Consider the following 144,179-nt stretch of genomic DNA (forward strand, 5'->3'; position numbering starts at 1 on the left):
GGGCGGTGTAGAGGAAGTACCAGCAGTCGAAGCAGTCAACAAGTCACCGATGGTGCAACCGCTGCGCGTCTCCACGGAGGTACTGGGGTCGTCCAGCTCCACCAATAATCTTACGAGTAACTTGTTTAATAATCTATTTACAGCGCACAGAACTCGACGAGCAAGATGGCGCCAGTCCAGCACTTCCTCCTCCTCTTTCATGCAGCCGTATTTAGTGGCTGTTATGTATATATATATATATATATATATATATATATATATATATATATATATATATATATATATATATATATATATATATATATATATATATATATATATATATATATATATATATTGTGATGAGTGAGACAGAGAACAAGAGACAACACCCGATCCTGGGCCAGCTGTTCTTATTCTGTACTTCTTCCTCCTTCTTGCTCTAGCTATCCGCGCGCCGAAGCGCCAGCGTCTTTCTTGGTAATGACACTCGGCCATGACTGTGCGCGCGCGGAGCTGGCGGCAAAGTTTCTGGTGGACGGCACTGGCTGCCTCGAGCTGGTCGCTCTTTTGCACGCCACGATGTCTTTTGAAAAAGTGCTGTGGACTCAGGCGGCCGGCACTGGCTGCACCGTTGCGGCCGACGCTCTCGACCGCGATTTGGTCCCGGTATCTGCCAAAGGTAGATCTGGTGGTCGATATAGTGGCTGCATCTCGGAGGTCGGCCTTGGTCGAGACTGGTTGCTCTCTGCATCTTGAGCGCCAACTTTCTCCTCATGATCTTGGTCAGTGAGACATGCAGTGGTTACCTTGGGCTCTACCAGCGCCATCATCGTAGGCGGTTAAAGCATAGGTGATGCTGGTGTCTCCGCTTGCCTCAGTAAAGGTGATATTCGGGCTGGCTTCTCTAACTGAGCTGTATGAGGACTGGTATCAGCCTCTTGCGCTGACATGATGGTATCGTGTACCGGCGCGGGTACCGAGAGCAGCAGTGGCGTGTCGCACTTGCGTCTGACGTCATTCGTAGGACAGGCGGAGAAGCTTTCTGCCGCGCGGCTGCAGGGCTCCGAGGAACCTTCGAGGTGTTGCTCCACTTTAGCTCGGTGTGCGAATGGGTTGCGTCGGTGAAGGGCAATGCAGCACAGTCGAGATGATTCTCTGCGGCTGTTTCGTTGGAGCAACGCCCTTCAAGAGGTCCGACTTCGGTAGCGGCCTCTGGCCGCAGTGAACTTGCTTCGGGAACTTCTCCTGTGGTAAGCTGCAGCGCACAGCTGCAGCCTTGAGGTGGAAAGCCTCTGGAGCTTGCTCCTTGATACCGGCCAGGTTGGACGGGGTGGTGGTGGAGAGGTGGTAAGGATTACGACCGAAAGCAGCTATGAGCTTGCAGCTCCACTCCACCCATGACTGCTGCTTCCAGCCCTCATACCGGTGCCACGCCACTGCACCTTCCCGAAGATGGTCTACAGCCACGGTCCATTTCTGAGATCCATCCAGGCCTCGTGCATTGCTAGCGCGTTGACGGTTGCCACCCAGCTGTCGGCGTCGTTCCGGACCCCGTCGAATTCCGGCAGTTTGTAGGTGGACGGCGATGGTGGGGCGGCACGTGAGATTGCGGATATCACTGAGGCAACGCCGTCGAGCTGGTCTGAGAGCTGCAGGAGGGAACCCCAAAGCTGCCTGCGTTGCTCCAATGGGCTTGCGTCAAGGTCGTGCGAGGCAGCTACGTCCAACACGGCGTTAGTGGCACGCAATGCTGGCAACATTGTAGGAGCTCGCTCGGAGATTGACGCTGTCAGTTTGTCAGTCTTGACGCGGAGTAGCGCGATGGTACGCCGCAGGTTCGCGGCGCTGTCGTGTGTGAAGTCCGAAGCATTGGTGATCGCGGTCTTCGAATGAGTAGCGGTTGCAGCACTCACGCCGGTGAGGTTGACGAGCAGAGAAGACTGGACGGCGTTCCCTGGCAGCTCGTATGTTGAAAGAGTGCGGCAACGGGAATGTAGGCCATGGGAAGCATGAGCGGCATTCCCAAATTACAGGAGCCGGTGCGGATCCATGCCGCGAAATGGTAGCAGGGTGTCAATAAGGTCATGTTCTACAACCACAAGGGAGGCCTGGACGCCGTTCACTGGTGGTTTGAAGGGTAACTGAAGCGGTGGGTGGGACCCCATTGCCAAGGAAGCGTGAACGGCGTTCCTCGATGGACAAGCCCGCACTGCCGACGAACCACGAAGACACATACCGGTGGCTTCCCGCAGAGGGTTCACTTGTCGGCTTGCGCTGACGGCAGAATCCATAGCCAAGGACGCGTGGACGGCGTCCCTTGTGAAGTGGTACCGGTAACGGGTACTGCAGCCGCCGAGGAGGCCTTGACGCCGTCCTCAAGCGGCGCTTATCGCAGCTGTCCTGGATGACGAAGCCGGGACGTAAGCCTCCTTCTTCGTCGACTGCGCCATTGTGATGAGCGACACAGAGAACAAGAGACAACACCCGGTCCTGGGCCAGCTGTTCTTATTCTGTACTTCGTCTTCCTCCTCCTTGCTCTAGCGATCCACGCGCCGAAGCGCCAGCTTCTTTCTTGGTCATGACAATATATATATATATATATATATATATATATATATATATATATATATATATATATATATATAGGAACATGCCGAAACGTGTGCACTTAAGCATAAACATCATTGAATTTGAGTGCTCCTATGCGCCTTCTATAGGCGAAGAAATGAACTGCAATAGCTGATGGACGCGGCTTTTTTTTCGCAGCAGCCATGTCGTTGACGTACGCAGTCATTGTGTACTTCTCGTGGCAGGTCGAGATCTCTCGAGACAGCCGCCGGTAAGGTACGCAACGACCGTAGCAGGAATAAACGTAAGTGCCGAGATCTGGCGCAACGTTAATCTAGCATACGCATCTCTTGCGCGCGCAAACGCACGCATCTTTGCAAGGTTAAGCGCGTGCGCAGTCTTGCTCTCTCTCGCCCGTTGTGTGCTCAAGGCCGTTGTGCACGCTAAGCTAAATCTGTCTAATGAGTAAGAGCCAACAAAGCACACATCCGAGAGCTTCGTATGCAAATACCATGCGTTAGGTTGTGTATTATGCACCAGGTTGTAGCACGCATCATGCCGTGCCATACGTATACCATGGAAAAAGATTAGTCTTCTGAATCACCCAGTTTCGCTGCTTCTAGCCTTGTGCTGTTGTAAGTGCAAGCTTCGCCTAATTTCTCATAATGGGTGGTCCTTTTAAACGCCCACTCTCTGCAGAATCCACATGTTTCGACATCTGGCGCAATTCTACGCGCCTGTCATGCAACATTATACTTATAAAGACACGTCCCGCTACGCGCCATCTATATAGCACGTTTTTTTGGTAACAGTTTCAAGCAATAGCTTGGCCCTGAAAGAGGACACCTGGCTAGCACAACAAAGACCTTGGTTTGACTTTCACTCGACCCGAAGATTTTGGGTATTTGATTTGCACTTTTTTATTTTTAGGGTACGGTCTGCATTTATTTTCACCTCACAACAACCGTCACTTCTTCGAAGCGAGCTCTTGGACGCTATAGCGTTATAGTAGCAAGCAGCTTACGCATGGCTGTGTGTTTGTGCGTGCGTGCGTGCATGCGTTGACCAATTCAAACAGTGCGCTGGCATTCACCATCAACGCGACTGTCACATTTATTCACCCATTCTGCCATTCGTCACTCGTTACCGGCTACATGCCTGCCGCGTTTGGGGAAAACGCGGAACGGCAGTGCTCCGCTCAAGAGATCTTTCAGAGTGACCGTGGAAGGGGTCCTGAGAACGGCGTTCGGTACGGACAGCAGGAGCAGAGTTCGGGGCTCGTCGTCCGACGGTGGTGGACCGACAATAAGCGGTGTCCTCGGCCAGCCGCTGCTGTACTGGTGTTCGGTTGACGCCACCGAAAGTGACCGAGTGTCGGACTCGACGGCTTCGACCCAGGTTGTAGCATTATTTCCCTGGACTCCCGTGCCGTTACTGCAAAGGGAAAAAACTAGAGAATTGCAAATATAAGCTTTTAAGTGCCAAGGTCCCGATATGCATACGAAGCTCGTCACGATAATGAATAATCGGTTTATTAGGGTCAATTAGAACCTGGAGTTAAGCTGCTATGGGGGCTATAAGATACTTCAGGACAGTTCACGTGCTATCACCCGGTATTTTTTTCTGCTTATCCATTCGTCTATTCTTGGCAGCGTCAATAGTCATGACGGGCATCTGACGGGACCTAAATTTGGTGATTTCTCTGACGGGTTTTAGTACACGTCATATTTTTAGTACATGTCTAAACAGAGGTCTTAGTAACCGAGGGGGGTGGGGATAAGCCGTCCCTTTTCCGGCTCTAGGCAATACACCTTATAGCAGCTCTGCTTTTGTAGCTAATTATATACAAGAGCGTCTACACACACCATCTTCTTCGAAGCGAGATTTCCATAACAGGGAGCAGAACCTGAGACCACGTACTCTGGTAAATCGATCGGACCTTACCGCCGCCATCCGACGCTCCGTGTGGGTTTGGGCCACAGGCTCTCCAGGGAGGCCCATTCCACATCGTTGAAGCAGTCGCGCAGCCAGGTGAGCTCCTCAATTGAACCATACTGATAACCGTGGCATTGCAGGGCATTCTATAGGATGTACGGGAAAAAGAAAACATACTGCAGATGTGCGCGGCTTGCACGGGTCGACTTCGGTATACAAGAGCGATGTTACAGTATTTGTAGACATTGTCATCACCTTGTCTTTCCGAAGATCACAACTAGGTGCGGAAAACAGTAGGCGGTGTTTTCCTCGCATTAATACAAGCATTCACATTGTCTTCTTCATGGGCCTCTTCCAACCAGTTTCTTTACTTGTGCTAGTTCACAACGTCGACAGTGATTTCTGACAATTCATACTTGTGTCGAGAAGAGGCTTCTATTAGCAGTGCACTGCATTCACCCGCATGCTAGCAGCTCACGCTAATGTTGGCTGCAACTGCATAGTCTAATGAGAGACATGTTACGCTATAGTACTGCTCGCTAATGTCGGATAACCTTGGTTATCCGAAGTTAACAGCAACAGTGGCTGCAATAAATCTCGAACGAACGACTGAATTGTCTGCCAAATTATTTTTTTCAAGACGATACGTACATGGTGGCGTACCGCCTATACAATTAGAAGACATATGATAGATAGATATGTGGGGTTTAACGTCCCAAAACCAACATATGATTATGAGAGACGCCGTAGTGGAGGGCTCCGGAAACTTCGACCACCTGGGGTTATTTAACGTGCACCCAAATCTGAGCAGACGGGTCTACAACATTTCCGCCTCCATCGAAAATGGAGCCGCCGCAGCCGCGATTCGATCCCGTGACCTGCGGGTCAGCAGCCGAGTACCTTAGTCACTAGATTACCACGGCGGGGCTTAGGAGATATATGTGAATCGATAATAGTTGAGGTCATGATTTTAGGGAAAGTAAGTTTAGTTCAAAGTTTAGCCTTCTAGCTTTACAAAGCGGTGGAAGCTATGCAAAAAAATGGAATAGACAGCATGCCGAAATTATTTTGTCTTTTCCGGACAGCTGTAGAGATCTGCTCTGGTGGTCTCGCGAGCAGTGAATTGAAGACAAGGACAATATATTGAGAAGTGCGAAAAGGAGGACATGCTGGCGTGTCCTTTTGTAATGACTTCGTTATATAGTGAGATGTGCCTCGATACCCTACGAATTACTGTATCACTGGCTATTCCCCAAGTATTCCGACTTCTTTCTAATTCTCGAATCAATGTTCTATGTAAAAAAAAGTGCCGCCATATCCACGAAGTGAATGATGATGAGTGGGCCAAGCTCCGGAGGTAAACCTGGTAAACCATGAATCCTCTGTACATTTTGCCCACTCGATTTTATTACATCGCTCCCCCTAGCGTACGTCGCCGCACTAAATCGAACGATTGCCTTCAACCAATGACACGCGCCATATGTGACATCATTCCTATTTTATAAGATCTCGCGTCTTTCATCAACTACAAGTACCGCTTTCTAGTTTATAACATCTTGCATCTTTTCATCATCAGCTACAAGTACCACGATCTAGTAAACACTACAAGAACTAAACGAGAGGTGGCTACATACAGGAGACGGTACCGCCATCTAGTGAACACTGCAAGAACTAAACTAGAGGTGGCTACGATGGATGGATGGATGGATGCTATGAGCGTCCCCTTTATAACGGGGTGGTGACAAGTATGCCACCAGGCTCGACAAAAAAAAACCTTTTTTTCTTTTTTTTATGTTGGCCTAATGCCTCTATTTCGATAAATTCTATCTTAATGGAAAAAAAGGTAAATTTTCAGCTTAAGTTCTCTGCCATTTACGGCACACTGTCCATATTTTATTTTTCCCATATTTATTTTTGTCCTTTCTCTCTAATTTTCTGCCACCAATACTCTAACCGTCTCTTACTTATTTCAATCGCGGGTGTGTTCAGCTTTCCATTGTTGTCCCTAAAACCCAAGGCTTCCTGTAGGCTCGTGCCCAAACGTACACCTGGGTGGATATCTCCACATTCAATCAGAACATGCTCCGCCGTTTCCTTATCTTTCCCGCAGCATGTGCATTGTTCTTCTTCTTTACTGAATCTTGCTTTATAACTACGCGTTCTAAGGCAGCCCGATCTCGCTTCAAACAGTAAAGCGCTTCCCCTTGAATTATCGTAAAATGCCTCCCTCCTTATTTCATTTTTGCCCTTTCGGTAGTTACTCAAAGCCGGTTTTTTCTCCATAGCTGCCATCCAGTAAATCCTCTCCGCCTCCCTGACTTTTCCCTTAACGCTCTTTGTTGACATATGGCTCACAATACCAGCCGTATATTTACTAGTGAGTCTTCTAGTTCTTTTTCTCCACTGTGTGTCCACGCTCTTCCTATACAAATAACCGAACACCTTCTCTGCCCATCTACTCTCCTTCATATTTCTTAGCCTTTCTTCGAACCTTATTTTGCTCTGCGCTTCCCTCGCCTCAAAACCTGCCCACCCCATATCGCCCTTTACAGCCTCGTTTGTCGTCTTCCCGTGAGCACCCAACGCGAGGCGTCCCACAGTCCTTTGATTTACATCCATTCCCGATTGCACCTCTGCCCTCATGCACACCACTGAGTTCCCAAAAGTAAGCCCTGGAACCATTACACCCTTCCACAGACCTCGAAGCACCTCATACCTATTGTATCCCCACAACGCTCTGTGCTTCATTATTGCCGCATTCCTCTTTCCTTTTGCTGCCGAGGCTTTTTCCTGTACCTCCATGTATCTGTCACTCTCATTTACCCATACTCCAAGGTACTTGTATTCACTTACCCTCGGTATTTCTTGGCCTTGTATGGACACCGTCTGATCACAGGGATCATTGAATACCATCAATCCACACTTCGTTACACTGAATCCTAGTCCAAGAGCTTCACCTTCCCTTCCGCATATATTCGCCAGCTGCTGTATATCATCTCGACTGTCCGCAAATAAGACGATATCGTCCACATAAAATAAACCTGGAAGCTTCTGCTCAATCATCATGCCGCCCTGTTTGTGTGACAGATTAAAACCAATGTTGCTACCTTCTAGCGCTTTTTCCATACTCACCATGTACAGCATGAATAACAGCGGGGACAAAGGACATCCCTGTCTCAGACCCCTGCTAACCTCAACGTTCTCTTTGCTACGCATTCCTTCCCACTCTATGCAAACTGTATTTTCTCGGTATATCTCCCTCAAAAGCTGTATACAGTCGTCGCCCATGCCCATTCCTTTCAATATATCCCACAAAATTTCCTGATTAACGTTGTCGTATGCCCCAGTGATGTCTAGAAAAGCCACATACAAGGGCCTATTCTCTATTTTAGATATTTCTATACACTGAGTGAGAACAAACAGGTTATCGTCTAACCGCCTGTCGACTCGAAATCCGTTCTGAAGTTCTCCCAAAATATCGTTATGTTCGGCCCATGTTTCTATTTTCATTTTTACTGCTTGCATCGCCAACCTGTATAGTACCGATGTAATGGTTAGTGGTCTATACGAGCGAATCTTGTCCTTTTCTCCCTTGCCTTTATAGATTAAGTTCATTCTACTTTGTCGCCAACTGTCCGGTATTTGTCCGTCCTTTAAGCTTTTTTCTACTGCTTCTAACAATGCTTCTTTAGTGTTATGTCCTAGTTCGTTAATGAGGCTAACGGGAATCCCATTTTAACCCCGCGGCAGTGCGCTTTGGAATTTTTCCTTCGGCCTTTTTCCAGTTGAAATTATCAAGTACTAGCTCTTCCTCTGTTGCTTTCTCCGCCACACTTTTACTCACCGGGGAGATCCCCTGGACGCTCTTTTGAAACGAATCGGCTGTTACCTTTTGGATGCAACCTAGCGCTTCGTACCCTTCCAATTGATTTCCTCCTTCATCTAGAATATGTTGTTGCGTTGTGACAGACTTCCTACCTAGCGCCTTTATGTGGCTCCAAAAAATCCTAGGCGCGGCCTCCTTTTTTTCGTGTATCTCTGTCATCCAGCGTTCACTTTCACCTTTAATTCTTGCCTCTACCAATTTCTGTACATGGGATTTTTTTTCTAAATATATTTCCCATATTTTTTTGACTTCGTCCTGCGGCCGCTTCTCCTTTTTTGCCTTTCTATGCTCCCGTGATGCTTCGCGTCGCTTCTCGATCGCCTCCCGGATTTTCTTGTTCCACCAACTTTTTGGCTTCCTTTTTCCTTTCCAGCAAACAGTTTTCTTCTCTTTCCCTATCTCCTTCGTCATTAGATGTAACGGCTCACTATACTCCCAGTCCTTGCCTGGTATTTCGCCTACTTCTTCCTCGACTCTTGCGGCTATATTTATTATTTGTTTGTCATTTAAATACGAGCTGCCAGACTTTGATTCCACGCTCATATTTTCAGTTTCGTATCCCATTTGTAATGTTATTCGTTTATGATCACTACCCAAGCTGTTAATGCCTTCCTCGTCTATCCTCATTTCTGTCAGTTTGTGGTAAATTCCTTCAGTCATGAGACAATAATCAATACTTGATTGCTTGTTTCCGACTTCCCATGTGATCTGGCCGTCACATTTAGGCCCCGTGTTAACTATCTCCAGACTATGTTGCTCGCAAAGATCTAGTAATAACTTCCCATTGGTGTCTGAATATCCGTCAAGGTCATGTATGTGGGCATTCATGTCCCCTAGAAGGATGATTTCGGCCCCATTACCAAATTCCTTAATATCCGCACTCATGCAATCCACTATCTCCTGATTCTTTTCTCTGCAGTTATTCCCCGTCCACAAGTAGGCTACCCCTAGCCACGTTTCCTTTCCACCTACTGTGCCCAGAACCCAGAGGTGCTCTGAACACGTCTGTTTCACTCTAACCCATTTGGCTCCGCGGTGAATTAGCATTCCTACACCCCCACCTTTCCTTTCCGATATGGTCCTGTTACACCCTTCCCAAACATAATTTTTAATATGTGGTGGCTCTTCCAAGTCTCTAAGGTGTGTTTCTGTAACCGCATACACGCCTATCTGTTCTTTGTTTAATTGCTCCTCAATCTCTAACCATTTTGCCTTCTTTCTGCCACCCTGCATGTTTATGTAAATAATTGCAACACGCGCCTTTTTTCCTTTTTCTTTTACCTTTTTTCTGGTTTTTCGCAATTCTACCTGTCAAAGCGTCCTCCTGGTTGTTTTCCCTGTTGCGAGCTACCCCAGACTCCGAAGGGCCCGTGAGCCCCCCAAAAAAGCTACTGCGCGTCCTGCCAGTCGCCAGCCCACCTCGTGTCCAAGCCTCTTATCGAAATGAATCTTGTCTCTTTGGAATCCACCCCACCTGTGCACTTCCCTGTTTAAATCCACTACCTCGAAACCCTTCTCTCGACTAATTCGCCATATCTCTTTGTTTGCGTCGACAACCGCTCTTTGCAGGTTGACGTTGCGTACTGGTACTTCCGGTACTGTGCATACTACAATTTGCACCTGGGGGGACACGGTGCGCATGTCATCCACCCCTTTCGCCAAGGTCGTCGCTAGTCCTGACGATTCTTTTTTCAGGACGTCATTTAACCCTCCCGCAATTACAACGAGGTTACGATTGTTAGCTTTAGCTGCGAGTTGTTCACCCGCTTGACTCATTACTGTCCCCAGCGTTTGTCCTGGGAACGTCCCTATCGCAACTCTCTTGTCGCCTTTCACCCTTTCTTTGATTGCCGCTGCGCATCGGACTAAATTTGAGTCACCGGCGATGATGACCTGTTCAGACATTCCTTCTGAAACCTGCACCTGGCTGCTGACTAGGTGACTAGCGTGAGTCACGGCTGCTGGTTTGCTCCCTCCCTCCCTCAAAACTACTTCCCGGTAGCTGGGCCCTGTGGCCAATGTATCTGCCTTTGTCATGCCTGTTTCCCTCATCTCTCCCGCACGGGGGGTCGTCGCCATAATGCTTCCGCCGTCACCTGCGTCTTCGTTCCCTTTCGCGACCTTCGATAGGCCCTTCTACATACAGGAGACGGTACCGCCATCTAGTGAACACTGCAAGAACTAAACTAGAGGTGGCTACATACAGGGGACGGTACCACCATCTAGTGAACACTGCAAGAACTAAACTAGAGGTGGCTACATACAGGGGACGCACAGCCCACGCCCTAAGGAGCTTCGCCCCTAAAACAAGTATATTACACAAATGAGAACTAGAGACCCAGCCACTGATACACTTTCGAAAAGAAGTAGCGGTATATTTTTTTTAACGTATCCCATTCGTCTCGCCGTAACCTTTTCCAGAGGCATTAAGGCCCCACTGTCCAGCATTCGCATCGGCACTCGAAGGGCTTGCACTAATTCATGACACCCTCACTCCACTTACTCATGGTCAATGTGTGCAACGTCAGCGTGGGCCTTTCGGGCACCGAAACTGACCAATGCACACCGAGACGTCGGCCCCTGTTGGCAGATGACAAGATAGGCCTATGGAAGCCAAGTGATCACCTTGTTCATTTGGAGACAATTAGCCTTACACGTATGAGAACTAACTCCTCGGTACACAAGGTTAATGAATCTGATGCCAAAGCCCAAACGACAACGTAACACTTTGATTAGGGGGTTAATATTTTGGTTGATTTCTTCCATTTACTTATTTAATGGTTGATTTTGACATTTATTTCTCGCAAACTGCCCATTGGGCTACCAAATTTTACAATATACGGAGGCAGAATTCACGAACACTTTCGTAGGTAAATTTTCACTGCCATTGACCAGCTGGCTCCGCTAATAATGTGCCCGGCTTCAAAATTGACTGGAATATTCTCTTGCAAACAATATCAGCGTTCAGCCACTTTCGTCAATGCGGGCTCTGGCATTTCCCCCCTTCTCCGGATTTATACTGCGTGTCGGTGGGTAATACAGGCATTGCACACCCTTCCGTCTGCAGCAAAGTCGCAAAAACGGCTAACTTCGCATGGGTACCTATTTATGACTAAATGTAAAAGTGGGGTGAAAAAAAGTACCTTCTGCATCCTCCGAAGGCGGCTTCTGTACAGTTCGCGTGCCCTGTATTCAGCATTGGCCCTGAGCCGTCGCTGGCGCTGCGCGTTGCGCACCCTCTCGGCAGTGCGATAGGCCTCGTCCAGCCGTCGAATCCGCTGTCGCTGTGCGTTCAGCGACCTCCTCAACACGTTCCTAGCCGCTAGCGCCTCCGCGCAGCACTGCTGTCGGCACAGCCGCATAGGTCGCGGCAACGGCTGCCACTGAAACTGTCCCAAAGCCAGGTTGTCAGGGAAAGTTGGTACCGTGATGTGGGCATTCGGAGCAACAGCGAAGTCACCAACGTCCCTGGAACTGCGGAGGTGCTCAAGGTGCGGAGGAGAGTATGAAGCGGGGATCGCAATATCGTAGCTGGCGGTACAGTTGGCCTTGTCTTGGTCTGTAGATGCAATACTGCCAAAGGAACCCTGGGCCCACATCATGCACGCAGCCCTTGGCTGGTGGTGTCCGCGGACTTCACGGCGTATTGCGCACGAAGTGGTGGTCTCGCTGCTTGATCGCTACAGGTGCCTCAGAGAAGGCGGCCGGACAGAGACAAGAGCCTGCGAGTCCGACTGCTACAGTGCGTGCCGTGTTCGGCAGGCATGCTCACGCGCACACGCAGTGGGGCTGGAGATGATGACGAGGATGAGACCTCTAACCTGACTCATACCCACTCACAGGGATTGGCCAAAAACATATTTCATGAACATTCTTGATTCCTTTAATCCTGGCTCCTACCCATTACGGAGGATCAGTCATGAAACTAGTGGTTAATATAAAGGAAAATTTTAATTTTGAATTGAAAAGGAATACGCAAGAAATTGATTGCCATAGGAATAAACAAAAATTTAGGAATGACTGTACTGTATACACATACTACATACAGTAACTATACACAATAACAAGGAATATATATACAATACCATCTAAGCCAATGAACTAATGAAATGAATCGGGAAGTAGAGAAATTTGATAGGGAATATATTAACAGGGAATTATTCTTGTGTGAACTAGAAACTTGCCTATAGATAAGCAGACGTTCCTGTTGCTCAATCCTAGAGGACACAACCCAAGTGAAAAAATTGTTTTGAAAACTAAGAGTAGTTTATGAGTTTCTGAACAACTTTTATAAACGTTTTTTTATATGGCGAGTAAAACAAACGCACGTAGGCAGAAAAGTATAGAAATTTTCTGACTCTTGGCAGTGGTGGTCGGTATTCGTCTTTGCCTTCTTTGCAGGGTATAATACGAGCGTGAGTAAACTTGTCAGTTCAGTCCTCGCTCGTAGGTATCAAGAAGAAGTGGCGTGACCTTCAAATTGTGCGTAACACTGTATGACATCATGATCTTGTCCTCGTTAATATACCAGCGCTCGGCATCTCGGCAGCTAACAGCATCGCTGCAAAGCGTAAGTCTTGACCTATCGTAAATGTGTACGAAGGCTTATTATATGAAACAGTGTTCATAGAGCTAAGCTGGACTCGAGTTAATTTGTCATCTACACAAAATGGTCCCCAGCATGCCGTAGTTTCACAACGTGACCAACCAACCACGTGACTACCGTTAGTACACTCACACCAGAAATGAGAAAGCACAGTACGGACAAATGAGAAATTATTGTGGCAAATTATGGCGCAAAGTGAGACCTTGACGCAATTGTTACTTCATGCGTGAGAAGCGCACACTTTTCGTGAAAATGCCCGTGGCAGCAAGCGATGTGACCTTCGTGCTCTCTATATACACCAACTTAAAAGATAACTTGTGGTGGAAGCACAAGAGGTACAAAGCACCCGAATCACGAGATAGTGCGCATGAGCAACCACGCCCCGCGGAGGCGCGCGCGCATAGCAATGCGCGGGGCAACGACCTTTAGAGCGTGGCCAACGTACGTCCTTCGTGCCATCTAGCTACTGATCACAAAAACACGCCGAAGTTGCTGAGATTTGAGGACTGCCAGCGGTATATGGTGTACATGAGAAGCTGTTAGCCAGCTAGACCCGGTACGCTTTGCATTATAGTGGTTTTGTGCCACGCGCAACGTGGCGAGAGGTCATGTTACCGTAACGTCATATCCGTGACAGAGGCACGTCAGCAGAGCCATAAGGGACCCCGGCAAAAGATCTTTCAGGTTAAAAAAAAAAGGATAACTTGACAGTAGCCGCGTAAGGCTTAATAAACAGTAAAGTTGGTTGATCTTAAGGTTTAACGTCGCCTTCTCGGTTTTTGCGAGATTTTGTTGGCGTAGACCAAGTACAGTGTCAGGCCACAGGCCACGCTGGAATTGTCAATACTCCAGCGTTAGAATTGTGTGCAAATCTCGTTATGGCACTCCTGGCAGAAGCAGCGCGGGCCATTTGTCGCTCGTAATCGGCTCGAGCAGTGGACAAACTAGGCGCGGCAGCTGCTCGGACTGTTCTCGTCGTGGATTGGCCTTCCCCTTGCTCACTGCCTCTTCTCGTCGGGGATCGCGGCTGGCATTTTACCTCGAGTTTTAGGAGCTTCGCTCAAAAAAAAAAAAGTTTACAATGCCTACGTGAGGCTATGTGTGCTACGTGAATTCCACAAGCAGTCCGTTTTCTGCAGTAAGCAAAAATAAAAAGCTGACACAACTCGTCATCTGGTATGGAGATGACGAGTGACCACTTCTGTGCCGCAATGAGGTCATAGTTTCACGGTTTAAAGAACTAAATGAGTACATTTGCTTACAATGAAGCAACAGACAAAGATGAAAGAAAACACCTTTATATCGAGTTATTTACAAGGATACAGAATGTAAACATGGCGGATATATACAAGATGCCGCCTTTGAAGCATAGTGACGAGAGGCATGTTCTTGCATTGATTAAAATAATTTGCAGTGGCGTAACAAGTGAACAATAAACGTCCAAGGCACCATCACAGTTCAGTGGCCGACGTGCTCACAGCCGACAGTCGTACGCGAACCAGCGCTATTAAGTTGACAGTAGACACACAATAATGCATGTACCGAACAATATAGCTCCATTTCTGTTGGTTTCAAGTGGCCCATGATGTGGAAACAAACTACACGTCTGCGATAAAGCATCATCGCCCTAAGTAGTGACGTCATTTCAGGTGCTACAAAGAGATAAAAAGTTCATATAAATGGTGAACAAGCACTCCCTACTTTCAAGGTCAGCGCAGAAATACGAGATCAATTGTGACGAGGGACTCGTCTGGAGGCTTGATATCACACTGCTTGCCTATACAATACAAGCTCTAGAAGCTAGTGAAAGGAATGCAGATTCGTAGTCGGACAACGAAATGAACTTCGTAAAAACAACAACAAAAAATAATTGTCACGAAAAAGGTAGGATCAGACTTTTCAGCAAACGGAACGACGAGCAACAAATTCGACAATGGTGGAAGTGACCACATTTACTATGCATCTTACGCGCTAGATCAGATAATAAAACAGTAATTATCTGTAGACTACAATTGCCTTGCGCCTCGTGTTTGTTGTGTACTAAATATTTCTATCATTCAAACTTACAAATACAATACTGCTCAAGGTCATTAAGTACGCTAAGCATTGCTTTTTATTGGAAAGAAAGAAAAGGTAGATGTGAATTGTGTGACCAAAGCTGCACTGTTGTTTTTGTGTGGTGCCACAATGCAGCGTGTAGCGTACGGCGAAGCCTGGTTTCTACTGTGGCAGTTTCTACGGCTGGCAAAACCTTGTAATTTTGTCTTTAACTCAAGCTACGGACTGCCTTACTCTCATTTTATATAAAAAAAATACCTGTCCAAGTTGTGCCACGCAAAGTCACTTCAACTGTCTTTGGTAAGTACAGGTGGGTGGAAAACTCAACCAACACCTTGATCTCGTGTGTCTTACAAGCAAGTTCAAGTCAACACTCACCGAGACACAGTTCGGATTTATCACACGCTGACGCGATTAAGCGATTAAGATGACCTTTCAAGGCAAGCCATGAAGCACACTGATCGTAATTACTATAAAGGACAACTGATAAAAACTCAGCTGTTATGATCATACACAACCGCCGCGCGCGAGGCAAACAACGTTCGATCACATCAAAAATTTTATAACAGCTACAAAATGCAGTGTCAAATTAATGCGACAGCCTCTGCATACTGCCTTCGTTTGTGACACCACTGGCCTGAGAAACCCGATCAAAACAAAGAACAGACATTTTCTTAACTAAAGCTTATCAAGAGAAGGACAGAGAAAACAGACTGATATGTCTAGTAAAACTTTAGCTTTGCGAAACAACTCTAAGTACACGATGAGCACCATTTAGCGCGTTCCTCACGTAGCTTTCATCGCGCACCATTTCTGTTTCATTCCAGCTGCCTTGCAGGTTTACCTATTATCACCGCGTCCAGGTTATCGCGATGAGTACCATTCAGTGTAGCCAACCTTTATTGCTTATCTCAGATATTAAACTCAGTGTAGAGACTAGAATGAGTGCGAGAATTAAACGAGATAACATAGATGATTTATCAAACATTGCTTCAATGAAAAAAAAAGAATTAGTTAAAGTTTTTAAACACTGCGCTAGCCACGCTGAACTTTGTGAACATCCTTTTCAGTTCGCACTTTCCATCTTATCTGGCACTTCGACTAGCCGCGCTATCTTTGCCATCTAGCTTCGTCGACACATATCTTTGATCGCTGCCCGCAAAAGAGGCATTAGGGGGAAATCCAGGAATGTCCGGATTTTGGTAGCTTGTAGTAGTGCATGCCTTCAGTTCCTGAGGTCGTTGCACTTGGCGCAGTCATCCATAACCTCGTGGTACTCCTCGATCTGAAGTGTCAGTTCGAAGATGTCGTAATTGGAACGGATCATGCGTGAGCACGACTTGAGCACCTGCATGGCGTCCTCGTTTGGCCCTGCACGTGTGAAGAGAGGGCCAAATAGAGAGGTCTTTTGTTTCCCTGTAAGCCTCATATCTTGAGACAGGCGAATATTCGAGTGCTCCGACTATTTAAAAAAGCATGTTTCAGTATTACAATTTGCTTCTTCGTGAATTTAAGCTATTCGAAATTTTGATTGATTGATATGGGGGGTTTAACGTCCCAAAACCACCATATGATTATGAGAGACGCCTTCGAAATTTCGAGCTGTTCAAAATTGTATTTGGCCGCAAGTGGGCTGCTTGGCAAGGTAGCTTCACTGCCGCACAGTACTAATTTGCCGCGAAAAAAACTAACTGCACAGGCTCATCTACATTGCCGCAAAGCCACACTTTCAAGCTAGACGGACAAATCACCTGCACGTTCATTACTTATTTTCAAAGTATAAAAACGCAATAAGCGTGCGTACATGAAGTAAATATAGAAACTTTTGATATTTGGCGTGCTTTGAAGGTTCCAACTATTGCCGTATTAGTTTAACAATCCTATTTTGATTTGCTTCCAATTCAAAACAAAGAAGTGACATTTGCACTCACGTAGTTTTATTTATTAAAATATTAGGCAGATTAGTACACTATTTGAACTATTCAATTCAATATGTTTTGACGATATCAACATCTGCTTTGCATTCTCTGGCTATGCGCCCATTCATTCTCAAACCGTCCGCAGTTTACGGTGCTGTTGGAGAAGCTTGATGCAGTAATGCAAAGTCCCTAAAAAAACAAAAGTAGCGTCAACTGCCCCCCTCCGCCTCTCAGCAAAGCAGGAGCGCGCCTACAGAGTCCAGCAGGAAACTACGGATGCAGGCACATCCTCTCCCAGTGCACAGGTGAAGGTAAGCTGGTGTTGTCGTTGAAGCAAAAAAAAAAAAAACACGACCGAGGACAAAAAGAGGGCACTTGCACTACCAAGGCTGCCAAGCTCAGACAAGAGGAGAACCCTGGGCACTGACTCAAGTTATTTGTAGAGACTTTACTGTTATGGATCTGGCAGCGAAATCTGATAATACAGACTACTACAACTACACGCTACAGTGATCTACTAGTGATGCAACATAGTGTGCTAGGCGAGCTGGCACAGGTTCACTGTCAGGCATAGCACGAGCAAAAACTGACCACAGGGATGAGGACGCAGGGTGGGCCGTTACTGTTAACTGACGTTTATTAAAATAAATTCTATCCCTTATGCTCGGTTCATTGCCCCGACAAAGGAACAAGGAAATGCAACGACGTGCGCGCGCCCCTGAACAAAACAAAACCATACACAACTTGTACATCCACGAAAGCGGAAGTAGGAAGTAGACTAGACACAGAAAAAATACTGACAGCGGGGAAAAAACATATCAAGCTTACAAGATTCACTTGAGGTATTCGTGCTTAGTAATTGGAGCGATTGGTAACCAGCAAATGTACAAGTCTTATTCCTAAGCACGGCAGCTTCTGCCTAGGGAGAATACGCAGCGCAGCGCCTGTCCCGTCTTCTTACCAACCTTTGTTCAGTTCCCGCTATGTCTCACTATGACCTACTACAGTTCTACTTCACTAACGTTATGTTCGACAATGAGATCGTCGTCAATCAGCAGAACTTTCCCGGCTTCCAGTGACAAGAAGATCAAGGCGTCACTTTTGTTTTACCGAAACATTGTAGCTTGAGAAAATGCCCCAGAATTTCGCTACCAGCTTTGCTATACTGCCGCGAATGGTTCCGAAAACTCCACATTCCACAGATAATGAAAAGGGCTCACGTGGTCTTTTTGGCAGAGCGTGCGTTTTCGAGACTTAACCAGCAACATCGCAAGAACGTCACAAACTTAAAAGGGTGCTTTCACTTGAATAATAAATGGAAAACCTTGTGCACGCTGAAGGAAAGGAGAAACCCAAAGCTCACGCAAATGCATAAGCATACGCAATCACGTCCGATAAATTTAGTTAGAGGAGGTGGTTTTGTGGAATCGGTTCCAATGGAAGCTCAAAATGTTCACAATGTAACACGTTAGTTTAAATGGTAGTGATCTATTGGTATGTTTACTGATCCAATCACAACGTGCGGGCGAAGCAAAACAAGGTAACACAGGAGGTGTATGTTTCCAGTGTTAGATTTCGTAAGTTTGCTTAAACTATAGCGGAACTATATAAGCTATAGTGGAACATAAACTGTAGTTAAACAGAAAACTTCTTGTATTTTTATTATTTATTTTTTATGTATTTATTTATTTATCTCCTTGCATTTTTCTTCCCATTTTTGTTCTTCCTTGCTCATCGCTGCATGACATCCACCAACACAATGTCGAGTTCACTCCGCTACATTAGTCTTAGTAAAAATACAGGCTAAGCCACTGCGATAGCTTATTTGCCCTCATTGCTTATCAGATTTTTCTTAAAGTAGTGGAGCTTTTATAGTCGATTGCCCGGAGCGAGAATTCTCGCGTTTTCGAAATTGCACTTGCTCGGGCGTCCTAACGTAATCGAGCACAGAACTGATGGGCCACCTGTCGTGGGAGCCCGCCAGCAGAGGAAGAAAAACAGACACGACGTGCTCTCCGACCACGCTCGCAGGTTCAGTTCTATTTGGCGCCACTTCACCGTTCCAGCTTTACGCCCAAATAGCGTTTTATGGCATCCTCGCTGCCTCTAAAATTTTCAGTAAATTAACGGTAAAATTGGCGTCACAATCAGGAAAGTTACATCAGATTTGTGATTTCTGATAACGTGAGCAGTATAGGTTGCGTATTATATTCACGGCACAAGACTTAGACGTCTCATCGAACGCGTAAATTGATCGTCGGCGTCCTGCACCACTGATGTCAACATGAGTAATGCAAAATACACAATCGTCACATTAATACGTAACTACATAACGTTATAATGGCGTCACACATGGCGAACGTTTGCTACGTTACCATGACTTCACTATGATGTCATCATGACATGGCATATAGTGACATCATCACGTGACATTGTTTCGCATATCCTTCGTGATCAGTGGGCCAATCGCGAAGAAGATGCACAAAAAACTTCCTGAGCGCGCGCGCGCGCGCGCGCGCGCGTGTGTGTGTGTGTGTGTGTGTGTGTGTGTGGGCGCGTGTGTGGGTGCACGTGTGTGTGTGGGTGCACGCGTGTGTGTGGGTGCGCGTGTGTGTGTGGGTGCGCGTGTGTGTGGGTGCGCGTGTGTGTGTGGGTGCGCGTGTGTGTGTGGGTGCGCGTGTGTGTGTGGGTGCGTGTGTGTGTGTGGGCGAGCGCGTGTGTGTGTGGGCGAGCGCGTGTGTGTGTGGGCGAGCGCGTGTGTGTATGTGTGTGTGGGCGCGCGCGCGTGTGTGTGCGCGCGTGTTTGTCTGTGTGTAAATAGGAAGAGACAGAGGAGGAAACAGAGGAGCTCGTAATCATTTTCAGGTTGTAAACACTCGTAAATTGCTCCACACTGGTTGTTGACCGAGGCACGCACGTGTGCTCCATATACTCACGGATGACAATGTGCGCGGACAGAGCGATTTTGTCCATGGACAGGGCCCAGATGCGCAGGTTGTGCACCATGTGCACCCCGGGCTGCTGCGCGAGGAGCGCGAGCACCTGGCGGAAGTCGATACTGCTCGGCTTGCCTTCCATCAGCACGGTCAGGGCTTCGCGTAGGATCGTGATCGTCGACAGCAGCACCAGCACCGAAAACAGGAAAGTGCACAGCGGGTCTGCGATGCGATAGTCGGGCTGCGAATAAACGTGTCCTTTGGTTGTAACAGTTGGTCGGTAAGCACGTCTAGGCCAGAAAAACAAAAAAGCATCACATGAAAGACGACTGTTAGGGCTTTGCGAATGTTTTTCATGCTTCATGAGACTTTCAGCGCACGTAACAGACAGGAAGAAATGAAGACACTTATAGAAAAAGAGAGATGATGCTTTTTCTTTCTTTTTCCGACCGGATGCGCCATGGTTCATAATGGCACCAACGTGCAGGTGTGATCCACTGTTAAAGAATACAGAATCAAGTGACAGAGGTAAGACAGGAGCCACATTCTGTCTATTGGCAAGTGAACAATCGCATGACTTTGAAGAAGGTGGCTGGCGCTCTTGGGCATCGACAAACTTCCGTAGTCCTGCGCGTTGGACGACATCGACCAGTACCTGCAGCCAAAGCGCCAATCACAAACCGAGATCGTCACATATCAGAATGATTCCTTAAACAGTTGACCGCATTGCAAAAATGAGTGTTCAGGGCTTATTGGTGCTAGGTGTATATGCAGTGCGATTACAGCGGATGAAGGAACGCCATGCAGCGGCGCAACTTTTGCGTTTTTGTTATGTGAACTTTTATTTTCCCGTGTTCGCGCCTGCAAGCAACATTCGTGGTGTTGGACCAATGAAACTTTAATCCCATTTCTTGGCGGTGGCATCTAGCTATACCTACGGTGCTTTATTTTAACTGCGCCACATTGAACTGGAACTTTATCAGGCACTTTACGTGCTGTTCTTAAGAAGTCCACACAGGCAAATGAATCGTCGTTAACGACTTACAGAGCTAAAGTCTTACATGCCTCATCAAACCATCGGCGGTGACCATACAGCGGCGTCGGGGGCGAGTGATAAAACGAAAACGAATCACGTAATGACCTCACCAGATTACGTCATGTTACGTAACATCTAATGATGCCGTTGTAGCGCCCTCATTCGGGTGGTTCACAATACTGAAGAGCTCGCAATCTGAACAGAATAAAATTAAGACGGCGCTTAGCAGTGGCACGTCAATCGATGGCTCGCGTTCCCTGCTCCTTTATACATTGACTGGGGAGGAAAAAAAGGCGCGGTTTTTGTCTTAGACGTGTTAGGTGAATGTAGGATAGATCCTCCGAGTTTTGTTTTCAGTGTTTCAGAATTATCTACAGCCCAGATAATTTTCACCACTTACAATGCACTGTGAAGAGCGGTGAAGGACAGCTGTGTGATAAAAAGCAATGTCTGTTACCGTTCTGAAGTGACTGATTTAGCAAAAAGCCAGCATTTCACAGTCAGTATGTAGCTTACCAAAAGGCGATTTTCCCATTGCACGCCTCCACTTTTATATTGAAAGTCAAGGAACAGTTGCATGTTCATTTTAGAACACGCAGGTTGCTTCATATAGTGAAAATAGCCGAGATACTGAACGGGAGCTTTACAATAAAAAAAATCAAAATAGCGCAGATTGAGTAAGCCCTCGAAGATAAAAACAAATTGAGCTTCTTATAATTTTTTGTTTTAATATTTCAGTACCTGTGGATAGAACAGTTCTCGAGAAACGGCAAGTGCCGTGCGAAAATTACAGTAGATCGGCGTGGTCAGTAAAGCATATGTAATAGGAAAGTGGCAATGGATGGGGTTTATTGTCAACGAATTTCATTAGTATACTCCTACTGCCCCGATTTTCATGCTGGGTAAAATGCATCCACAAACACGTCAATCTTCAAATCGACACGTTGTTACAGTCCCTCGCTAGGCATTCATGAAGAGTTGTTGGCCCAACAGTGATGGATAGTTGTGGAATCTTTAGTGCCTATTGCTGACAAAAATTATATTATCATTATTTATTCTCAATGGTTTGTTAATCACACAAAAACATTTGTAGTTAATAAATATACGCTGCAGCAGACGTGCGCGTAAGCGCTTCACATGCGCATATTTTACTGCGTGCGTCATCGTTTCGGAGTTGGCCGAGTATACAATAGACAGAACTCGCGTGCGCAAAGTTCGTACCCTGTTCCTATGTTTAAAACGACGTTGCACACAAAAGACATTGCATACGCCAATAAGTCAGCAAAAAGGCGCCCTCTGAGCAAGCTGTATATAGTTTAAACGCAACATTCGCCGACTCATGTTCTTTGTCGAGACAATTGTGGCAGTACATTAGACGCTAAAGAATACGCACAAAAGTGCACTCAAATGTCTTCCGTATTCCTTTTTTATACGCGCATGTGTGTGCTGACGCGAAGAAAAATTAAAAACGCTGCGTTAGGAGACAAACGAACGCGAGGAGGGAGAAGCACCACGCCGTCTTGAATGCGTATAAGTGTAGCTTTACGCTATACGCTGTGGCGGCAATACCTTATTGTCTCCGGCGGGTACCCGACAAGGAAGCACCTCGATTTTCCTATCACACACTTTCAATAGCACAATGATTGTTTTATTTAATGTTTTTTTCCGAGGACAGTCAGGAAATGGAACAACCTCAGTGGTAAGGATGTTCCACACAGCCATCGGTTCAGATGTCTGTCTTGTGTCTAACTGCGTAATCTTCTGGTTTTAAAATTGTGCAGAATTTGCGCCGATGTTTTCCGAGACCGGCATACGTGAGTCAGTTTCTGGAACATTTAATATCATGTATACTTTAAAATGTACTTTGTCTCTATTGTTGACTACTTATTCGTCGATCGTATATACACCTTGCCTTTTCTTTTTCTCATTTTTTTATTCTGAAAACTGTATTTTGCTTCCATATATATGCTAATGTTCACGTTATAGTTTATCTTGGCAATATTCACGGTTGTAGTTACCACCCTGCTAAAATCCACCCTTTAGGGTTGCAGTATCTACAAAAAGTTAAATTCATACAGACCATGCGAAAACGGACAGTGTGTGGGACGTAAGAGTGACAGTTCGGAAATGACCCCTACCTGCTTCACTCACACTTTTTTCTCTTCGGCAAAACACATTAAAAACTCTGTGCAGGCCTTTTCCTACATACAAGGTACCAGGCTGGGCTGACTGCATTTTCGTTTTGAAACAGAGCAGCAGGAAACAACGGCCCCCAATCATGAACGCCCTAGGCTTCAACTGAGATACTCGAAAGAAAAAAGTGCAAGAATAATTTGAGTATTCTCAGCTACTTGCGCTCAAAGAATCTATCGCATCCCAGGATCCTGTTGGATGTCGCATACTGGTATGACGATTATTTGGAGCCCGCGTGGCTAAGCAAGCTTGAATATGTGCGTGCTTTTTTTTATCATAACTATCTATTGGAGCTCAGAGCATATCCCTGTTCTTCTCGTTTTTATTTTTTTCTGTCCGTTGTCCACCGCTGCGAAATTCTTTGTCATGCATTACCAATTACCGCTGTTTCACACACCACTTGTGTAATAAGACGCGTGCGGGCGCTTCTAAAGTGCTTTTCAGGGACAGAAGCATGCGAGCGAAACAGTTGGGCGTTATTCGTGCAGGCATGAATCTTTGTCTTCCTTCCGTGAGGCACTAAAGCTCGCATATGACCTACCGCTTAGTATCAGTGGGCTACTACTAGAAACGGTGAATATTAAACGTATAGTAAAGCAAAATAATAGTTGAACATAAAACAAAAAAAAACACGATCTTACTATATAGGCTGGTTGATATGGAAGGAGTATAATATAACAATAATTAGAAGCTGACAAACGACCAGTTATTTTTCCGGAAAGTGAGTTTAATACCATAGAAGAGTTAAACCGAGTAGGCAAATGCGTGTTCACAGTAAGAACATAACGTATACGCAATGAAAAAGGTGAATGCTCACAATATAGAACGGCATAAATTTTAAATGCATTTTCGTGGCTCGCTAACGAGCGGCAATGGTCTACTAACGGGTAAATGCATACATGTGACTATTCTGACGCTCAGCTTAAGTCGGTGACGCCACTTTGTGAAGCGACCACACAGCTGGCGCATGGGATCTTCCCTGTATAAGCGTAATGCAAGCTGCGTCTTACAAAACTATGCAGAGAAGAAAAGGGGGGAGGGGGTGGAGTTCAGAATACTGTGGGACTCAGGATCACTGCACCTCACGCCCTCCCTACCACATACTTCCGGAGGCACCTAATAAATCTTATCGGTGACGAGTTCTCAGGTAACTCAACTGTCACTCGCCACTTTTTCAATACTCGTTACGGTAATATTCTAGCTACGGCAATATTTATTGTAACACTAACATTTTACGCGGCGATGGCAACGTTATTCCATCACCCCTCCAGCGAATACATGAAATTGCGTGAAATTATTACATTTTATCGTCGAAAGAAAAAGCGAGGAAAAAAATGATAAATTACGAGCTTCACACTTGTGCTGCCATGCCTGGCGGCCTCTCTTGTTTCTCTTCTCTCTTCCTGTCTTTTTTTATTGTTTGTTTTGATTTGTATTTCTTTCTTTTCCCATTTCTTTTTTGCTTCATCTATCATTTTCTTTTCGTTTATCTCTCTCTGTTTTCTCTTTCTCTCATACTATCTGTCTCTGTCTATTTCTCGCTTCCTCTTTCTTTCTTTCTCTATATTGCTGTTTTTATGTTTTTTTTCTGTTTGATTTTTCATATAGCCTTCTTTCACTGCCTTTCTCTTTCTATCTCTCTCTCTCTCTCTCTGTTTGTGCTCGTTCCCTCCCCCATCATAGTTATTGCATTCCACGCCGGAATAATCGGCGCGCGTGTTTCGGGAGCGAAGCAGGGCATGAACAGGAAGAAGAGAGCATGGGCTAATTCATGATGATGATAGCTTTCTGTTCGCCCTGCATGGACTAACGGTCGGTTGAAACAGTTCCCCTGTTAAAACAGGGGTGGCGAGCACTGATAAGTCTAGTTCTCACATAAATTTCTTCAGCTCAGCTATTTATGAAAATGCTATATGTCTTGCAATGGTGACACAATTATGTCCGTTTCTCCAGACTACAGAGCTATAAATCCACTTGACGAGCAGTAACTGTGTAAAAAACAAAGGGCCCCGTATTTTCATGTTACACTGCAAATGTCGTCGAAAAACGATAGCCTTGCGTCTGGAGAAAGTAAAGGAAATGTTTATTTGATGTCCTGCGCAAGAAAATTGGTGAATGGTGTTGTGGAGGTGCCGCGTTAGTGTCTCGAGCGTGCAGGGGAGGCGAACGAGTGCATGAAGTCGCCTCACACGTGAGACATGAGCGCTATCTGGACGTCATCTTTGAAAACAAAGCGCGCGGCGTGTTTGCCCGTATCGGAGGCGAAAAGGTGTAGAACGCAAAGCGACGGGTAGGTGCCACCACCGTGTCGTCCTAGCAAAACGTTGGGAACACTTGCTTTTTATGAAAGCGTGGCATTGTCAGCGCAGCGTGATAAGCGCTATGGTCCTTAGATTTACTTATATGTGCATTTTTCTAGTAAAAAGTCATACATACAGAATATTGACACGTGTTGTTATGGTGCCTTAGATATGCGCAATAATTGCTTTTTAATTGACAATCGCATAAATATGAACGCTGAACCTTGAGCAATATTTGTGATGCTGTGGATGGGGTTGGCCGTTTGCGGTATTGTTTGGTGTCGTTTGGGGTATTTTTAAGGGCGAACAAACAGACAAATGTACCAACAGACCAAAATTTTTACGTCGAAGGTCCCCAAAAGAGACTATCATCTTTAAAACTAACGTTGTTAAAACTTCAGGACACAATATATCGTTTGACTCTGAGACATATTGAAGACTGTGCTTGTAGCAACGGAAGGCAACCTTGATTCATCGGCAGTAAATGTAGCAAGTCACGCTGCTGCAACTGTAGCTGTGAAGAGGCTACCTTCCTCCTCCCGACAGGAAGCTTACTGTAACAGTGGTAAAGCCAGGAGGCGGCACATCGAGCCGACGCCTCCCCCCCCCCTTCCCTCAATGACATATTTTCGCTGTAGCATGCAGAGCAAATCATGACTACTTTAAGAGGGTACCCCCCCCCCCCCTTCTCCTCCCGAAATCAAGGAGTTGCCCTCCGTTTCCGAAAAGAATTCTGCGTCCCTGCGCTGTACGTATCACTTATTTTGGCTAATAATGTGCTCATGATTGTCCTGGGCTCACATACTTCTGGCGCCTTACCCTGAAGAAGATAATGAGTGCAGCCACGAAGACTCCAAGGCTCTGCAGGAAGTCGCCGATGACGTGGATGAGCGCCGCGCGGACGTTGATGTTGCCCGAGCCGCGTCCCCTGCCGCTGTGGAGACGCGAGCCGGCGTTCTCGATGACCGCGACTCCGTTGGAGGTGTCCTTCAGGTGCGCGTCTTCGTCGTCACCTGCGTGGTGTGCGCCGTGCGAGTGGCCGTGTGGCACGCCGCCCACTTGCAGCGCCACGCCCATTCTGCGTCGAGAAAAGCTGTGGCTTAGCGATGTATACATACACTGTTAAGTGGACGGAAGTGGGTGCGCCCACTTCACTAAAGCGAAGGCTGAAGACAAACGCTGAAATTCACTATCAGCGTCGATACGACTGATGAAAAAAAAATAATAATCACAGGATGACGCCACGATACGACTTCAACATGACATCACGTATGACCAAACCTTTTGGCGTCCTCAAGGCGTCCCTCAGGCGCCACATAATATGACGTGCGACATCGCTCTGGCGGCACACAACGCGACGAGACGTGACGATGGAATCTCATGAAATCGTCACTAAGCCAAAAGTGAGGCAATCACGGACGCAGTGCAAGACCAGGTGTGTTGCTGACAGCTTTCGAAGAAGGCAGTCGGAGTATCATTATGTGTACTACACTGAGAAGGGAAAATGGAGGAGACGGTTCTAGCATCGGTGTCGTTTTATGGCGAATTCCACTCGTCGAGCGGGAGCAAGTTTTCTTGCTGCAAAGCTGACAACCCGCGTTTCGCTGGTAAGTTCGGAGCAAGTTCGCATTTTCCACTGGTAAATTCGGAGTAATCCACTCCTCGAAGGAGCGTTCCGCGTGGTCCGTCTCGCAGAGACGGATTTTGCCGGAACTCCGAGAATGCGTTGCCGTCATTTCCGGTACAGTTGGGCAGTTGGGTTGCCCTCAGCGTTTTTTGAGGTGGTCTAGTAACCCTGTGCTTTTGTTTACGTTCCTAAAAGTGAAAAGCGGTAGACCCTGCTTTCCGCGAGACTGCGTGGTCGAAATGCGTGCTTTGCGGTGGCGACACGGTTGTCACTGAAACGTCGAGAGCAGAAAACAAAATCGTTTCCGGTACCGGTTTAGTGACGTATGCGCAAAAAACTTCCGGAGAGACCTCACGCGCGGGAATTCACGTGTTCCACTCGCAGATCTCCTTCGGCACACTGCGATTGCTCGCTCCAAGATTTCGGCGGCCACTGCGGATATACCTGTGGAATTCGCCATTAGACGAATACGTCGGGAGCCCATGCGATATTTCTGGCTAAATGTCACCCACCCTGCGCCTCAGGGTAGCACCTCACGCAGTGAGCGGCTCTTTCGGCCCGCGAAATCGTAAAGTTTCCTAAAATTAACTAAAGTGGACCCTGACGACGCAATTGTTCAGCCACCGTGGGAATGGGGGGTGGTAAACAAATTTGGCCGTGAACGCACTGGTGGCTTTGTTTATTGTTGTGTTTTGGCTCGTTTTAGATAAAAAACTGGACCATCGTGAACATCGAGAGCCAAACTAATTTCTTGAGCCTAAAAAAAAAAAGACTAGGTGGTGGAGTGCAACTGCTGAACATTTGTTGATTGTTGTCTTGTGACAAAACGGCTCCAAGCCACACCAAACCAAAGAGAGCCGAAAGAACAAAAATTTGAAAAATTTGAAAAATTTGTGTACTACCCATCATTCATACGCTGCATGGTCATGCTGGATTAAGTGCAGTGTGTTGCAGCTTCCATGCACTCTAGCGCCAGAGTATATTTATAGGAAACTCTATGCACGAAACGATAGCCTACTGTTTCTCCCTGTTCGGCAACTCTGATGATTTCAACCCGTGACAATTTTAAGGAAGTCGGACATGCTATTCTGGGTATCGATGAATTCGTTGTCCTGCCAGCGTTCAATGACCCAGAGGGTTTTGGCGTGAAACCTCTCAGATTAGTTCAGGATGCCACCACTACATAATTTAACGATGTGGCGAAACTTGATGTTCATAATTTCACCCATGGAGAGTATGCGCTAGAAAAAAAAACACAAAAAAGACTTGGTGCTAATCCTCGTTCTTTACTAAGGTGTACAACAGTACCACTCTGTAGCACCTCGACGTTCATGTCCTCTGGTGTGTTGCTCGAGTTTTGTCGCACCGCTTAGGTGTATAAAGAGAGCGTGGTTGAGATTTATTCCGCCAGGGGCCGCAACAATTCCAGCGGCTCACCTTGTGCTCCTTCAATGAACTAACTCCCTTCTGTTGATTCTCATTATTCATCCTGTCAGGTCAGTAACCTTTACATTCAGTCAACATATACTGTGATGCAATATGTATCTGAGTTAACTCTTTAACCTGAACAATAATCATCGACTTCACGCCAGCGTTATCTTTCTAAAACAAATTTTCTGAATATTTGGAAAATCGGAAGTGAATGTTCGACTGGAAATGCGTGGAAGAGAAACGAGAGTGTCGACTCGCTTCTCGCACCACCAAAACACGGGGGAGGGTGTTACAGGAATCCGGGAGCCAAGTTACCAATGCAGAGTGTGTTTTTACGCCCGAAGGGAGTGAAACTTGTTCCCTGTGCAAGAAGCCAGAGTAAAATGTTCTTAATACTCCTTTCTGAGGTATACTTGCATGCTCGTTGAGAGTATCATGCACGTTGCAAACTTACAGCGCGTATTTCGCAGCATTGTCTCACCATGCTTCGGTGTGTCAATTTTAGGTCACGCGACATTCGCGCTGCTGTGTGATCAAAATGCGCTGCGCACGCATTGATCGGTAACCAAATGAAATGGATTACGGCCGGAATAGACAGTGAGGCGACCGAAGGGTATACATAATGCGCACACAAGTATACGGTATAGTACCAGGCTGGAAGTGAGTTACATGTATCTTCGATCTTGGCTGCCGCGTAATAAGGTCACTGATGTACTTTTACAACGTAGTAGAGGAGATGTTTCCTTTCACGACACGACTGAGCCATGTTGTTATACAGTGTTCTGTCTGGCAGCCACATGGGCAGAAAAAAACAGGAAAAAAAATATTTGGGCCGCGTATCCGCGTGCTTCTCAGCGAATGTGGTCGAAAGAAGATAGCCTTCTGCCATCCATACTACTATGTTTTGCCTTGTCTCAGACAGCACCTCCTCTATGTTGGATGGGTCGTATCTGGCTGGTATATGATAAAATAGAGGAGGCGCTGCGTGAGATATGGACGCCATCCTGCAGTGCCGTCGGGAAACATGAGTTTGTGCAGAACCTAGGGCTACTATTAGGTGGAAGCACCGTATCGTCGGCAGAGGGCTTTTTTGTGCATAGCGTCGCATTTACAACGCAGCCAAAGAAGCACTGGGGTCTTTAGACTTACGTTTATATACATTTTCATGTAAAGAAAGACACCATCTAATATTCACTTAATGATGTTGCGCTGCATATATGCGTAATATTTGCTTTTTAATCGAAGATGTTCACAAGTATCAACGCAACCGCCAGTTAAAGATGGCTGGGCGTTGAGCTAGGCTTCGACTTTCGCCGGGTGGCTCAATCGTGTGACAGACAGGCAGGCAGACAGACAAATTTCAGCGTTCAAGCATCCCAAGCAAGAGTCGCTTTTTAAAAAATAAGCACTTAAGAAATCGGTTTCATTCGAAAGAATCAGGGGCGGGGTAGTAATTACAAAATCGGAGAGAAAAAGATAAAAGTGAGCTTCGCAACTGTCTGCAGCTAAGTGCGGCACCTCAGCAGTAGCTCGCCAGGTAAAGGGGTAAGGAGAGAATAAAAGGGATAGAGTGAGAAGTAAAGATTAAGAAGGAAAAAGATTGGGACATGGTCGAAGGAGTGCGAGGACGGTGTCAAAGCATTCGAGCAGAACTGCTCGATTGCTCGACCGGAAGTGAATGTCATTGTGTTGTCTATTTGTACACTCCTGCCACAGCCCAACAGTGCTATAGCAGTGTAAATAAATAAATAAATGGATAAATAAATAAATAAATAAATAAATAGCCCATAAGACGGCGCTTGATTGCTTCAGTGACGTGACAGTAAAAAAAAAGAAGCAGATACACCAGAATTCTTTCAGCGTCACCTTCAACGGGTCGCGACTGGGGGGCACACGTTGCGTTCTCCTCTATTTACATTTTGTTTGACGGTGCAGCGTGTCAGGAGGTCACATTGTTATGCTGTCGTTAGAAGGACGTGGCCTTGACGCTCAGCATGCATACAATCGGCATCTGTTTAGCCGGCATATTTCTTTATCTCCGGGGCAGCCGCAGACAAGCGTCGTATATTGCCAGACATATTATTCTGCACGCGTTCAGGTGAGCATAGTTTAAATCAAGAGAGATAAAAGGGCATGGGGAGATCGTGTGATTAGAAGGCAACATTATCTATTTGGTGATAAACTGCAATAATATTATTTGGGGTTGAAGAACGTCCCAGAACCGCCATATGATTATCCGAGACGCCGCAGTGGAGGGCTCCAGAAATTTCGACCTCCTGGAGTTCTTTAACGTGCACACAATTCTGAGCACAGGGGCCTCCAGACTGGAGCATTCTCGCATCCATCAAAAATGCAGAGCCGCTATTCGATCCCGCGACCTACGAGTCAGTAGCCGAGTGCCTTTCTCCGTAGCCGAGCAGAGTGTCTTTCTCTGCATTATTTTTTGTTGTTACTTTTTGATATATATATATATATATATATATATACGTATACATATACGGTGAGTGACTGCGACGCTGACGCCGGCGGCGAAATCCAACCGAGAGTGTACATATAACTGCTGTCGCAGAAAGACCGTCCGACACTCCGATGGCAAGTTCGTGTGCCCCTAATTTTCCCGACAGTACAAAGGCTCTCTTTTTTGTTTTCTTTCCTTGTCCCATTGCACAAAGCCAATTGGGCGGTATTCCTTTGATTCTTTGAAGCCGTGAGCTGCTCGTGCACATGTAAACCAGACATCCGGGCACCCTAGATACGCGCATGCGCTGCACGGCACGCCATCGCGGCTGGTCCGACTCACATAATGTTGACGAGTATCCCGATGCCGGCAGTGATGAGCATGATGGTGGCGTTGATCTCGTACTCCTGCTGGACTATCCGCTGGACGGCCATGTAGACGAGAATGCCGGTCACCACCCAGATGAGCAGCACCGACGTCACCGCACCGATCACCTCTGCGAGGCACAAAGCAATGGACAAGATTACGAAGACGGCGACGTATAGCAAGTCGTGGCAGATCTGTAACGTTCATTTGGCTTTAAGCTGAAGCTCTACGTCATTTTTTTTTAATTTACGACCACACGCTCTCTTTTTTTCTATATATATATATATATATATATATATATATATATATATATATATATATATATATATATATATTTAAGGGAAAGAAATGTATATCTTCGTTTTTCCGTGTTTTGACACAATATTAATGAGATCTAACATACAATAATGCCAAGGAACGTACAGGGGAAGTTATTAGAACAAATGGAATGTAGATCAGAACAAAGAAAAGTGGGTGAAAAAATAACCAGCCGTGAGCAGGAATATATATATATATATATATATATATATATATATATATATATATATATATATATATATATATATATATATATATATATATATATATATATATATATATATATATATATATATATATATATATATATAATATTGTGTGGGGTGGGACAGAGTGGGGTCGGGTAGATAGATTTGGTCTTGTGCCTTATATAAGGAAGACGACTTTTGCCACGGCAAAAAAAAAATACTAAAAATTGGAAAAGAGCGTACGGACCCGGTAAGCCACTCCCTGGTTATGCCGCTCAAAATTAATGCCGTCAGAACGATACGCTCGCGAGCAAGGCCACATACAAGGCCCCGCCTTGTAATTTCTGCGGCCTCATAAATTTCGCTTATCTTCTGTACATTTCGTACATTTCACGTATTTCAGCAGACCTTGAATCGCTCTATCACAAAGAAATGGGTTTTCTTCATAACGCGGGCAAACGCAATGTTCATGGCATGCTATCCCGATGATTACATGGTCTTAGGTGAATTCTGCTTTCTCTGTTTTGTCGTTCCTCATACATTTGTCAGATACTGCTCAAGTATATATTGCACCGTTTCAGCAAATAATCCTGTTGCGAGTCAGCGTCGCTGTCTGTCTCCGTCTTTATCTTGACGTCTGTTTTTGGCACCGTTTTGTATAAATAATGTCACACCAACCTTTTTGAAATGGTCATTTTTCCCGCTGTGTGCTATGACAAAAAAATTCGGGGGGGGGGGGGGGGGAGGTCCTGGCCTAGTGTTCCACCCTCTGGCTACTCCACTGCTAACGGTTCACACTGCTTGTATCGTTAATTGGGTGGGTGCAATATATATGTATACTACACGGACTTTGCATGTGCATTGTGGCACATCGCAAAGGAATTTATGTAGAACACCCATTCGAAATCGTCGCGTTAGCTGTCGAAAAGGCGTTCGCCATAGAAAACTAACGACAAAAGAAATACTCTCGGTAGTACACGCACCCGCTCGATACCAGCCGAAGCTCATTCGCTTGGTGGGTGGCCGGTGGGCCAGCCAGATGGAGAAGAGGCTGATCATGAAGCTGGCAAAGTCGGTGAGCAGATGCGCCGCATCGGTAGCCACCGCCAAGCTGTTGGCCAAAAGACCACCTGTGGGAACAGAGGAATGTTTAGCCCGGACAAGGCACTGTGTTCTAACTGGTTAGTTAGCTCTATTAATCAGCATCCAAGTTTCTCGAAGTTGAATTGAATTGAGCTGTATTAAACTAAATACAGTAAAACAAGAGCCCGGTAAAAACATGTGGATTCTTAGTACAATTATGGTATAGATGCACGCAACGATAACACCCATGAATGTACAGGCTGAAGAGAGAGTTGTGCAACCATCAAACGGCACATTATGTGCTGAACATATCGAAAAAAAAAACGTCAGACTTATACACTCGTACAGAACACATTCGGAAATATCTGTTTCAATGCATTTCTGGCCAGAATACAAAACATTACTAGGTTTGACATCATAACAGGCCTTAATACTAAACGTGCAAGTACAGCCTAATACAGCTCCTTGTACCGACGTTGAACAGCGCACATGACTAGTGTTACTGTACTTACTTTATCATGGTAGTTGATTGAATTCAGTTGAGTCAGCGTCTGTCTAGCTCTCCTGTCAACCGTCTGTTGTGATTCGCGCTGTTCAACATCTCGAATCGGAATCAACCTGACCACCTTTTCACTTTAACGCATCCTATACATAGTTTCTAACGTAAAATGTTTACTCCTAGATTGGGCCTTTCCGGTGAAAGTCACCGGGAAGGGAGCATGTTTCATCACGTGTTTAATACAAGCAACTTAACTCTGACACTCACAAAAAGAAATATGACATAATTCTTTGTAAATGTATGTTTGAGCTCCTATCTAACGAAGCGTAAAAATTAGAAGGTGGTCCACTAAATTATCTCATTACAATGAAAAAAAAGGTGGCTGCTGACACCTGAACAGCCTACACTGAGTCACGCCTGGGACACCATGTTACATTGAAATTCTCATTGATCCCATTGACTGTTCGCTGCAGAATTAAAGTTTACTGAGCAAGCTGGCGTTCTCTTAAGGAATCATTTTCGCGATGCACGCCCATAAATGAGGAACACAGTTGAGGGTGCATGCGCTAACTCGAAACTTTATTTTTAGGGCTGGATGGTGCGGCGCATGTATCGTATCCAATTCGAAGACGCATTAGGGAGCCACCTTGTGGCCTGTGTGACCAAATCGTTGGCGTAATGTTACTGATGCGTCCGCTGGTTGGGAAAGAGTATACGTGTCGCGCCTTTCTGCTCACATAATTAAGAGAGAGAATACAGCGGCTGTCCCTAATTCTCCCTGTTTCTCCTACGCGAGTGTACAACGGCGCTAAAATATGCATAATCGTTCACCCGGCTCCCTGACTTCGCAGTAACTACCGCGCTTTCCTCGCTTCAGCAGTTCGACTCACCCACGATTTCAAGGATCATAAAGAGGAGGCACAGGACGCTGGCGAAGATGAGCTTCTTACGCGCCAAATGGTCCACCTCGACACCGTCCGGAGAGTGGCAGTGCTCCTCGTTGCTCGCCTGAGAAGAAGAGGAAGATTACGAATATACCCAATCAGGTAGTCATTCCAGGTTAGTAGACCGGCACTATACGTTAGATGCATGCGTGCACAACCGTGTAGCATACGTTAAGCTAGTATTCAAAGCCTATACGCACTTGAATACTTGATGTTCAAGAATAATCAAGCGTTGGGCGAGTTGGTATGGCATTGTGGATGAGAATTCGCGCAAAAAACACTGCGCCTGTCCATGTTCTCTTTATTCGGGTCCGAGTTTTTTTTTTTTTGCGCAAATTACCATCAACCACGAATATGCAAAAGCGTATACGCTCCTGAATACCTAGATCTCGGTGAACGTTTCAAAAGATAATGCAGGTGGTCAAAATCAATGAGTTCCCTAGCTCAGTATGGCTTCTCACAGTTCTGACAGGTAAAACCCCATAATTCAACAATTTTTCAAATCGTACACATGAATATCGACGCAATGGCACTTAGTTGGCTCCAACGGGCCGTCTCAGAATTAACTTCTCGCAGTATAATTCTCCCAATACCTCCTTTATGTCTATATGCAATTCACGCATTTTAAGTTTACTAAGCTTATGCCTGCCCATCTCGTGATTATTTTAAATAATCAATGTATCGGGGTTAACGACACTTTTATAAAAGCTTTGCCTAAAATCTGAGTCGCTAATGGGAATACCTTAAACAGATGGCGCATGTTTTATTCTCTGATGACTTTAAAAGCCTGTTTGTCCCATCGTGTTTTTTTAGATTATATACATGTGACGAAAATTTTTCAGACATTACTCATATGTGTACGCATGCAATAAACCTCCTTCAGTCCTGCCGCCCCAGTGCTATGTCGTGCCTGTCATTCCCTGCGGCTGGGGCTGCAGGTAATAAGAGAGTAATTTCCTGCCGAAAAAAAAAAACTAAACATTTTTGCATTCTTTCCAAGAGTCCACCCGGAGAGGGGACAAGAAAGCACACCCGTCTCACATATCATCCAAGTCGCGTTTGAGTTGGAGCGCATATTCCAACAATGATGTTGTAGTGGTGTTTTGTGGCGCAAGGGCCAAACCTGGCCAAGGAGCGCCACGTCAGTTTTCGTTGGAATGTCGATGATCCATGAGTAGTGATGTGTTTATGATATCATATTCCAACAATCAAGCGCTATGGCGGCTTATGAGCATCTGTGTTTTATAGGCAACGAAACGCCGAACACGGTCGTATCGCAAGGATTGACGCTTAGAAAATAAAACAGAAAACAAGAGAAACGAAACAGTCAAGTTCATGTGCGCGCTGCGAACTTGCTAGAGCACATCTCTGTGACTGACGGGATGGCGGCCACGCCTTCGTGACAGAATATTTACACGTCACTCTTGCTCAGTGCTCGCGCGTGTTGCGTGTCTTCTTTTTTATTCTTTTGGACCTTATCACTTTTCAAGTTTACGGTCGGTGCTTGCCTTAGTTGACTGACTTCTGTTTTCTACCCGCGTGTGTGGGCGAGTTTGTGTGTTTTCGCCGTTAATGCGTTCTCTGTCAGCTTCCACTGGTGCGAAATCGAGGAAGCACATGTAGGACGCGCTGAAACTGCGCGCTGATACATATTTGGTTTTGGTGCGAAAACCAGGGTACGATTGCGAGGCGTGCGATATTGGGGTTCTCTGAATTAAGTCTGACACTACGAGGTACTTCAATGTTCACGTGAAGGAGAGAAGTGGAAACTTAGGGGCTTCTTCATTTTTTTTTGTTAGACACAGTATTAACGATAACTAACAGACAATGATGTCAAGAAAAGCAGAGGGGACATTAAAGGTATACTAGTACTTGTAAAGTGAATCTGAACAAAGAAAAGTGGATGAAAATATAAGGGACAGAACCTGTGACCCTCAAGTAACGCGTCCGATGCTCTACCAACTCAGGTTCCACGGTCGTCATCCTGTCGTCTACTTTATGGGGTGTGTATGTGTATTTAAACCTGCAAGTGTTGGTCAGCGCCTGCAGTAACCACGATGGCGAGTGTGAAACACTTTTCCTTCCTCTTGGAGTCGCGTGCGCGGCGCGTCATCTTATTATGAGCTGCCAGCAGACCAATAATTTCTCACATACTGCCTGTATATAGATGGCTAGGGCCAGCAAAGCCATGGAATAGGGGCACGACCATTTGGAATGCTCCGCGTTATGCGCAAATAAAGTTTTCTCTCTCTCTCTCTCTCTCTCTCTCTCTCTCTCTCTCTCTCTCTTTCTCTCTCTGCCTGTATATAGGCTTCAATACACACAAACTTCTGAGCACACAGGCGTTCTTCGCATCCCCCCCCCCCCATCAAATCGCGACCACCGTGCCCGGCAATTGATAATAATATGTGCATTTTACGTCTCAAAACCATGACATGATCCTGAGAGACGCCGTATAGAGGGCGGCTCCGGCAAATTTTGAACATCTGATGTTCTTTAATGTGCAACACAAATCGCACAGCGCACGGGCCTCAGCCCTTTCGCTTCTGTCGAAATGCAACCATCGCGGCCGGCATCGAAGCCGCGACCTTTGAGTCAGCAGCAGGTTTCACAAAAGGTTTACAAAATGCAGGTACTTGGACGGTGTATTCACGTCAACAAAAAACTGGATGGATGCGCTTTTCGTTCACAGCGTATATACGCGCACGGCGTAATGGGACACCGATCCCGCTCTAAACAAGATCGAGGGATGAGCGAGGGTCACGTGCGTTAGTTTATAACGATGCACATACAGTTTGTCAAGGAGACCTGCGTGTGGCATTTGGTATCATATCGCTATAAGAAGCGCATGTTTACAGCACGTGCACGTTCAAGTAAACGGGAGAGCAGGTTTCGCAAGATTCTGTGAATACCGAGGGGAAAAAAATCGAAGGGCACCCTTCCTCATGACGACACGAGGGATGAACAAATGGCGCTGATTAAGCGCCGCCGCCATCATCGTAATCGTCATCAACTCATTCTCAGCCTTTGTATCGGGCGAGGAGGTCCAGTCTGGCAATCAACGCATTCCTCCTCTCTGGCATGCGGGTGACAGTGGGAGGTGTGTGTATTGATGCTGGAACATGCGGCGTTATCGAGCAATTTGCCGTGTATTAAGCCAACCTGCGGATTTTGCTTTTGTTCATTACTATGAAGGCCAAGCATCGGTCATCAGGGAATCACTGCACTGTTTTCAGCCGCAGTAACAACCACAAAAAAATGAAACTGCTGGCGGAATAAATATGCCATGTGCATCACCAGACGCGGAATTATTGTGGCTGTGGACTCTTGAATTTGCATCATTTTCTTGTTGTTGAGTAACTGCGGCTTGTACGGCTTACAAACTTAAACAGGAAAAACTTTATACCTTCCGCTGGTACTCGGGTACGTTCAGGGCACTTCGTCTCAGTCGAATGAATCGCAACGACTTCGACACCGATGATCAACCTCGGCTATGAAACAAAGGTACGCAGCCTAAAGCTATTCCAATGCTGACAATATTTTCCCAATAAATAGCCCCACGTAACATTTCTCTATACCACAGGTCAAAGTGTCGCGGCACCAAGAGTCACTGAAATATCGCGATTAAAAAAAGAAGATAAAAGGAGGACGCGCAGGCACATCAGCGTCGTTTGATGTAAGAGCTGTATTTCAAGTGCACACCTGTAAAAACAAACGAGCGAGTAAAAATACAGTCACTCCTTCGGAGTTGAGAAACAATTTATACAAGAGTTGGTGCGCAGTTAACAAAAACCGTCAGTGCCACGAAATAAAGACGAACCATTACATCCCAACGCACGGCTTTCTGCAAGAGCGGCATCCGATGCAACGGCGTTTGATGATTGATTGATATGTGGCAGTTAACGTCCCAAAACCACCATACGATTTTGATAGACGCCGTAGTGGAGGGCTCCGGAAATTTTGACCACATCGGGTTCTTTAGCGTGCACCCAAATCTGATTACACAGGCTTACTGCGTTTTCGCCTCCATCGAAAATGCAGCGGCCGCAGCCGGGATTCGATACCGCGACCTGCGGGTCAGCAGCCAAGTATCCTTAGCCACTAGACCACCGCGGCGGGGCGATGAAACGGCGTGGCGCAAAAAAAGCTTGTAAAAAAAGCGGATATGACTACAGCTCAACAAATATATTCACTATGCCCTCGAAGTGTTGTTGCTCATTGTGGAAAATAAAAAAAGACATAAAAATACTGCACATTGTTCGAGCACAAAGTCGGTGCTCTGAATATACTGCATCAACAGAGGTTCACTGCACTGTAGAATAAAAAAATTGTCCCCAACGACTTGAAAATTGTCGGAACGTCTCGTAGACTCATTTTCTAAAGAACCTGCATCACGTCAGTCGAAATCCACTGCGTAAAAACTAAAACAGAACAATAATACTGTAGCCGCACGCTTCCATTCTATGCAAACAGCGAGCTTCCCGCATGCCAGATGGGTTGCCAGACCAGAAAAGGGCCGCCCGCTACCAAGATGGTGGCGCCCACAAAAAAAAAAAAAGACAAACGTCTATACTTATGTCCACCACAGGACGAATCTCCCAGTGATCTCTAGTGAACACCATCCTGTGTAACCTGATTTCATCTTATGTCCTTGTTGCTGACTTCTCGATTAAAAAAAAAGTGACTTACAACAGTCATCGTTCCGGCGACAGTAGTCTATGACGAAGATTAGCACTTGATTGGTCGAGGCAGACTTTCCTACTGGAGCAGCCAAGTAGCGAAGAGACGTGCCGGACCCAGGGACGTTCAGTTCAGCGGACGTGAGAAAGCGCTACTGAACTCGACGATGCAGCAGTGTCCCAGCCACTTCCCTTCGATCCCGGATGATGTATGAGTAAAGTAGCACGACGCGGTTCTCCTCTTCACGTCCGTAGTCCGAGTGACGCATGGCAACGCGATCTCCTCCTTTGTGCGGGGCGCTGTACGCGCGCTCGAGCATGTGAGGAGACTCGCGCCGGCGTAACGCTATACACGTGGCGGCCATTGTGCGCGTACACTGTCACGCGACGCCACCCAGCTCGCTCTCGGTGTATGTGTGCGCACGAATTCGTACAGTTCTCCGCTAAAACGTGCCGGAGGAAATTCTGGCGGTGAGAGTATACATTCCGCTGGTCACGAGAATGATGGTTTGTTCGTGGATTCGCCTCGTCTTCAGAAGTCGTGGCTTCGACCTTTCACGTGGCTCTTACTGTGAAACGCTAACTGCATTTATTGGCCCACATTTTCAAGCAACTTTACTTTCATGACATTAAACAGCCAAAACAATGTACCGCCAACCTAACGGGCGATTATGGCACTTGTACAACGTAACGGTTTGTTCAGAATTTTCCGTTTTCAATATCCACCACGGCGGCGTAGTGGACTTGACTGCTGACCCGAAAGGGGCAGGTACAAAAATCTTGCCGCCGCTGCCGGGTTTCGATTGGCGGAAAATGCTGCAGGCCAGCGTTTACGGTCCACGTTAAAGAACTCTATAGCTGGTCTAAATACCTGAAGCCCTCCACAAGGGCATCTCCCACAATCATATCATGGTTTTGGAGGACGCAAAATTCCAAAAATGATGTATTACTGACGCTTTTCAATACCACAAACGCGTACTAAGACTACATGATGAAATTCTTGCGCATATACGTATACGGGATGCCTCAGCCATCTTTAGCCAGCGTTTAAAAATATGCAGACACACGCAGTTACGACGCGACCAAATGCATGTTTCTGACCGTTGTTTGGAGTGAATCGGACAATTTTTGTGCTTTAAAGTATTGTTTATTATATCTGTTTATTTAACTAACTTTTCAAAAACGAAGACATAAAAATTTTCAATCAGAAAGTTGTAAATGAGTTTCAAAACGTTTGATTAGGCAGTTTTGAACTTCATATCTGTAGATCATTAGCGTTTTTTCTGTTGACTACAAATACCCGCGAAATGCAAAAAGTACCACGTAACAAACCCACTGGCGCGCCCATGTGCGCCGTGATTCTGGTGCTCTTTAGCATTCCGCCTACGAACCATACGCTTCCCTCGCACCGGGTTATGACAGTGATAAGCAGTCACAGCGGTTATCGCTTTTGTGGCCGATATCAAGACGTGTTCATCGCAAAGCCACCGCCATTGTTGCGGCCCTGTCGACACAGTATAATCGGGTAAATGCTGTGGTCATTCGTACGTGGAACGTAAGGGAGCACTAGAATCACCATGCACACTGGCACGCGAGCGGGTTTGTCACGTGGTATTTGTGTATCTCGCGGGCATTTGCTGTTACCAGAAAAACACTTATCACTAACAGATGTAATGTTCAAAACTATCTTATCCGACATTCTGCAAAGCAATCTGCAACTTTCTCATTGAAATTTGTATTTGTCTTAGTTTCTTAAAATTATTTAATTAAATACATCTATTTAAACAATAGTTAGAACACAAAAAATAGTCAGACTAACTCAGGCAACGGTGAGCAACATGCATTTGGTCGCGTCGTAATTGCGTGTGTCGACATATTTTTAAACTCTGGCTAAAAATAGCTAGGGCACCCTGTATGGAAATCACCATTTCCGCGCTCTCTCCAACGTACGCAAGCGCCAACGTCACCTTTACGTAGAGGGGGCTTATCTATCCCACCAGTTGGTCGGGAACACATTCGCTTTCCTGGAGTACGACACCTGCTAGGAATTACCGAACGGAAATAAAGTAACCCTGCTGGTGCGATAACGTAAAGCCATTCCGTTGTGTAACTATTTCGCAACTACCAACTACATTCCGTGGTTCGTCGGAATCGGCCGTGCCCACTGTGCTTGTTACGGTATATGATAGTTCTGAAAATAAGCTGTAACTGTCTTTCTTCTCTTCCCCCTAAAAAATAGTAGGACTTTTATTCTCGAAACAGCTGCAGAGTTATTAAGCACTTATGAGGTGTTTTCACGATTTCACTCACATGCCGCTGTTCTCTGGCTGTGCCAATTTTTTTCTTTTTTTTTTCTAGAGAACAGTTGTAGGGTGCTCAGTTCCCACGTAATACAACATAGCTTTCCGTAGATTACTCGCTGAGTACACCCGTAGTTGTCGGTGAGGGTGAAGTAATTTTGCGTTTAATTCTATTTCACGTAGTCGTAGAAAGTCCATGGATATATGCCTTAGAGTGCATTGCTACCAGAGGCGTAACTGGATAGGACAGTGCCCATGGCAAATATATTTAAACACCCCTTATGGTGGTAATGATAGTGATTATTATCATTATTGTTACCAACAGTATTATCAGAAGTAATATTGATGTGAAAAAAATTACACCATCTCCTGCTAAAGGGAGGGGAACGGCACCCACAAAAACTCGTCTACGTCGCCTTACAGTAGTCGCCTTAAGCAGGTGCACTAACATTGGGAACCTCTACCTGACAAACGCTGCCGGTTACCATCGCTTCCACCAGAAGAACGACAACGTGGACAAGAACATTGATTGATTTGTGGGGTTTAACGTCCCAAAACCACCGTATGATTATGAGAAACGCCGTAGTGGAGGGCTCCGGAAATTTCGACCACCTGGGGTTCTTTAACGTGCACCCAAATCTGAGCACACGGGCCTACAACATTTCCGCCTCCATCGAAAATGCAGCCGCCGCAGCCGGGAATCGAACCCGCGACCTGCGGGTCAGCAGCCGAGTACCTTAGCCACTAGACCACCGCGGCGGGGCAATGTGGACAAGAACATGATAGGCGAATATAAATGCTTCGAAAACCACCGCCTTCACATCGTCACTCATTACCTCCGGTGCTCTTTTCACCACCGACGAGAGAGAGAGAGAGAGAGAGAGTAGGAAAGAAGAAAGGGACGCGCATGCGAAGTGTGGGTGTGAACTCCATGGAGAGAAAGAGGGGTTGCAGGAGAGTAAAGAGAAGGAGGGGACGCGCATGCGCAAGGATGTGTGGACGCCGCGGGAAGGAGGGATGGACAAAGCCCCAGCTATAAGCTGCTTCATATCTAAAAAGTTGTCTATAGCTGTTCTGGACAAGCCAGTTATACGACTGACATGCATACATTCAAGTATACAGGCACGAAAAACTCTGCCTTGCACGTATATCATATATTTCATACGACTAGCAGTGGTAAATGCGAACCCGCGAGCTGCATGTGGGTACATGCTTTGCTCTAATAGTCACTTTGATCTAGTTGAGCGTCCACACGCGTGACCTGACGCACACGCCACGCTATACTCTCGGCATACATGGGTTTCAATCAACATTGCACTTGTTCAGCCAAACGCCCGAAACGAAATCAAGTGCCGTTCTATGATAGCTATGGCAAGGAGCTACGCAAAAGTACGACCCGATGCTCAAGACCATTTCGCTTATATACCTAATTTAACGGCACACTTTTAAGATGGTCACACTAAAACTTAGTAGTGGTGACAAGTCGTCGAAAATGCATTGTGCCATCAGTCATAGCCTGAGCCAACAGCCGCACAAATGGATCTTCAGACTCGTCATTTGTCCTCATAGGCAGAGTCTTCATGGCACTAAAGAAATCGAGGGGACGCCAATACTGGAAGTTTGGGTTCACCGAGGTTCAGGCCTATTTTCACAAACTAACCTTATGCTTATGTCGCGCTTTTTCTTATCAGTATTGCACGTTTAGGGAGCATGACAAACGAAGTAAACGATTATTCATAAATCTTGTACTTATGTTCTACCCCGTTACCATTTTCTTTTTTGTGTGTGTGTGTGCTCCTGACGCTCGTCGGGCGTAAAGGAACTTAAAGAAAACATGACATAAGGATGAAGTTGGTCTGTGAAAACAGGTCTTACACTCGTACGATTCTAAAAAAGGCCTATACGACACTGACTTAGTCTTTTCGAGCTGTTGACTCTATCGACGTTCCTTTTTAGACCAGCTTTACACCACAGTATACAGAGAAAGGATCTGTACCTGCGAGCCGGAGTTGACGGGCATGTGTATGGATGGCTGTCCAGCGCCGGGCTCGTCGGGGTCGCCCCGGGCGGAGCAGTAGATGATGGACGAGCCAGCGTTGACGATGGACTCGTAGTGTCGCGGCACTACAGCGGAGCTCACGGACGTCTGCTGGTGCTTCCTGCATGACGGCAAACGAGCGTAACGGGCTGATGAATCCCGACCACGGCCAGAAGCGAATGCTGTTGTTGCACCATCAACTGCCGCCGCCAAGTCGCGCCCCGGCCATCGCACGCACGACTCGACCCATGACCCGGACCGCATTGCCTTGAAGCCGCAGTCGTCGGGTGGGGTGGACTTCGTGTGGCGCTAGCGGCTGCGCTGGCCTACGGCGACCGATTGATGTGTCACACCGTGAGAAAGCCGAGGCCCTCGTAGGGGCCCGGGCCACTTTCGCGTGGGGATGCTGATTTTGATTATGATGATAATGACACAGAAGAACGTGGTGATTGCCCACTAAAGGGAATCTTCGATGAGAAGCGTCCTAGGGTCGAGCTCAATCTGGTGTGCGGCATGACCACCCTTAGTGTGCATGCGCGTCCCCTCCTGTTCTCTCGCCTGGCAACGCCGACGCATACACCGTCTGCAAGCGAGCCTTCTAACTGAAAAAAGAAAACAAACAAACAAACAAGAGAACTGCCGCTTGGGCATCACAACCATTCACTGGCCACCCCGTATATACAGGCAACGGATCTTGACCTGCAAGGTAGTGGCGGTGGGAGATTTCTCCTGTGCTTTGTTGAACAATGAAACTCGCATCGTGTGCGTTAACTAAAAGCGGACTGCGGGTCTCTGTGTAAAATCAGAGTCTTCTCTCTCTCATTGCCAATCAGCAGCGATCAGCATGTTCCAGTAGTGAACACCTCTGCGCAACGCCGCGATGAGCGCCAGCGTCAACGCGCTGCCAGGGTTGGCGTTAGCACCGGTTGCTTCGCATTTACACATGGTTACTTTTAGCAGGAGAGGGTGTAAATTTTTGGTTTTACTTCCGCACACCCATTCGGACGAAGCATGCACTAGATGTGGCCTTTTTACCCTGCCCCCTAAATTTCTGGATATTATGAGAGCAACCACACATTTCTTTGTTCTGATATTACTACGCCTTTCTTCTGAAATGTTCAAATTACCACTTTTAAATCGTTTTCCAACATTAGAAAATTTTCCTGGTCGTTCGATAGAGGCCTATTTTCTAGAGTGAGCCGAAAAATCCCATTGAAGAATAACCAACCATGAACTGTTCAATGTGGCTAAGGATGTTGCCCATGTAACACGCGTTTCAACTGAAGGTTACTGCGTTACGAGTGTTGGGGCATAGCTAAACAAGAAGTATAAGTGAAATACCGTACAAACTTCGTTAAAAGGCCACCTTGGTAGATCAGTGGCTACGACGCTCGGCTGCTAACCCGAAGGTCACTGGTTCGATTCTAGTCGCGGCGGTCGCATTGTGATGTAGGCGAACTTGGTAGAAGTCTGTGTGATGTTCTATAGTGCGCGTTAAAGAACGCCAGATGGTCGAAATGTTTGCAGCTCTCCACGATGGAGTCTCTGATAATCGTGTGGTGGTTTTGGCACGTAAAATCCGACAATTTTATTGTTCACTTGATGACAATTCATTCATTCATTCATTCATTCATTCATTCATTCAAGAGACCCAGATGTATATGAAAGCGGGCAAATTTTGAAAAAAAAAAGGTGTGAAAAGTAATGGTGGTTTACGCAGTTAACATCTTTAGTAATTAATTTTCGCTGCTGTCCTAAAGTAGCATATTTGTACAACATGCTACTTCTCGAAAGCACCAAAGTACTACTTTTCGAAAGCACCGGTCAGCAAGCCCGCCCTCGAGTCGTCTCGCCCAAACTCACTCAGACTGAGATCGATTCGCGAGTCTCAGTGACTAATATGTTAATAAGAGTGAGTCCGTTTCGCCTCCTCTTCCCCTTTTTGCTTTCAGGGAAAGTTCTTGTTAAAAACACCTCGCGAGAGTCGTCGCTTTACATCACAATGCCCTTAGTAAATTGCGACCGCTGATGATTTTTATTTAAATATGAGAGATCAAAAGCGCCAAGCGCAGCACTGATTATGCGAGATAACATTATGAAACAGCACTGGCACTTTGAACGAAACGGGTAATAGCTCGCTGATAGATCATGAGTCGACTCACTCAGACTCGAAGGGACCCATGAGTCCGAGCCAGTCCAAGTTAGTAACATTATGATGAGTGAGTCTGAGTGAGAGACATTTTAGCAAGTCTGAACCCGAGTGAGTCCGGTTGAAAAAAATCATTGGTGAGCATCAGTCCAAGGGAGCCTGAAGGGTGAGGTATATTTCATGAGTGAGTTTGAGTGAGCTCTAAATTTTGTTCTACCTATTGGCTCGAAAGACCTTTGTACGATTTATTAGACATCTCAAAGTCCTTACGCTGAAGCCTTGACGCTTTCATTTTGTACGTACTCGCATTGCATCATTTGTACTCGCATTGCATCAAGTAATGCTAACATTTATTTCTCATTCCAACGAAGAAAACAGCTCTCGTAGTCTAAGGGTCACTAACACCTCATTCAATAACGCAACTAAACAATAAAAGGGCGCTTCTTCGACATCGACGGTAAGAGGGCCTACCGTAAACACGACGCACGTGTCGGAAATTTCACCACTCGCTGTAGTTGCTGCGCGCCTGACCTGCCGACGCGGTCACGTTATTAGAATATTCGCAGATAGAAAAACAGAAAAAAAAAAAGCTTTGTGACGTAATGCTTTCAATGGTTCATTCTAAAGGGTCCGGTCGCAGATGTCGTTCTGGGGCCACTTCTTCCCGCTGGAATTGCTGACTAAGAAAAGGGGGCGGGGGAAACTAAGTTATGTGGAAATCGAAGGGTTAAGAAGTTTGTTGGTACAATATGCCAGCCTCAAGGACAGAAAAAGGTTGATTCGCGGAACATGGAAGTGGCCTTTGCCCAGCAGTGGGCGTAGTCAGGATGATTATTACTCTGCTGGATCTGCTACTAATGATGATGAATATGAGAGGTGAGGGTACTTTAAAGCTCATAGGCCTCGGGCACAACGAACTACCTGTATGTTGCGCGAAGAAATATTGACGTTTCTGAGAAAGAAATAATTTCCGGATTGTACGCCACTGGTTACTGTTGGTAATTGGTGTTGGTTACTGAATGGGTGGAACACAGTTCTATAGGGGGTGAATTATAACGAGTGTTTGCTCGCCGAGTTGGTATTTACTTAAGGACGTGGTTTAGCCGCGAAGTAAAAACGCACAGAAGGGCAGGATCACAATGATCGGACTTTCAGGCTAATTATTGTTCTTGGAGATACTGGCACACAAATTTTCGGTTATCTTTCTTTTTGCGTCAAATAAAAAGCTGCAGGCTATGAAGACACGAGAAAATGTTCAGCTAAGCGTGAGTGCCCCATAAAAGAGAAATTACACTGTTTCTAAACGTTATTTCAGTTCTGTGTGTTCTGTCGTCACGGCACGGTACGATCTTCCCATGGCCCGCAACATGGCGCGACGTTTCCACGGCCGTTCTGCAACGTGGCTCCGTCGGTGACGCACAAGCTATCATCTTGGTAACTTTAGTACCTGACGCCATACCTATTCGCCAGACTGCTGCGTGAAGTAACCAGAGTAACAAGTATAGCCTGACGTCCAGCAAATGTCGATATTATCAGGGGGTGCGCCTTTGGGAAATTTATATTAATATTGAAAAAAATTCATCATCATCATCATCATCATCACCAGCCTTACTACGTCCACTGCAGGACAAAGGCCTCTCCCATGTTCCGCCAGTTAACCCGGTCCTGTGCTTGCTGCTGCCAATTTATACCCGCAAACTTCTTAATCTCATCTGCCCACCTATAACCTTCTGTCTCCCCCTAACCCGTTTACCTTCTCTGGGAATCCAGTTAGTTAGCCTTAATGACCAGCGGTTATCCTGTCTACGCGCTACCTGCCCGGCCCATGTCCATTTCCTCTTCTTGATTTCAGCTATGATATCCTTAACCCCCGTTTGTTCCCTAATCCACTCTGCTCTCTCCTTGTCTCTTATAAGGTTACACCTACCATTTTTTTCCATTGCTCACTGCGTCGTCCTCAACTTAAGCTGAACCCTCTTTTTAAGTCTCCAGGTTCCTGCTCCGTAGCTAAGTACCGGCAAGATACAGCTGTTATATACCTTCCTCTTGAGGGATAGTGCCAATCTACCTGTCATAATTTGAGAGTGCTTGCCAAATGTGCTCCACCCCGTTATTATTCTTCTAGTTACTTCAATCTCGTGATTCGGCTCCGCGGTTATTACCTGCCCTAAGCAGACAGTCTTTTACAACTTGAAGTGCACTATTACCTATCTCGAAGCACTGCTCTTTTCCGAAGTTGTCGTACATTAATTTCATCTACTGCAAAAAATTTAAAATATCATAATTTGCTGAACTTCATTCTTGCCCAAAGCCACCTCCGATACAAATTAGTATGGCAGAGAAAACTCACCTTCAAAAAAAAATGGTGTCACTACTCTTTAAAGGGGTGTACGAATATTAGTCCGAAACACGGCTATAGAAGCGCACAATAGTCAGCGTGCCCCGTCTTAATGCGCGTCGATTAAAACCGAGTCAACCATACCTATATAACGCACGTACTCCCCAGGTACGCCATTCCTACGTGCGGCTGCGTTTACCTTACGTACGGCACGAGCAACCCTTCCGACAAATTCTATATATTGCATTAATAAATGCATATTGTATCGGAAACTAAAGGTCATCGAGAGAGAACCGCATTCATGAGGACATTTAGGCGGATATATTCAGATGACTGATGATGATTTGTTATGTGGGGTTTAACGTCCCAAAACCACCATTATGATAGACGCCGTAGTGGAGGGCTCCGGAAATTTCGACCACCTGTGGTTCTTTAACCTGCACCCAAATCTGAGCACACGGGCCAACAACATTTCCACCTCCATCGGAAATGCAGCCGCCGCAGCCGGGATTCAATCCCGCGACCAGCGGGTCAGCAGCCGAGTACCTTAGCCACAAGACCTTCGCGGCGGGGCCGGATATATTCAGAATGTAAATTCATTGTCGATCTCTTCAGATAACACAGTTGAGCTGTTTTTCAAGTTCTGTATGAACCAAATGGTTAGCAAAGTTCTAGCTCTCGGTGACGCATCAATCCGAATTAAAGAGCAAGAGATGAAGTAGTCATGACAATCTACATACATACGAACGGCTGTCGATTGGCGCGCATTGAAATGGCTTCCTGTCCTAAACACAAGTTCATCTCGAGTGCGTCACTTATCCAGATGCAGCTGCGCGCGACCGTAAACGAATGCCATACACACAGGATTCCAACTCCAGTTAGAGCTTTAAAATATGCCGACGCGCTTTCATGCACCGTGCGACCATGTCGATGAGAGTGCCATGGAGTATTCGTTACACTGTATTCTTATGTGTTCTTCTTAACCGCTTTACTAGGCGAAATTGAGAGCAGTGCTTCCGACGTTGCGTCTGCGAATGCCCGTATAGCTCTCGATCACGTGTGCTGTGGCTTAAATGGCGACAGGTCAACGACGATGGCGGTGGTTATGCGAAGACGAGACTGCTGCTTGCGGCAGCTTAAGCGATAACCTGGCATAACCTGGTCTGCGAATTCCTGGCATTAAGCGCCACGACGAACAACAACAACAAACAACAACAATAGTAATAATAATAGTAATAATAATAACAGCATCAGGGCAATAATTATTTATTACGTCCCAAAACTACGATATCATTATGAGGTACGCCGTATAGTGGAGTGCTCGGGAAAATTAGACCATCTATATATAGCGTTCTTTAACATCCAACTTCGCCTCCATCTAAGTGCTATACATCGTGGCCAGGACTGAACACACGGCCTTCGGGCCGGCAGCCGAGCTGCCTAGGCAGAAACACATCGTCTGTGCGCGGAACATTGGAGATCACTGCAATAAGGTGCGCAAACGGGCGTGTCGAGTGTGTGTGCGTGTGTGCGCGTTCGCGTGCGTATGTGTTTTTTTTAATATCGCAGCCTTTAGCAGTGAGGGGAAAACACAAATATTTATTATATATATACAATGGCAGTCACCGTGTAATCTGGTGTATTGCACACCGATCCACAACTTCCTAACAAGATATTTTTAGGTGAGCTTCCGTGCTTTAAGCCAATTTGAGCAATTCTGTCTCATCTAGCAACTTAAACAGTACGCAAAATACTGGGCGCTATTTACTCCGTTCTGGTGTGAGCAACGTGCAATTGATTGCGTCTTCACAGAAAACGTCGGCATGTTCTTGAACTCTTGCAAGAGTAAGTTGTGTCACCTGTGTTGTGCCATACATAATGAAATGGGCATGAGTGTACGTGCTAGCCGCTAGTTTGCGGGTCATCGCCCCGATATATGTTTTGAAAACGACAATTTGAATAGTGCCGCATGTCATTGCTGAACCATGCGGACGAGTAGTGAGTAACTAACTCTTGACACTAAACTGATGACCGCTCAGAAAGACAAAAAGAGGCCTGTACATGTGAGTGTGAAATATAAACCACAAAAATAACATTTTCGCCACAAGGTATTATGGCAAATAGATGCGATAGTACCGGTCTGAAATGCTATAGCCGACCAGACCTGTAATACCGTACTATAGCTATATAGTTATACTATATAGCTATAGTATAGCTATATAGCGATAGTACCGCTTTATAGCTATAGTACTATCGTACTATAGCTATAGAGCACTATACTATTGTACTAAGCCAGTCCACAGAATTTCAGATCGGCTTCATCTGTAATGCTATAGCGTTCCAGACGAAGCAACACCAGTCGTTAACCCCTTTAGCGTCCGGTCTGACTCAAGCTCTCAGTATCCCAATCGCACTAACCTAAGGCGACTGGAAGACGAAATACTTTTTTTTTCTTAGTCTGTGTATTGATCCTGCCCCACCATCCACCGAAGGCTTTCTGTTGTAGACAGAACAAAAACCGAAGGTTTTGGTTCTATTCATTCTGCCCCGCCATCTATCGAAGGCTAACATGGTTTTCCATTGCCTTCGTAATGGGAGGCTATTCATCTTGACTGTCTCCATGATATGCGCATCGTTGAGAAAGCTACAATGTCTCGCAATGACGATAATATGTGACGTCACGTCATAGCGTTCCCTATAATTGTAAGAGGGGACTCTAGTGCTGCGATCGTTCAGCCTCCATGGCAATAACGGGTAGTACACAGGTTTTCCTATAGTCTTTTTGCTTGCTTCTTCGTACGACCTTGTGGCTTCGTTTATTGCTTTGTTTTGGTTGTTTTTTTATATAACAACGGACTGTTGTGAAGTTGTGAACTTCGTGAGCCGATGTGGAATGGTGAGCCTAAAAGGGTAAGGTGGTGAAACGCAACTGGTGAGCATCTGCCGACAGTCGTCTCGGGACAAAGCGTATACAGCCCACACGAAGCCAAACGAAGCCAAAGGAACGAAGATTAGACAGATCCGTGCACTACACCATCATTCTCATGCTCGCTGGAGCGCCGCTCGTTGCAGCTCCCATAGACACAAGCACCAGAGTTTTCTCTAGTGCATTCTCGCGAGGACCTCATATGACGTCATAATGACGGCATATGAGGACGTTATCGTGCAAAGATTTTTTTTTGTCTGTGGTGTGGACACCGACAAGACACGCCGACGTGAGACGACCGTCAGTTTTTGCGTTTTATTAGGCTGCTAAGGGTTTTGCCTCGATAAAATATTGGCTTTAAGAAACGCGGTTGCTGCAGGGACCGAAGCAATCTTTTTGCTGAATGCTGCTTCAACGCAAACGCAGCATGACGTACAGTCGTCCGCAAACTCAAGGTCCGTTGGTTAACATTGAGAGTGAATAAGAAACGCCACTTACAGAAGCATCTTTTCGTCGTCCACAACCATGCCGACGTGCAAAGGATTCGGGGCGCTCCTGCAGAAACAAAGAAAGACAGTGGGCATAAAAATCCGTGAGTTCGTTCATACACTTCACTACAATTAGGCCTTACCACAACTAGGTTAGACGTGACATTAAATGGTTTATCCTCGAGAATGTTGTTCAGAGACCACCTGCGGTAAACTCGAGGGCTTACTCTTAAGCAAAGAGGCTACAACTTTTATTCACACCTCCCAAACAAGCTCACTCATTCGTACATAGAGTCATGACGTTCACATTTTGCGAATGTCACAGCCCCGCGCCCAGCAAAGAAGTTCCATATCGAAAAAAAAAAAATCGCGCGCCTCTTCAGTGTTTATGACGTCGTCCACACCAGGGAAGTGTTGTTGTCCGTGGGCAACACTGCGTAGCACCGACTTCGTCTACTACGACGCGGTGCCCATGGCCATGCAGTTGTCGCGCTTTTGCCTACGCCGCCGAGGTGCTTTGTTGAGCATCGTTCATAGCACTGTTTTTATCCGTCCTTTGAGAGTAACGGAAAAGGTGAAAGGGAGAAGACCTTAGCTCGTATCCCAGCTGAAACCCAGTAAAGAAGCAGTTTGTGTAACTTGGGTGTTTATATACCCCACTGTCAAGCTGTTCTCTTTATCTCCTCTCTCTATAACACACACGCACGCACGCACACACACACACACACACACACACACACACACACACACACACACACACACACACACACACACACACACACACGCACACGCACACGCACACGCACGCACGCAGCTGTGACGTGTGGTGTGTACTTGGTTACCTCACCCTAACCTCAACTAGCCCTCCCACCTGTGCCTCGCACACTCGCGTCACGCTTCCTCATGGCGCTCTGACCAGGAGACACGTGGAGCAGCCCGTTGGCTCCGCGTTGATGACGTCTTCGCTAAATTTCTGTCATGTGGCTTGTGCAGGCTTAGTTACGTTGATGGGCTACACCTATACCCATCTGAAGGGTGACGAGGCTGAGCTGGAACTTGAAACTAGCCAAAACGGTTGTTTGATTCATTGTGGCTTACCGCATCGCTAAATGGTGAAATTCTTGAACCAGCATGTTCACGTCCTACAAGCGCGCCGTTACCTCTTCATCACAAATTTCAGACGATACGGTTGTTTACTGGCCCTTAAAAAATGCATATTAACAACACATTTGCTGTGCAACTACGATCATTCCTTTAGTTTTAGAGCGATTTTTTTTGAACACCTGTTTTCCATTTGTTCGCACTCATGGAACGAGAACCTCTAAAGTTTGCTTGTCCACAGTAAGAAACATCAGAACCCTGCCACATCATTTACCTTACTTAAAAGAGCCTGCAACCATCACGCAAGCAGCACATGTTTATATGATTTACACACGCTGAGGCCCTCACTGGCACTAGCTACTGTTCTTCCCTTGAAATGCACATTTAAAAGCAGAACTAAGGTTCAAAAGCGTTGTCAAGCACGGGAGACTATCCGAACCATTCGCTTTTACCTTCCCAAAGCAACGATACAGTTATGAACGCCGTAGTGGAGGGTTCCAGATATTTTGACCAGCCGGGGTTCTTTAACGTGCGCCTAAATCAAGGTAGGTATAGGCCACGAAAATTTTAACCTACATCTTAAATGCGGCCCGGAATTGACACCGTGAACAGCGGTTCAGCAGTCGAGCACGACAACCACTAGATTACCTGCTGGGTCCATTTGATAAGTTCGGTGCGTGTGTAGATGAAAAGACAAAATGAAATCATACCATTCCGTAAGTACTGTAAAGCGCACAAAAGTGTTCCCCGCCTAGTGCTACGAAAGAAGCAGTATATGTAGTTAATTTAGCTCCATTCCCTCATAAAGTGTGCAGCTGAAAAAGAAATCGAACCATACGAATTACTGTTTCAAAGAGCACACAATATACCAGCTTCCCCGCAGACTTAGCGTGCCACAAGAATAGCACGACACCGAAGTTCACACGCACGTCACGTAGCTCCCACGGAGAACATAACATAAGTTTCTCTCAAAGGCAGCGTTCATGGACGCATTGTTCGTGCGTAGTTTTGCCGGCTCGACGTTTCACTTCCTCAATAAAGTTCACGGCGAAAGTATCATTCGTAAACCTTATTGAGAGCCTGTTTTTCACGCGAAAACGTCAACGCTCAAGCCGCCACCGAACGTTGATTGATCGATACGTGTGGTTTAACGTCCCAAAACCACCATACGATTATAAGAGACGCCGCAGTGGAGGATTGATTGATATGTGGGGTTTAATGTTCCAAAACCACAATATGATTATAAGAGACGCCGGAGTGGAGGGATCCAGAAATTTCGACCACCTGGGGTTCTTTAACGTGCACCCAAATCTGAGCACACCGGCCTACAACATTTCCACCTCCATCGGAAATCCAGACGCCACAGCCGGGATTCGATCCCGAGACCTGCGGGTCAGCAACCGAGTGCCTTAGCCACTAGACCCCTGCGGCAGGGCCCGCCGAACGTTGTCGCTGTGACGAACGTTTAAGACGTTTGTGAAGGCTGCGACAATACGAAAGGCCTTAATATAATTGCCGAAGCAGCTTGAAAGGAGAAAATGCTTAAAGGTTGCCACAGATCTCCAATTACACTCGTTTTTCACATATTCGAGAATGTTTCGCTGCAATCAGTTCGCGATGCAGCAAATGACCCTACTTACGTCACTTGATGGTTAATCGGAAGAGTGATTGAAGACCCCTTTTGAATGTAACTCTCACTGCTCTAAGCTGATAGCGTGCCCAATTCTTTTTAAAGTCTAGGGTTTTACACCCCATCCATTCCCACAATATATAGAATAGGCTGCAACTATTTTTTTTGATGATGCAGGTTATTTATCAAGATGCTTTGACAGTCATACACGTGTGGTCTGCGCACAGGACTTTACGTCACGTCCGAGCTCCAGCAGTCAAGTTAGTGTAAGTAATTCAATGCAGCTTTAGCTGTGGCAGAGTGTTTCCGCTCCAACATAGAGTTCATACGCGACGATGACAGGCGCCAGACTACCACGGCATTTTTATGAACGATATTCCCATTCTAAACACTAAAAGAAAAACGCCCTGCATAGGAAAAAAAGAAAGAAAAAAAGTGCCACTGCGTGCGATGACAGACCACTCAGCTTTCCACTGCATCTGAATCAGATTCGCAGTGTTGCAGCTGTCTGTAGGCGGCAAAGCATGCATCAAGTGAGAATTTTGCAGTTCAAATATAAAAAAAGGAGTACCACAGCTCATGAATTTGTTTTTATTAAGGCAAAAGCCTCGTATGTCTCACGAGTGGGAAACTTTACGAGACGCGACAATACTTTGCGAGACCTGCTGACATTTCAGAGACCTCACCATATATAGTTCGCGCGACGCGAATAGTAAAAAAAGAAACAAGAACGACAAAGTGATAAAGCTCATAAAAGTCATTTCATACACATGTGAAATGTATGTATGTCGTAGGTACACCAGAAGCGAAACGATCTGAGGGTCATGTGACTTCATACATCAATGACATTCCTCTGTAACCACATCATGAAGTCAATGATCGCCAAAAAGTGTGACGTCACAGTGATGTCACCCCACAACATTGTCGCTTTGGTCGTCCACTCCAAGACGCAGTGATTAATTGATATGTGGGGTTTAACGTCCCGAAACCACCATATGATTATGAGAGACGCCGTAGTGGAGGGCTCCGGAAATTTTGACCGCCTGGGGTTCTTTAACGTGCACACGGGCCTACAACATTCCCGTCTCTATCGGAAATGCAGCCGCCGCTGCCAGGATGCAATCCCACGACTTGCGGGTCAGCGGCCGAGTACCTTAGCCACTAGACCACCGCGGTGTGGCTAGACGCAGTGAAAAACCACTTTAGGTGGTTGAAGATTCCAGGGGTTGGGGGAGTACCAGGATCATTGACTGACAAGGAAAAAAAAAAAACTCCCAAGCATTTCCCCGAGGGTGAACATGGTTAAGAGCGAATACACGGGGTGATGCTATGAGGGGTATTTATTAATTCGCACTATTATGTTTATTAATCACACTATAGTGCCTTTATGGTGTAATGGTTCCCGGGAATCCCAATTTGATCACACGGGGGAGTTTACGTTAACTCACTGGCGAATGCCAACGGATTTTAACTTTACTCCCCCTCACGACCCACTCTCGACGGGAGACTGAGAGAGAAGGCGAGCGCGCGAGAGAGAGGGGTGCGCGCGCAGCTGCAGCGAGCGAGGAGAGCGGAGGAGCGAGCGAAGGGGGAGGGGGTACAAGGCGCGTTACTGACACCGATATCAGCGTCGCGTCCGTGGCTTATTCGGTAGAGCGTCGCGCTGCGGCCCGCCAAGTCCTCTTTCTTTTAAAGATAGAGAGAAGACTGCGGACGCCGCCGACGGCGGTGGATGGTTTGGGGTCGCTTATAAAGTGTATTCACACTTAAAAAAGAACAAGAAGGTGGCTTTCGTCTTCCAATAATCTCAGGCAATTGTGTGAGTGGCTGTGTGCCAGCGGCGGATTAAGGTATCACCAGTAATGCGTCGTCATAACGATGACTTTCTGCCCATGCCTTCAATAATGCAGCAACTAGCTTCCACATTTTCCGTAGAGGGTCTTTCTACATTTGTTAGAGCTCCGTTAATGCGGATGTTATGTAACACTTAGAGCTTCGAATTTGTGCAGATCCAAATATCAGGCAAATGGAGGAGGAAGAGTGCGTTTTAAACTCGAAACGTTTCTCAGCGAAACAAAAACTTTTTGAACGCTTCCATTCGTCCGTCGGTCCACGCATTCATCCATCTACCTAGTTACGTATACGTCTGCGTACTTTAGTGGTTGTTCCCTTAGCTAGGTATATTCTAAAATTGCCATAAAATGAGAAGGGTGTATGTCATAAAATGACAAGGGTGTATATCTTGCTCGTTTGTTGCTTCAGTAAACTTAATGGCTGTCGAGCCCGTTTTTCTCTCTTCTTCATCAACGTGTAGAATCCGTACTCCAGTTCGGAATATATTCATTAAAAGTCTTCTATCAGTTGTTCAGGCTTAAATGAGGAGTTACGGTGGATACATACGACATCGGAAGATCACTTTAAATATTTACATTAGGGACAATTCACTATCAAGGCAAGTAATTGAGCTTAATTTATTCAGCTTTTTTAAAGATTGTGAACGTGTGGTATCACTGGTAGCTTCTCGGCACCTGGTGGAGTAGAATACCACAACCAAACATGTATTTACAGAGTATGAATCGTCTCTAGAATATTTTTGTTCATGTTAAAGATTCACATATATACATAACTATAGTTTACTCTTCAACGCGTGGCTGACAAAATCCTCTCCCGCCTGCCAGAAGCAGCATTGTAGAGTGATGCACACGGCAGTATATAGGAGCAGATAAGACGTCATGACGTTGGTGATATCTTTACGTATAAGTGAAAAAAAAAGAAATAAAGAAAACATCTTACGGAGATTCATTTTGCTGGCGCTCGTCGACTGTGCCGTAGTCTTTTGAAGACAGACAAGCAGGTTTCGGATGTGTCATCGAAGGCATGGTGTAGATGCTGCTTTGTGTATAAACGACGCACTCAGGTTGACACCGACCAATGCTTCGGAACTTCGGTGTCGAAAAGCGGCATCCACCTCTTCTGCGTTCCGCTACATAAAACCTACGTGGTGCCATCTGCAGTTCTAGAACGTGCGCGAAGTCAAGGACGGTCAGCACAGGACCGCTGGATACGAAGGTTTCAGACCAGAGCGTGTCAACAGATGTAGTGGAACAGGTGGCTCGAACTATCAGCTTGCCAGGCGCAATCCGTACGGAGGTATGTAAAACGAGCTTGTAAATGTTAGGGTCACTTCGGTACGCAGCTGTACGCTGCGCACGACACTACGCGTATTGCGCCATCGCGAGGCCGGAAACGAGCGCACGACCCAGCGGGGAGTACTGTACAGTGAAGTGTGCCCGCTTTGTGTGTGTGTGCGAGCATATGTCAGTGTACCTGCACGTAAAAGCGCTTTTGAATGCTAAGCGGCTCTTAGTGCACTTTGGCCAGTTTAACAGCATCTATCTATCTATCTATCTATCTATCTATCTATCTATCTATCTATCTATCTATCTATCTATCTATCTATCTATCTATCTATCTATCTATCTATCTATCTATCTATCTCTGCTTTTCTGTCTGTCTAGGTGCCTACGACTTTTAGCTCTCCTGGCCGTTTTGATAAAGGTATCGATACCAAACTTGGTATGTCATAACATGACTGTATGGAGAACCTATTTGACTAGTCATAACATGAAAATCATGATATGCATGTTGTAAATGTGATCATTTACATTTCATGGTCCTGCAGCTCTTGCGGCGGTTTCGTTCACATAGCATGTTGCAAAACTGGTATGGTATGGCATAATTGCATCACGAACACAAGCGACAGACCCTAAGGATGAAAATCATGACATGCGTGTCATGTAAAAATACGGCTACATGCTACGCTCATGATGTGCTCACGGTCGTTTCTCTCGCTTCACATACACCGAATTGGGTACTACGTGGCGTGAATGGAAGATGAAGGTATATGACAGGCCAGCGCCTCCTCTATTTTCCGTTGGACTGGTGCAAACATGATAATCCTAACATGCACGTAATGTAAAAATATGACTACATGCCACGCTCATGATGTGCTCGCTGTCGTTTCGCTACCTTCACATATACCAAATTTGGTATTACGTTACGTGCATGAATGACGAAAGTATAAGAATGGTGCAAACATTAAAATCATAATATGCGTGTCATGTAAACATGACTACATGACACGCTCATACTGCACTCGCGGCCATTTCACTAGCTTTATATATACCAAATTTGGTATTGCTTAGCGTGAATAGATGACGAAGGTATATGACTTGTGCAAACATGATACTCATGATATGCGTGTCCTGTAAGACATGACCACATGCTAGGCTCATACTGCACTCTCGGCCATTTCGCTAGCTTCCCATATAGAAAATATGACGTTTTCACGTGAATGAATGTCAAGCACAAATGCCAGGCGCAAACATGGTGATAATGATATGAAAGTCATGTACGGCACAATTTACGCCCGTCTCATAGAGTTGTGCTGATTTTCATTTTACAATTCAACCTTCCTCATACGTGCTTCGCATATCATCGATTGCCACTGTACGTGGGATCTACCTTTTTTTTTTTACACCGGAATTGGCTTCCTCGTGCGCAATTCGACGTGTTTCCGTAAGTGCAAGGGTGGCATTGTTTTTAGAGGTGGTCTTTTACAGAATGGCTGCGAGCACAGATGCGATTCATTGATTAATATGTGGGGTTTAACGTCCCCAAACCACCATATGATTATGAGAGACGCCGTAGTGGGGGGCTCCGAGAATTTTGACCACCTGGGGTTCTTTAACGTGCACCCAAGCCTGAGCACACAGGCCTACAACATTTCCGCCTCCATCGGAAGTACAGCCACCACAGCCGGGATTCGAACCCGCGACCTGCGGGTCTAGATGCGATTCGTACAGTACCCGCTGAACCTCGCAGTGACCTTCAAGTGTATTGCCTGTCCCCCATACCCTCGCTCATTTCCTAGAGTTCATGGCGAGTCTAATAAAGCTTGTCACGACTAGCTGCGTTTGTGATTGATTGAATAATATACAGAGTTTAAGGTCCAAAAACCACTATATGGCTATGAAAAATGCAGTAATGGAGGGTTGCGGAAATTTCGACCACCTGGGGTTCTTTAAAGCGCACCCGAGTCTGATCTCACAAGTCTACAGCATTTTCGCCTCTATCGAAAATGCAGCCGCCACAGCCGGGATTTCACACCGCAACCTGCATTTCAGCAGCTGAGCATCTTAGCCACTAGAACACCGTGGGGGGTGGTGGTCTAGAGGCTAAGGAACCCACGAAAAGACGGCAACTTAGACCACCAGATTACTCAACGTTTATAGAACGTTTGAATTACTATGGGTAAGGTGGTGGCCACAGCCGCCATCTTTTCGTGGGTACGGCTTCACTCCTGGGCAATAATTTCCACTCCAACAATTTTTCTTAAATACATACTTGATTGTATCCTAGGCAGAACGCACTGGCACGCGCTATGGCCCTTGGGCCTGCGTAAGTGGCTGTATAGGAGGCTATGGCCTCTACCCCTCAATTTTCTCAGCAATCACGTGATGGCTTCGGAGAACGAGATTCTGTGGACCCGCGATGAAACTACAGTGAATTCATGGTGTGCTCCACTTGCAAGGACGCGTTAACATCGGGCTAGGAGCCCATGATTAACGGAACTTTAAGTCGACCCATGGAATTAATTTTTTTCCCTTCCACCACGAAAAATCGTGCGTGCCACTTTCCAAACAAAGCATCTCCACAATGCTTTTTTTATCTGTTCCAACAGGCGTCGAACAATTATTAGTCGAATTGGCACTTTGCATGCAGCGAACACACAACACTGCATGTGGATCTTTGGAGCTTCCAACATGGCTCCAATAGGCGGAGCCACGGTAGATGGAGCAAACCAAATACCGAGGAAAAGGGCGCACGCTACCACATGACCGCAGCTATCTTATCGGAGGCGTGAAGAGGAGGAAGCGGCATAGATAAAATGAAAGCAGTCTTTTCCGAAGGTACTGATTGATTGATATGTGGGGTTTAACATCCCAAAACCACCATATGATTACGAAAGACGCCGTAGTGGAGGGCTCCGGAAATTTCGACGACATGGGGTTCTTTACCGTGCACCAAAATCTGAGCACACGGGCCTACAGTATTTCCGCCTCCATCGTAAATGCAGCCGCCGCAGCCGGGATTTGAACCCGCGCCCTGCGGGTCAGCAGCCGAGTACCTTAGCCGCTAGACCACCGCGGCGGGGCGGCTGGAGGAAGATGAACACGCCTGATATTGTAGAGAATGATAGTACGTGCAGTCGCATGTCGTGTGCCGATCACACGGCACAAAGTCGTGAACTTGTGCCGTGAACCCGAAATACTTGTTATATCGAAAGATATCCGACAAAGATACTTGTCCAAATCCGTAGACGGCGCCGAATACTAGCCTCGTCATTATCCACTGCTGCGTGAAAGGTTATATATGAGCTATGTGACAGTATGTAAACATGTTTTGCGAAATCGAGGGAGTGCTAGAGAAAACCTCATTAACGGGAATTGACGTATGAAGTAGACTGCATGCATTCCATGGTTCACCCGTCATAACTCTCGGCAGAATGGCCTGAACTGGCTTGGTATGACGCCACTGCCTTGTTAATTCGTGTTTATTTCTCATCGGAATGCCGCTGCTGCGGATAGCATTGACTCCGCCACGCGGTCTGTACTTAGTCATAGCTTACGACGGCCGCATAGGGAACGGAGCCCCTGAATGGTTGCTCGCCTATTCTTACGAAAGTTTATAATAATGACCCAGAAAGGCCCTGATGTTGTTTTGCTGCACACACACAGCCTTGCACAACATCGCAAGACACCTCACGTGCAACGTTATGGGATTCATGCCCTAAAGAAACACCGACGAACGATATGTGCGAGCGAAAAAGCGCAACTTTCGGTAGAAAACTTCAGACCGTATATAAGACTCTACTGGCCTACCTACATCACTAAAAAAAGCCCGGCGGAGCTGAAATGGGCGAGCTGTGGGCCATCATTGGTGGCGTCACTTTCCTAGCAAAACAGTAATTTGGGCTAGTCGTCGTTATCCTCTGTATATATTCCCCGTTTTAAACGGCTTCCCACTTTTTTCTTATAAGGTGACTTTCTGAGTGTGCTTCACTACGTATTTTTATGAAACGTTCGCGTCTCTCAAGGAGGAAGAGGAGGAGGAGGAGGAGGAGGAGGAGGAGGAGGAGGAGGAGGAGGAGGAGGGGTAATCTTTAATTTAAGAAACCAGAAGATTTAGATGGCCGGGCTTAGGCCTCCTCAAGAAGGCCAAATTTGTTCATTGATGCACGATACATTCAAAATTGTAGCTTCTTTTTTTTTTTCGCCAGCGTGTAAATGATCAGTCTATCACAACCGAAGAAGGGAGCGCGTGCCAGTTTACCGCCTGCTGACCCTTTTCCCGACGGTTCTTCTGACATTCGCTTAGTGGCGTTACAGTCGTTGTGCATTAAGAAGTCTGCACTAGAGATATATCAAAATTTTAAGCAGGAAATTGGCAAGGCAAGGATCTATGATAATACTCTGGGTACTTCTCTACTGTTTGAGGCCAGGGTGGGAGTATTGCGAACCAAGACATATCGGGCCAAATACGAAGGGGTAGACACGGTATGCTGTGCGTGTGGAGAGGAGGAGGAAACTGCCGAACTAACACTTGATAATGTTCTGTAAAGGGCTTCACCCTATAGTTCAGGATGATGGCACAGAGTTCTTCAAAGCACTGTGATTTAGGGACAGGGAGGGCAAAATAGACTTTAAGAGGGTAGAATTAACTAGAATGAGGTTATTTGATTGGTGGCTAAAGTCAAGGCACGAGTGAAAATTAAACCCTTCACTGCAAAATATCAGTCCTCAACTTGACTATTTAAAGGGAAAAAAGATAAATTAGTTTTTCGTTTTCTAAGTAGTATGACTAGGTGGCGTTAGCCGCCCCCCGATCTAAAAGGTCCGTCCGTCCACCCACCCACCCACCCACCCATTTATCCATCCGTCCGTCCGTCCGTCCGTCCGTCCGTCCATCCATCCACCCACCTATTTATCCATCCATCCATCCCCCCACCCATTTATCCATCCATCCATCCACCCACCCATTTATCCATCCATCCATCCACCCACCCATTTATCCATCCATCCATCCACCCACCCATTTATCCATCCATCCATCCACCCACCCATTTATCCATCCATCCATCCACCCACCCATTTATCCATCCATCCATCCATCCACCCATTTATCCATCCACCCATTTATCCATCCACCCATTTATCCATCCACCCATTTATCCATCCACCCATTTATCCATCCACCCATTTATCCATCCACCCATTTATCCATCCACCCATTTATCCATCCACCCATTTATCCATCCACCCATTTATCCATCCACCCATTTATCCATCCACCCATTTATCCATCCATCCATTTATCCATCCACCCATTTATCCATCCATCCATCCACTGCGAACACCACGCGCGTATAAAATTCATAAAATTTGCTCCTTATAATTAGATTACGCTAATTATCACGCAGATTCGACTTACTCGTGCTCGAAGGGCTCTGCCGCTGCGCACTGCACACTTGTCAAAGAAGACGGCTCGTGGCACACCGCTGCGCACTCGGAGGGAACGCAAACGGTGACGCTGAGCGGTACAGACTTCTTCACGAGCCGCGAGGCGCTCGGCATGCGTCGACCCATCGCGTTGATGTGGTCGTGGCGAGCGTCACTCAAAGCCGACCTTCTGATGCTGCGAACTCACAGCGTTTGACCAGTGCCTATTCGCTAATCCCAAAGGAAAAAAAAAAAACATGGCACGATGACTCACTTGCGCACGTATTCGAGGCCGCCAAAGAGCAATTGTTCGAATGGGGGACCTTTCAATAGAAGCTCGGCACAAAGGATAATGAAAGCTAAATTGCGGAGCAAGGCTAGGGAAAAGTGTTGTAGCTTTCTTTTTTTTTCTATCGCTATTATTGTGCCAGCTGTCTTGCTATTTCTTTCGACGCTCCTTTTACAGCCTATATGAACGCGAAAGGCAAACGAACACGAAGTTGCCTCAGATACGTCAACGACGGGAAAGAAAGCCGAATTGGAAAACGAATGCAAATAAATCAATAAATACCAAGGCCACAATTACTCTTTAAGCTTGTAGGCTGGAAATGACCGTTTATGGACCTTTTAACGTTTTTGAGTGAACACGAGAACGATCAACGGTTATCGGTTCGCTATGTGAAGTTTGACTCCACGTTTCATCTCGTAAAAGATGATTTCTTTCGTCCCTTCTTTCTTACCAAAAGCATATTTATCTCAGAGGAACACTTATGTTGCTGTGGGCAGACGTTAATTATCAGCTGAAAGTATATACCAGGCTACAGCGGATCTCTACAGCTATAGTGCATATACATCGAATATATTAGTTCAATAGCTTGCTTCGCGAGCAGCAGAAATGGGTTGCCAGGCCTGCGCGAACCGTGCAGCACAGTCATAGCGAATGCTGTAAGGGCGGCCTTTCTACAGTTTTTTTATACTCTTGAGGTAACTACTACACGTAGACTTGAATTGAACCCACGATGTCATAAATCATCAATTTTTTTTTAAGGGAACCACCCCCAAGGACATTGTTCGTTCTTAGGAGATGGGTACAGGCTACACACCTGTAAAGCCTTATGTTCACTTTGTTGATGTTGTGACTGATGACCATCAATAATTATGGCTAAGCCTTTTGTATTGGTTTCGAAGCATTCAACGACCCAATTGTAACGCAATTCGCGTTGCGTGAAGCTTGGTTGATGCATAACTTTTCTGAGCGCTCTATGAGACATGTTAATGTGATTAGTTTCACGACGTGGTAGGCTCTGTTTAAAAAGAATATCCGAGCAGATGCGTCACGCTGTGGTAAAATACTGCGCTGCCACACAGAAGGCCCAAGATCAAACCTTTTCCTTTCCGGGATATTTTTTTATTTATTTCATTATCTTTCTTATGTTGTGCTATAGCTGTTACGGACACTGGCGAAGGAGAAAGACGGCGATGAAAACAAACGTTGTCGTGATCTTATAATGGCTTTCGCTGCAAAACAGAAGCTCCATGTTGTTCAAATAACAATGCTTTTCATTTTAAGAAACATTCGTTTACTCGATCGGGAATACATCAAACTGTAATGCGGCTGATAAGTCACTCTTACCCGCGTCACCTTCGTGAAGATGTAACACTTTCAGCGCGTTATGTTTAGTAAAACGAGTTCATTTCTAACACATCGGCGCCGCGAGCCCAGCTGCGCAAACAATGGCCGATTCTCGAAGGAACTGTTCCGAGCAAGAGTACCTTTTGTACTACTCAGCCATCGAAAAAAAGAGCCGCGCGAAAATATACCGAAGCACGCACAGGCGTTCCCGCGTCAATTCCCTATCCTGTCACTAAGCGAAAATGCTCTTCAGTAGTGACACTTAAAACACGAGCGCACAAATTGTCGAAAAAAATTTTTTGTAATGTGAATATTTAAATGGTAATAAAAAACCAGGTTGTAAGAAAAAAAATCAATCCAGAAATGTTGATTAGCGCGGCAAAGCGATTGCCCCTCGAGGCTCACGATTGCCAACTGCAAAAACATATTTTAAAGGAGTATTTAAAAAACGTGGGTGACGCACCTATATACAAATCGGTATAGTAAAATTGATTGATGTGTGGGGTTTAACGTCCCAAAACAACCACATGATTTTGATTGACGCCGTAGTGGAGGGCTCCGGAAATTTCGACCACCTGGGATTCTTTAACGTGCACCCAAATCTGAGCGCACCGCGACCTGCGGGTCAGCAGCCGAGTACCTTATCCACTAGACCACCACGGCGGGTCAATATAGTACGAAAGTAAAACGTCTCTTTGCAGATGTAGTTGAGAGTTTACTGTGCATTTTTTCAGGTACACCAACAAATGGCAAAGTCACATTAGGAATCGCAAGCAGCTCAAAACTTGCAGCGCACACCTCTAGCAGAAAGCACGCACGAAATCAAAATACACAGGACGAGCACGTACTAAAACTGTCACGACTTGAGACCTAAAGGGCGCTGTTCAAACAGGCAGACGCACGAAACGAGCGCACAAGTATACACAGGACAAGGGCGAACAACTGTTGAAGTTATTCATGCATCGTGACTCAGCAGCGTGCTCCTAAGTTCGTAAACGCGGCTGCGTGCGAAGTGATCTTTGTCCTTTCCCGAATCACGAGTCTGCGCGCTCGCAGGAGAAACCACGCTCCTTGGAGGCGGCGCTTCGTGGAGGCGACTACCTTTAGAGCGCGCCCATCGCGAGCTCCTTGCGCCATGTCGCTACTGATAAGGAAAACGCGCTAAATTTTCACAGCTCTGGGGACCGCCAAACGGTGTATGGTATATATATATGGCTTGCCGTTAGCACCTCCAATAACGTCGACTCCGTGGCGTAGTTTAGCGCTCAGAATCAGGAGCGCTTTTGGTTCGATTCCGCACGTCGAATGCTTGTCTTCTGTTGTTGTTTTTTAAATCTTTTTGTACATATTTTAAACGACACTTCCGTGACAGAAGTACGTCAGTGTAACCGTGGTGGACTCCGGCATAAAACACTGTCGTGTTAAAAGAAAACGTGGTTGATGCATCTTTTTGGGAATCGGTATAACACGAAAGTGAGCCGTGTCTTCGCCGATGTAGCTGAGCGCTCGTTGTGCATTGCTTCGCCATAACAGCAAAGGTATGAATGCTTCAGCAAGAAATTACACTGTCACGCGAAGAACGGCAAGTAGCTCGAAACTTGCAGCGCTCACTCCAAGCAGAAAGCACGCACGAAATGAGCATACGCAGAACGAGCGTGGACAACTGTCACAATTCTTACTTATTCGAGTGTGAGCAGCGCGATTATTTTGTGAACGCTGCCGCGGCAGCAATTGAAGTGACCTTTGCTTTCTACCGAATCGCGAGTCTGATGAGCGCGCGCAGGAGAGGCCAAGCTGGGGCGTGCAGAAAGTGGTGTTTCAGCTCCACCAACGGACACCCGGGCAAGAGCGAAGCATGCAGTGTGCATCGGTGTTTCCTACAAAGTACCTTTACTCTTCACTACTTTACTCACCACCGGTCCGATAACGCATCAACCCTTTGCTACATATATTTCAATGAACTAGCGGTGAAAGGGAAAGTGAAGGAATTCAAAGTTTCTCTTCAGAATAGACTCAAGGCACTAAACAAGGTAACCGCAGCGTTAGCTTTGACAAAATGAACGATAATCTTACTACTGTCATGAAAGAGTGTGCAATTTAGGTCGTAGGTACAGTCACTAGACAGGACACTGGCAAACTATGTCGGGAGACGACGAACCATGAAAGCCTCAAATGCAAACGACAAAACAGAGCTAGTGCAGCTTTCGAAGCTAATCAATAGGCGTAAGGTAGCCGAGGTCAGAAGGTATAATATGGAGGGCATAGAGCAGGCTGTAAATAGCGGCAGGAGCCTAAAAGCTGTGAGGGCGAAATTGTGCATAGGCAAAACTCAGATGTATGCATTAGGAAACAAGGAACAATGTCGCAACCAATATGAATAGGATAGTCAAGTTGGCGGAGGAGTTCTATGGAGAGCTGCACATAAGCCAAAACAACCAGGGTGATATCGTGAGAAACAATAATAGTCCTGAGGAATTGGACATCCTACCAGTAACCACAAGGGAAGTAAGGAAAGCACTAGAAAGAATGCAAGGAGGCAAAACCACTGGTGAGGAAAAGGTAACAACGGACCTCCTGGAATCTGGTAGAGAAAATGTGTTAGTAAAACTGGCTACCTTATACGAAATGTCTCTTGAAGGTGAGGGTACTAGAGTCTTGGATTTTGATCCATAAGCAGGGAGATGTCAAGTACTTCAAACACAACAGGCCAATCATCTTACTGTGCGTTCTCTACAAACTATTTACAAAAGTAATAGCTAATAGAATTAAGGTGACAGAGTTCAGTCTCCAAAGGACCAAGTTGGGTTTCGTACAGGTTACAACATAATATACCATAGTAATACAATCAACCAGGTAATATAAAAATGCGCAGAATACAACTGACCCTTCTACATAGCTTCCATAGATTACGAGAAGGCGTTTGACTCAGTCGAGGCACCAGTAGTAAGTAGGGCATGGTACTACGGAATCAGGGCATGGAAGAACCTTACATAAACATACTGGAAGAAATCTACAGAGGATCCAGAGTCATCATAGTTCTCCATAAGGAAAGCGACTGAATCCCAATAAAGAAGGGTGTAAGGCATAGAGACACGATCTTTCCAGCGCTATTCAACGCCTGTTTACAGGAGGTTTTCAGAATCATAGATTGAAAAGAGTTCGGGATAAGAGTTACTGGAAAGTAACTTAATAACTTGCTATTCGCTGATGACATTGATTGATTGATATGTGGGGTTTAACGTCCCAAAACCACCATATGATTATAAGAGACGCCGTAGTGGAGGGCACCAGAAATTTCGACCACCTGGCGTTCTTTAACGTGCACCCAAATCTGAACACACGGGCCTACAACATTTCCACCCCCATCGGAAATGCAGCCGCCGCTGCCGGGATTCGAGCCCGCGACCTGCGGGTCAGCAGCCGAATAACCTTAGCTACTAGACCACCACGGCGGTGCTCGCTAATGACATTCCCTTGATGACTAACGCAGGGGACGAATTGGACACTGAACTGGGCACGGAAAGCAGAAGAGTAGGTCTGAAAGTTATTGAGCACAAAACTAATGTGCAACAGTATCGGTAGAAAACAACACTTTGTGATAGGTGGAGACACGCTTGAAGCTGTAAAGAAATATATCTACTTAGGACAGGTAGCACCCACGGAGCCGTAGCATGAAAGTGAGATAAAACGAAGGAAAATCATGGGGTGGATCCCATTTGGCAAGCATTCTCAGATTATGAATGGTAATCTGCCACAAACCCCCAAGAGGGAGGTATTTTAACAGCTGCATTTTGCTGGTACTTACCTGCGGAGCAGAAATCTAAAGGCTTACAAAGAAGGTTTAGATTACATTGAGGACGACGCATGCAGCGAGCGATGGAAAGGAAAATGCTAGGTGTAACCTTAATTGACAAGAACAGAGCAGAGTGGGTCAGGGCACAAACCGGGGTTAAGGATATCATTGTTGAAATCAAGAAGAAATGGATATGGGCCGGCATGTAGCACGTAAGCAGGATAACCACTGGTCTTTAAGGGTAGCTGACTGGATTTCGATTGATTTGTGGGGTTTAACGTCCCAAAACCACCATTTGATTATGAGAGACGCCGTAGTGGAGGGCTGCGGAAATTTTGACCACCTGGGGTTCTTTAACGTGCACCCAAATCTGAGTACACGGGCCTACAACATTTCCGCCTCCATCGGAAATGCAGCCGCCGCAGCCGGGAATCGAACCCGGGACCTGCGGGTCAGCAGGCGAGTACCTTAGCCACTAGACCACCGCGGCGGTACAGCTGACTGGATTTCAAGAGAAGGCAAACGCACGAAGGGGAGAGAGAAAGCTAGGTGGGACGATTCAATTAAAAAGTTCGCATGTATAACATGGTAGCAGAAAGCACAAGACTGGATTGATTGGCCGATCATGGGAGAAGCCTTTGCCCTGCAGTGGACGTAGTCAGGCTGATAACGATCATGGTGATCAATGTATAATTGTAAACATATATGCCTTGTGTGCCTATTGTCGCGAAACTGTAACAAACCTATAATATTCTGCCTCCGTTTGTTCGACATTCTCGTATACTAAGTGCGAAAAGCCGTGGGTGAATAGGCAAATGTGCCTTAAATGAAGTTCTCTAATAAAAGGAAACATTCGAGCTTTTAAGCAGCATTGATCCTAACATATCAAAACCGAATGAACACAAAAGAGATTTATCTTAACGAAGCGTTGAGTTTAAACACGGAAACAGGATTGCTACTCTGACGTACACCTGACATTTGAGGGAGTGCACTAACCTTTTTCATTGACGCTGTCCCAATACCTTCATTAGCACGTCGCAGTGAAACTGCTGCCCTTGAATCGAGCGCTAAAGTAGTCTTCCGGATTGAATTACTCAATATGTTAAGCTGAGGCACGATGCCCTCCGCCTCTCTTTCTGGAAAACTGTGAATTAAGGCAGACTTTTCCACTAGCAAGGAAAATACGCGCTTAATGACGTCAATTCTACAGTAGCCAATCCGGGCAAAACGTTGATGTTTATATCCGTATATTTAAATATAGTATCAGCATCACTGGGAGAATTAACTGACTCTTCACTTCGTTCGACCGACCGACCGACCATTCTATAACGTTTGGTCTGCCGAGTTCTTATCCTCGGACTGGCGCTGTTCGTGATCTGCTGTCAGCGTTAACATCTGATTTTCCGCAATACTTTTGTCGTTTTCGACTGATCAGTTTGACTCATGCACCTAACACTTTCGAGCTATGGGGGACACACCTCGCCAGCTTTTATCTGGTGGCGAAGCTAACCTGAAGACCCCTGTATCTAAGGACTTCACCCATTGAGTTCATCGCCCTATACCCCAAACCCATATCTGTTATTCTGCCATGAGGTGAGTGACGTTGTTTCCTAACTACATTATGTCACCATGCCAACTAGTATAGTGCCCATGCGCTAAACTATACATGCACCCTACTTTTTAGATAGGAGACTGTATGCGCTGTCGCCAAAGTGCATTTATGAAAGACTTGAATTCGTGTTGGCTCAGCTACATAGTTTTCTTCTATTATTTTTGGCATGTAGTTCAAGTAGTTATAGACTCATTCCTGTTCATGAAATTTATGTAGCCGGGTTTAGAGTATTTGCTTCTAATACTGTCAGTCAAACACATGTGATGGACTAAATGCTTCTAAAAATCATTACAGTGAATGTCGCTGGAGCCAACGTTTTGACAAGAGAACTTCTCTTCGTCAAAGCAACGCTGTTTTTTGAAAATCTTCTGATCGCTTCAAGCCTCTTCGTGCCTCTGAACTTCAGTCTCGTGTGGTACTCAAATTCTCTAAATAAACTACGTGTGCCGCCATAACAAACATGACTGGGTGAAATACGATGTGTTCTGCGTGATTATTGATAGCTTTAGCATTGGTTCGAATATTTAGCATTGGTTCGCGCCTGTGCATGTGAAAAGCCCGTGAGAGCAGCCCGATCATGAATTACTCCCACGTCGGCGCAGGTGAGGTATAGTCAGCCACATCAAGCAACGACAAGCTGCCGACATTCAAGGACAGGGATAGCGGATGCACTATTGCGTGAGCATGGCAAGCAAGAAAGTTCCAAGGAGACGACTAGTCGCATAAAGGGTTTCTCAGACACTTGGTCCCAGGGAACCATGTGTTTAGCCGGGTTTCTATGGACCCAAGATGGTGGCTGCGTTCTCATAGGGGTTCTCAGACACTTCAATTGGTTCCCTGGGACCAAGTGCCAAGGACCCCTTTCATGCAAGCATGTTTCGTTCGGTTAACGCTCCACTCACGCGCAGCGAATTCCAAAACAACAATATATAAATCATTTTTCACTGACATGTAAGTGGACTCTCTTTCCTTGCACCAACAAATCAATGAGAGTCTCAGTCGCTCTCAAAGCCAGCCGTTTGTCGCCTGCTCGATTCGACCCATTCTTGCGCTTATTTTACACATAGGCTATAGTGTCAAAAACGCCTGATCGAGTGTATGTTGCTTCAAATGAAAGCAGCACATCCACTGCCTTATCTTCGGCACGTATCTTCAAACAGGACAAACGAGCATGGGTGTAATATAAAGCCTCCGAGATTCAAGTGCAATACCTTAGCCACGCAGCCCGTTTTAGCAGTGTTGGCTGGCTACAAGTTGCCTGCGGGATTTATTGCCTAGCTGGCGCGTTTTCGTTATGCACCACCAGATGGGCTTAATGATACTCGGGAGTGTGTGACAGATGTTCCTTGGATCGATCGCACCTCGGGTTTGCCACCTAAGTGACTTGGCGAACAAGTTTATCAGTGTCTCGTGGAACCCTAAGGAGGAGCCTGATGAACCCTTACATTCTGTGGAAACCACTTTGAAAAACCATGACATACCCCACTTAAAACGAAAGCAACCATCGTATTCCTGCCTCTCACCACGGTCGTCCAGCACCATTTGATGTGTGAAAGCGCTGCTGACTTTGGCGTTTAGCCTCGTCATGATAAAGCTTGTGTCATGAGCAATTTTGTGAAATCGAGCTTAGTGTTATGATGGCGTCGTTAATGCAAATCGATGACGACATTGAAGCCTGTGCGTATCTGCCATGACATTTCAATTTCTTCGTTAAAACGAAAAATTTGTCCAATCAGATTTCGTTAGATGAATTTTGAAATATGCGTATGTTCTAAGGTGCAATATCAAAATTTTCTTGTCACTCCTATCACTGTTTGTGAACTGGCTAAGCAAAAAAGTTGGGTCAATAAAATGAGGCGTGCCCGTCAAGGGAGAATAGTTGTTCGATCCTTATACTTGGCCGATATTACCAGCCCAAAATGATCCAGCATCTAGGCCAGCAAACCTGTAGTTACAACCAGTAACGAACGCTACAAGACGCCAGTACTGCCTAGATGGTTAAGCCTGCTGATGTTTTTGTTGGACTGTTGGTGTTTTCCAACGTATCATTACTTTTTATTAATGTTATAATATGAAAGGGAGGCTTTGTTAGAGGCAATTATCTCAACATCTTGACAGTACTAGTACAAGATAAACATAAAACACGAAAAATTAAGAATAAAAGAAGAAGAAAACAAATCAGAGACACTATGTACATGCTATTGATTGATTTGTGGGGTTTAACGTCTCAAAACCACTATATGATTATGAGAGACGCCGTAGTGGAGGGCTCCGGAAATTTCGACCACCTGGGGTTCTTTAACGTGCACCCAAATCTGAGTACACGGGCCTACAACATTTCCGCCTCCATCGGAAATGCAGCCGCCACAGCCTATGTACATGCTATATACTCTATATGGTTATAACGCATGAATGAGTACAGTATGTATGAGCATAGTCAAGCTCACACATCGCAATGACATTGTAGATAGAGTCTGTGCAAATAGTGGCATGTTATATTATAAACTGAAAACAGAGAATTGAATTTGTGCGCTCTGAAAATTATGAGGGGCGCTCACTGCGCGCCTTTTATTTAGTCAGCTACCATTTAATACACATCATTTAATTAAGTGCTGCCCGGGCTTCATGTCATCTTGTCCTTCGGGTCCAGTTCGCAATTATAGATATATAATTATGTAAGCGTTACAACCCAGAACTACAATGATACTATGAGGGACGCTGCACAGGGCGGCTCTGGAAATTTCGGCCACCTGGAGTTCTTTACCGTGGACCTAAACCTAATTACACGTGCCTTGAGCGATTGCCTCCGTCAAAATGCGGCCGCAGGGTCCGGAAGTCGATCCCTTGACCTTAGAGTCGGCATTCGAGCAGCACAACCCCGATCTCTGCATGCGGGGTGGCTAAGGTCGCAGCTATGACGTTTTCGTTTGGAAGCCTCCACCGCACATGGTGCCAGGTCGAGCCATGAAGAGCCGCCGAGGCGAGTTGGCATTCCGTCTAGCGTGCAATGTGAACCACATTTTCTGATTAAAGGTCAAACAGTTGGCCCTATAGGTGCCTTTAAAATATGTGACGTCGTCGTTCACCTGATGCGAAAACTTCAAAATAGAGTCTAGGCCTGACTTTAGTTGCTGCTCGCATCTCTGCCTGCTGCACGGAGGCACTACTGACGTTAGGAGTGGCTATTTTTCTCCTTCAGTGTTCTTTGATGAACTTACTCTTCCAGAGAAATGTAAACATTATTAAAGAAGTTGGATTCCGGGGTTCCCATTGCCGAAACCACGATATGATAACACGAGACACGTCTTAGCGTAAACTGGGTGGTTCTTTGAAAGTTTCCGTAATAATAATAATAATAATAATAATAATAATAATAATAATAATAATAATAATAATAATAATAATAATAATAATAATAATAATAATAATAATAATATCTGGGGTTTTACATTTCAAAACCATGTTATGTTTTAAGAGAAATCATACAGTGGACGATTCCGGAATTCAGACCATCTGGCGTTTTTTGACGTGCAACTAATCCAAGTAATTGGGTGTGTTTGTATTTTTTTTTGCTTCCCTCACATCATAACATCCTCAAAATGCAGCCGCCATGACTTATATAAAACCACGCCATCGTAGCGGTGCAAGAGCTTAAACGCTAAACTCTACCACTTGGGCGGTCTCGACGTCATCAATGAACGTTGACACACCTTAAACAACCCTCGCATCATGCACCCATCACCTTGTTGCAGCAGTGACGACGACGACGATGACACGTACGACCCATTCGACGAAGTGCACAGCGCTCAGCCTCAACAGCAGTCGCACGCAGCACCACAAGCGTAGAGGGCGTTCAATGGACCCCGACGGAACGACTCGCCGGGAGGTTCACAATGATCGATGCATACTTTAACAACAAGAGCGTAATGAATCCAGCTGGCGTTAGCGTGAAAGCACGTTGCGAGCACTGACTTCAGCGCAACAGCTGCGCACATATCCCCAGTTGCCGCTACGCTACACCAGCGTTGCGAAATTGGTTGTTTTCTTTGCGTGCACCAGTGAATAAAGGAACATCCGTTTTCGCTCGTCAAGTGGAGGTCCGATTGATCGATGTAACATGTATATAACATGTATATACCTGTATACATCGATTATAACATGTATTGTGCTGCGAAAAACGACACTCGTACTCGAGAAGCCACAAATGGGTATCACAGAAAGCTACATCAAATCTTTCACAATCAATCACCAACTAGCAGCTCCAGTTCGTAACAGGATTTGAGAATTAAATGTCGAAGCTAAATGTTCCGGGTTAACTTTCCCTCACAATTCTTAAACGGGATTTCGTTGCCCGCAGTGCTAGAGCGTATTCTCATCCATTGATTACCGCAACCGAAGGAGGGATTATAACATCTGGGGTTGGATAATGATTATGAAAACCACCAGAATATGATTATGAGAGACGTCGTAGTGGAGGGCTCCGGAAATTCTGGTCTACGTTAACGTGTGCTGACATAGCATAGCACACGGGCCTCTACCGCTTCACCTCCTTGAAAATGACCACCCCAGCCGGGATCGAAACCGCGACCTTCCGTTCTACATGCAGCCGAGCACCATAGCCACTGCTCCACCGCGCTGGACCAAAGGTGGGAATCGAACTTTTAAATTCGTGTCTGTAGCTAAAAGGCGTCACAGTGACAGAGTCGATCTGACTGGTAAGTAGCGTTGATTGATATATGTGGGCTTTGACGTCCCAAAACCACCATATGATTATGAGAGACGCCGTAGTGGAGGGCTCCGGAAATTTCGATTACCTGGGGTTCTTTGACGTGCACCCAAACCTGAGCAGACGGGCCTACAGCATTTTTGCCTTCATCGAAAATACAGGCAGCCGCCGCAGCCGGGATTCAATCCCGCGACCTGCGGGTCAGCAACCGAGTACCACAGACCACCGTGGTGGACCCTGGTAAGTGGTATCAACTTGACCATTGCATCGTCATGATTATATAGAACAAGGGTTTCAAGCACGGGGAACTCGAAGCTCTCGGTTGTTGACCACACCGTAACGCAGGTGACACTCTTCATCCCACTCACACACTTTTTTTTTCTTAATGCCACTTTTTGTTTGTTACGCAAACGTGACTGGAGTAAAGCATTTTTTTTTTCCTGAAGCTCCCCACGCGTTCATCACGTGTGATATTCAGACTTGTACACGTTACAGAAAGTAGGTATCCGTTTACCACTGCCATTCCTCCCTCTAAGTGTAATTTATCACAATGGTGAATTACATTCTCAAGAAAGTAACTACGTATACTGTCCCGGCCCTCACGGGAGACGATTTCGTGACGGCAGCCCACGATCTGAAACGAGATTAAGACCTCTGATCTAAAGCATGAGGTGCTCTTTTGAACAGTGTTTTCGCCTCGTCTTCTTTCGAGGTGTCTCTATCTGTATCAGAAAACGTTCGCCTGAACGTGTCGATATATCGGCCTGTCACTTGTCAACGGTGAAATACTAATAATAATATCTGGGCTCTTACGTCCCAAAAGCCATGATATGCTTATTAGAGACACCGTAGTGGAGGCCTCCGAAAATTTTGACCATCTGGTGTTCGTTAACTTGCACATAATGTAGTGCTTGGCATCAAATATGAAAAAAAGTCAGTGTGATTAATAGACAATTAAATCATTTTATCACTACTGAATAAAGAGGAGGAATCATTTTAAATATTTTGATGTATCTCAAGACTTTGTATTCCTCAGATATATTTGCTTGGTATTCCATTGCTTATACTCGTTTTGTTGTATTGTATATTGTAATGCGTTATTTCTTAATTATGTTTTCTTTGATTACTTCCCCAACTTTCATCGCTGTTTATTGCGTACACAGCTAATCAGCGAATATCTCAAACAGTATGTCGGTGGCAAAGGCCTTCGAAGCAATTGCCTTCAATAACTGAAAGAACTGGCACTAAAGGGACTAGTATTATATACATACACGCGTTCCGTTTGACAATTACTTCCCCGCCCAATGAATACCCCACCGAAGATGGACATGGCGTAGCGTTTGTGAGCTCTGTATAAGTGACACCCACACAGACAACTAGAGCACATACAGAACAAAATAAATAAAAAGTGAGCCAAAGGTGTCGTTCATGTTTGATACGAAAAACACAGCACGGTCTCGTCACGTGAGATCGTCACGTGCGCAATGTCATTTTCAAAAAAAAAATGTTCATAGGCACTTTATCAAAATTTCATCAAACCAACTGTTTTAACTATTTTCATTCATTCAGCGAAAATTCTGGGGAAGATGCTCTCTAAATTGCAAGGGCAAATTCGTACCTATATGTCATTTCTAACGAAAACTAATGACATAGTGATATTCGAACCTATACTTAGCGACAAGAGAGGTGAGGCAGGTTAATATCCTTGTTACACGGGTACGCTAACCTCAATTACGATGAACCTCAGCTTCCGTTTACACTGTTGATCTGGAAACTGAGTTTCACCTGTCCTGCTTCACGCGAAATGTCCCTATTCATACTGAAATATTGGCTGTGCGGACCAACGCGACGCAGGCAGAAAGGGGAAAGAGACAAGCGCAGTCCTTCTGCAACCCTTAAACTCTTTTGCATGTTATGCTTAGTTTGGGTTGTGATGCATGTCACGCCGAACTCAGTTTCATCATTAAAAATATGAACGATAACTGAGATTTGTCGTAATTGACGTTAGCGTGCCCAAGTAACACCGGTATTACTTGCTACAGTGCATGACGCTTTATCAAGTATGGGAATGATTGGTAGTACAAGGATTTGCCTAATCTTCGTGCTTTATGCTACGTTTGACTTCACACAGTGGCCTGAAGCTGCTTTGCGAAAGAACAACCATCAACCACAGTTTATCAGTTACGCTTCACCACCGTAATCTTTTGAGCTCGCCAATTCGAATCTGCTCACGAAGTTGAGGATTGTTTGCTCTTCTATTCGAAGCAAAAACAAAACACTGCAATAAACGAAGCTCAAAACTTCGTTTGAAGCCCCCCAAGCACGAAGACTAGACAAATACGTGTACTACCCATCATTCTCATGGTCGCTGAACGATCGCAGCGCCACGGTCCCCTCTAGTCAATTTCAGAAAGGTCTATTATTATATTAGTACACGCGCAAGCGTGAGACGTAAGCACGTGCCTCACTCTCAATTAATATTAATGAGAGCTAGCAGGCAATGACGCCCAGTTTAGGGGACGTCATTAGAAGTAATTGTAATGTAGATGGGAAGAAAAGTGGATGAAAAGATTACTTGCCGCCACTATGGACTTTTCTTTCTTGGCATCTACATTACAATTACTTCTAATGACGTCCCCTATACTTTCCTGGGTGTCATTGTCTGTTAGTTATTGCTAATATTACAACGTCCACGTGTAAGCCATAAGAATGCGTCATGAGGCCAAATAACGCATACGTCTGCGCAGGCAAGTGTCCCCAGATAGCTGTGCCCCGTTCAGCGCCATGTAGATCCACAGACTGCTGATATACTCGGTGACAACTTCTCTTGACACTGGAGTGAAGGCTACGGAGGCAAGGCTTCCACGCCTTCGTGTTGCTCCGCAAGTAGTACGGCAGCTTGCGGCTGATTTCGGATTTGCTGACATAGCAGATTCGTATACAAAACTAAACAGGGTGTTTCTTTTTTTTTTACGTAACACAGATTTTTTCTTTAAAAATTATAGGTAGGAACTTGTCTTAAAAGCCAAATTCTAGGTTGAGGCGGAAAGATTTGCCAATAATTAGATCACTTAGGAATGATTATTTGAAAAAAATAATTGAGTTGACATTTTATTATCAATTTTGGGTGAATATTTATAGGTGAAGTTGTTCTGCGTCACAGGTTATGACGAGCCTAGCTTCCTAGCACACAAAGTTCTATCATACTCTTAAAAAATACTTATGCACCAAAAACTGCTCTATCACATCTTCGTGATCATCAGTGTTTATAGGACTGTTGCCGATGTTTTTGCACTATTGCTAGGTTGTAGTTACTGTCATAATATTTTTTTTGTATTTCACTTTCACATACTGTAACTCACTTTTCTAGTATGTATTTTGCTCACATGTTCATAAGTTGAACTGCATTTTCTATTATATTCATTATTTGCCTATGTATGTGAAGATATTATGTATATATATTTTTCTAACGTACTATCTGTACCACCCCTGTTACACAATGTCCCTCGAGGGCTCTGTAAGGTACTGTGAATAAATAAATAAATAAATAAATAAATAAATAAATAAATAAATAAATAAATAAATAATTGAAAATATCCCATGTGGTTTCAGACCTCTATCGTCGAATTTCCAAACTGCGGTGCCGGAGAAAACGAAACTAACGCAATCTGTGTGTTTTTTTTTTCTTATTATTGAAATAGAAAATAAATGAATGAGTTATTTTCACCGTTACTTGGTGACGGCTACCTCTTTCGACTTCATTTTTAAAAATGAAGAGCAGAACAAAAAAACAAAATAGCATATATACGTATATACAGTCCCACAATGGCGAGTGCAAAAGTTCTATGGGCAGAACAAACACGTAGTCGCCATGGTCACTTTTAACTATAGTGCGCTCAGTATTGATCACAAATCTTTCTTGTAAAAATCGTTGCAGCACCTTCATTGCTTTGCTATTGGTTTTAGATGGTCATAAGTCTAGTATTTTATCCAAAGCAAATGGCTGCGCTCGGGATCCATAGCGTGTGGAGTTCCTGTTCGAGTCAGTTTCGACGCACTCGGCGCGTTAGTTCTAAGCCCACGAGCCTCTAGCATTCCACCCTCACCGAAACACAACCACCGCGGCCGAGATTCGAACCCGCAACCTTGAGATCAGTGGTCAATAACCACTCTCCGCACTGAAGGGGGCGCGTCCCCTTTATGTATGCGTACAAACCGTCACTCCAACGCAAGTCGTGTAGAATGCGACCTTGAGCACATCGACAAAAATATCAATACATTTCTTATTTGGATGCAAGTGAACGATAATGACGCTATATAGAGCAGGTCAAACGCCGCTGTGCACTAAAGGAACACCAAGAGAAATCTCCGGAAACGGCGCCTCAATAAGGGAACAGCTAGGATTGCTGTTAGGCGGCCTGGCCGCTGTTGAGGCTCCGAGTAAAAAAAAAAAAAAAGCTCAAGAGTTTGGGTCCTGTATATAGTGGCCGTCTATAGCATAAAGCGTGTCATAAAGAAATTACCTTTGCAGCCGTGTCAATGGCGACGCCGTTTTAATTTTCATGCCCGCTGTGCCCTTACAGGCCAGGAACGTCTTGCGGAAATACGGAGCTAGGGATCTCGTCGAGCGTCGAAGTCGTCGCCCACCGGCTGTCCGTGCCAAGAAATGCTGCCTTTCAACAACGTCCTCAGCTGGGCGCTACACTATTCTCGTCATCCCTGCAGCTGCGCACTTGAGTAGGGAGATATATGTCGCAGCAGCAGGAGACTCGGGGCAATATAGGTTGACCTGTCTCAACAGGCACGCCAGACGTATCTGCGACATTTCGGTGGCATTGCTGAACCCAGTAAGGCTATAGCGACCCGTGTGCAGTAGCACCTACGTCATGGAGTCAAACGATGAGAGCAATTTTTTTTTTGTCCTTGAAATCCGAGATCAAGGCTTTGTCATTCAAGGTGCGCTGAAACAAGAATGTTGGTCTGACATTTTTTTTTTAACCGTATTATGTTCCTGGGATGCCTACTGCCATAGCATGGTACCCCGTTTGCAGTAACACGCGACAGATATTTACATTATATCTATTAAGGACCACTCTGACCTTCGGTTTGGAAAATGTCAGATAGCGATAAGCCTCGTATAGTGGCATACAGAGACTATTTCCTGTAGAACATCTGGGTGCCGCCACGTGGGGCTGTTAATACAATGTTTCTTGCTTTTGTACATCGCGACTTGAATCACTTAGGCCATGATATATCGCAGGCACCCAACCAGCCCCTTTTTATGCGTATGCGTCTACCATAACACCGTCAGTTTAGCTATAGGTTCAAATTGCAAATACGGCTAGCCCGATGTGGCGGCACTGAAACCCGTCTGTAAAATAGTCTATACGCTAGCTGATGATGTGTGTGCTGAATTACGCTTTGTTGCCGGATAGACTAGTTGGTGTCCTTGCCTAACAAAAATAAGTGAGAAATAAACGCGTAGTCAGGAAGCACATAATTCCAGTACTATGCGTGTGTCTCGTGTTTTTCCACCGCGCCTTGTTTGCACAACGCCCGATGTGTCAGGCACAACCATAGAGTTTCTCAAAATTAACTAGAGGGCACTGTGGCGCTGCGATCGTTTAGCGACCATGGGAATTGTGGGTAGCGCACACATTTGCCTAGTCTTCGTACTTGCGGGCGGCGAATCGTACTTGCGGCTTCGTTTATTGCTGTGTTTCGGTTTTGAAAGAAAGATTGAACCCTTTTGAACTTCGTGAGCCGACTTGGAAAGTAAGTTTAAAAAAATAAAATGGTGAAGCGCAACCACTGAACATTTGCTTAGACTTGGTTCGTAAAACAGCTCCAAGCCACACGAACACACACGGAGCCAAAAGCAGGCCAGAAGTACAAATATTGGACGAATGTGTGTACTACCCATCATTCCCACGCTCGCTGAAGCACCGTGCGTTGCAGCTCCCATAGACACTAGCGCCAGAGTTCCCTCTGGTGTGTATTAGGAAACTATATGGGCACAACGGCCACCGCCGCGTCTCGATCCACCATTTGCGCAGCCTCTTCTTTGTTGTTGACGTCATGCTCGCCGTGTCGCCGGTCGCACTCGTGGCAGAGTCGGTGAACCCCTGCGGCGACTAGAGGTCGTCGTCCTCGGGGTGACGTGGGTGGAGAGAGACTTGCGCAGCGCAGGACGACCCAGTCGACATCCTCCTCTTCGGCCGCGCACACATTCTGCGCCCTTCTGCACGCTTCCGCGGTGACTCCGGAGATGTGTTACCGCGGCAGCGGTATACTAATTACTGCATGTCCCGAGCTCCTGCTTCAACGAGCAAGGTGCTGCCGACACCATTATCGTATAGTGAGTAGCTCGACTAGACCGCAATAACCTTCTTGCGGGTTCGGTACATGCTCAGTATGGAATTCGGCATCATAGCACAAGTCCACTGCCCTGTCCGCTTCTGTACCCAAGCTCGTACAGCTTATTTTAGTTACGCTTGGTGTCCTCCTCGCCCGCGCTGACAAAGAAATCAAACTTTAACGCGCAGGGTTTTCAAGTGCGCGGACCAGTTGGTTCCGATTTCTTACAAGCTTAGATATCGAGAGATGCGCCGGGCTCATCTTGCGTTGCCTAGTAAGCGCGATCGTCCTTCATAAACAATTTTTTCATTTTACTTCCCATGGCTCAAATCAAAACCAGCCGGCATGTCTCTGTATATTCTCCACCCCCATCTTTTTGAAGGGTGCAACTAACGCCATCAAGTCTGTTAAACGTGATAATCTAGACAACTTGAGTGGACTTCTAATTGACGCACTTGAGCGCTAACATCGTCTGCTTGGGTTTTTTTTTTTCGCCTGCAGTATGGCTGCCCTAATGGTTGCTAATGTCGAAGTTGTCGTTTATTGCCGTCTGATTGAGGTGTCCACACTTTCCACACATTCTCCGCGAACAAGGAATCACGGGCAGCCGTCAAATAGTGGTCTGCTGGCGAAAGCGCGGCCAAAGGGCAATGGCGACAATGACGGCATCACTACTAGCCGCTCAAGCGTGAAGCTCGGTTGTAGTGGCGATGTCGCCAAAGTTCGCGGAAGTTCAGGGTCCCATTTATGGGCCGTATTCTGAAATGATTGTCAAAGGTAGCTTTCTGTGACGTATAGTCTCACGTGTTCCAAACTCACAGTATCTCATATACATTCGCCCAATATGATTAAAAGGTAAAAAAGCCACCTTTTTTTTTCACTCAATGTATTGACTCACTTCCCAACCCCTGTGAAAGCTTTATGTGACAAACGTATCAAAATGAGTTTGGAAGAGGTGTGTGTTGCAAGCTTTGCGCAACTCTGTGATGGGCCCCTTTTTCACTAAGAGACGACATCATGCGATGACGTTATCCTGTGACATCACGATGACGTAAGGATCAAGTAACTGAGACATTACAAGTGTGGCGCCATGGTGACGAGACATCGTGACGTTGACCCGTGATGATTTTTCACCCACTCACGTTGACGCTGGCGGTCAATATTCGCATTTGTTGAGGTATCCGAGACTTTCACGTTGACTGCATCAACTAATTTCCCATGGCGTCGTCATTGTACTGGCCGTTAGTGATAAAGAACGCCACATAACACAAGAGCGAAAGGCACGAACGCAGAGCGACCCGTGTGTCAAATTTTCGAGTGTACCAATTTTTGCGAAGTGCCTAGGCTACAAAAAGTCCAGAAAATGCTTCTATCGTTTTTTGTATGACTTTTTAATCACAGCAACATATTTAAAGAATGCAAGCTTGCGTGAAATGTATTCTTGTTGAGCGTTTAAAACAGCGTACTCGTGGTTCGGCCATGGCATGTTGCCGGCACGGAATAAAACACGTGACCAATGCATGGTTCATGCTGGTGGCACGTTTCAGCCACACACACACACACACACACACACACACACACACACACACACACACACACACACACACACACACACACACACACACACACACACACACACACACACACACACACACACACACACACACACACACACACACACACACACACACACACACACACACACACACACAAATGACAGCATATCCACAGGGTGAATGATGGAGAGTGGAGCAAAGCTGGGTTCACACGCCGCTGCCGTGCCGTTTCAGCCTCCCGTTCTCGTACGCTGGGATCTTGTCGGCGCCGCCAAGCAGCTTCCGGCAAGCCTCTGCCTCGCGCGCTCGCACATTAGGGTTCCATCTTCGAGCGTGAGCCGCGCGCACGTCACTCTGCAACCTTGTCCATACGCCGACCTTCTGAACGTGTGCGCGCGCCGAAACGGCTTTTATTTTAGCACACCGCACCCTCTAGCGTACGGCACCGCCGACGAACACGCGATCAACAACTTCTTCGTGTGACGTCATTCCTATTTTCTCGCGTGCTCGCACATCGGGGTTCCGTCTTCGAGCGCGAGCCACCGCCACCTTGCGCGTATCACACTTTTTGTCGGCAAACTGTGATTCATCCACTGGCCACGTCCGCCCGTCGTCTGTTTGAGGCACGGACGGAGGGACGCATGGACGAACGCGAGGACGGACGCCTGGACGGACGGACGCATGGACGAACGCAGGGTTGAACGCACGGACGGATTGATGCACAGAAGGACACACGAGAAGACGGACGGGTGGATGGGCGCACGGGCGGACGAACGGACAGACGGACGCACGGATTGGCAGAAGCAAGAACGAACGGACAGCCGGAAGCATGGACGAAATGACCGACGCTTCGCCCCACTCATCATCATCCACTCCATGGGTATGCTGTGATTATTATTATTTATCATACTAGCAGTAACGTCCTCTAGTATCGTGCAATTTGCATTTTTCAGCGTATATGAATTTCGTTATATGTACAAGTACCACCCTCTACGGCCGGTTCAAGAAGCTAATGAGAGGTGGCTACATACGATTACGACGGGTCGCTCAGCCCACGCCCTAAAAAGCTTCACCCTTAAAAAAAAAAAAAAGACTTGCACTCACAACCAACGACGACTGAAAATACAGCAAGGTAATATTCACTGAAAGCTCCCGCGTGAAATCTCTACGTATGTCCACTATACGTCCATCAAGGAACAGTAATCGAAGCTGTAGCGCCTCTATCACCGATACACTAGACTTACCAAGCGATTGTGAAACGTTGAACGTTTAAACCAGGCATGTCAAGAACACCGCATAGCACCATGGCGTCACCGAAAATACTTAACAGCACCATCAAATTTCCGGTTTTTCTGAGCACCTAATAGGCATGCACCAGAAACGACAATGCGCTGATTGTCCTCCTGTGTGGTCATTTCAGAATACGACTTGTCGCGGTGGTCTATAGTGGCTAAGACACTCGGCTGCTGACCCGCAGGTCGCGGGATCGAATCCCGGCCAAGGCGGCCGCATTTTCGATTGAGGCTGAAAAGATTAGATTTAGGTGCACGGTAAAGAACCCCAGGTGCACGTCGAAATTTCCGGAGCCTTCCACTACGGCGTGTCTCATAAACATGTGGTGGTTTTGGGACGTTAAACCCCACCAATTCTTATTTCATAATACTATCCTACGTTCGATACAGCGTCCAAGGTTACGTTTATGCTTAATAATAATAATTATTATTATGTGGCATGACGGCCCATAACCACTATATCACCATGAGAGGTGCCGTAAGCTGGAAGGCTCCGTAAATATTCAACAACTTGCTGAAAAGTGATTGAAGGAGAGGACGACGTCCTCTCCTTCAATCAGATAGATTAGAAATGAACTAAAAATGGCTTTTTGGAAAAAGCACAATAAACCCCTGCGTTCTTGTGTTTTCAGCACATTTTTGAAGTAGAACAGTGTGCGTAAGATCCAATAAAATCATTTTAAAAGAAAGAAAAAAATATGAACGACAAAATATACCAAGTTTTAAAGTTCTCAGTTTAACAAGTCTATACGGCAATAAAATTATGAAAAGCAGGTATGTTGTGCCGTTTACTATCTTCTCAATTTTTTCTCTCAAATGTCTTTAATAGACGAAGGAAAATAAAACACTCATAAAATTGAATTCCCCTTGTTTGATGGGAATAAATATTGTGCCCAAGAAGCGCATCATTATTTAGCTATGTACTCTTCAAAACTATGAAACTCACGAAAAATTGTTTTTTAATTAAGTTTTTTATTGTTATTTGAGGTGAACAAGCTCTTCTTTTTTCGCAAGAACTCCGAAATCGTTGTTCAGGGTCTAAATACTCCTGCTGGAGCAAACTTCGTCGAAATTGGGAATGGCAACAGGAGCCTGCGTATTTTATTCTCACCTGCTTAACACGCCCAGCTCGTTTAGAGTATCTGCAGTGTTGATATAAACTTTAAAACAATAGCGTTGGACAGCCAGATCGACAGTTGGGGCTTCAGATACTATACTCTCAGAATACTAACAACAGTGCACGTATTGACTTTCAGATAAATACTCGTTGTTTTACGTTCACTTCCGCTCCTGCATCCAACCTGGAGTTGACTTCATCTTGGTGTAGACTTCCGCTTCCTTTTCGTTCTAAGTAAGGCCTCCGAGAGAAGTTCGGTTCGTAGGGGACATCGACATTGTGGATGTCATAAATCGTTACAGAAGAGCCACGTTGCCAAGCAAAAGCTTGACAGCGTCGTCGTGGTGGTTCGTACAACGTCCATGGGCTACGAGCTTTTGATAATCACGCGAAAAATCGCTTACCCTTTACCTGACGCACGACGAAAGAACCGCACGCGATAAAAGTGCACGTAACACTTATTTAGCCGTACTTTAAAACTTGCGCGAAGTGCACGTCACACGAGTGCTCTTGCATCCCGCCGTCATTGTAACGTGACCGACGCGGCCAGGGATCGAACCAACGACCTTTGGGTGAACTGGCGAGCACTGTAACCACTGCTGCAACACGACATATAAGGGTGAGGAACATAAAAAGGATGAGGTAAGGGTATAAACATTCGCTGCTAGCCACGCGCAATACATTATAGGGGTTGAAAGAGGGATATGGGGATGAGCAAGAAGGGAGTTTCCTAAAATTAACTAGAAGGGAGTCTCGCGCTGCAATCATTCAGTGACCACGGCAATGATGGGTAACACACACATTTGCCTAATCGTCGTGCTTGCGGGCTTCGATCGCGCCTGTGGCTTCGTTAATTGCTGTGTTCTGGTTCTGTTGCGAATAAAAGAGCGGACCATTGTTAACTTCGGGGGCCGATTTGAACTGGTGACTCTAAAAAAGGTTAAGGTGGTGAAGTGAAACTGTTGAACATTTGCTAATTGCCGTTTTGTGACAAAAGCAGCTCAAAGCCACGCAAAGCCAAGCGGAGCCGAAAGTAAGAAGAGTAGACAAATGTGCGTACTGGCCATCATTCCCATGCCATCCGAAGCGTCGTGCGTTGTAGCTCCAATAAACACTAGCGCCTGAGTAGTGCATATACGGAAAACTATGCAGTGAAAGTAAAGCATATATCTTGTATAGAATAGCAAGGAGTCGGAAAGTGAATAGAGATTAAGAAAGATGGAAAAGAGGGGAGAAGGTGAAACAAATGGCAGCCCTATATAGCAAGGGGTGAGAAATTGAATTGAAAGTGAAAAGAGACGACGTGAGAAGGAGGAGCGAAAAAAAAGGAGAGGGCATAACATCGCATAGTATTGTACGGTATAGATAGCCAAGGGTTGGACAGGGAAGTGAGAGAGAAGAGGAATCGCACTAGCTCCGCTCTTTCCTAAGTCTTCGCAACGCTAGTGCGTAGCTGCAGCTGCCCCAATTCTTTTTTTTTTTTATTGTAGCGAGTAAAAGCCATGAAGAGGACAAAGAGACAAAATACTATAGTCGGTGACAACGTAAGAATAAAAATCAAAACACAAATGAAAGAACACGCACCGCCCCGAAAACTGCGGGTCACCAGCCATTCATCTGTGTGAGAGAGTCTTGCTACGTGGCTTCCGTTGCAACCATAAATACTTTTTGGCTGCTAACACAAATAATACGCCCAATAATAATTAAAACTTCGACGTCCTTACTTGAACTGTGTTTGGCATAGTCATGTCGAAATCTTTGCGGAAATTAACCAATACCATTTTTTTTATTTTGAAAATTGACCAATTTTTTCACCGATAACCAGTGTCTTCATAAGGAAACCACTGATGTAATATGCGCGAACAATGCTTGGCGTCACACAAATGAACAAATGTAATTTGATCCCAATTTCTCGGGGTGGCAAGAGGTACGGCTGTAGGTGGAGCTTATATTTATTCTTAGGTTGTAACCGACTATAGTGTCTTGAAGTGCCCAGTAACGCCAGCTGGTTCCCCTTCTTTATCGTTTTAATGTACCCTCCCTCGTGATATTGTGCAACACCTCCGTGGAGTGACCTTCACATTTTTAGATCAGGCATACGATAGAAAAGTCACCGCACGCGTCAATGGAAGACACCTCGTGTGTAAAGCGAAATAACGGGCCCAAATGTCCTTTCAGCACCAAATACAAGTTCAAAACTGACAGGAAACACGGACGAACTATCGTGAAAATAGCTATGCCACTTAATTACCATACGCATGTCATCTATCATGTCTGATAAGTAAAGATCCACGCGCATTTGGTTGGAATTGAAGCGATCTAATAGGAAGGCTTGCAGTGCAGTGAACAAGGGCATCAACAATCATCAATAGCACCTTAACCAAACGGAAGTTCAGCTTCCTGACGCTGGTGAAGTGCTCGTCCACATATTGTCCCGTCGACTGTGCCTAAACTTTAGTACCACCCTTTGACGAGCAGTGTTATTTATAGGTTAAGGAAAAGGCGAAAAGGCTTGCTGTTAAGTATGCCAACATAGTAATATGAAATTATCTGAAAGTCAATCTGCAAAAACGCTTGTTTTACAGCAAGCCTTGATGACCCATTGACTCCAGCAACGTTCCATGTTCAATAATGTTTCATCCCTTGCAGCTTCCTGCTTCCCATGAACTTTATCATACCAGCAACTTGTTCCGAGTATCCGACATTCAGGTTTCTGAAAACAGCTTTCGACCCTTCTCTGGAGCAACTGACCACGCGGAAGCAATGGGAGATCCATTCTCTGGAGCAACTGACCATGCGGAAGAAATAGGAGATCCTGCTGCGCTTGATGGACCCAGCCCAGCAGATCACCACTGACCACGTCATAGACAGGAACTCATGAACGCAAAGCGCTGAGGAGTCGTGCAGAGACCACGGAAGGTGCATGCCCGGAATTGATTGGTCAATAATAGACAGTTATAGTTTACCGAGTTTACCGTAATAGCGGGATCTAAGTGCGCATGCGCAGCAACATACGTGACCAGTATACCGCTCGCCGTACACAGGCTATTTTTATATTTCACTTTACCGTGTTGGCGTGGTTTACGTAGTGTACGTAAAACATGTCGGTCGTTTCGGACGCCTGCTTCGAAGAAATTTTGGCGTATAGTTGTAAAATATTCACTTTTTGAGCAGCTAATGACTGCTTCAAATGGCTCCGCTTGCCTTCGGTTAGCTTCGATGACCGAGTATCACGGACAAGTTAGCGTAGTTTTTTATATACCTTCCTATTTCGAACGTCTCTAGGCCAAACTAGAAATATCAATGTAGACAAATCTGCAACATAAATGTTTTCGCGTTTCGTCCGTGGTTCATGTTTATTTACTTTTTATATTATTACGAACAGAACTTGTAACATTGCTTCGCGCGTTGAGAAAGGAATATACGGCCGTTTTCTTTTTCTTTTCATTGTTCCTTTAATTTATTCACCCTCCGAAAGGTGGCGTCACCGTCCGAGCTGGGTTACGTTAATGGCGTGAACGCTATCCCGTTAAACTGTAAGGCGATATCCTCAACGAGCGTTTTTGGCATGGTAACGCTATTCCCTTAACCACCGCTATCACGCTGACGGTAAACTATAGCTGCCTAATGTTTTACCTCCTCCTCCTCTTGCGAGTTCCACATTTCGGTGGTGAAGTTGATGCAGGCGAAAAACCGGATGCCGGTGAGCGTAGAGAAACTACATGCATCGAAGGTGTGCCGGTCAGATGAGTATTATGCACTGTTTTACTGTCATTTATGCTCCGTCGATTATGGGCCCGTCGCAGATCAGCCATTTGTCATTTGCGATAGAGAAATCTAGTCTTTTATCGAGGTCATGTGTCATTTCAAGCCGCTACATTTTCTTTATAACCTAAATATTAATGATTGGCCGCCATTGTTACCTGAAGCACCTCAAATGCGGCACTGCATGCTGTACACGTGGATGAAACTCCAATTCTGGGCATACAATTATTTGAATTCCCGGCGAAGTAAGGAGAGGGCATATCGCAATGGAATACAAAGAAAGAAAGGAAACGAAAGACAAAAATAAAGGAACGAAAGAATGAAGAAAGGAGAAGAAAAAAAAGAAATCCCCCAATCGGGCATGTTCCAGCATTTTGTGCAAAGCATTTCTTGCCGAAACTAAAACACTGACTATTCCTATCTATCTATCTATCTATCTATCTATCTATCTATCTATCTATCTATCTATCTATCTATCTATCTATCTATCTATCTATCTATCTGTGTCTATCTATCTATATGTGTCTATCTGTCTGTATATCTGTGTCTACCTGTGTCTATCTGTCTGCACGGCCCCTTATGCAATTGCCTGAGATGACACGAAGGCGAAACACGACACACATATTTTTTCTTATCAATTCATTTCTTTCCAGTCGGCCGGTGCAATGCGGTGCGTATTTAAAGAGAAATATAAAGTTCTAGAGAGTCCAGACAGTGATGGCACGTTTTTCATTTGCTAAGTATGGGCATCGCTAGATGGAGCTTACCGGGGGCGCCAGCCCCGAGTGACACTTGTTTTCTTTCAAGCACTTCCGGTTCATAACTTCCGTTTTTCGTCTTGTAAAAGCAAAACTAGCACGAAACCACGAGTTAAGAGTCACCTATACGCTGGATACATACATCATAGCATAATATAACTTACAATAACGACCAATGAACTGTCACATTTGTTAGTGAACCTGAACTGAACTGTGCTCGCGTTGTCATCGCCTCATAGAAAAACGCGCACGCTGCATCCGTCTGCTGGGAAAGCGAGGTTTTTGAAAAAGAGTAGGCCCTGACGTCACATACACATGGTGACCCGCGTTTACAACGTGCTTCTAAAAAACTAAATGACTTGATTGATTGATTGATTGATTGATATGTGGGATTTAACGTCCCAAAACCACTATATGATTATGAGAGACGCCGTAGTGGAGGCCTCTGGAAATTTTGACCACCCGGGGTTCTTTAACGTGCACCCAAATCTGAGCACACGGGCCTACAACATTTCTGCCTCCATCGGAAATGCAGCCGCCGCAGCCGGGATTTGATCCTGCGACCTGCAGGTCAGCACAGCCGAGTACCTTAGCTACTAGACCACCGTGGTGGGGCTGGTTTCATCTTCTAACAGTCTCTGCCTTCGTCGACGTCACGACCCCGTGACAATATACACTATTTGCAAGGTAAAGAGAGTAACGCTTTCACCGTAAAATGCGCCAATAAGGCTGTTATTTGTTTATAACACAACCAGGACACCTTTAATTGCTTGCGATATCTGCATAATTATACCATAAATAGCTCGGGGAACATCTGCTATTCATTCTCAACCCAATTATCTCGGAATAGCAGTGCATTTTAAAGAAAAATTGACGTCAAATTTCTAACATGCGAGTTAAAACCAATGAAGCTGAAGGATAACTATTGAGATGTCTCAGAGCTGCCTCAATGATATACCACAACATTTCTTACTGGAGGCAGTTCCGTTTGTTTCCCAGGAGAGGTAAGTGGTTTGATGTCATAATGCGGAGCTGGTCACGTGGGGACACTGTATTGTGACTTCACCCAGTTGTACCTCCTTGAGCGCACCTTGGTGGCAATACCGATTAACTTGGATCAACCGACACAAATAAGCAATCATATCTACTGACTCGTTCAGTCTAATAAAATCTCTACATTGAAAACCATATTTCTAACCTTTCACCTAGGTACATTTTCACCGTTGATGGTTTTAAATAGCGAGGAAACGTTTATGCGTTTCTGCTGGTTACCAAGTCCTGTGGAGATACATACAACGAAAATGCGTTTGAATGCCCTGCTTTGCAGCAGTGAAAAAAAAGAAACTAAATACCCCTGAAAGGAAGGCAGTGAACAATGACAGAAACAATGGCAATGACAGCAAGGAAAACAGTTAATCACAATGACAGCAACACTGACACTACTATGTATGTAAAAAAAAAAGTTGAAGGAAATCTTAAGCCTTGGCCTTGACTTGGCTGCTTGGTAGTGGCGTTCACACATCGGCCATCCTGTGCCCTGCTGCTTTCATTGGATTAACATTGTGTTTCATTGCACTGCGGAAGTAGATCTCGGAGGCCACGCCGAAAGAATCCCATGTTTCAAAACTAAATGACTTACCGTTGTACAATTTGGCACATATCACCATGGCACCGACAAAAACACATGCTCAAAGTTCTATTGAAATCGGCAAATATCGAAAAAAAAACAGCGGAGTTCCCCTTTATCTGACTGAGTTCATTTAAATAAAGCGAGCAGCTTGAATGACTGCGTCCTCTGGCGAGGTTGATCTGAAACATGGGATTCTTTCGGCGTGGCCTCCGAGATCTACTTCCGCAGTGCAATGAAACACAATGTTAATCCAATGAAAGCAGCAGGGCACACGATGGCCGATGTGTGAACGCCACTACCAAGCAGCCAAGTCAAGGCCAAGGCTTAAGATTTCCTTCAACTTTTTTTTTTACATACATAGTAGTGTCAGTGTTGCTGTCATTGTGATTAACTGTTTTCCTTGCTGTCATTGCCATTGTTTCTGTCATTGTTCGCTGCCTTCCTTTCAGGGGTATTTAGTTTCTTTTTTTTCACTGCTGCAAAGCAGGGCATTCAAACGCATTTTCGTTGTATGTATCTCCACAGGACTTGGTAACCAGCAGAAACGCATCAACGTTTCTTTGCTATTTAAAACCATCAACGGTGAAAATGTACCGAGGTGAAAGGTTAGAAATATTGTTTTAAATGTAGAGATGTTATTAGACTGAACGAGTCAGTAGATATTATTGCTTATTTGTGTCGGTCGATCCAAGTTAATCGGTTTTGCCTCCAAGGTGCACTCAAGGATGTACAACTAGGTGACGTCACAATACAGTGTCCCCACGTGACCAGCTCCTCATTATGACATCAAACCACTTAACACTCCTGGGAAACAAACAGAACTGCCTCCAGTAAGAAATGTTTTGGTATATCATTGAGGCAGCTCTGAGACATCTCAATAGTTATCCTTCAGCTTCATTGGTTTTAACTCGCATGTTAGAAATTTGACGTCAATTTTTCTTTAAAATGCACTGCTATTCCGAGATAATTGGGTTGAGAATGAATAGCAGATGTTCCCCGAGCTATTTATGGTATAATTATGCAGATATCGCAAGCAATTAAAGGTGTCCTGGTTGTGTTATAAACAAATAACAGCCTTATTGGCGCATTTTACGGTGAAAGCGTTACTCTCTTTACCTTGCAAATAGTGTATATTGTCACGGGGTCGTGACGTCGACGAAGGCAGAGACTGTTAGAAGATGAAACCAGCCCCACCACGGTGGTCTAGTAGCTAAGGTACTCGGCTGTGCTGACCTGCAGGTCGCAGGATCAAATCCCGGCTGCGGCGGCTGCATTTCCGATGGAGGCAGAAATGTTGTAGGCCCGTGTGCTCAGATTTGGGTGCATGTTAAAGAACCCCGGGTGGTCAAAATTTCCAGAGGCCTCCACTATATACGGCGTCTGTCATAATCACATTGTTGTTTTTGGGATGTTAAACCCCACAAATCAATTAATCAGAAGATGAAACCGTTTACTTGGGCCGAACTTTAGGCCAGGCAACGAAAGGTCAGATTACAACGAAACACACTGGTGCCGATAGCGGTGAGCAGAGCGTCGGCCGTCGATCAACTGACAAGTGGTGAAGCTCGTCGGCATTTCTACACGTGCCATAATATTCTAGCGTTATCGCTAGCGGCCACGTAGGTTCCAGACTAATCTTTGCTGTTCTCGAAGTGGGCGTAATCTTAACAAAATGATCTACTGCAGTCCCCAAGCTTCTCGAACACTGCAGGCGTGGTTTGCGCTGAGAATTACTGACAACGAAACGAGGCGACAACAAAACTTGAGGAGGGATTGTGGCAATCATAGCAATAGAGTTCCTCGAAGAATGCGCTCTTATCTGCGAGCAGCGCAGTCACACGCGATAAGGCGTATAAGAGATATAGCCCTAGAATCATACTCAACGTGGTGGTGGCTGTCCCCAAACTACAACATTTCGCTTTGGTATATTCCTTCACAAGGGTGCGACAAGGCACATTTTCGATCGAGCCCGATCGGGATTGAGCCCCACAAACGAGAACGAAGACACTACGCATTCGCAATGGGTTTTGCATCCGATTTCACGCATAGTGGTGTACTGTCCAAGCGTTCCGGCTATGTTACTTTTTGCTTGCATGAGCTAGGCACTGCTGATGTAATAAGATTACATCACACGTATAAATAGGATTATATGGGCAAGTCATGCATGACTTAAAAAGTCACGCAATCCCTTGTGCATTCACCGATGACGATTGAAACGCGAACACAACCGCTTTATTCATCTCCGTCGATTGTATTGATCGCGCCCGAAAGCTTTCAGCAGCGCACGTGGTTTCGCATCGCCTCCGGGACCAGCCCACCTTTGAAATGGTAACCATTGATCGATTGATTGATATGTGGGGTTTAACGTCCCAAAACCACCATGTGATTATGAGAGACGCCGTAGTGGAGGACTCCGGAAACTTCGACCACCTGGGGTTCTTTAACGTGCACCAAAATCTGAGCACACGGGCCTACAACAGTTCCGCCTCCATCGGAAATGCAGCCGCCGCAGCCGGTATTCGAACCCGCGACCTGCGGGTCAGCAGCCGTGTACCTTAGCCACTAGACCACCGCGGCGGGGCGAAATGGTAACCATGTAACGTGATGTGACTTCGTAGTGGCGTCATTACGACGCCATAAATTCCGGCGACCTAATCCCGTGATGTATTACGATTGAGTGACCTCGAGTGAGTGATGCGAGCTTAGGAAGGGAATGACCTGGAATGTTGACACTTTGAAATACGCGACAGGGGGAAATATAAGAACCGTATGGCGGTTAACTACAGCTACGTTCAGTTTGCTACACTACACGTGGGGAGGGATGAGTAAGATGTAAAAGAGAGAGAGAGAGGAGCAGATGCACATTGCGCAACACACCCACAGTGCAGTGCTTCATGGGTGGTCGCCCAGTGATGTTGCCTTCAAGAATTATAGGACTCATGTGGTTTTGATGGCTGACGTGCTTGAATACGATGCACCAAAGATCTTCGCCCGAGTAAAAGGATGGTTATGCAGTCTTCCAGTATTAGGCTGCTGATTCTATGGCCATCTGCGTATGTATATGCGAGTTCCTTCAACGATAAGATTATATCCGCGTTCCACGGGGTCATGCAGTGAAGGCTTGGGTCACGGTCAGTTTATCAGACGGAACGTGCTTTGAACACTCGTGCAACTTTTCCACCGATCAGCAAAGTTGCGCCGACGTCACCCGATAAGATGCGACATGCGAGGTTCGCGCCGATCACCCGGTTCCCTTATCTGATCACAGACGAGCGCAGTGACAGGGCGAGCGATCTCTTATCGGCAGTGTACGCGAAAGCAGTGCAATCACTTCGAATATTACCACTCATTGGCTAATCTCTAGCGAAACGAAACGCAAACTAAAGGGCGATGCCAAGTAATAAATAAAAATTGGAACAACTATTGTTCGAAGCCCTCGCGTCGAAGTAAATGTGCCAGAGAACAACGGGTTGAAATGAAATGCCGGCTACATGAGCATCTTCTCTGGAACGTGTTGTTCTTTAGAGAGCACCCACTACCACGGCGGTCATCTCCAGCGACCGTAGCTTCCGAGATGTTAACCGCAACTTCGGGTTCCGCAAAGCGGGTGTTTTATAATTAACGTTCAAAGCACTCTTGAAATGCCTCAGCTACGTAGCCGACGAAACAAGAACGATGTCAGTGCATGAGGCCAACTCAAAATCCAGCACCTTTTACAGCCGAGCGTGTAACCACGCGCAATCATTAAGTTCATTACGCCTCCGAGAGATTACTGAAAAGTATGTCTGTGAAACACGCACGCCACTAATTACACCCCCATCCCGACACTCAAAGAAAGATAAGGTGACCGCTTATCTTGAGTTGTGGCACATTCGTCGTACCGTACAGGTGGAGAGGCACGAGGATCGTGTCCACATTTTTCCGTGCGCATCTGTACACAGCTCTTAAGGAACGATGGGCAAAAAGAAGCCACGTATTTAGCGCCAGATTAAACCAAAGGTCGATTTAAATGCCCGCCTACGCATGTGTGTCACCCATGGATGACACCCTCAGCTGCTTTCTGTGCTCCTCGTATAGCAGTGTAACGGAGCTGTTCATTTCTCATCTGTATGGGAACATAGCCGACATTTCCCGCCATCCAACATTCCTCTGGTTGTCCCCCGGTGGACAAGTCGCTCTCACGCTGCCTCAAAGCTTTCTGGGGCGCAGGCAACGCGGACGACGCTACACTCCGGCCTGAGATAACGTTTCCGTGTTCGCACTGGCCCGAAAAAGCGCAGAACGCGAAGGGCGACCCCTACTTGAAGCCGCACACACGACCGGAAAACGTCGGTATTCCGCGATACGTTTCCGTTCGCCCGCGGAGCGCGGCAGTTGTCACAGGCATGCGCATAGGCAAAAGAACGCACTCACCAGCTGCGGGTCGTTGATGCCCGTGTGTCAGAGCCCTCTCGAGAGGCGGCGTCTCCTCGTTGGGCCACGGTGGAGCAGGTCCAAGACGTCCGCGTTGCCGTACGATGGGTGCGAGAAGAGCGTCGACGACTCGGCGGACGTATTAGCCGAGCGGCAACGTCGACCGTCTGGCAAGCTGTCTGCTAATAGTGTAGTACGAACGGCGCTGCGTCTCAGCAGATAAGTGAGCCGCTGCACACGAACCTCAGGGCGCTGCACCCGGCTCCCAAGGAGCGGCCGCACGGAGGTCGCGGCGGCGATCCCCGCCGCGATCGGTCGCAATCACCGGACGCCTTCGACAGAACTCCTGCCATCCGGTCAGCGACGGCGGCCCAGCGCTGCCCTTCGGTTTTACGGTGAACTGTGCTTAAATGCGGGCCAAGACGCAGCCGGAAAGAAGCTCTGGATAGGCTGTTTTGCTCGCTACACCACTGAGCGGTGAATGCTAACGTTTACGGAGAGGGAAATCGACACGCCCGCGCGGAAACGCAGCTGCAAGCTGTGACAAACACGTCAATCGCGAAAACATGTGCTGTGTCGCTTCTTCGCACACGTGCGTGCGCAGCAGAAAGGTTGGTAACCGCGCAGCGTTATGTCACTCGAACGCGCGGCTCGACCGGCAAGTAAATAAGCGACACGGCTGGAGTTGGGCGACGAGGTTTTCCACTCTGTTCTTCGTTGTGCGTGGTATGGAAACAAGGAAGGAACTCGGAAGCGGGAAGTTGGAATGTACCCGTGCCAGTAGATTTTGCGCAATCTCGAAGACGGCTGGTTTTCTCTGTGAGCAGAGCGGTGGTATCCACGATATTTTTGTGCCGCGAGATACGTGGCAAGTGACCGATAGTGTGTAAAAAACGTAGAAAACTATAGCTAGGTTCCCGGAATTAGATATGGAAAGTTTCTAGCACGCACCCAACAAGCAGACGTGAGAGGAGATGTACTTGTTTGTCTTTCTTAAGTCTTTGGTTGTGTGCGCGCTGCAAACATTCGCTAATTATGTTTCGCAGTATAGTGTAGCCAGGATTTTTTTTTGTGTGTGTGTGCGGTTGGGAGGGGGTTAGGGTGCAGCGCTACTTTTTGTATGTTCGCGTGTTTGCACGTATGCCTGTACTACATATACACACGCGATATCGACAACACTGAGGGGGCGAGGATGGGCTGAGCCCCCTGCAGCATTGACAGTGGTGTTTATGGTGAAAGGGTGTCGTGAATTCGTTCTGTTATGTAGTTTGTTGTTTTAACAATTATGCGTACGCGTTTTAGGCGCGTCAACATCCCAGTTGTGGCGTACCACGGATGTTCCAAGGCGCATATCCCCACCGCGGTGGTCTAGTGGCTAAGGTACTTGGCTGCTGACCCGCAGGTCGCGGGTTCAAATCCCGGCTGCGGCGGCTGCATTTCCGATGGAGGCGGAAATGTTGTAGGCCCGTGTGCTCAGATTTGGGTGCACGTTAAAGAACCCCAGGTGGTCGAAATTTCCGGAGCCCTTCACTACGGCGTCTCTCATAATCATATGGTGGTTTTGGGACGTTAAACCCCACATATCAATCAATCAATCAAGGCGCATGCGCTGCCCGCAGGACATGTGTTGAAGGTCGTGTGATCTGGTGCGGTACCAGTGTGAAATGCGAAAAAAAATGAGCTTGCATTTAAAAGGGAAGCACAGATCGCTGTCAGGATCATCTCGACAATTCTCTTGGACCATGTCTGAGAGGCGGAGCCATGGACGAGCGCCCCGAGAAGACTGCAGATGCAGCAGAAGTGGTTGCTTAAGCGTACGCGAGGAACGCCTGAACTGTATGGCTGAGGCACATGGTCATCAAGAAATTGTACACCTCATAAAGTTGCTTGAGGGGAAAATACTTGGCATTGGTGATCGCGTTCAAGAACTACGGTGTCGATTTTAGACCCCCTAAAAATGTCGGAAGCTAGGAAATTTAAGGACTGTGCTAGCCCAATGTATATTTTTGATCTCCTATAACCGTTTACCAGTCGTACAGTTGAAAATATTTCTCAGCCAACCTTATTTACAGCCTAAATATTTTTACTGACATGTTGCCGCGAGAACCCCTTCAGGTGTTAAGCTTCAGCACTGAAATGTAACTGCTGTTTGGCCAGTTTCCAACTAGACTAAATAACACAACAGTCGTTTGTTAAAAGAAAAATATTTCCACCTTGATTTAGTTAATACATCATTACAAGTAAAACCTACACTTATACAAGCAAATGACCACAATAGCGAAATTTTTGCCCCTCTCATAACTTTTTTTCTCTATATATTTACGCCATTTGTATGTTCGGACGTCAATATAAGACAGATTAAATGAAAAAAAGTGTTAAAACAGGTACTTGTTAAGGGCTTCGCATAAAATTGATCCCATTTAGATTGATGATCTGCTTATTTTTTTTATTTGCATCAATTCGTTTCCGCTCAAGACTGCAATTCTTCATTCAGCTCGTATAATTTGCTTGGCTTCTTTGTCTCTTGGATTCTTGGGCACGTAAATGGCACGATTCATGTGCACGTATATTGGCGCTTTGTCAGGCTTTCTTTAACTTTACACCAATTTTCTGCGCAACTATGTGTACTGGTTGTCAGAAATAAATATCAAAACAAAACAAGTGAATTTATACTCCACTAACATTTTAAGCGCACTTTTTTTTTATCTGAAAGATGTCGTGAAGACTTCGCTCCTAAAATGACAAGGCAGACCGGCGGCTGCCAAATGCACGAAGATGACATCACTCTATATAGGGTACAAGTGCACGAACGCTTATCGATAAGCTCATCGAGCATGGACGTTTTACCATGATAATTATCCAGGCAGGTCTGCTCTACTCAGGCTGACGTCTGCATGTAAGTCTATTTAACTTACGAAATCCTGCGAGAGATAATTTTTAAGACCAACAGAAGCGCAACGAGAATCGCTGGGCCGCCCGTGCTACGCACTTTCTCTGGTTCCAGAGTAATGGAACTGCATTTAGCACAGGGCTTAGAACTGCACAAATCGCTACGCAATAAATACACTAGCGCTGGATTAGAACGGCATTAGTTCCCGCACCGAAGCGGTGCTCAGTCGAGGCTTCCCTGTCCGATGGAATCGCAATGTGGTAAAAGTGAACCTCCGTTGGAAGGGGAGGGCTGCGCCAGGAATGGGGACAGTGAGGCCTTGGGAAGAGAGTGAACCAATGAGAAGCACGTCGAAAAGGGTGAGCGTGAGGCTCAGGGGAGGAATCCAGACGTATTGCGAGATTCCATAAAAAATATGCGTCTTTTCTTTCACCCAACCACTACCACCACCATCGGTGAAGTGAAAAGGATGGCGACGGTTATTTGTGAACTTGCACTTGCACTTTGCCCCGCCGCGGTGGACTAGTGGCTAAGGTACTCGGTTGCTAACCCGCAGGTTGCGGGATCGAATCCCGGCTGTGGCGGCTGCATTTCCGATGGAGGCGGAAATGTTGTAGGCCCGTGTGCTCAGATTTGGGCGCACGTTAAAGAACCCCAGGTGGTCGAAATTTCCGGAGCCCTTCACTACGGTGTCTCTCATAATAATATGGTGGTTTTGGGACGTTAAACTCCACATAACAAGCAATCAATCACTTGCGCTTTCATAATGGCCAAGACTGCTCCCGAGAAAGAAGCCGCCCGACGTAAGTATACCAGCGAAAGCTGACGCGGGAACGGGCACGACGTGGCCTAGCCAACTGCGACGTTCGCGCAAGAGAGGCTAGTAGCTAAACGCCAACGAAGGGAAGAGTTGAAAAACGTACAAGTATTATCAGAGTCCTTCAATACTCGGTTTGGTTCTGAAACTATCTCGACATCCCTTTTAAATCGTCTCCAGCGTTCCTAAACAGGACGTCACCGGAAGATGGCCGATTGTAGAGAAACTGCTGACTCAGGGCATGCGTGTCAAAGCCACGAAACCGCACACTACAGATATATACACCCCCCCCCCCCCCCCTGATCCATATATCCAATATTCATGCACGACCTAGTCGTTTTCGCTAGAATCATTGCAAATTTTTTCATGGTGGCGGAGGCGACATTGTGCGTCTTCTTACCTGACATTCTTCTTTACATACAGATAAGCTACACACAATAAATAATGTGTCTACACGTGTTGTCATTGATGGCTTTACCTAAAGCGCCGCCTTTTCTCGATCACTTCCACCTTTTCGGCGCAATCCCTTCAAGTCATACCAGGTCCCGCACGCCTCCGTTGGAGCACTTATCGGTTATCGTCCATCCCTTTAAGTCGAGCCGCCATGTTTATCTCTCCTCTCGAAGACACTTCCCGACATCGCCAAACACAGACGAGCAGTGATAGGAAGGTATACGAACGCGCGAGACCGCGAGCAGTATAGATGGTATACGGCGAGGCGAGTCATTCAATCTGCTGCCGCTCCCTGTCATCCCACACGACCGCATCTTGCACGCGAAGCACAGACTTTTTCAACTGTGTGTGTGTGTGTGTGTGTGTGTGTGTGTGTGTGTGTGTGTGTGTGTGTGTGTGTGTGTGTGTGTGTGTGTGTGTGTGTGTGTGTCTTTTTTCTTGAATGTCATCGTCATTATCAGCCTGTGTTCACTGCGGGACGAAGGCCCTTCCCAATGACCACGTTTACGCTAACATAACATTCATGAGTACTGACAAGGAGTAATCGCATTGATAATCTAACAACAGGCTGATAAAATGGAGCGAAATTGCGTGTGCTTTACAAAGAGGTGACTAATGCGTTAGTTCACCCTCATTATCAAGAACGGAAATGGATTTCTCAGATGGTCACATTAGCAACCTTCCGGGCTTGAACGCGCACGTGGTCTTGCCACATTTTCGCCACCTGTTAGATTGTGGGTGCGATTGCTCCTCGTCAACCTTTAGAAATTTTGTACCTTCAAAAAATAAACGCAGCTGGAAGTGTGTGCCAAGCGCGTGTTCAATGCATCTTGTCTTCTTCGTAGAGTTTGAACGTGCATATCCTAGATTTAATGCTACGCTGCGAACCTTCGCAACAATGCTCCCGTCACACAGCGTCACACAATGCTCTAGTCCTCCTAATGCATTAGTCCGCCGCCTCCCCAACTTCCATCTCACTCCGCGTCCGCAAACTTTTAATCCTGTACGTAAGGCTTGCACGCTCTTATACAACCTAGAATTACCCACAGGGTGTTAAAAAATGCGCCCAGAAATCCACATAAGTGTGCCCGTCCCCGCAGGTATTGTAAATGTCAAGGCAAAGAGCAAATATTCCAATTTGCCTTCTTACGTGTGCGCAATGACCTTCTTAGGAGGAGAGGGAAAGAGGGGGGGCAATGGGGGGGGGGGCAATGGCAGCTCCACCTCTCCCTATTTGTCATAGTATGGGGCTGACTTTGCAGCCCCCCCGCCCCCCCCTGTGGCAGCGCACCCTCCTTTCTATTATGTGAATGTAGTATATATATATATATATAGCTTAGTCAGCGCGCGCCCTTCTTACGTCACTAGAGTATACCGTCATAGAGTAAGGTCATAGATATTGTTAAAGAACAGATCCCAGAGTTCCTCCACTTTTCTATGTTGAAAGTCATGCAAGTATAAGCGTCAAAAAAGATGAATAGCTCGTGGTTGATTTCTTCCAATTTTGCGGCATTGTAGTGATGGATTACCGCATGTTTCTTAGTATATATAGTAGTAGGTATGCTGGAGTTTACGTGAAGTGTAGCAAGCAGTGATCGCAGAGACATGGAGCGGAATTCAGTAAAATAATATTCTTGAGAATCACTGTAGGGATCAAATCAAGAATATGTGATTATTTGTAACTCGAGTCGGGTTAGTCACCATCAGCAAAAAATTAAAGGGGAATGGTAAACAAAATGAGTGATTCGTGAGGAAACGATAGTTAAAGACACGTAGAATAGATAACGAAGCTGATTATTAATAATTGACGAAGTTTAACGTCCCAAAACGATGATATCATAATGAAAGACGCAGTAGGGGAGGGCTTCAGAAATTTGAACCTCGTCGGGTTCTTCAAGAGCACCTAAATATAAGCACACGGGTCCTCGCATTTTCGCCTTCATCGAAAATGCGGCGGCCGCGACCGGGATTCGAAACCGCGACCAGCGGATCAGCAGATCTAGACCAGCGAATACTGAAGCTGATGGGTACCGAATTAGGATTGCATTAATGTTATCGTGGCAGTACTGAACAATGCCAATACCCTTATCTAGTGCAGCGGTAGGAGACGACCGGGCATCGTGCGATTCACCACCCTGACTTACGAAGTTGAGCCCATTAGACCAGTTCACAACCTCATTCGTTCGGTGCGATGAGCCTTTGTTGCAATTAATGTTATGTCTAAGGACAACCTTCCGAGAAAAAAAAAAGAATGAAAACAGATCTTGAACCAGGCATTGGCAAAATAGGTCAGTAGGACCTGTAGCTGTCATATAAATTCGCTGAGAGAGAGAGAGAAGATAACGAGAAGAGGAAGGCAGGGAAGTTAACCAGAAGGTAGTGTCTATAGTACGCTACCTCACACTGGTGCTGGGGAATAGGTGTTTGTAGATCAGCTGAAGCGACTCAAGGGCAGACTGTGCTGTGTACTGTGCGCAAGGAGGCGCGGCATCGTTTGCGAGCGATAGCCGGTTCGAGTGCTATCCGTAGTATTGCAAGCGTAGCTCGCGTACGACTGTTATTTCCCTTCATGATAGATAGCGCAGACGTGTACGCCCATAGCATGGAGGCAGTAATATAGACCGTTTTCCCATAATCTCCGAGATTGCGGGCGCACGTCAAGAAGGCCGTGGTTTTCCGCAGCTTGTTTGTCTATGCAAAACTAGATGGCGCCACAGCACCGAAGCGCCAAGGCCTTCTCCTAGGCGGCGCGACCACAATGTGGCGTGTGGTGGACGTAGCCCAGCAGTTTCCGTAGAATGCAGAACTTTTGGAGATATGTATCGACGTTGGACGGGAAAAGCGCCTCACGACCAACCCTCCGTGACGAGGTGATGGAGAACAGGTCTCTGATGTCAAAAAGCGGATAACTGAGTACACCCAGAACGTTTTCGGAGCCTCAGCTCCGTTGACAGCCGCAGAGGCCAAAGTACATATACCACCATCACGAGGGGATGCACAGGCGACGGACCGTGAAGGGAAAGTGATGCGAGTAGCACTAGAACGTGCCCTAGCGCGAATAGCATCACACACGGCACATGGGTTGGATGGTATACCCGCAAGTCTGGTAAAGCGCCTGGTAAAGATAGCGAGAGAACATCTTGCTGCTATCTTCACGGGTATTATAGAAGGGAACTCCATCCCCGAAGTCTGGTTACGAAGCCGCGTATGTCTAGTCCCCAAGAAATGCGCTGACAGCAACTTCCTCAGCAGCTACAGGCCTATAACTGTGACCAGTGTGCTATACAGGCTATTGCACAAGTAGTTAAAGCACGGATGAGAAGATGGGCTGAAGATAGCGGACACCTCACAGAACTTCATAATAGCTTCTGTCCAAACAGACGCCTGGAGGATAATCTTTTCGTGGTCACCCTGCATTGAGGTTGCGCGTAAACAATCCCGCAATCTACTCACACGCTTGCTAGATGTTTAGAAGGCATACGACAGTGTTCCACACGACCTAATGCTGCAGCGCATGACCCGGTTGGACATGCCACAACAATGAATAGACCTCCTGCGTCACCTTTGTGCCGATTGCTCGGTGGTGGCACGCTTGGCAGATACGTCGACTGAGTTAGTAACGACCCGCAGAGGACTTAAGCAGCAGTGGCCACTCTCGCCACTGCTCTACATGCTATATGCATCAGGTTTAGAAAGTGCGCTGATCCAGTCAAATATCGATTTCCAGATGAAATTCCCGTCGGAAGGGCAGCCCGAAGTATGGACACTGTCAGGGCTAGTTTTCGCACATGACATTGTTCTTGCAGAAGACCGACATCTGCTACCACAGCTGGTGACAATATCAGCTCTCCATTTAGCAGACCTAAGCCTTCGATTTCACCCTCAGAAGTCAGCTGTTGTCCAATTAGCTGGAGAAGTAGACACAAACCTCCCATTAGAACTTCCTAATGTAGACCGCAAGTTGCCTTTCTCAACAGAATACCGATATCTGGGGGTGACCATAGGCACGGGAGAAGACCCATTCTCGGGGCACGAGGATTGATTGCGACTGACCTCCCAGCGTGCGAGCTGCATTCGCACCGGAGAAGCCTCTGGGGTTGCAACAAATATGTATTGGTGCGAGGTCTGTGGAAATCGATTCATGTACCATGTCTGACCTTTGCAAATGCCATCATGTGCCTGTCCAGCAAGACCCGTGAGGGGCTAGAGCAAGGCCAAAGGGAGGTGGGCCGTTTGACATTGGGCTGCCATGGAAGCTAGGGTTGCAGTGGAGGCCATCCAGGGGGACATGGGTGAGTCTACGTTCGAGGCGCGGGAAGCCAGGAGCAATATCATTTATGAAGGACGCCTACGCTTCATGAACGATTAGCGGTGGGCCCGTCGTATGTTCCGCTACCTGCACTTCGTGCGACTCAGAACAGAGTGGTCGAATAGAGTCCATCTACTCTCTTCGACGCAAGTACGACATGTTGGACTTCTCAACACTCGAGACCACGGAGCGCAAGTTTTCCGCAGCAGTCCGGAAACGGACACGCGAAGTGGAGAATGCGCAATGACAAATGTCGATGCAGCAGAAGAGTACACTTCATCTGTATCGTACATACAAAGAAGCTATTGCCACAATATCTGTGTATGACAACAGTGGTGGTAGTGGGCTACTGTTCGAAGCACGCGTAGGAGCGCTTCGCATACCGTAGCCACTTCGACCCAAACATCCACTCGACCCTATGCAGAGCGTGCGGAGCGGAACAGGGACTCGCTCGCTGGATTCCGTGCCGACCAGTTGTGCCCTCGCGATCTCCGACGACAGTGCAGCTCTGGCCGACTGGGCTGGCCCTACGCCATCTCCTGCCGCCGATCCCCGACGACAGCGCAGCTCTGGTTGACTGGACTCGCCCTACGCCATCTCCCGACGCCGACAAGAGCTCTCGTCGAGTGGTGCCCCGTCCTCGGACTCCTGCGACCGTTTCCATCTTTCCTACCTCCTCTTTACTTTCGTCGCTCGCTGCCCCTGCACCTCGCTCTCTCCTTCTTCTCTCTATATTTACCTTTTAATCATATCCTTTTAATCCCTCCTTACCCCATCCCTTGTGAGCTGCTGTTGAGGTGTTGCACCTGATGCAGACAGTTACGGGGCTCACTTTTCTCTTCTTTTTCCCTTAAGAACACCATAAGAGCGGAACAGGAGACAGTCTAGCATGATTGGTGCTACAATCACGGCTGGGATAGACTGCACCTGCGCACGCTTCTTTCCTAACGGCCTTCTCAGCCGTCGCGAATACAATAGGAGAGTTTCTGACTATGTTTCACCAACCATCGGCGGTAGGGGTGCAGCGACCCTGACATTGCATCTTCTGCGCCGCGCACACGGCACAATGAAGTTTGTTGATGAGAAACCGTGGAATAATGGTTCTCGACGAGGTGGGGAAAGGAATTATTAAAGGAATCGAGTATAGAGGGAGGATCGTCTACTAAAAGACAGCTAATTTACCAGACGGCTTGCCGCTTAATGTAGGTATGTATGTACTCGTGGATAATGCAAGCTCAAACTCAGTTAAAATGCGGAACAATCGGCAAATGAGATGCATAATGAAGAATGCATAAAGCCCTGGCAACGATCAGAGAGATTGAAGATTAATGTAGCACCAGTACTGCAATCAGAGAGCACTGAACCTTTTACTTTTGGTCTCGTCGGACGCAATTGAGGGGTCGCTCACGGAATGACGAACGCGCCTTCCCTTTTTCTAGCTATTTTCTATTTTTCTTTGTTTTTTCAAATACATTTGGAGTGTTTACAGGGCTAAAAGCTGCTGTCTACAGCCTGATAACTCTTTTAAACACGTACTTGTGTTGTATATCTAATGACTAAAAAACTGCGTATAAGGAGAAAGGAAGTAAAAAAAAGAGAGGGGGGGGGGGCTTGCTGCCGAATAACATATTCGGACGGCACGCGCAGAGAGTGGTGTTGTGCATTGTCAAAGTGTTAACACCAGCTGGAAATATTGATTCCGTAGATACCAAGCCCTTTTGCATTCCTTTGTACTGCAAGCCACGTCCATGAGGAATACGAACGAAGTACGCATTTGCTTACGCTCGCAAGCCGCTTGCCCCGGAACTAAAAGTGTAGCGCAAATGAATTCTTCGCTATCTTTCTAGATCGTAAAACAACATGTTTAGAAATAGAAATTGGCAACATTACAACTTTTCGGCAAGTAAGCAGCTGTTTTTCTGAAAAATTTGTATAAATTTGCTTGTGGCTTATCGCTACAAGCAGGTTGTTGTGAGAGAGAGAAATAATTAAAAGGTAGAGACAGGGAGGTGAACCTAGACGAACTGGTTTGCTACCCTGTACGGGGTTGGGGAAAAGGGTCGGAAAGAGGACAGATATAGAGAGATATAAAATAAATTAGGAAAAAAAACCACATGCGCACACATTCAGGGAGTTCCGATCACAGTCGTTTGGACAGGTCGGTTGAACGCAAGAAGCGCAGGAGCGCCTTCACAGCCTTCTTCTGCGACATAAAGTCCTGTCGGCAGCGCAGGAGTCTTTCTTCCGAAAGGGCTGATTGTCCAGTTCATCTAGTGCATTGCAGAGGGACTGTCTCTGCGGGCAGTATTGTGTGCATTCACACAGAATGTGCCAAGTTGTTTCATCACTGCCACAATGGTCACATGCAGCAGTGTCAGCCATTCCTATGCGGAACGCGTACGCATTGGTAAATGCGACGCCCAACCATAATCTGCACAGCATAGTAGCGTCTCGTCGGCGTAATTCCGGAGGAATTCGAAGACTGAGGGTTGGGTCTAAAGTACCTAACCGTGCATGGATGAAATGTGACTCGTTCCATTGTGACGTGGTGCGCTTGCGAGCAAGCATGCGGAGTTTCCGTGCAGCGTCAGTTCTGGAAAGCGGAATTGATATTTCATCGCTTTCAGAATGAGCAGAACGGGCAGCTCGATCGGCCCGTTCATTGCCAATTATTCCACAGTGACTTGGAAGCCATTGAAAGGCTATTTCATGTCCTTCCTCAATGAATTGGTGAGTCTTTTCTGCAATATCAAATACCAGCTGTTCATATGGGCCGTGGCGTAAAGGTGATAAAAGGGATAGCAGTGCCACCTTTGAGTCACTGAAAATTGTCCATTTTTGTTGTTGTGAATGGCCTTTTGTCTCTATAGTGTGGCTGCATTATTCTGGCATTTACCCACCACGGCTGCCTTTCATTCGGTGTTTTGTCAATGTTCAGCCTACAGTAATTTTTTTAGTCAAGAAGGCAGTCGTACCGAACCTTCACTTCGTGCTGTACGCACTTGGATACTAGCTGCGTGAAGCTTTATTGCTGTGTTCCGTCACGGCCACTCGATTGTCGTTGCTCCGTATTAGGTTAATTACGCCTCCAAGAGATTACTGGAAAGTATGTCTGTGGAACACGCACGCCACTATAATTACGCCCCCACCCCGACACTGAAAAAAAGATAAGGTGACCGCTTATCTTGTGTTGTGGCAAGTTTGTAGTACCGTACAGGTGGAGAGGCACGAGGATCGTGTCCGCATTTTTCCGTGCGCATCTGTACACAGCTTTTAAGGGACGATGGGGAGAAAGAAGCCACGTATTTAGCGCCATACCATCGTTCAAAATGCGAGAAAGTGCAGTGATTGCTGAAAGAAGAAACATATGTGTCGCATTATTATCGCGAAAGCAAGCACCACGCATGCGTTAAGGATTGATATGTGGAGTTTAATGTCCCAAAACCACCATATGATTATGAGAGACGCCGTAATGGAGGGCTCCGGAAATTTCGGCCACCTGGGGTTCTTAAACGTGCACCCAAATCTGAGCGCACGGGCCTACAACATTTCCGCCTCCATCGGAAATGCAGCCACCGCAGCCGGGATTTGATCCAGCGACCTGCGGGTCAGCAGTCGAGTACCTTAGCCACTAGACAACCACGGCAGGGCATGCGTTAAGGAAATCTCAGCAGATGCACAGAAATGACAGAAAAGGGCTGTGTTTCTTTTGCATCAAATAGAATGTGATGGAAGAAAGCATTCAGCGTTCCCAGACGATTGTGTAAGGGGTGTGTGATATGCCGCTTTCTGTCATGAAGAGGCTGCGATCATGAGTGCACTTCGGGGCTTGTGACACTGCCAGCAAAGTGCACTCTTCAGAGGTGTACAGGTTCAAGCCCAGCATCATCAGGTATGAGCAATGCCATAAACCATTTGTGCGTCTTCAATTATTAGGCAACTTCGTTTTCAGCATGCGGTGAGTGGAGAAGCGCGCCCGAACTCATGTTTTCACGCGATGTACGGAGAGGCGGAAGATGGCAGGGTCGCAGCGCCCCCCCCCCCCCGAAGGAGTGACGAGAGGCATGTACTACACCCGTTGGGAAAGCCGTAATAGCCACCTTAGCTGTAAGAAGGGAGCGCGCAGGGGAAGTCTAGCCCGGCCGTGCTACAATGCCAAAAACTCTCACCCTGCCCACCAGAGGCCACTACACTACCTCAGGCGCTGGCCTTGACGGACAGGAATGCAGAAGCAGTTTCCACCACAAATACAGGGCTCCAATAGTGGTGGAACTGGGGGCAAAAGTGAACTCTCCCTTGTGCTTTCGATCTTAATTTACATGCGGAGCTAGTCATGTGCCGTCGCCGTCCGCAGCCTCCCCTCCTCCTCCGCCAGCCATCTGGGCATCCCTTCCTCCTCTCAACACAGCGCGCGCCGCGCGACCTTTAGTTTTACGTGCGCCCGCTGCATGCTAACGCGCGCATGCGCAGGCTGGGGCCGACGCTCGCTATAAATAACCGAGTGTCGGGGCGTGCCGCCCTTCGTCACTGCGTCGCTAGCGTCTGCGGAGTCGACGTCATGACGATGTACCTCGCGCCCAACCTATCGCGTGCCGCCGTGGAGAAGTACGTCGACGACGCCTTGGAAGAATACCTGAAACAACGACCGCAACGACGACCCTTCGTGATAGTTGGCGACTTCAACGTCGACGTCATCAAGGACGATTGGGTGGTCGACTACATAGAGTCGCGGCACTCGCTGAAACGAGCAACGCACGATGCCAAGCGTCATCCGACCACGGTTCGCGGGACGTGCATCGACCACGTCTTTGCGAATTTCGACCTTCGATCACTGCAACCAGACCCACTCACCCTTAACGTTACGAACTATAAACCAATCTTGCTCAAAATACCCAAAGTGTCTCATCAATAAACATCGTCTCAGCATACGTGCGTGCGTGTTCACTCGTGTTCACTCTATCGCACTTCAACATATATGCTCCGCATGCTAACCAGTGTTCCCACTCGGGAAACTGCGGTCATTTTTTGTTTGTTCTTTTATTTTTATATACATAAGCTGGAACACAACATATATGTGGTCACCCGTTACAAAGGGCAAAGCCACTAATCATCATCATCATCATCATCATCATCATCATCATCATCACCTGCAGCCTACAGCGAGAAGCGATGGTGGTAGTGATTCTTGAAGAAGGAAAAGGGCACCTTATTTCAGTCAGCCATAAAGCGACACGGTGCAGTTCCCAAAGAAAAAAAAAAGAGGAACGGGCGGTGCAGACAATGCGCATTGCTGGCCTTCAACCCGGGATCCGCGGCAGCGAATCGGCCGGCCATCGGTAACGGTGAAGAAGTGGAAAGGAGAAGGCCATTAGATCACGTGTTCAAGCACTGTGTTCAAGCGTGGCAGCGCCCGTTCGCCGCTGCGGAAAACACAAATTCCACCGGAAGCACGTCACGAAAATGTGGTGGCGCTGTTGTAGGGCGTTTGGGGCACTCATTCATAAAAGTACAGACTGGCAAAGGGTCAATCTGGAGTGCAAGGAACATTTACGGCTGAAAGGGAAAGTGGCAGGGCAAATGACGCTCCTGGTTTTTGTATACTTGGGGACAGAAGCAAAAGCAAGAGAGGAAAATCAACAAATGGTGCAGTGCATAGCAAATGATATTCACGAACTAAAAGAAGGGTGCGAGGTAATTATATTAGGAGATATGAATGCGCACATAGAAGATATGGATGGATATACTGACCCAACAGGCAGAATGCTAATGGATATGTGTGAAAGGCATGATTTAATCATTTGCAACAACACCGAAAAATGCGAAGGGCAAATAACATGGGCGGTGGGAAAGCTGCAGTTGGCGATAGATTACACAATACTGTCACATAGGATGTATGATCGGCTATGGGTGATGAACATAGATGAATATGGGTCCAGAAGCTTAGGTAGTGATCACAAACGTATCAAGCTGAGTTTTGGAAGAGAAATGAAATTGGAAAGACGGCATTACGAGCAACCACACGGTAATATTTATTCAGAAAGGCAAATAGAAATGGCAACTAAAGAGATTGAGAAAATAATCACCGAAGGCACTTAAACACAGTGGACGTACACAAATCTAACTCGATTGTTTGAGTTGGAGCTTGTTAAGGTACGAGTCAAATCAACCGGGAAAAGCAGACACAAACCCAAGAGCTGGTGGGATGCGGAAGTTAAGGGAGCCATAGTAAGACGTCAGGAAGCCTCCAGGGAACACAGGTATGCTAAACAGAGGGGTAAACCGGAAGATTATGCCAAAAGAAAATGGGATAACTTTTTGAGCTGCAGAATTAGAGAAGCGTCCGATTTGATTAGTGAAAAAATTAGAAGAAAGGGCACCCAATGGATGGCGGAAGAAAAAAAAAGGATAGAAAGGCAGCTGCAAAGTTTCGGAACCATCTCAATTCTCTGAGTAATAAGACAAGCATGAAACAGAGGTTTATAACTACAGTTTAAGGGGTCAGGCTATAGAGTTGAGGCAATGGAATATATAAAAATAATGATGACAGAAAAATTTTAACACCAAGAAAGCGCTGCATGCACCGTACCAGATGAGGATGAACCAATGAGCTCAGTGGCTCCACTGGGGCAACGAGAGCGGAAAAGGGCAGGAAAAAGAGTTAATAGCACATCAACAGGCCCTGACGGCATCCCAATAATGCTAATAAAGAAACTAGGACCAAACTCTAAGCAAACATTAAGATAGGCAGTGAGCAAAGCAATAATGAATGGTGAAGCTCCCAATGGGTGGAAACCAAGCAGGATGAGCATGATTTATAAAGGAAAAGGGGACAAAACGATATAAACAACAACCGTCCTATAACAGTGACGTCAGTAGTTTACAGGCTGGTGATGCAGATAGTAAAGGAAAGACTACAGACTTGGGTGGAGAATGAGGGGGTGCTGGGAGAACTACAAAATGGGTTCCGTAAACGAAGGAGGTTGGAGGACAATCTGTTTTCATTGATGCAGTGTATTGAAATAGCGGAAAAAGAACACCGGCCCCTGTGGCTGGCATTTCTAGGTATTAGGGGAGCTTACGATAGTGTGATTCAAGAAGACTTGTGCAGAATACTGGACACACTAGATGTGCAAGATAGAATAACTAATCTTCTAAATGATATCTATAACAGTAACAAGGTAGTTATCAAATGGTAAGAACAGATATCTGAACCTATAGAGATAAAACGCGGGCTTCGACCGGGATGTCTCTTGTCACCTTTGTTATTTATGGTGTATCTACAGGGACTAGAAGCCAAATTAGAGGTAGTCGACTCGGCTTCAGCCTCTGTTTTGCTAAGTAAGGAAAACACATTGAACAGTCAATACCAGCGTTGATGTATGCAGACGATATAATATTATTAGCCGACAACAAGAAAGACTTGCAACGATTGATATTGACATCAGTGGTAATGAGGGATATAGGTTAAACTTTAAGTTCAGCAGGAAAAAATCGCCAATGATGATTTTTAATGATAAAAAAGACAGTGAACATAAGATACAAGAAGTCACGCTAGAAATACTGGATAAATACAAATACTTCGGCCTTAGGATAAATAACGGGGCTGAGTATCTAAGGGAGCCCGCAATATACGTAATGACCAAAGGCACCAGCAATGCAGCTGTAATAAAAAAAAACAGGGCAATGTGGAACTACAATAGGTATGACGTTGTGAGAGAGATCTGGAAAGGTGTCATGGTCCTGGGTTTAATGTTCAGCAATGTGGTCTTGTGCATGAAACCAGAGGTTCAAGCAAGATTGGAAATTAAACAACGTCGCATAGGTAGACTTGCTTTGAGAGCACACGGCAATACCCAAAATCAGGGAGTACAGGGTGACATGGGATGGACTTCGTTTGAGTGCAGGGAAGCTAGCAGCAAGATAGAATTTGAAGAGCTATTGAGAAAAATGGGAGAGGAGCGTTGGGCTAGGAAAGTTTTCAGTTATTTGTACATGAAGAATGCCGATACTAATTGGGGAAAACGAACTCAAAAATTGTCAAGCAAGTATTTAGAAAACAGCAGAATACCAAGCCAAAAGGAAACATCGGTTAAGAAGAATGTGAAGGAAACAATGAGGGACATGTGGAAGATGGGAATGCTTACGAATCATCACTGGAGACCTACCGAACTTTTAAGCAGGAAATTGCAAAGGGAAAGATCGATAATTATCGGGGTAGTTATCTGTTCTTCGAGGCTAGAACGGGAGTATTGCGGACCAAGACGTACCGATACAAATACGAAGGCACAGACACGGTATGTAGTGCGTGTGGAGAGGAAGACGACACGGCTAATTATTTGATAATGTTCTGTAAAGAGCTCCACCCTATAGACGAAGATGATGGCGCCGAATTTTTCAAAGCATTGGGGCTTAGGGACAGTGAAGGCAAAATAGACTTTAAACGGGTAGAAATAACAAGTAGGAGGCTATAACTTATTGGCGGCTATAATCGAGGTGCTAGTGAAATTCAATCCTTAAACACACAGTGATGGCACTTGACTTTATGGCTAGGTGGCGTGAACCACCACCCGATCTAAAGGGCACAGCCGGATACATCCATTCATCCATCCATGGTTTCGCTTGGTAGGCAAAAGCCGCGGCGCCTACCGCAGTTTCTGTTGTGTTTTCGCTGGCGCGGGTGCTGTTTGTGGCCGTGCAAAGAAGAAAGAGAGTTGTGCCGGCGAACTTTCACGGTGATTTGCACGGGAAGGCTCAAAAAAGATGGACCAGGTCTTTTTTATCTTATTTATTTAATTTTATGTTGACGAAAACCGTCGCCGATCAGCCGCAGCTGTGAAATGCAAGAACTTGTCTTCGACACCACTTCACCGGTTATGTTTTGAAACGGCTTACCCACAAAAAGCGATTAGCTCTCTCAAGCGTTGGAATAAGACATGGAAGTATGCTTTTTTTTAATAAGCCGCGGAGGAGTATCGAGCACGTTTACCTCAAAGCACGTTAACGTGCTGAATAGCATTGCCATATGCGAAGCATTTTTCATGGTTGCCATTGTTCATGTAACCGCAAAAGCCTTCGACACGTCAAAATGATATTGCCATACTGACGTGAACTAAAGGTGTCACTCGGTCATCGAGCCAACGATGGAGCATGTGTTTTTTTTCTGCGTGGGTACGGCTCATTAAAGTAGCAGCGAACGAAAGGGTGACTTAGATTATGACTTTTTATAATTATATGCAGCTGCGATGGCACACCTGACGCAAGTGCACCGGAGTGGGCTGTTCTGGCTCTGGTGCGCTTCACTATATTTTCATGTCTGTGTGAATTCACAGAAAAACATCGCGCGGGAAACTTGCTCAGTCGTCCGCAGTTCTGGACGTCGGTTTGAGCGTACGAATTGAGCCGCGGACCTTACAAGTACGTAACCGTTTTGTCCACAGCATGTTGTTGAAGCATTATCGCAAGTGTAATGCGGATGAAAGCATCGCCGAGGTTGATCTGGTCATTTGCATGGATAACTTCTCTGGTACATTATTATATGCGAGGATTAACCGTAACAATTCATGGCCACGCATTTTTACACTGCCCGTTTGCATATTGTACTCTAGAGCCTCTTGCTGAACTGGGTCTGTCCTTGCATTAGTATGAATCGCATTAGTATAAAGTGTGCACGAGTGATGTAGGCTGCAGCAACGACGATGACATTTCGCAAATGAGCTACATCGCCGCCGTCGAGATACCTCATATGTTTTGATGAGGTTCTCAAAGCTAGAGCTACACGTCAACGTTGCTCATGTGTTCGTTTCAGAACCCCTCTGCAGCCACTGCAACTTCCTCTGTTGCGGCCGCCGCTTGTAAACATGCGAGAGGCGTCTCGACGCGCTGTTCTCGAAGGCAGCTTGCGCACCTGTCGCGCTCGTCGTCACGTGTTCACAGAGGCTGGTGTCGTGCTTTCAGCTGGGACGACTGGGCGGAGCCAAAGCGCCATGACGTCACTCGGCACCAACCATGTTTACAAACATAGAATAGCGGAGGCCATTACGTCACATTGTGGGACCCCGGAAGTAGGGGAGAGTATACAGGACTCCTCCTCGCAATGTTGGGCACGTTACGGCGGCTTGCACAAGCGCAACGGGTGCCAGCGAGAGGGAGGCGAGCCGATTTTTCGGAAATTTTGGAGAAGCTCCAGCCCCCACATGCCCACCCCTAGCGCTGCCCCTGCTCGCGACCATGCTTTGTAAGCTTTCTGCGGCGCCGGCTGCTTATGAACGCTTTCGCAGCTTGTGCTCGAACATTCCACAAGAAGCTACCGCTCAGCAGGGGCTCTAGAACGTTAGACCACTCTATCATGCCCTGTTGTGGTTTGTCAGACTTGAAATTTACATCACAGTTGACGCATGTGCAGCCGGAAGCCAAATAGAAAACGCTTTATGGACCAGTCGCACGTTCTCGAATTGAAATGAATGAATCGAATGAATTGAAACAAAAATGAATTGAATCACTGCTGTTCCATATCCCCACTGCTGTCAGTCGACGAGGACGTAGAAGTGTGCTTTTAAGGGGGGAAGGGGATGCGAGTCGAGAGATCTAAAAATGGTTTAGTCGCCAATTTACTAGGCCGCCTAAATTATATTACAGTAGCTTGAAACAATCGCGTTGGCTTGCAGCGATGCGATAGGTGAGGCAGTCAACTCGAACACAGAGAGAAGCCCAGCTTTGAGGCTTGCCCCGCAAATTGATCGATCTGAGCAGAGAGATGGTTAGAGTCTACTTATTTTGTATGAATACATCATGTTTAGATGTGTCATTTACCTATGTCGTCTGTTCGCGTCACGTAATAATGAGTTTGGTACATGTGAAGCTAGCGAAACGGCCCCGAGCGCATCATGAGCGTAGCAGGTAGTCATGTTGTTACATGACACGCATGTCATGATTTTCACCTTAGGGTCTGTCGCTTGTGTTCGCCATACAATCATGCCATACCATACCAGTTTTGCAACATGCCATTTGAACGAAACCATCGCAAAAGCTGCAGGACCATGAAATGTAAACCATGACATTTATGACATACATGTCATGCTTTTTATATTATCACTAGTTAAATATGTTTTTCATACCGTCATGTTACACCATACTAAGTTTGGTATCGATACCAACATCGAAACGGCCAGGAGAGCTTAAAGTCGTAGGCGGATAGATAGATAGATAGATAGATAGATAGATAGATAGATAGATAGATAGATAGATAGATAGATAGATAGATAGATAGATAGATAGATAGATAGATAGATAGATAGATAGATAGATAGATAGATAGATAGATAGATAGATAGATAGATAGATAGATAGATAGATAGATAGATAGATAGATAGATAGATAGATAGATAGATAGATAGATAGATAGATAGATAGATAGATAGATAGATAGATAGATAGATAGATAGATAGATAGATAGATAGATAGATAGATAGATAGATAGATAGATAGATAGATAGATAGATAGATAGATAGATAGATAGATAGATACGCTCAAAGTCGCCGCAGTTCGCTAAGAAATGCTTCGCATTTAAAAAGGACAGGCAAATCCGCAGATGCAGTCTCTTTGGTTAACAATCCCGCAGTACTGTGCCCCGGTTCTTCGAAGCCTCGTTCTCGTGGGGAGCCGACATACCAACAGCAAAGCAACATTGTCAACATTTCAGACACAGCACTGACGACTGATGGACGAAGCGTCCTTAATCGTGGCCTCAATTTTTGTCCAACTGCAGGTGAACACAGTTGCTGAAAGATTTGGACAATTTCGCCCGTAATTTACGCTTACATGAGTATTACATTTACGCATACATGACAAGCCAAATGAAAGTAATATTAAAGACAAGCTGCCTTCACACAAACACTGGGTGCCGCCTTCCCAACGTGATTGGTGCCTCGATAGGTATATTAAAGCTGCTCAGCGTGACACTATGGAAGTATATCAAAAGCGCGTACATTGCCACCACATTATTTCTTCTCGAGAACTTAAGGTCCCAAATTCGTTGTCATCCCACACTGACATTATCTTAAAACCAGCAGATAAGGGTGCTGTTGTAGCTATGAATAGGTCTGAATAAACCGCAGAGGCCGACAAGCAGCTATCAGATACCAGATTTTATACACGACTCGATCATGACCCCACAGAAGAGCATAAGTTACTGGTCAACAGCACTATTGTAGACCTAATTAAATAGGAGAAAATGGCTAACAACGCAATTAATTCACTCGTTCCACTAATTACGGTAGCTGGTGGCTTTTACCTGCTACCAAAAATACATAAGGCAATCTCGGCCGCCCTGTAATTTCCGGTATAGGTACTGTTACGGAAAACTTATCCACTTTTGCAGATTCCCTCATCAGCAATATCCCAGCTACATTCCCGTCTTTCGTGAAAGACACTACTGATTTCCTGTCCCATGTGCTTGACGTCACTATTCCTTACAGATCGCTATTGGTGACACTTGCTGTAGCATCTCCGTATACTAATATTCCACGTGTTGACGGAATCAGGGCTGTCATCGAATACTACGAAGAAATGGTGGCCGAGAAACCGATTGACAGCAGCACATTAGCAACACTGCTGTACACTCATTTTAGATCTTAATGACTTTCAATTTGATGATACACACTATACATCCAAATCAGTGAAACGTCGATGGGCACACGTGTTGGTCACAATTGCGCAAACATTTTTATGAGCCACCAGTAAAATAAGTTTTTAATAAAGCAGACGTATAAACCATTTTATTACAATCGCTTCATTGATGACGCGTTCCTTATTTGATGATTATGATGATGATCCTTGATACTCTGGCGCACACCCACAAAGAGGGATCGGCCAAGAACCGGGCGGCAGGATCTTAACTAAAAGGCTAATGGTTTTTCAAACAAAACATAGTTTTGGGCTGAAAAAAAAATATAGAGAGAAAAGCCGAAAATCGAAAAAGGAGTATATCTGAGCAGGGAGCGATGCAGGCTATCAGATGCGATTTCAGACAGAGGTAATGGTGGGTTCCTTATTTGGCCACATGGTTAACAGGAACTTCTTTTTTTTTTCATAAATGCGTTGAATACCACTTCAATACCACTTTCTCATGCGTATTCTGCGTCCCCCCATTAACTTTCTTGGTGTAACTATTACCGTTATAGACAACAAACTGTCGACCGCGCTGTATAAAAAGCCGACAGACAACGATATTTGCATGTCGACAGCAGCCACGTTAAACACTGCAAGACTAGCATTCCATATAGCCAATCGTTACGCTTCAAAAGAATCTGCTTTAACCCATCTGACTTTCAAAAAAAAAAATTGTGGAACACTTGAAAGCACCTTGTTGAAGCAAAAGTATCCACCGCAATTACTTGACGATGCGATCGAGCGCACAGACACATGTGACCGCGGAACGCTTCTTTGTACCGCGAAGCCACCAACTCAGCCATCCCAAACAAACCTATGGGGTTAACCCACTGTGCATCAGTCCCACGTGTATCGGCTGTACTTAACAAGCACCATAGCATTCTCATGCAAAGTGAGCGCCTGAAACACATTTTTACTGGACCACCCCGAGCAGTGTACCGCCGAGCTAGAAACCTTCGCGACATACTATCTTCATCATCACCCAAGATTGACCGCCCCAACGCCATCGGATGACATCTATGTCACAAACCGCATTGTAACTTATGTCCCCATTTGTGCACTTCCTAACAGGTTGCCAGTACGTCTTCAACATTTCGTTTAAAAATTAAAGGTGAATTTGACTGTGACACCAAAAATGTAATTTATATGCTTGAATGTACAATATGCGGCGAATAGTATATCGTACAAACAGAAGGCTCTTTCCGAACACGGTTTAACAATCATAAATCTCACGCTAACACGTTTCCGAACCTGCCCATATCAAAACATGTGCACCTCCCCGGTCACTCTTTTAATAATCCCAAGGTCACGTTACTTGAATCTGGCTTTCGCTCTAATTATAAGAGGGAAGCCCGGTAATCCTACCTAATTCACAAGTTTGATACCATCGCGTCTGATTGAAATGAATGCGCTGGCAAACTAAGTTGTTTGTCTCTGTAATCGACCGATTGGAAATAAGTGTACTTACATTGTCCATCGCAGTGGCGTAGCCAAAGGGGGGGGGGGGGGGGGGTTCAGACCTCTTTCAAAAATTTTCGTCCAACACCCCCCCCCTCCCTGCCACTCACCCAACTTATTTTTGTTTCGTCACTTCGCGCTGACATAATTCAGAAACTAAGCGCTGCTACTATCACAATATCATTTCTGGGCACTTTAACAATGAATAATGCCTGCATACGGAAAACGTGTCGCGGTGTTCCTCAAGGCTTTGGCACTCTGTGAGATTTTGGACAAGAATCTCGGCCGCGAGTGTTTAAGTTGGCTCGGTGATGGGATTAATGCTTAAGCGGTGGTCATACTTGTACCCGCCGGAACAGATCTTGCCGTCGATCACTATACGATAATTGTCAATAGGCAGAGGTTCGTTTTAATGGAAAAAGCCAGACACAGTTCCAAGGTCTGATAAGCCACGTTAAAGCATATTACAGGGCGACTCTTCGTACGTGTGTCAAGATATACTCAGGCCAGAGAATAACATTTTTTATTGAATCTTCGCACGTTCCGCTAACATATAAACACACACGCGCCCACACACTCTCACACACACATCGTATGTATCGTATCGGGCTAAAGAACGCAAGCCAGCTATTTTGGTTGCACTACACGTGCCTTTCTTTACTATCTACTAAACCCTTACCTCTTTCTCTCGCTTCGCTATAAAAGACTGACGACAACAAACACAGGCGTTCACTAATGTCCTGACATGCGTGTTGGTGTCATTGAGCGTGGCCCGACTGATGCATGGTGTCAGAAATGCAGAACTGGAGTTTTGCCTGCTTAACGATGAAGGAAGCACCGTAGCAAGTGGGTTCCTACGCCACAGCCTTCAAAACCATCGCAAGCATGGAGTACATTAAACCACCGGAGCCTCTAGGCCTCTCGACCAAAGGGGGAAGAACGTGGAAGCTCTTCCGGCAAAAATTTGATTTCTTTTTAGCAGCCACGGGGTGTACTGAAAAACCAAGGTCAGAGGCAGCAAAAACGGCTCTTTTCTTCAGCGTGGCTGGAGACGAGGCGCTTGACGTGCCCAACAACCTTACGTTCGATGAAGGCGAAGACAAGCAGAACTTTGGCGCGGTAGTTGCCAAGCTCGAGAAATACTACGTCGAGCAAGACAACGCAATTCACGAGCGCTACGTCTTCCGGTCTCGACTAAAGAGCACGCTGAACCCTTCGAACAGTTCTTGCATGCGCTGAAGAAGCAGGCGCAGTTTTGCAAGTATGAAACGATGATGGACGAGATGGTGCGCGACCAAACTGTGTTCGATACAAACTCGCCGAAGCTGCGGGAGAAGCTGCTCAGGGACAAGGGCCTTACGTTTGACAAAGCCTTGGCTTTATGCAAGGCGGCGGAAACATCAGCGCGTGAGAACTCGCTGTGGTGGAAGACTGACGGAGAGCTTCATGTCCTAGCAGCATCGTCGAGACGAAACTTCAAATGTTCCCTCTGCTGCTGGTGCCATGCCGCACGGTGCTGTCCAGCCTTTGCGTCATGCTGTCAGTCAAGCGGAGCCATATGCGAGGTAAAGGACGAGTGGAAGACGCCATATTAAAACGACGACATTAATATTTTGGACGTCACCATCTGAAACATCAGCAGTGACCAGGACTGCATCATGAAAGAAAATATTGCAGGCAAGCTAGGGCATCAACATCAAGATCGACACAGGGACCCAAGCAAACTTGATGCCGCTGTCACTTTTCCGAAAATTTCAAGCCTGTCCAGTGAAAGCAAGTAACGTGGTTCTACGATCCTGTAACGGCGGCGTCATCAAACAGCTCGGCAACATTTTCATCGCACGTGACCATCGAGGACCGGACCATCTACAGACTTCTTAGTGATTAAGAGAGACCACGGCGCCCTCCTGCGTCTGAAAGCTGCGGAAGACCTAAGACTTATCAAACAGAACAAACAATCCTTCCACAATCATGGATGAATTTCCACAGCTCCTTCAAGGAACAAGCCGTGTACAGCGCAAGTACAGGATCACCTTTCGTGATGGTACCGTGCCCGTCAATCAGCCAGCCAGACGAGTGCCTTTGGCGCTGCGAGAACCTCTGCGCGCTGAACTACGGCGAATTGAAGTGGAAGGCATCATACGAAAAGTCATCAGCCCGACAGATTGGGTAAATCCACTGGTCATTGTGCTTAAAAAGGACAGCAGGTTGCGGTTATGCATGGACCCGAGAAAAATTAATGAATGCCTTAAAAGGGAACATTATCAGATGCCACGCCGAGAAGCAGAACTGGCAGGATAGCATATGTTTTCTCGGCTTGACGCTCACGCCGGGTTCCATCAAATACCACTGATGCCCCTTCGGAACTCCCTTTAGCCGTTATCGGTGTCGTCGACTGCCTCTTGGCATTTCATCAGCAAGCGAAGTTTTTCAAAAAGCGCACAACGAGATATTTAATAGTTTACCTGGCGTGCGCGTATATGTTGACGACGTGCTTATTTCGGGTGCTAACCAGAAAGAACACGATGAGAGGCTCAAAACGCGCTACTAGCAGCAGCAAAAGCAGGACTGACATTTAACGCGTCAAAGCGCTTGTTCGGCGTTGAGGAAGTTGTTTCTTGGTGACAACATCAGCAGCAGGGGCATACGCCTAAACCCTGCTTTGGTCGAAGCTCTGCTGAAAATGCCGGCACCACGAGACAAACAAGCAGTACAGAGGCTCTTGGGCGTCGTCAACTACTTTTGCAAATATGTACCGTCACTAGCCCAGCGCTATTATACTTTGCGTTCGCTGTTGAAGCATGATATTTTTGACTGGACACCGACTCATGGGAGCGAATGGCAGGCTATATGCAGAGAGCCTAGCGAGTCGCCACTTCTAGCAATTTTTGAACCAGGCAGAGAAACGAAAATAACGGCAGATGCCTCGCAGTGCGGTGTCGGTTCGGCGCTGATGCAACGTCGCGGGAGCGCCTGAAGACCTGTGGCTTGCACTTCAAGAGCTCTTAACGAATCGAAACAACGTTATTTACAAATAGAAAAAGAATCCCTGGCGTCGGTTCTCGGGTGCGGAAAGTTTTATAATTTCGTGTACGGACATCCTTTCATTCTTGAGAGCGACCATCGCATCCTGCTTGACATATCAAAGAAGGCTATTGCTGACATGCCACCTAGAGTACAGCGTTTCTTTTTGCGGTTATTGAAATGTGATTACACCTTGACTTTTGTTCCCTGCAATCAGATGGTTGTGGCCGTAATGCTTTCCCGGGCATCTGCTCCTGAAGACTGCGCTGCGCCTCCCACAAGTGACGTCGAAGTTCATGGAGTCGCAGTAGTATCGACACTTGTGGGTGAAGAAAATTTTCAACACTTGCAAGTGAGACCGAACGTTACGTATACCTTCAGCAGGTACTTCACAATCTTGCAAATTGGTGCGCTGTGGAAGGTCCGCTGAAGGCGGTTGCTTCCGAACTCTCAGTGGTCAAAGGAGTCCTTCTAAAATGAACGAATGCCGGGGTGCTAAGTAGCATGCATTTGCACATATTGAAGCGTGTTCATGCAGGGTACCTTGACATTGGAAATTGCAAGGTCAGAGCAAGGCAGCTGGTATACTGGCCCAATCTAAATTCTGATATAGAAAGTCTAGTTCGCCATTGTTCAGTATGCCAGACTTATGCTTATAAGCAGCCGCCAGAACTAATCATGCGTCCAACACCGACTCAAGCGTGGTATCGCGTAGGTGTCGACGTGTTTCAGTATGGTGGCCAGCATTATCTCTATGCCTATGACGTAATGCCTAATTTCCCAGAAGTTGAAATATTACCCAGCACCACAGTCACTTCCATCATACAAAGATTGGGAGCCATATTTTCCCGTTATGGTATACCAATTGAATTGTGCGCAGACAATGAGCCCCAGTTCGCCAGTTGTGAGTTCAGGCTATTTGCTCAGCAATTCGATTTCAAGCACATCGCATCCAGTCCAGAGTACCCTCAGTCAAATGGCCTTGCTGAGAAAGGTGTACAGATCATTAAGCGCATGTTGAAAAAGACGAAAGCGGCGAATGAGAACTTTTGGCTTGGCGTCCTGAACTACAGAACAAGTCCACTGGAGGATGGGCGATCACCAGCGGAGCTACTACAAAGAAGACAGCTGCGGACACCCATACCGGACTTCGAACCCCTTGTTCCCACGCGAGTAAGGAAGCACCGGCAGAGCAACCACAGCAGACGTGTACTTCCCGGCCTCAAAAGCAACGACAACGTTCGCATAGGGGAAGAGACATGGATAAGAAAAGTCAAGGTCCTTGGATCAGCGGGGCCTCGATCCCTCCATGTGCGAACAGACAACCGGAACATCCTGCGCCGCAATCTGCGGCACCTCTTGGCAACGAGTGAGCCCTTTGAGGACACCTCCGACGAGGAAGATTACGACGAAGAGCAGCTATACCTGCCTCTGTAGAATCTCCCACGTCCGGCTCGTCCCTGGTAGTGCCAAGTTGTACGCAACAACCTTTGCGCAGCGTCAAACACGTCGTCCGGAACCTCCGGGATACAATCAAAGCTTTCAGCAGTTCGAGCTGAAGGGGAAGATGTATCGTATCAGGCCCAAGAGCGCAAGCCAGCTATCTTGGTTGCACTGCATGTGCCTTTCTTTACTATCTGCTAAAACCCTACCCCTTTCTATTGTTTCGCTATAAAAGACTGACGCCAATAAACACGGGCGTTCACTAGTGTCCTGATATGCGTGTTGGTGTCATTGAGCGTGGCCTGACTGATACAATGTGTGCGACAAAATATTCGGTTCATACAACTAACTTGGCTTGTATGCGAGTGTACAATATATTTATACATATATTTACTCCTCACTAACGGCTAAAGGCACTCCGAAGTGTGGTTTATAGTGACCAAGGTGCAACACAGGCAAACGTGCAGGTCAATCACAGCCTTAGAAAGGCCTGCTAAAATACTCATCTGGCTTAGGTTGATAAATAAAAATATGGCGGTCATAAACCTAAAGCACCATAATGAGAAATGCAGTGTGGGCAGCCGTAGTCAGCACAAGCCTTATTGTTCAGCACTGTGACAAACAGCGCAAGAATAAGGAACATAAAGTTGGGAAAATATACGACAATATAAGAATATTTATATTGATTCCTTCCATCCGTGCGTCCCTTCACATTGCCATGACTATAAGGGCACATCGAGCGATTTCTGAAAATAGCGACAGAACGCACAACAAGAAATGAACAGAATGAAGAAACGTGGGTCATGTTATCATGTAAAATTAAGAACAAATACATAGTAACCATAATTTTTAGAAGAAATTAAATAAACTCTGTGCAAGCAATGTTTCAAGCAGCAAACAGGCACATGACACAGCGAAATACTGTCTATTATCTTTCTCTGACACGAAGGTTTTCCTGCCCGTTACATGTCCTATTATACGCCACATATGTTACCCAAACTTTACGAGAGTTCTTACATCAAACGTGGGTTGTTGCGTTGCCGTTCACACCTTTCGTATCCTCGAACAACGTATGCAAGTGAAACGTGCCACCGAAAAGCAAGGAATAGGCAGTGGGAGAGAACGGAATAACTCTGCCGTGCTGTCAAAGTTATTTTCAGCAATTTGTCTTATACAGTTGAACTTGCTCCCTTTACAGCCAGATGAAAAGTATACCGCGTACTGATTTTACCAAAATCGTCTTTTTTACTACCCGCCTGGGTAATCCAGTGGCTATTGTTGAACTGCAGGTAGCGGGGTCGAGTCCCTGTCGCATTTTTGATGTAGGCGAAAATGCCTGAGGCCCGTGAATTTTGATTTAGGTGCATGTTAAAGAACCAAAGCGGTAAAATTTCCGGAGCAGCCAACTACGGCGTCTCTCGTAATCATATTTTGGTTTTTGGGTGTTAAACCCCATCAATTATTCATTAACAACTATGTTTTTACTGTGTTTGAGAAAATCTCAATCCAAGAACAACTTCAGTTAACGTTCTTCCTTGATTTTAAGCAGTCACTTATGATCGATACTACACACACATTCAGCTTAAGCCGTCTACGTTTCCGGTAAAGAACAGAGAGTATGTCTTCCGGGTGGACTTGTATTCAGTCACGGTGGATGTTCACAGAGCGATGCATAACAATCTTTAGTTTGTTGTTGTAGATCTCAGGTACAACTTTATGCATCTCAGTGTTCTGCTTCAGCTGTGCTCACCAGCAAAGTTGGCAGAATCTTTAGAAGGTGCACGTTTGGAAAGAATACCTCTGGGCAATTGGCAACCGCTTCCATCGCAGACTTACTCAGCGTTTCTCGCTTCCATTTCACAGCCCACACTGCTAACTCTCCTTGCAATGCCGAAGTTGAGAGAATGTTCGAGTACACGTCTGCGAACTTGTCGGTAGTGGGAAGAGTGGTAGATTCGGGAATATTCTGTGGCAGAAGGGAAGAATGCGTCTTTAAGGTGTGCCGATGCCTTTCAAAGCGCTCATTGAACTGGTCTATTAAATAGTGCAGAAAAGGCAAAAAAACTGAAAGCCTAATGTACTCTTGAATGCTAGCCACTGGCACATCTGTATACCTGTGACAAGCGGAAACCTCGTTTTCGCCAGTTGTCAAGTGTGCACTGGGAGCACCGTCGCCTTTCAGGAAATAATCATCAAGCGTTATAGCGTATGGCGTTTTGGCGCGACCATCGTGTCTTATAGAAGGGCGCTGATCAACCCAGGACACGAACTACCCAGCAATACGTGTAGCCAGCGTATTTCAAAGGAATCCATTCGCATTGCTAAGAAGCAACGTTCTCAGCGGAGTTCGGGCAGTGACTCTGAATGCGAGAAACGAGAACTTTAGCGATTATACATGTCAGCTCGTGAAGTTCCCCCTTCAACACTAGCGCTCGTTTCTCGCCTGGTGGAAAGATTCGCGAGTATACATTTCCCCTGCTTCCTTTAAAGTAATGGTATGGTCACGCTCCCTCAGTATCTAACTCTGTGCGTGAGACGTCTCACGTTTGTGATTGCCCCCATATAGAATGCTGGTAGTTTTTGTCACGTTGTGATGAAATATCACAAACGTGAATGAACGCGAAGGAGTTGATGGCAGCAGTGAAACTCCAGCGACTGGAATCACAATGCCTGAAACAGACAACCAACAGGCATGGACGGTGCACAGTACAGCGTAAGTAAAATCGTGCTGCATGCGCTGGCAGCTCTCGTCGGAGTTCGCGCGTTCTGAGAAATAGATTATGGTGCACTATGGTCTGAACGACTACGGAGTTCATTCCTTCATCACTGGTGAGCTGATCGCCGAAGACTTTGTGTGGTTCGAGGCTGCTCCTGTATGTGCCGGTGTAAGTGCTGGAAACATGAATGCACGTATGCTGCACGGTGAAATACTCTGTACAGTTCTGAATCTGTTGACGTAAAGGCAAATGTCGGCTGCACGCTTGCAAACAACGGAAGACACCTTGACGTAACGCAATGTTTTAGGGAGCCGAGTGACGAAAGCTACAAAAAAACACAAACATATTCCGCTTTTTTTGCGCGTACTTAAGTGTTTAAGCGCACATACGCAGCGAACAATCTACTTTTATGTGAGTAGAGGTATAGTCCAGTCACACGTGCACTTTAAATTAATACCAAGTGAAAATTTCTCATCAATGATTACTCTACCCTCGCAAATTGCGCGATAGAACCTCTGCGATTGCCGTAATTCATTGCCATCAAAAGTCACAGTGCAACTGAAAGTCTTCCCAAAAAATAACGTGTGCAAAATTGTGTTGCCAACGTGCAGTATTTCTTTAAAAAATACTTATTGTGTATCGCAAGCATGTGTGGATCCGCGCAGCAAAGTAAAAAAAAAATATGACTAAAAGCTACCACTGCATCAGGGCTGATTGACATATAGAATTTAACATAAAAATAATTCCCATATCAAGCAGTCACAGACATTGACAGTTAGAAATTTGTTCAGCAAATTAAGCAAAACAAAAGTGTAATTATGAATCTACAAATACTTGCTGCGTATGCCTCTCATTTCTTGTAAGCGGAACCGTCCTTGACCTCCGAAACGCACTTCGCCCGGACGAAAACTATGCCATCTACGCTTAACAGAGATTAACAATGTCTTCTCCGATCGGGTGAGTCATCGCAATAATGCGTTTTCGAAGACTAGACCATTCAATAGTTCGATGAGAAGCCGTTGCTCCAAACAGTCACTGTACCTGTCGTTTACTGTATTTTACAGTACTTCTTACAGTCACTGTACCTGTCGTTTACTGTATTTTACAGTACTTCTTACAGCACTGAAGACTAGACCATTCAATAGTTCGATGAGAAGCCGTTGCTCCAAACAGTCACTGTACCTGTCGTTTACTGTATTTTACAGTACTTCTTACAGTCACTGTACCTGTCGTTTACTGTATTTTACAGTACTTCTTACAGCACTGCCCCGCCGCCGTGGTCTAGTGGCTAAGGTACTCGGCTGCTGACCCGCAGGTCTCGGCATCGAATCCAGGCTGCAGCGGCTGCATTTTCGATGGAGGCGAAAATCCTGTAAGCCCATGTGCTCATAATCGGGTGTACGTTAAAGAACCCCAGGTGGTCAAAATTTCCAGAGCCCTCCACTACGGCGTTTCTCATAATCATATGATGGTTGCGTGACGTTACACCCCAAATATCAATCAATCATTTTTGCAGTACTTTTACTTACTCTTTTCACAAACATAGGCTTGGGGAGAGGGGGAATCCAATGACTTGATATTAATGTACACTATCTCTTTAAACTACCGCCGATAGTGACGTCACAGAAGAAAACTGATGTCTGTGCCCCCCCCCCCCCTAGTCGGGTCGGTGTGAACACCTACCGAAAAAAGTTTCTGGCTGCACCCCTGGTCCATTGAACTGTGAAGTTTTTGTGCCTTTGTATTTTAGTGCTTTTAGCTTTCCGGTTTTACTTTTTTGAACATGTGTATACTTTTAGCATCGCCATTGTATCATTTGCATCAGCGATTCTCTTGAGCTGTTCACGCACATTTTCATCGATGACGTTTGTATATCAGTTGTGGTTAGCGTATCTTTACTTTGCTTGATATGGACATGTATATATTACGGCAATGTTGCTACACACTTCATTATGATGAAGCTCGGACCCCGAGCGAAACGTCAATAAAACTATGGCCGACAAATTTATGGCCTTTTTCTCCCCCCTACCCCGCGTGAGGAAGTTGGTAAGACACTGCTTATCAAGGTTACGCTTCTTTACTGTCTGATTGCGATGAACGCGCTGAGAGAAAAACAATCGCGAAATATACATAAGAAGTAAATATTCACAGAAGCACAGTAGGAAACATCTTCACAAGCACAATAATAATTCGTGTACATCAAACATACTAAGCTTAAACAAGGAAACCAGCCGAATACGAATACGCAGAAATATAGGTACTATAAACATTGGAGGGTCACAAATGACCCGCGCACATCCTTCGAAAGCGGTGCTTCTCACTATAAATATATACCCCGCCTTTCAAGCCGCAGACATTTTGGCAGGATGCACACAGGACGTGTTCTCGCTGCGTCGCAACTTCAAACAAGAGTGCCTCCGTCGCTGGGACCATCGAGAGGTCCGAAGTGCGTCATGACGGGAGTTGCACGCCGCCCACGTTCAGCAGTCGGTGCGATCTGAACAGCGCCGCTTCGGAGGACGTTGCACCACATACCAGGGGACAGCGCCATGTGGTCTACGGGACTGCAGTTGAACGCTTCGGCAAACTGGGGTACGTGCCGCAGAGGCAGGTTGACGCGGAGCCGCGCCGGTATGCCTTCCCCCTCGACCGTCCGCGTCGGCTCGCAGTTGTCCAAGGCCAAATAGACAAAGAACAACCTCTGCGCCGTCTTGACGGGCAGATCAGCGAGTCGGTCATGAGCCTTCCAGATGCGTCTCACGTGCAGCGATTCATCAAAAGCCTTCAAGGCGAGCAGCAACGCGGAGGTCTGGTCCAGTAGCGGCTTCCCCACGGAATACCAGCGCCCATAAGAGCGCTGCGGACTCCACAGGCCCCTGACGTCGGGAGAACTGCGCTGGGCGTCGTCCGCGAAGCAGGAGGCCAGTTCGCTCACCCGACGACGTGACTCATCCGTGAATCTCAGCGGGACCTCACGCTCTGACTGGTTCTCGTAGAGTGCTTGGACAAGTCCCCGGTAGAAACGTACGGCGACGCGAGCCAGCTGGAAGACGAAGAAGGAGCTGTTAATGGGCACCGAGAGGTTGAAAAGGGCGGCGGGAACATGCACCTTGTGTAAAGCATGATCGAACGTGACCTCGGTGCGCAGCTCGGAAGCAGAATAAACACCACCCTGCCAGCGCAGAGTGGTGCTGTTGGACAGCAGGCCGTGCAGCCTTCTTTCGGGTCGGTGCGTAGACACATCGAGGTAGAAGCGTAACGGATGGTCCACTGTTGCGTTGAACGAGACTTCCGGTGCACAAGCGCCCTCGTCTTGAAAGGGCCCGCCCCCGAATTGCGTCACCGGACGTCGCTTGAAGCGGTAGCGGACAAGGAGCGCGGACAGTTGACTCATCCAGGCAAAGTCTGGAACGTGTGCGAGGAACACGGATTCTAGATGGTCAATCCACTGCTTCAGACCATCTTGGTGCCCCTCCCGCTGTAGCCACTTGTGTGAGGCCTTTGAGAAGCAGCCAGGAAGCGAGTGGTCCACCAGCCAAAGGCACAGTCCAGCAGTGTCCGTAAGGCCGGCAACAGTGTGGCCAACAATGCTTTTGGCGAACAGCGTCCGCAGTGCTTGAAGTTGTTCCGGAAGAAACGGAGCCATGCGGGCCAGAACTAGAAAGCCCATGTAGTTAAGCGCGTCCAGAAAAGGCACTGAGAGCAGCGCGTGTGGTAGATTGGTGCGAACGTATTTTGGAGACTTTGCAGTCACCTTCATCGAGCTGTCTTGTACGCTATCCGCCACATTGGCGAGGAGCGTTTCGATGAAGTGTCTTACGCCATAGTCTAGGTCTCTCAATCTGAGCACTTCGAACTCTTCCTCAGCTTCGGATTGAAGTGTGGCTGATCTAAGGACGCCCGATACCTTTACTAGCCGGTTGGTGAAGTCGTCGACGTTGATAGAGGTCGTAGCATTAAGCGATGAGATGATTTCATGGATAGCATCCCCGTAAACTTTAGCCTCGTGCTCGAACACGTGGTAATTGTCACTAAAGAGCGACCGGAGTGAGTCCAACTCCAATATCGTCGCTTCCATGTCATCGGGATCGACACCAACCGTGACCATGAAGAGAGTTGCAAGGTCTAAATCACGAACAAGCTCTGCGGCAAAGCGCCAGACACTAAGGTTCGATAAATTTTTGTGGCCAGTGCGTGGCCATGAGCGGATTTCCCAACGTTCGAACATGATCTCCAGAGCAAACCTATCATCCAAGCTCATGCTACCATGTCTACCGACAGCGCATGACGAGTACAGCTTCGCCGCTGTTTGTAAATCTGGTTCGGTCGAGTCTTGAATCAAGGAGAGCAGCTGGCGGGCCAAGGAACGCTGCAGGATGGAGTCTTGTGAGAGCGATGACTCGGAACCCGTGGGGTGTTTCGCCTGCTGGATAAGCCACTTGTTGCAGACGTGCTCGTAAAAACTGACGCACGGTGATTGGTTGGACGTGACGAGTGACTCTACGTAGCGGGCTTCTTGAGAACAGAACGCCGTGTCGCAGTAGTGAACTATACGTGTCACCTCAGGGTCTACCTTTGTGTAGTCATCAGTAGTTCGCACCGGTAACGTGTAGGTCTGCGTTTCGGTTTCACCGTTGTGCTGAAATGGCGATGGCGGTGATAATGCGAAATATAGCACGAGAAAACCGAACAGCATTAATAGTGTCAGGGAAGCACCCGCAACAAGGAACCAACACATGTAACCCTGCGATTGTTGAAGGTCACTTTCCGTGATCCGGTCAATGCTACGAGCTTTCACGTCTGGCTGCTCTCTGCTACCATTTCCGGACCACAGGGGAGATCGGACAAGGTTCACTCTTTTTCTGCCCTTTCGTTCGTTCTTCCTGCGTTCACCGCGCCTGTTGTCGGACCGTCTCCACCGTCTGTCTCTGGTTGATCGACGCCGGCGTCGAGACGTGGAAACACTAGTGTCTGATCTACTTGCAGACAAATGACTCGTTAGACCGTCTTCAATACATGGTGTCTCAACTTCAGACTCGAGCTCGGATGTCGTTTTCGACACGGTGGTTCTGGATGCGCCCACCACGATTTCCCTTTCCATACTTTTATTCTCAAAACGTCCGTTTTCAGGCCTCCTAGATGATTTCACGCCCGCACTGGTCAACTGCCTATTTCTTCTCCTCATGTCATTACTGGTGGTGGGAAAACCACTACCTTGCTTCCCACTGCCTTTGTTTCCCAACATTTGGAAAGCCCAACTCTTGCTTTGCGGGCTTCTGCGTTTGCGGTCAGAACCTCTCGCATCTTGTGTTCCCTGGAGTTCACTGGCCTGCTTGCCGCTGCTCTTCATCTTGCTTATTCGGCTATTCCGCTTCTGACTTTCGTTGCCATCGTCATCTAATTTCAATTTTTTCTTCCCTGGACTTCCGTTGTCAGGATTGTTTGCATCATCAACAAATCGATTGGTGCTTCTGGCTTCGGGGCTGCCCCTTTTTGAAGCGCTTTTGCCTGGGTCCTTCTGATCAGGACTGCGCCCGTCTCGCCCATTTTGTTTAGAATGTCTGTTTCCATGCTGTCCTCTTTTCGAACGCGCCTCTCCGTTGCGACTCTTGTACCTCCCATGCTTTTCGTTTCGTCTGCCATGCTCCGACCGATTGCGAGACTTGCTGTCAAGTTTTCGTGACAGAACTGCTCCATCTCGTGTTGCGTCTCGCCTCGAACTTGAATGTGAACCACCGAAGTTTTTCTCCTTCTTTCGAACTCCCGCGTTCGTGGGGGAGACCACTTCCTCAAATTCCGAAGACGAAGTAGTCGTCTCTGCCACGGAAGTAAAATCAGCGGGAGATTCCATTTTCTTCTTTTGTTTCGCTAGAGAAACAGTCATCTGCGTTAGGGGGCTTCCTTCGGCAGCAGTACTCGCTTCCTTGAGCGGCGACTCGGGCAATACTGGATCAACCGTGAACGTGGTAGAATCCAAAGGCGGCCAATAATGCAGCACCTTTTGTGGCAAAACCGCGCTCTGTCCTTTCTTTCCCTTAATGCTGGGTTCATCCCCGCCAATTTCGTAGAGTGGATTGATGGATTCGGTCAAGCGCGTAGTAAGGGTTGCTATATGACGAGAACTAGTGCCATGTCTGCCGCTGGCAACGGCGAGTTGCGCTTCGGTGCCGGCATCGAGCAGCTTGCGTTCGTCGTCAACACTGGTCGATCGCGTCGCTTTTCTTGTCCATGAGAACGCTCGAGACGATAGCTGTCCCGCTTGGGAGCTGGGCACATCGTTTTGCGTACTTGCCGTTCTTGACGTGACGTCAAAAAGCGCAGCCCTTACGTCACTCCGTGTCCCGGACGGGAGCCATCGGAAAAGAACCGGCATCGAACGCGCATTATTGGGCGTGCGCTTGATTTTGCGCTTAGACTTGGACTCGCGCTGCTTCTTGCTCTTATGCGATCGTTTATCGCCCTTCTTCTTCGTCTGTTCGGGCGCTGTTTCTTTACTTTCGGTGGCAGTGATACCAGGACTCCGTGGATTCGATATATTTGCCTTTTGGTCGGACTGAGGTTGCAGCGATTCTGAAGGTATGTCATCAGCATCTGGTCTAGGCATTGGAGCTTCTAACGAACCGAGCACTTCCGATTGCGCAATCCTCGCCCTCGCGTATCTCTTACTGGAGTAAGCAACGATGGCTTGATGCGGACTGTGCATCTGCCCGATGTCCTGCTGCCCGATGAACTCGTTGCGTGACAAGGTACCTCGGACGACTCTGTCCAGGCCAACAGTGAAGCGAAAATCGCAGAAGCCTCGATCTCCACTCTCGAGCATGACGGCTGGAGTCTCTGGTTCGGAAAAAAGGAATGAAGTCTGCGTGTCGGCTGTCTTCTTCATCACTTTCGTCTTCTCCTCTTTCTTTTTCGCCTTCTCTTTCTTCCTTTCCGGGGACCTGCGCTCGCTCTTGCCAGTTTTGGGGCCCTTTTCGGCAACAGTCCCTTGTGCCGACTTTCTCTGTTTAATCTCTTTCAGCAACTCCTGCACTGTCATCGCGCCGCCTTTCCCTTTCAGGTTGGAGCGCGATGTCTTCAGCACACCTTTTCTTTTCTTACGCGACCGCTTCCTTTTCGGAGACACCGTGCCGTTCGCCGTTGGCGCAACCTTGTCAGCGATCGGCGAGATGTAGCCCGAACTCCTCCTAGGAGCGTCACCTTGTTTGGGCAATACCTCCATGGGACTGTCGCACGGCTGACTCTTTCTCCCATCTTTCTTCATTGCCGGAGTCGAATGTGATATCATGCTAGAGGCTGGACTTCCTCCTTTGGGTGAGCTTGTAGGAGATCCAGCATCGAAAATCGGAGAGTGCAGCACTGGAGGTGCTACCGCCTGTTGCGTTTTGGGGGACATCTTGATGCGAGAGAACTTTACCTTGTCGGGCTCAATCTCCTTGGAGGCAGAGTCACCGACGGCGTACGGGCCCTTACGTTGACGACCCCGCCAGCGCATGCGACGCCGCGGCATACGTCCTCGCATGTCTATCATGCCCATAGGTGGCATCGGCCCCATCGGCATGCCACCGTGCACACCGCCGGGTCCTAAGTGCCTCGGCACCGTACTTCCCGCAGTCATGACAGGCGAGTGCTTATCAGGCGAAAGGTTCTCTCGTGGCGATGACATGTAAGGCGAATGCATCACACGCGAAAGGGTCTCAAATCGTGCAGTCGGAAACAAATTATCGCCACGCAGCACAGCCACGGCTTGTGGCGATGACATATCAGGCGAATGCATCATAGGCGAAAGGTTCCGCGATTGCAAAGTCGGAGACAAGGGCCCACCTTGTGGTACAGGGATGGCACGTGGTAATGCGGCATCAAGGCGGCCTTCTGGAATTCGTAGGATGCTGTCAGACCGCGTTTGCTCTTTTGGAGTGGCGCCACGCGCTACGCGGTTCCTCCCCCTGTGCCGGCCTTTCTGTCGTGACTGGCCGGAGGATGGCGGCGAGAGACCGGTATCCGCAAGTATTCCTGCTTTGTGCGCCGGCGCAGCATCCATTGGCCGCTGTATTTCCGTCATTTGAGCTGCAGGTGAGTGGCCACGCCTTCCTAACAGCAACACCGCTGGCTCGCCTTCGGCAACCGGTTCTCTTCCTTTATGCTTCTGTGCAGTACGATGAACAGCAATAGAGTCTTTCCTGCGCATCATCTCCCATCGCGACGCCTCCTCTTCCTCATCGCCACCTCTGGCAAATGCAGCACACTGCGGCAGCAGTGCTGCTGGTTTATTTGCCTTTTCCGGCCAATGTTCGCTTGTCTGATCTGGTGACAGTCCCTGCTTTGCTAACTGAACCACCACTGGCTCCCCTTCGGCAACTGGTCGTGTTTCGGTTTTATGAACTGGTGACGGCCGATGCTTTCCTAGCTGCAACACCTGTGGCTCTTCTTCGGCAACCAGTCCTTGCCTTTCGTGCTTTTTCTGCGTGACGCGGTGAACAGCAATAGAGTCCTTTCGGCGCATCATCGCCCGCCATGCTGCCTTAGCCTCTTCTTCCTCTTCATCGTCTTTGGCAGGTTCGGCGCCCTGTCTCAATGCTGCTGCCGTTTTTGAATTTTTCAGACAGGACTGCAGCACGCCCTCCGAGGCAAGATCTCTACCTTCAGCCAAGTAGTCGATCGCTTTGCCTCCTTCACACACTTGGCCCTTCGTCTTCTTTAGGACGCTTTTCTTTGGAATCTTTTCTGGTCCCGCGAAATTTTCAGCCTTTCCCAAGCTGCTTTTCGGTGGACCATGCCGGTCATCAGTCATTCCTTTCTCTAAATGTCCCGTCGGTTTCTCCCCTTCAGTCGTTTGGTGCATCAGGCTAGCCTTGTCATTCTTCGTGACCTTCTTTACGTGGCCTTCGTGTCGCAAACCACCGGTTTCTGCGAGTTTCTCGGAGTTGGCGTTCTTGCTAGCAGCAGCCACTTCTATAGATACTTTGCTCCCTTTTCGATTGCCCTCCTCGGGTAAATCGGATGTGGGGGCTATTTGTGACGTTTCTCTTTGATCGCCACTAATAACCGGGGCCACTTTCTCCTTCGTTGCTGCATCAGTGGCTTTTTGTTTTACTGCCGTGTCGACGGGTCTTGCGTCGGACCTGAATAGTTCACCGGGCAATTCGTCGCGTCGAGTATTTTCTTCTTTTGTTTGTCCACTTGCCTTTTTCGCCGCTTCTAGAGATGTAGCCGCAGCGCTTTGCTTTCTTGAAGTCTTTCCTTTCCTTTTCTTGGTCTTTGTTGTTTCTCCCGCTGAAACTTCTTTAATTCCTGAAAACACAGGAGCGCTGTCTTTCATCGAATACTTTCTTCTCTCCTTGCCTTTTTTCTTAGCTTCCTTAGTTGACGTCTCTTTCGCTGCTTCTAGAGATGCATGTGAGCCGCTTTGCTTCGCGCTCTTTTTGCCTTTCCTGCCATCAGTCGTTTCTTTCATTGAAATATCTTTAATAGCTGAATACGTGAGAGCCCCGCTTGTCATCAACGAAGACTTTCTTCGCTCCTTTCTCTTTTTCTTATCTTCCGTAGTTGGCACGTCTTTTGCCGCTTCTGGAGAAGCCGAAGATGTAGGAATTACAGGTGATGTAGGTGAGACACTTTCCCTTCTTACAGCATCTTTCTTGACCTCCGTTTTTCTGTCTTTATCCATCACAGCTTCTCTCGTTTCTTCTGGAAGAAACTTGGGAAATACAAGTTCCTTCACCGAGTCCCTGTCATCCTTCTTCAGGTTGCCTTTGGTATACTCGTCCAGAACTTCGCCAATACGGTCCACTGATCGCTTCCTTATCAACGAACTCTCCGGTAGCGACGCCACTGAAGACTTGCGGGCGTCCGTTGCAGGCAGTTCCTCGAAGTGGACATCATCGTGTTTTTCTGAGTCCTTCGCTTCTTTCGGTTCTTTCTTTCTTTCCTTGCCAACGAAGGAGGAAGCACGCCTCGCTACCCTTGCCTTCGTTCCGCGGAATGCATCTTCCTCTAGTGTTGACATGGTTGATGCGACTTGTGGCGCCGAAGAACGACGCTTGGCTGTGGCAGTGTCTTTGCGAGATTCCTTCTTCGTCACCTGGGGAACAGTAACGAACTCTTCTGACTCTGCTCGCCGTGTCGCTGTAAACTCCGCAAACGGTTGTTGCCATGAGTACGGTGCTTTCATTGGCCTTTCGGCAGCTGTCATCTCCAGTAGACGCTTTATCTTGCCACGTTCCTCGTCCTTCATGCCCTCCCGAGGGCGTTTTCTGGGGGACTTCACGGTCACGACATGTTTCAGTGACCATGACTTAGGCGCCTCGGACGTATTATTAAGTAGGGCGCCATCCCTATCCTGCAATGTCGTCGGTGCGGCGATAGGCCTATCCGAAGCAGCTGATTTAGGCGGTGAGCGCAATCCTATATCCACGTATATCTCGCGCTGACTGCGTCCGCGCGTGTTGGAAGCCGTCTCTGCCGTGCCCATCGACGTCTCCTGGTGGCGACCCGAGTCTCTCACGGAAACACGGCTCACGATGGTTCCGACAGTCGTCGAGCTCCTCCTCAAAACGGACGACTCCCCTGGCGGTTGAATGGCACTGCCGCCAGCTGCCGCAGTATTCACCGCAGATGAAAGGTCGCCGACACCTACGATTGTTTCGGTTGCCGCCTGTGGCATCCTGGCAGCCGGTACAGAAGGAAGGTTCGGCGTCGATGTACCATGGACGGTTCCTTTCGTACCGCTCTGATGACGCAACGGTCTGGCAAGGTTCTTTGGCAACTCGATGACTATGTTCAATTCCTTTTTAGAGACACCTTTTGAAGGTGGCTTCCTCACGGAAATTGCGGGTCCCGTCCGTGAATGACGTCGCGAGGGCCTGCTCATGGTTTCGACGGCGAGGTAATTCGAGTCACCCATGGCCGCCTGCATCGGACCTGGAGGGCTAAATATGTTTTTTACTGTGGACTGCCCGGCAGCAGCAGCAGAACCAATTCGCTGCCCAGGGACAGGAGAGCTGCCATGTCGGTCAACGACTGCCATTTCCGCACGCTTCTGACAACAACGCGAAGTCTCGGAACGCTGCTCGCCCGCGTCGTCTACCGAAGCAGTTTCGAGAGCAGCACGGTTAGGCCAGCGTGGCGCGGCCTGCAGAGTCGCCATGCTTTGAGCTGGAAGCCGCGGAGCAGGACTCGGTATCTTCGATTGGAGGCCGGAGGCTGGGCCTAGTTCATCGTCGTGTAGATTCATGGGGAGGTCCATGAGTACGCGTTGCAGGGAAATATATATGTCGCCGAAAACAGATTTGGTGACAGCGCCCAATGGCACACCGGATCGCGTGCACTCATTCTTCTCCTCTTCGCATGGCTCTTACCCAATGCAGGGGATTGACCGAGTGTTAGGCGTTTTTCTTTTTTTTGTTTCTTCGCATTACTTCGCGTGAACTCGAGATTGTCTTGTCTTGTCGCCTAGAAGGTCTCGGCTCATACCCACAAGGGGGATTGGCCACACTGTACCATATAATGAATTTTTTTTATACAACGCTTGCTAAAAAAGAGAGAAATTAGATGAGAATAATAATAATGTTTCTTTGAAAAAAACGTAAAAGTGTAGAAGAATTCGATAAACCAGAATATATAAAACAAATTAGCAAGAATGAAGAAGGGGGATAAATAATTGGATATATCTGGCAGCACCACTAGCAGCCGGCATCGAAATTTTTTATAGGCGCTATAACTACTGTTATAGGAATTTTTTACACCTTCACTAACAGCCACACCAGAATTCAAGCACTTGTTATACCATTGGAACAGTAAAATATGTTAAATGCGAGGAACGGAAGTCGCAATTACTAGACTGCGCTGTCAAATTCCACAGCTGAATTTATATTTACACAAAGCTGGTCTGGCAGCCTCCCCTCATTGTCCTGTTTGTGGAGTAAATGAGTCAACTGAACATTATCTCATTTATTGTAATAGATTCTCTGTCTTACGTAAAAACACTTTAGGAGCCGTTTGCCACCTTCTCAGAATAGATTTAAATACTGAAAATGTGCTTTATTTCGGGGCTTTGTGTCTAGGCCACAGCGACGGGAAGATGGTTGACGCATTGCAGGAGTTCGTCAAAAGTTCAAAGAGGTTTAAGTGTTGAAATCATTGTTCGGTAGATTTTGAAATTTCCAAATTCATAATAAATCAAATACGACGCTTTATTGCATTACACTACAGATAATTTACAATTCAACCATCAAATTTGTCTTGTTGCATCTTTCTTTTATGACTCGTAAACAGATTAATTTTAATCTGTTATTAAACAAGAAATTCATGAAAACTATCCGGTTCTTGGCCAAGCCCCCAGCGTGGGTATGCGCTGCCGCTACATCGTCAAGGATCTTGACTTGACTTGACTAGCAGCGTATCCTTCCGGTTGCCTGAATGAATTTGTGTAGCGCTGACAGAACAGCACTGCGGCCTACACCCAACTGACTAGCTCCAAGCGATAAAAGGGTGGATGTATGAACTGGCAATCCGAGCATACCAATAGGTCTCTCAAGAATTATTCGGCGCAGTGAGGCGAAGCGGCGGCATGTGAAAAGAAAGTGATCTATTGTTTCCGGTTCATTGCAAACTGCGCATAGGTTTGTTAATGAAAATCCTAGCTGATTTGTGGAGATAAAAATTTAACCGAGGAACTCTATAGCGAAAGCTTGTGAGGGTCACCTGACATTGACGGGAAAGGCATTTTACGGTGTTCCATCTGAATTGCAGGTGCCGAAATTCTTCAGATTGCAGGAGTGATGTTTCGTTGATTTTTAAGATTAACAGGCGTTTGAATCGTTTGGCAGTGATACAAAGAAACTGTGGAGCTACTAGCACCACCGGAAAATTTAAAGATGCCGAAGCGAGCGAATCAGCAATTTCATTTAGTACAATTCCAGCATGGCCGGGGACCCAAATAAACCGAACTTCTGATAGGCTACGTGGTACGGGAGACCAAAATATCCTGAGAAGAGGAGACTGCTTTGCGGACGTTAGATGTGTACAAACAGACAAAGCATCCGAAATAGTAACAGCTTTTGATTGCTGAGAATTTCGTTTTCGTAGAGCCAATGTAACTGGCAGAAATTCTGCGAGATAAATTGGTGTCAAGTCAGGCAATCGGAGTGCAAAAGACCAATTAAGCTGATGAGAAAAAATACCTTCCTCCGCCTTCTGAAGATTTTGCGTTGCATCCGTCGAGATCACTACATAATTGGGAAAATGACTGAGATGGTCTTGAAGGAGGCCCTCCAAAACATGCTTTGGAAGCAACTTGACATTTTTCGGAAAAATGTCATCGAAATTTAAGTCAGCTGGCACCGAGCATAGGGCTTGGGGAGAGAAATGCTGGATGGAAACGTGAAAATTTGATAATAGACTCGACGAAAATGACTTGGGGTCTTTGATAACGACACCATGGGCGCTTAAAGAAAGAAACTGGATATTTGATGAAAACTGTCTGTGAACAGGAGAGGGGCGCATCGTAGAGTTTTAAAAATGTTTGCACGGTAAGCTGTCAAAATCTAGCATCAAGTAGAATGATTCGAGCTTCCAAATAAAGCACGCTATTCGCGACACACCTAGGTAGCCGAAGGAACAGCCGCAGAGCTTGCCTTTCTAGCAATATAAGAGGTCTTAATTTGTACTCAGCACTTGATGATGATCCTTGGTACTCTGGCGCACATCCACAAAGGGGGATCGGCCAAGAACCAGGCTGCAGGATTTTTAAGTAAAAGGCTTATGGTTTCACAAACACAAAGTAATTCTGGACTGGAAAAAAATTATATAGAAAGAAAAGCCAAAAATCGAAAAAGGAGTATATCTGAGCAGAGTTCGATGCAGGCTATCAGATGCGATTTGAGACAGAGGTAATGGTGGGTCTAAAACAAATGATTATATATATATATATATATATATATATATATATATATATATATATATATATATATATATATATATATATATATATATATATAAAAAGGCACTTTAACATGGCAATCGCTTTGTTTCAATTATGTAGTCAAATACCGCAGAGCAGAAGTCCCTGTGGCTATAACCAAGCACTTCCGGAAAACTCGAGCTCTGCTATGATTCTTCTTCTACATATTCTTCTTGGTGTGCAGGGTACATATGAGCACACCAGATAATGGTGGTGGTGATGATGATGATGATGAAATAAACGCACGAAACAGTGTTCTTGAGCTCGGGCGCTTGGGGTCACCGTATAGGTGGGAGGGTCCCTCATTCCGGTAATCATCTGGCCGCAATCGCCTTCAGGGCCTTGGCGAAGAGTCTTTGTTAGCCGCACAGGACGGGATGAAGCTGGAAGTGTCGAAAACAATTGAATCAGCTGATTTACTGTCACGATGGCAAGGATCATTGGAGTACTGAGATAAAGATGCACCTACTTGCTTTACCCATTCTAGCTTTCATCTTGAATAATCAATCCCACCACCTCAGCATAGCTGCTGGGATCGCATAGTTAGGCATGGTCTGCACAGGTACAAGCAAGGCCAGACAGGTTTTTCCTGCTTTTGAAACCCATTGTCTTCCACAGTATTTCTTTCTCTCTGTGACTGTCTCTTTGTTCCACTCCCCGTGACACATATACGATTTTGTGCACGGACTCCTTTTAGTGAACAAGTGGCAAGTAGTGGGGCTTGTACTATGCCTGTGACGTATTTATAGGAAACTTTATATACGCGCTGGGAACTGCGAATGCTCTGCGAAGAATAAGCTACACCTTAAACAGCTCGGCTGAAGAAAAAAATAATTCTAGTTTCGCAGAAATTCCGGTGTTGGAATCAGTGGCGTTAGTTGCGAGCGAAAAAGTGTTGTCGTTAAGTGAGTGAAAAATCCAGACATGCAAATAATTCAATATTAAAAATCTTCGGTCACCTCTTTCGGGAATGAAAGAAAATCGCAGCATATCCACGGTGTGAATGATGATAAGTGGGGCGAAGCACTAGAGGGTTTCATCGCTAAACCGTGCACATCCACGAATATTGCTCACTACATCGTCAAAGACGTGACAAACACTGCATATATTTCAACAGGAAATTTATTATTCGTAAAGGTAGCTATACTTCGCTTCCATTCCCCCTTCAATAAAGCGGCTTTATGGTCGGCCAAGTGGTGTATCGATGATGGGGTGTAGTGCGATGTTTGCAAGGACGAACTAGTGGGCAGTTTTTAGGGTGAACTATAGGCGGTCATGTACAAAGGATGAACACAGTGGGACAATCTGTGGTACTATAACGCGCACCTGGATACAAGTACACGACCATCTTGCACTTAGTATTGGCTACTTCTCAACAGTATATGCTTTATGGTCGGCGAAGTGGTGGATTGGTGATTGGGTCTAGTGGGCAGTTGTCATAGGAAGCACTATTGGTGTTCACATACATACATACATACATACATACATACATACATACATACATACATACATACATACATACATACATACATACAAAGGGATGGACAGACCCACGCCTTTAGGAGCTTAACCCCCCCAAAATTAGCGAATGTGATGTACTGCGATCTCCTTACGCATTGATTTGCACCAACCAGGCCCCAAAACGTGGATTTCACCACGAATTGGATGTTCACCCACAACAAAAGCAATCAAGCATTGTGGGCATTTGTGATGTGCTTTTTTCTCATCTGTGTATTACCATAATCATCATCATCCATTTGTCTCCCTGTGGTCATCATCGGATGTGTCTGCACTCTGCTCGTTCACTTCCGAGGCCTTGAGTCTTTCAACGTCGTTTCAACCAAGACATCCTAATATCAACAAAAGCATCAACAAAGGGTGCAGTTGCTCAGGTGCCCGCGTTACCTCAAAGAGGTATATTAATCAATTAGCAAGATGATAAAATATGGCGTAGTGGGAACTTCGGAACTGCACTTTCAGTAGATTGCGGGCATTCTAGGGTAGTTTGAAACGGCCAATGACATGTCCAAGATTTTCATTTCCTCGTGGCCGGTTGAGATGCCCAGCGAGAAGCGAAGCCAGGCTACGGATTCAGAAAGGATTGCGAACAGAGCCCCATTAAGCTCTTGAACGCGAAGCTCAAGCGTCCTCCAAGTTTATAAACCAGCTGCAGCACATAGCATGTTTTGGAGAAGGGTGAAGTCAAATACGCTCCGCAAAATCTTTGTGTATGCGTGCGTCTGCGCACGCGTGCATCAGTGTGTGTGAGGCGGGAGGGGGCACATACAGGGTGGTTTAGGTAACAAGAACCAAGACTAGCTCAGGCCTTCACGACCACGCGCCCTTGTTGACTGAATTCACGGACCACGTGCTACGAAGTTTAAACGGGCCATGACACGGTAACCTACCGAATTGTGGTTTTCAGCTAAATAAAGAAATAAAATGACTATCGTGCTTGTACGTATGAGAAAAATGGACTGTAAAAAAATATTTAATTGCAAGATGAGGTCTAAAAGTCATCGACTATAATTTGATTGATTGATATGTGGGGTTTAACGTCCCAAAACCACTATATGATTATGAGAGACGCCGTAGTGGAGAGCTCCGGAAATTTAGACCACCTGGGGTTCTTTAACCTGCACCCAAATCTGAGCACACGGGCCTACAACATTTCCGCCTCCATCGGAAATGCAGCCGCCGCAGCCGGGATATCGACTATAATTTCCGCTAGCGGCCGGCGGCTGCTATTGTCATGACGTGGGTGACATCACGTGCTTCATGGAGTGAAGCTGTCATCTTCTATGAAGTTTCAGCCACTCCAAAATCGTCCGATTTTTTTATGCCGAGCTGAAGAAAGCTGTAATGTACGCACTGCTGACTGCAAAATAATACAGTTGGCCGGAATAGACTTACTCGCAAAGAAAACGGCTTGTTACGTCACGGCTCACAAGCACGGCAGCGTCGCCCGACTCTCGGGATGCTAGCGTACTTATAAAAATGCTCGTTATAAATCATGTGCTCGACCAAATGTGCAGAAATTTCACCAGCTTGTTTTTGAAAACCTTATGATCAACCCACATAATGCAGACTACGAGTGAAAATTGGCAGTACATACAGGTTTAAAGCCAGACTTCCAAAATAATGACAAAGCACTAATCAATAAAACCAATGACTAATGATTTATCGATAGTGGTGCCCGTCAGAGTAATCCTCATAATACACTTATTAATCATGCGAAATACTAACATTCACTTTAGGCCCGCATTTTAAAATGTTATGGAGGTCATCCTAAAACTACTGATCCAATTTTGGTGGCAGCGTACATGCTGAGTGACCTTTTTTTTTTTTCCGGCTCTTAAAGGGACATTTAAGGCAAATGAGAATTTGCGAGAGTGAAAGCTCAATGTATGGCAACATTTAAAATAACATTATTATCAACAGCAGTGCCCTACTTGCCAAAAGATTAAGCTAAATACACAACAACACATGCACCACAAGTAGGACATTCACAATATGATTCCAATAATGTCAGAGCTACCGCCTACAATTAATCACTAGTAATCGACCAAACTGCACTAAATCAACAATCTTTCATTAATCAAGAGATGCAATAAAATGCTTTTTATCCGTTTATGTTTGATTTATAGACAAAAGATCCTTTGGAGGTTGCTATGGGGAATGGCGCGAGTGATTTAAAAGTTCCATTTTTGCCAGGTTAAACTTAACAAGTCATGCCATCAAGTTGAACCAAGCCCGCCTGCTATCTTGGAGGCCATGGGACAAATTTGATCAATGGCCGTTGTTGCTGCTGTAGCTCCCACTACTTTCGCTCTGCTGCTACTAGTGTCGGCGGCCGTGCAGTAAAGCCGGGCAACGTTGTGCACGGAAACGTGGAAGTGTCCCCATTGAAGCGGGTAATTTTGAAGTGCGCTAACGCAATGAATACCACTGAAACGTGATTTTATTTCAAAATAATACCTTCCTTGGCACAAAAGCAGAACTACGAGGTTCTTGGACCACTATTTCAGCAATCCACATCAACTTAATATTGGTCTTTAGTGTACCTTTAAGGATATCCCCCGCAATATGAAATAAAACCACGAGACAACACAAGCACTCACGTATTGCAGCAATTGAAGCTCTATCAAACGTGTTTCGACAAAAGACCCGTGCGCGCAAACTGTGGCAAAATGAGAGGCTGCAGCTTTGGGCATCTGCACCACAGCGCGTTGCCGTTTTTTAAGGGTCTCGGCTCTCATCTAATATCACTTTGCAACAGACAGGTAAAAGCATGAGTAAATCACAGCTATGTATAACATAGTGTAACGGGAGACGAGAAAGACAAGTGAGCGTGAGGAGGAGGAAAGGAGAATGGCATAAAGCAGTCTTTCACTCCATGGCACCAGTATGTCACCACACAGTAAAGAAATGCTATCTATGGCACCATGCAGGTAAAACAACGCATAGCACAGAGATGTATATATAGCATAGCCATGCACAGTACAGCAGGATGGTGGGAAAGGGAAGCAATAGTGATGGAAAGCAGAAAAGGGTAAAGCATAGCACTGCCGTGTATAGCACGGTTGGCAAGGGGATGTAAAAAGGTAAGTGCAGCTGAGGAGTAAGGGAAAGAATGGAGAATATAGCATAGCACAGCCATGTAGAGTATAGCAAGGGGGTTGACAGGGGATGCAAGGGTTAGGAAAAGGTGGCACTGCGCCACAAATAACAGTTTTCTTTCCCGCCATAAACACTGAGCAGGCTATACCTGCTCAGTGTTTACAGTCACCAGCGCGCACTAGCCCGTTAACGCGAGTATCGCTGAAGGCCAGGCGAATCTCTGCTCTACTGTTCTTACAGCCTTCATGGCGAGTGCAACGGCATAATTTTTCTTTAATGCGTGACACAGCTAGGAAGCGCCGTCGTCCTTGACAAATGATCGGTTGACGATGTGCGCACAGTTTTTTTGCTCGAAGCATGGTTGAGAGGATTGCAGTATGGTGGCACACGAGCTCTAATGCCACATGCATTTGGAGTCTCACCATCCACATAGCTCCAAACCAGAGTACAAGGTTTTCACAGTGTTCACTGGTGAGCAGGTTTTTGTAGCATCCCACGGTATTAGGCTATTTGGCGCATTGCCTTCATAAGCACCTTTCAATTGATGGTGCGCTAAACCATCTCTGAAATTTTGTGAGAGAATGTATTCCATGGTAACATAGAGCTGTGGACACCCCACCCAAAATG

General features: G+C 46.4%; 2 protein-coding genes across 7 annotated transcripts; both read right to left on the bottom strand.

Moving 5' to 3' along the window:
• Positions 1–3,650: 3,650 nt before the first annotated feature.
• Positions 3,651–12,149, bottom strand: LOC142786714 (uncharacterized). The gene is made up of 3 exons (XM_075884357.1): positions 11,515–12,149; positions 4,495–4,631; positions 3,651–3,984 (listed from the first exon to the last, which is right to left on the bottom strand). Exons 1-3 carry the CDS (start codon positions 11,971–11,973, stop codon positions 3,687–3,689), a joined length of 894 nt encoding a protein of 297 aa, XP_075740472.1. The 5' UTR covers positions 11,974–12,149; the 3' UTR covers positions 3,651–3,686.
• A 2,106-nt stretch (positions 12,150–14,255) lies between these two features.
• Positions 14,256–96,300, bottom strand: LOC119170563 (proton-coupled zinc antiporter SLC30A2-like). 6 transcript variants are annotated; one of them, XM_075887124.1, is made up of 9 exons: positions 95,196–96,300; positions 51,262–51,318; positions 43,309–43,471; positions 34,280–34,397; positions 32,791–32,937; positions 31,278–31,431; positions 26,239–26,497; positions 19,891–20,131; positions 14,256–16,406 (listed from the first exon to the last, which is right to left on the bottom strand). In XM_075887124.1, exons 2-9 carry the CDS (start codon positions 51,288–51,290, stop codon positions 16,261–16,263), a joined length of 1,257 nt encoding a protein of 418 aa, XP_075743239.1. In that variant the 5' UTR covers positions 51,291–51,318; positions 95,196–96,300; the 3' UTR covers positions 14,256–16,260. The 6 variants fall into 6 exon arrangements, with proteins under 6 accessions (XP_075743239.1, XP_075743238.1, XP_075743240.1 ...); XM_075887123.1 differs by lacking the exon at positions 95,196–96,300 and adding an exon at positions 78,831–79,060; XM_075887125.1 differs by lacking the exon at positions 95,196–96,300 and adding an exon at positions 73,324–73,346.
• Between the last annotated feature and the right edge of the window lie 47,879 nt (positions 96,301–144,179).

The sequence above is a fragment of the Rhipicephalus microplus genome, chromosome 2 (genome assembly GCF_043290135.1).
Source record: "Rhipicephalus microplus isolate Deutch F79 chromosome 2, USDA_Rmic, whole genome shotgun sequence".
Taxonomy (NCBI): Eukaryota; Metazoa; Arthropoda; class Arachnida; order Ixodida; family Ixodidae; genus Rhipicephalus; species Rhipicephalus microplus.

Coding starts and splice junctions, on each gene's coding strand:
- LOC142786714 (XM_075884357.1), bottom strand. CDS start 11,973: ATGATGTGGGCCCAGGGTTCCTTTGGCAGTATTGCATCTACAGACCAA. Junction 4,632..11,514: donor GCCTTCGGAGGATGCAGAAG/GTACTTTTTTTC, acceptor TACATCCTATAG/AATGCCCTGCAATGCCACGG. Junction 3,985..4,494: donor CGGAGCGTCGGATGGCGGCG/GTAAGGTCCGAT, acceptor TTCCCTTTGCAG/TAACGGCACGGGAGTCCAGG.
- LOC119170563 (XM_075887121.1), bottom strand. CDS start 62,690: ATGGGTCGACGCATGCCGAGCGCCTCGCGGCTCGTGAAGAAGTCTGTA. Junction 51,319..62,535: donor GCAGAGCCCTTCGAGCACGA/GTAAGTCGAATC, acceptor TTGTTTCTGCAG/GAGCGCCCCGAATCCTTTGC. Junction 20,132..26,238: donor CACTCATTATCTTCTTCAGG/GTAAGGCGCCAG, acceptor GTTTATTCGCAG/CCCGACTATCGCATCGCAGA.